Here is a 143,211-nt window from a genome sequence, read left to right on the forward strand (position 1 = left end):
ATGGCCAGGAAAGGAAAAGCAAAGACCACTGGTTGTGGCCATGGTCAGCGTAGCCCAGGCAGACAGGCAGCAAGGAGGGAGACCATGTGCCCCAGACACTCTCTCAGTAAGCAAACCCCAGACATTCAACAGATGGAAAGCAGCGGCTTGGAATTCTCTTAAAATGAAACAATAATTGCATTCTCTGTCTGGTTTTTACACTGGCTTCCAAAAGCAACAGGCATTGAAAGCCCTTCAGCATCACCGCCCTCCCCCAAACTTGTTCCCACCCCCAAGAGAACTGGGGAGCTGCAGAGGCAGTCCCCACTGGGATCTGCAGGTCAAGAGCTGCCTATAATCCCTCCCTCCCCCCCACCCCCACACTCCCTGTAGCAATTAACACGGGGGGTGGTGACCAGAACAGTGCTGAAGCCAGCAAATAGCGGGTGGCTACAGGACGACAGAAATAAAATTGCCATTTCAGCTCTGGGTGCAGCTGCAAGAGGCGATCACTCTCGAGGGTGTACACAAATTTAGGGGAAGGAGGTACCTGAAGGAGAAGGAACTTTTCCCATCTCCTACTGAAATTAAATAAGGATGGCTCTCACAGCAAGGAGAGATGGACCCAGGGGATTCCCCCCAGGCTTAAGCGGTGCTTGGGTCACAAATAGCTTAGGGCCCCAGGTGCCTGCTGATTGATGATGGAGTATCCACCTGCAGCAAAAGAGTCGTAACGGAGCACTGTCTTTGTAGGGAGGTGACCAGCCCTGCCGCCAGAGGGGGTCGCTATGGGAATCTGGTCACCTGAGAGGTGACCAGCCCTGCCGCCAGAGGGGGTCGCTATGGGGATCTGGTCACCTGAGAGGTGACCAGCCCTGCCGCCAGAGGGGGTCGCTATGGGGATCTGGTCACGTGGGCAAGCGACTAGCTTTGCAGTCAGAGGGAGTCACTCACTATGAGCGCCTGTCCAGAGGGCAGTCGGAGACCGGCTGCCCACTTGGCCCTGATTCCCAAGGCGGCTGGAGTCACAGGGACGATGGGGGGGGCGTGCCTTAAAGTGGGAGGGGAGGGGAACGGAGAGAGGGGAGAGGGGGCGGGAAGGAAAGGGAGCGGAGGCGGAGGAGGCGGAGCCGAGCGCGCGGCCCCGCCCGGCGGCGCGCTGGTTGGCCGGCCCCCGCGACCGCCCGCCGCCCGCCCCCTCCTCCCACGGCCCGCCCTCCCCGCGGCGGCTGGCGTCGAGAAAGTACAGTAAAAAGTCCAAGTGCCGCGCTCGGCAAGATGGGTACCGGCTCCTCCAGCTACCGGCCCAAGGCCATCTACCTGGACATCGATGGACGCATTCAGAAGGTAGCCCCCTCCCCAGCCCCCCGCGCCGGGCTGCGGACGCCCTCCCCGCGCGCCCCTCGCGGCGCCCGCCCGCCCGCAGCTCCTCCCCGGTGACCGCGAGGGGTCGCGGAGGCGGGTGGGGGCCGGCCAGGGGCCGCCGGCGGGGGAGGGGTCCGCGGTCCGGCGCCCGCGCATCCGCGGAGGCGGCTGCGGCCTCCGACAACTTGGCCCCGGGGCGGTGGGGCTCCGCGGGGCAGGTGCCCCCACGCGCGGCCCTCTGGAAAGGGGCGACCGCAAGCGGTGTATTTTTTTCCTTTCTTTGAGCAGAGCTTTCTTTGTAACAAATCTGATTAGGCTGAGTTCCGACGTTCCGAGGCTGGTCCATTAAGCCTTTCATTTCCGGTGGAAGGACCCTGGACCAGTCGCCCCAGGAGCCGGTGGGCAGACCCACGGGACGGACACCCTGGACAGGGGGGACGGGGGGTGCCTGGAGCTCGAAGCCCCTGCGGGGGCCCGGCACCGCTTCCTGCCTAGCGGGGAGCAGGTTGGGGCGGGTGTCGGTGGAGGCTGGCACGGCAGGGGCTGTCATCCCCCATCCCTTCGGTTTCCCATCCCAGCAGGTGGGCAGCCCTGAGCCTGGAGGGGGTGACCCGGGGCTGTTTCACCTCCTGGGAACTGCGGAGAGACCCGATGACCCTCCGGACGAGCTCTGCATTCAGAGCATCTCCTGCTTCTGATCGGCAGAGAGGGACAAAAAGAGAGCTGGCTTGGAGGACGCTTCTCTGAGCTCCCTCTGAGGTCCTGGGGGGTGGGGGAGAGGAAGGCCACAGTGAGGGAAATGCTCCCTGACCCCAGCTGGACACTTCAGGGAAGCCGTACATCCACCGCGGCTCACTCTGCTCTTCTCAAGGCGCACCCAGAGCGGAGAAGCAGGCGGAGATGCCCCAGCCGGACACAGAGTAGGCGCCAGGGCTTGGGTGTCTGGGGTTCTCAGACACCCTCTGCCAGCAGCCTCACTCTCGCCTCATCCCCTGCTTGATCCCAAGAAAGGAGAAGTGTGGGCTCCCCCTACCCCCGTAGCCCGCTTCATTGAAACCGGATAACGGGGAGCAGGGGCTCTGAAGTGAGGGCAAGTGGTCACCAGGCGCGGGACTCCCCCAGGTCCCCGGCTTCCAGGACTGGGCATCTGTGACTGCACAGGAATTTAACAGCCTCCCCAGAGGGAGAAAGGGCCCTCCACTGAATACTCCCATGCTCCAGCATGGACACATGTGCACAGACATGCACACCCAGACACACACGTGTGCACATAAAATGTGTGCACCCACATGCACACAGGTGCACACACATGCACACACCGCATGTAGACACACAAGCGCAAACACACAGGTAAACATGCACACATACACACAAGCGCACACATGCACGTACCACATATAGATACACATATATACACAGGCAGACATACACACAAGCGCACACACAAACACACACACATGCATGCACACACATAGGCAAAGATGCACACATACACACAAACATACTCATGTACACTCACAGGCAAAGACTCACACAGACACACAAGCACACACACTTTTTCTATTCCAACAGAGGAGAATTATCAAAGCTCGACCCCTTTTATCTTTTGAAAGAGTTGAGATGAGATGCTGTCAGCATCAGAAGTGATAGTTCCCTCCCAAGAATGTCCTGAACGTTTCCTGGAGAAGTCTAATGGGATGTGGGTGCCAAGTGGAAGACAGGCTCCTGAGGGAGGGGAGCGCTGAGTGGTGGGCTTGACTCGGCCGTCCTTGGGGACATTTTGCTGCTGAGATACTCGAGGCTCTGGTGATCTCCACAAAAGCAGCCGGGCATGCGGTCCTGGGAGACAGTGAGCACCTGTGTTCGGGAGTGGCCAGATCTGATGTGGAGTGCCAGCTCCACTGCTTTCTGTCATCCTGGGCACCTTAACCCTGAGCTCTTCTGAGCTGGCCTCCAGGCCAGTGAGGTGGAACACGAGCATCGTCTTTGTAGACTGCTGTGAACAGTGAAGGAGGCCGTGTAGACTGAGTGCCTGGAACCCTCTGGAACACAGCAGGTGTGATGTTCTCTGTGGTTGGTCCATGCCCTTTGATACAAACGAGAGGAGGCAGACCGTGGTCCTCAGACCTCGGCCATCACTGTCACTGCTTCTTGACCTTGCTCTGTGTCCTCTGCTTTTGCTGCTGGTGCTGGGGGGCTGCGGGGGAGGGCTCCTGGCTGCACCTTTAGCCCTGGGGGAGAGCTGGATCATCTGGGGTTCCGAGCGTGTGCTAGAAGTCCTAACCCCCAGCCTACCTCACACTGGCACCCAGCAGCTCAGTTGGGACTTTAAATCCTGGGCTGAGAGCTCCTACAGAAATGTTTTCAGTGGCTGCGGTTTCTTAAAGTCCCAGGCGCTGAATTAATTCCGAAAGTTCCCGGCATGCCGTAGTGTTCTGTCTTCCTTTTATCCATCCCTTCTCCTTTCTGGGGAAGTCACTCTTGAGGGGAGAGCCTGGGGACGCAGGGCGGGAGGCAGGAGCTGCTTCTGGCGCTTGTGTTGTTCTGTCCATCCCTCAGCGGCTCCCACGTTGTTTCTATACTCCGGCCCTCCAGTTCTCCGGCTCCTGGTCCTTCCCGTTCCCCCCAGAGAGGGCCCCAAAGGGGAGGAAGAAGGTAACATTCAGAGCAACGGCTTGTCGGACAGTATCTGCTCCAGCACTGCCTGGGGGGCAGATCTAAAATTGTCTGAAGGGATGGCCTGCCAGTGTCCCCTCTGAGGATGTACCATAGGGATAACGCTGTAGGTGTTCCAGGTTCTTAGAGAAACTGGTGGCGCCCCAGTGACTGGCTCACTGCTTCCTTGGTATGGAGACTCAAGCACACACGTTGCATCACCCGCCCAGGTACCCAGTGCGGGGCCACCACAGGGATCTTGGGTTCCCTTGAAGGATCCGTGTTCCATCTGCTGGCTTTTCCTGCAGAGGTTGTACATAGGTGGCTTGCGGGGGGAGCGCAGACGGGGCTAATCTTCCCGGGTCTGGTTCCTTCCTGGATATACCCGGAAGCGGCCTCCAAGGGGACTGAGAGGCGTGCAGGGATCCAGTCCCTCCTCAGGGCCTCCACGTCCAGCCCCTCAGATCTGGATCAGTTCCCTAACCTCCCTCATTCACGATTTCTCCACTGCCGCGTGGGGATGCTCGTCGTCCTGCTTGTTGCAGGAATCAGAGTGGACAGGGCAAATCACTTAGTTATCCCAAGTGTTCACTGAGCAGCTGCTCCATGCTGAGGGCTGGGGTCCAGGGTGAATGGGGCATTCATGGCGCTCGGTGAGACGCATCAAGCCGTGGCCCCTTTGCATACCCTCCCCAACCCTGCTTCCCCCGGGAGGGACGGACTGAATTGCTGCTGTTGCAGGGTTCCCGGTGAGGAACAGGACACGGCAGGACCCAGCTGGTGGAAAGGGCTGGTGCCGGCTACATGAGGGTTTCCATGAAGAGGCTTCCTTCCTTAGGGAAGACCAGCCTGGTGGGGAAGGGGCCCTTTTCCCAGGCCGGGCAGCCTCAGGAGGACCCGGCCTGCGACTGCCGAAAGGCCAGGGCGGCAACCTCACGCAGCAAGCTGCATCTCCGCACACCTGGCTGCATCTCCGCACACCTGGCCACATCTCCTGGTCCGCCACTTGTCGGGGGCACAGATGGGACCTGGCACCTCTTGGCACCAAGTGAAGGAGGAGGGAGTGGGAGCCAGGTCTCCAAACCCAGTGATCCGGGAACCCTCCTGTCAGGGCTCCCCTCTAGAGCTGATGCATCTTAAACCCACCCAGAGGGCTTGCTGTTTCTCTCTGAGGCTTCCCCCACCTCAGAACCTGCTCCTTTCTCCCACCTGCCTCCGGAGGAGGATTGGGCTTGGCTGGGTTGCCTGGGGCATGACAGATGATGCCACTGGCATCAGGGAGCTTGAGGGACTCATGCTGGTGGCACGTCTGGGTGTGGGTTTGCCCACCTTCTGAAGGAGGCAGAGTGAGGCCTTTGTGGGATCCCTGACCCTGGGCTTGGACTTAGTGAGAAGCCTTGTGTGGGCAAGACCAGTCATTCTGGGGACCATCGTAAGTGGCACTGAAAGGGACCTATTGGTGTATTGCCTGTCTAGTGACGTTCCCCCCCAACCCCCGCCACAGGAGAGCCCCTCACCAGGCGCTCTTGGCCGGGACCACCCCCAGCCACTCTGAGCTGTGTCCCCGCCTTGCTCTGTAGCTGAAATCCAGGTCTTAATAGGCATCAGCCGCTTGAGTTCTGCTCAGTTGTTTCTGCTCTGAAACAATGGAACAAATGAGAAAAACCCGGAAGGAAAAGCAGAGAGAGCCCTGGGAAGTTGTTGAAATGTCAGCAGAAGGCTGTTCCCCGTTCCCGATGGTTAGTTGTGGTTGGGTCCCCCCACCCCACGCTGGGACTGCTCCCCCCTCTTTCCCCCCTGGAGCTAAGCCCTCTGCTGCTGAGGCTCCTCTCCATGTGCTGCCTTCCTCTCAACCTGGCTCTGTTGCCACTTGGGGCCCCGGGCCCTGCCATGGATTCCTTGGGAGCCAGCAGTTAGCCCCCGTGGACCTTCAGGGCCAGGCCCGCCATCCCCTCCCCAGCAGTTTCCCTGGGGCTCAGGCCCTCCTCCCTGCTCTGGGGGCCCTGGCTCTACCTGCCCTGCCACAGGCTCCTGTGTCCCGCTGTCCTGCTCCAGCCCTGCTCCCTCCAAGGACGTCAGCCTCCCCTGCCTTTGGCACAGACACAGGCTTTGGCCTTTCAGGCTGGCTGCTCATCTCAGGGCAGTCCTGTCCCCTGTTTGTTGAAGGGTGCCCCTGCCACAGTCTTGTCCAGTGTGGTCAGCGTGGTGAGGCCTGGAGTCCTTCCCTGGCTCATGAAATGTCTCCCCTCCTGGGATGTCTGTCCAGCCACCTGGCCAAGCCCAGTGGAGAGTCCCTTTCACCCTCAGACGTGTGCTTGGCTCGCCCCTCACTTCTCCCTTCCCTGCCTGTCGGCAGCGTCTTGGCTCATCTGTGCAGGGAGCGTCCGAAAGACCCTCCGCACTTCTCTGGGCTTTGCTGCTGTCTGGCTCCTCACATCACCACCAGGTGGACGGTGGCTCCCCTTGGTCGCCCTCCGAAGTCCCAGCAAAGTCATTTATCTTCCTTTAAATGTTCATAATGCAAGAGCTTTAAAAGGATATTGAAATGGTAGCATAAGCGAATTGCAGCCAAGGAAGCTGGAGAAAGGGGGTCATTCCACACCCTCTCGGAGTTTCAATGTAAATGGAGGCAGCTCTGGTCATCATGGGGCAGACACCCTGCCCCTCGCCCACGATGACCCTGTGTATCCAGCTGAGCTATGAACATTGACGCGTCTCCACTTTCAGTCTCTTCACCAAATAGATAAGCCGTTAGAGTGCAGCCACCTGACTCTGGAGGGGCCATACCGGCTGCTCCCCAACACAGCCTCTCGGGTGCAGGGTCTCACACGTTCTAGCCCAAGGCCGCGGGGGACCCAGGAGGCTGCAGATCTCCCTCCTCCTTCCCACTGGCTATGGTTGGAGGCCTCTTAAGCCAGACACTTTCTGACACCCGGAGGCCCTGGGAGGGGGTTGGCTGGGGGCCCAAACCCCGCTAATGCCATTGGGGTTGACGGATAATGTTGTGGAGACCTTGTAGGCCAAGTGCAGGGGGCAGGGCTGCTCTCTGCAGTCACCTCTGTGGTGGACAGAGGCCATGGTGCTGGACCCAGCATCTCAGTGCCCGGCTCTGCCAGGGGAAGGCCCCAGGGAGGACACCTTCTCCTCGATGAGGTGGGTGCAGTGCTGGTGCCCCGCCCCCCATGGGGTGATGCAGTTGGCTCTGAACAGCACCCATGTGGAGCCCAGGGCAGAGCTGGCTCCCGGCAGAGGCTCAGTGAGTGCATCTTGTCCCCTGGCCCCCCTCCTTGTGCCCAGGACCTATCCCCTCGTAGACCCTGGAAGGAGCCTGGCGGTGCCTCGGTGTCCTCAGTTTTGTGTCTGTGAGCCCACTTCAACAAATAATCACAAAGAGGGGGCAGTGCCAAGGCCCTGAGACCCTGGGGCCCACTGCCCAGGCAACTCCTCCAGCCTGGTAGAGGCGATGCCTGTTGGCAGCAGGGCTACCTCATGCCCTGAGCGAGGGCACCAGTGATCTCACCAGAGCCATTGTGGGCTAGGGGGCTGCTTGGCCTCAGAAACATGCAGAATGCAGCCCTGGGCATCAGGAAAGAAGAGCACAGGCAGAGTGCCCCATCAGAACCGACATGCAGATGAGAGATGAAAGGGATGCCTCCAGGATGCTGAGCCCTGTGCCAGCCATGGGGGCCCAGACACCAGCCCAGCTGTGGGCAGCGGGAGCTAGGTGGACAGGTAGCCTAGAGTCACTACAGGCTGCGACTCTGCACCCCTCTCCTGGGTTTACTGTCTGTGATTGGCAGGCTGCACTCCTGGGGCCTGGGGGGGCAGACTTTGGCAAGAAAGTCTAAGAGGGTCCCCAGAGGACTCAGAGGAACCTCAGGTGTCCTTGTGACAAGGTAACCCAGTCCCACCCCACTGAAGGATTTCTCCATGCTCCATCTCCACCCCTCCCCACTCGGGACAGACAGGCCATGAGATGGAAGAGAGCCCCCACAGCCCTTGCCTGGGTGGGGCAGAGGCCTGGGCTCCAGGTGGGGATGGCTCACAGCCAATGGAAGGGGCACGTCAGTGGCCCAGCTTGAAAGGCGTTGACATGGAGCCTCTTGCTCGGCTCACTGGACTGTTTCCTCATGCTTTTGTGGCTATTTGCATTTCCAGGGTTGTGAATCTTCCTGAGAAAAATGTATTCTAAGACCATGCATACCTGAAGATACAGCTGTAAGAGTCTGAAAAGTGCACGCGTGTCTCCCTGGGCACCAGTTTACAGCTGTGCTGTGGGTCACTGCACAGTGCCTTCAGCTGCCTTGGAGATGGCACCAAGCATTTTCAGTCTCAAAAAAGTAATATCTGCAGTCGATGGTGTGGCTGCGTGCCTCGACCCTACTCCTGCCTGCTTGTCCCCTGCACCGGCTCCATCACCTCCACCAGGTGCCACAGCTCCTTCTCGCTTCCCAGAGCTGTTCCCCCAGTGGGACCTTTTGCCTGAACAGAAACTTTCAGCACCTTGACTCTGTCTGTTGTTGCTCAGGTGCCGAGTCCTGCCTGACTCTGTGTGACCCCATGGACTGCAGCGCGCCAGGCCTCCCTGTCCATCACCGACTCCCGGAGCTTGCTCACACTCGTCCACTGAGTCGGTGGTGCCATCCAGCCATCTCACCCTCTGTCACCCTCTTCTCCTGCCCTCAATCTTTCCCAGCATCAGGGTCTTTTCTGGTGAGTCGGCTCTCAGCATCAGGTGGCCAAAGTATTGGAGCTTCACCTTCAGCATCCAACATTCCAATGAATGTTCAGGGTTGATTTCCTTTAGGATTGACTGGTTTGATCTCCTTGCAGTCCAAGGGACTCTCAAGAGTCTTCTCCACCACCAGAGTTTGAAAGCATCAATTCTTCAGCGCTCAGCCTTCTTTATGGTCCAACTCTCACATCCATATATGACTACTGGAAAAACCATAGCTTTGACTGTATAGACCTTTGTCAGAAGAGTGATGTCTCTGCTTTTTAACTCAGTCTAGACACGAAGACCCAGAATGTTCTGTTCATTTGGGTTCAGATTCCCATTGATTCCCATTCATTTTTTTAATTTTTAAAAATTGTGGTAAAATATGCATAACATACAATGTTACCATCTTCACCATTTTACGTGTACAGTTCAGAGGCATTAATTCATTCACACTGTTGTGCAACCATCCCCACCATCCATCTCCAGAACTTTCTCATTTCCCCGAATGAAACCCTGTCCCCACTCAACACTGCCTTTCTGTCCCCTTCCACAGACCCTGGCACCAATGACTCTGTCTTCTGTCTCTGTGACTCTGACTTCTCTGGGCACCTCCTGTAGAGGGGGTATCATATAGTATTTGTCCTTTTATGGCTGGCTTCTTTCCCTGTGCATCACATCCTTAAGGCTACTCCAAGTTGTGGCAGGTGTCAGAATGCCCTTCCTCTTTAAGGCTGAGTCAGATTGCCCTGTGTGGAGGGACCACGTCTTGCTGACCCACTTGTTCATCAGTGACTCTGCCGGCTCTCCTGTAAGCCTGATCATTCCCACTCTTCTCTCCTCAGTTCGCAAAGAGGAGGTCTGTTGCATTATCGTGTCTTCTGGAAAACATTGTGTCCGCATAGTCCTCCCGTTTTCCAGACCTGGTTGTGTTCATCTCAGGCGGGTGTTTGCAACGTGGTCCAGGAAGTGTGATGTATTTCAGGCGGGGATGAAAGTAAACCGTTCAGGGAAGACAGATGCTTTTCCGATGCAATTACACTCAGCCCGTTTACCGGCAGCATGACATCAGCGTCAAGAGCATCAGTTCAGGGAGGGGTGCGGTTTGTGTGCGTTTGTACCCGTGAGTGTGCAGGCAGGTTACGTGCCTCAGTGTCTTCATCTGTGTGGTGGGGGGAAGCCAGCGTCCACCTCACAGGGTGGCTGTGATACAATTCAAGTGTGTATGTCCTGTGCTGAAATGGGGTGGCACGTGGTGTGTGCTGTGTAAGGTCATGTTGTTTTTATTTTTATTTATCTGTGTCACGGATTTGAGTTGCCAGATCTCTGTGTCTTGTTGGGGGAGCCTTCCCGAGACCCCTGGCCTTGGGCATCTCCCCATCGTTCCAGGCCCAGGGCTGTGTCCAGGCATGCTCTGTGGAATGAAGGGCTGGGCCAGCCCCACGGGTGCGTCCCGCTCATTGACACTGGAGACTGTGTTCCCCAGATTGGTCCCCAGTCCACACTCCTTCCCCCATTCTTTCCAGGAAAGACAAGACTGGGAATGCCTTTCATTTCTCTTCCGACTGTTTCTGAGGCGGTGCTCTGTGAGGACTGCAGTGAGGAGGGAGGTGGGAAGGGGGGACGTGACCCCCCAGCGCAGGCTCTCGGCTTGGATGCACCAGGATCACCAGCCCGGGTAGTGACGACGTGGGCGGCCTGCGTGTCTGCACACACTCCAGCTGCATTAGGGTTTCTGGGCCTCTGGTTCGTTTATTCTGCTGGAAGGGATTGTAAAGGTACTCACAAGCACTTAACAGTAATTTTACAGGTGGATGAAGCCTTTCTGTGGAAGCGAGCCGTGTGTGGAGCACGCTTGGCCAGTCACTGGCCCCTGTAGCCTGGGGGGACTCGCTGTCTGTCCCATGTCCACTGGCTGTAGCCCCCCACACCCAGGCCCTCTGCCCCTCGTGTGCAGCCTGGGAGAGCTGCCTGGCCCTGTGAGGGTTCTGGGTAGGGGAGCTTCAGGGAGACAAAGTCAGAGCCCGCCCGTGGATGGTGGGAGTTAGAACCGTTTGTCACCGGGAGATCCTCCTCAATTTAGCCCAGATGGAACACAGCCACAAAGCAAAGCGGCCACCGCCCTCCCATCACCATGCCCAGCCCTGCAGGCTCCGGGTACCCGGGTGCTGTCCAGGGGACTCAGGCATCCCCGCGGCCGGCGGCACGTCATATTGATTCATCTGTAAGCAGAACAGTTAGCAGAACCCAGTGACTCAGGCTGCCTTTATCCTCACAGCTTCTGCCTTGGGGGTATTTTGTTGTTGTTTTTACTTTCATAGCCTTACAAATCATAGAAAAAGAGGCCATGCATTTGACGTGATCATCTAGAGATCTTCAGTAATCTCTCCACCTGCAGTTTACATTTGCAAAAGCAGCTCACGCAGAGCGTCATTCATTGTTACGTAAAGGCTGACTGTCAGCCGCAGCAGCCGGGTGTGGCTGGTGGCTTGTCTGGAGCCTGTCTGCTGCACGCCCCAGTTCCAGGGTGCTTTGGGGAGCAGCCCCCAAGATGTTTTCACTCAGAGTTGTGTTATGTAAGCTTCACATGGGGAAAAGTTGAGATATGGGCAGTGCTTAAAGACTCAAAATTAATGGTCATACATACTCTTAAAAAATCTCTCAATGAAACTTCTTATGTAAGCCTCAGATGTCTTACCGTCACTGTTAATAACAGAAAAATCGAAAGCTGGGAGCAAATACAAGGAGCCCTGAAACACGTGGCTCCGGGGATGGCCCAGGACGCCCCCTGGAGCCGCCAGAATGTGCAGCCACGGTCCAGCATGTGTGGGAAACCGATTCTGCGCGTGGTGTTTTGAAGGCTGAGCCACAAAGAGCAGAGACGAGAGATGGCATCTGTGCCCTCTGGGCAGAGACGCACAGAGTGCTCCAAGGAACGAGGGTGTGGAGGGCATTTCTGGTGGCCAGGTTATAATGCAGAAACGTGTAGAAGCAGTGACTTTCCTCCAGGAATGTTTCTCGAAGCAGTGCCGGGTGGCACTGATAGAAAAGGTGGATGAGATGGGTCACAGCCTCAGGGAGTGGAGAGGACACACCTGTGCAGGTGACGCCTGGGTGATAGAGGAACAGCAGCCCTGTAGGTGGGCAGAGGCCGAGGGCAGCCCTTCTCGATGCAAGACTTGGGTGCCCGTCCCAGGCGCCTAGGGTGTTAAGCTCTGATCATCGGGGTCTGAGTCTGTGGCCTTCAGTAAGTAAGTCTGGAGGGTGTGGGCTTCATGCACTGCCGGACGCAGCTGATGTTCTGAACTGCGGACATGTCGAGACCTCCTTCCACCTGACCTGCTCCCTGCGCCCCCATGTTTCCGCCTGGAGCATGACAGAGTGCAGAGCCCCACACCCTGGCTTTCCCGACTCTTCTTGCACACAGCCGCTCTGCTTCCAGTCCCTTCCCCGAAGCCCAGGGCCTTTCTCGAGATGGAGGGCCCTGGGTCTCTCATGTTGGTGCTGTAGCCGGGGCCCTCTCTGGGTCTGGGGTCTCTGACTCTGTTTCCAGCCCTGTGGTGACCCCTCCAGCTCCTACCCTGCTCTGCGACACCAGGCTTGGCTTCTGGAAGAAGGAGCCATGGGGGTATCGGCTTTCAACCAAGTGCTGTGAGCCCCGGGCATCAGATTTTAAGAACAGTGTACCTGAGAGGGATTGTTTGGTTCGGTGCAGAGGCTGCTCGGGCCACACGGCCTCCACACGCTGGGTGACATGGGTGCCGTGCATCCGGGGACAGTGTGGGTCTCTGTGTGGCCCGGGAGACACCGCCCGGCTGATGTTACCTCGGGGACAAGCACCCCTGGAAGTCCGGCGGCACTGAGCAGAAACCCTGATCTTTGGGGGCACTTGTAGCAGCCGGAGGGGGGCCCTTGGGGGTTTTCTTTGGGTGGTGGACACTGGCCTCTGGCTGGATAAGAAGCTGGACAGTGGGGTTGGACCCCCTGAGGCTACCATTGCCCATGCCCAGAGACGTTTTCTCACAGGAAAACTATTTTTCTTTTTATTTTGTATTGGAAGATAGCTGATTGGCAATGTTGTGATAGTTTCAGGTGAACAGCCAGGTGACTCAGTCATACACACATGTATCCATTGTCCCCCCCACTCCCCTCCCATCCAGGCGGCACGTAACGGTGTATGCTCAGTTTTTCTAATGAAATTTCAAGCAATAAAAAGAAAAGAAACACAGGGGGTGATGGAGGAAAGAAGGAAGTCCTCTCTTCACTGCACATGGCGGCTCGTCGGCTCCCCCATGCCCCACAGCCAGCTCTGTTCAGCAGTCTTCCTTCCCCGCCTCCCATCTCAACGTGGTCACCGTTGCTCATCAGGGTGTCTGTGTGATGGCCCAGGTTCCTCTGGCCCGTTCATATCCACCCACGTTGTCACCTCATCTTGCCTTGTTCCTCGGGGTTCCCACTGTTTTCAGTGAATTGTGTCCCCCCAAAAGATATGCCCATGTTCTGACCGCCCCCCCGCCACAACGCCCTGTGAATGGACTCTGTTTGGAAATAGGTTCTTTGCTGATGTAACCAAGATGAGATGAGATGGGGCTGGACTTGACTGTCCTTGAAGAAAACGGAGGTGTGCCCGTTCAGAGAACAGATGGTAGAGGCAAAGCCTGGGCTGATGCGTCCACAAGCCAAGGAGCCCCAGGGGTGCTGGCCACTGTCCAAACTGCAGAGAGACAGCATGGACCCTCCCTGAGAGTTTTCAGGACCCAAACCCACCGCCACCTCCACTGCAGACTCCAGCCTCCAGAGCTGAAGATGAACTTCTGTGGATTTAAGCTGCCCTGTTGTGGTATCTTGTTATTGGGTTGACCAAAAATTTCCCTCGGGGTTTTCACATCATTGTACAGAAAAACCCAAATGATCTTCTTGGCCAATTCATACAGTAGCCCCAGGAAACTCATACAGTTACCTCATTTTAACTTGATTACCTCCTTAAAGACTTTCTCCAAATACAGCCCAGAAAGCCTGGACCCTTCTCTGGAAAAGGCTGAAAGGCACAGCTTCCCTAGACACCCCAGATCCCCAGATCCCCAATTCATTCCTGCCAGGAAGTGATGATGGAACTGGATGCTTGCTTCCCAAGTCTGCTGAGGTCTGACATGAGCTGGAGGGAGGGGTCCTTCCCGCCTTCTGGTCCTAGGTCTCACTTTCATGTGGTTTCTTCTTGTCTTTTGCCCTTGCCCAACCCCCACCTTCTTCATCTGCTTTGAAACAGGGTGGGAGAGGCTGCATATTGGGACCAGACTCCCCGTGGATGGTCCCCAGGGCCTCAGGTTCTCCCCAGCACTTTCCCTTTTGCACTCTTCCCTGCCCTGGGACACTCAGGAGCCCTGATCCCAGGGTGGATCCCCTGGGACCACATTCAGAGTTCTGATGCAGCAGAGCCCTGCGAGGGGAGCACTGGGCTCTGGGTCACGAGCTGCCTCTCACTGGGGTTAGAGCTCGAGAAGGAGAGCAGATCCGAAACCTTGGGAAACGTCCTCACCTCCAGCTCCGTCTCAGCACATTTCTTATTCTTTTAGTTCGTCGCTTTCTGCATTTTCAGTCGCCTGTGATCCATTATTTAGAACAGTGAAGACACCAGAAGTGAAAAAAAAACACAGAGTAACCCAGAGAGATGACAAGAGTGCTGAGTGGCTCAGCCGTGACAAATGGGTTTCGTGGGGAGAAGGTGGCTGCCAACTGGGTGGGAAATGGGCCGTGAGATCCCACTGAGCCCGGGGAGGCAGGGGTTTGCAGCATCTGGGTGGCCGAGTCCTGCTGGTGAACATCCCTAACCAGGACAGAATTCCTCCAACTGGGCACTGTTCCCTCCAGCCTCTCCACCTCCCTGCCCCACACCCACAGCAGCTCTTACGGGAGGTGGGGGAATCTCAGCTTTTGACCCTCCAAGCCATCACTGGCTCCTCTCTTCAACCTGTCCTTCCCTGGTCCAGTCCTGCAGCTTTATCCCAGTCCTGTATGCCCTCCACACCTCAATAGCATCAAGGACTCCTCATTGTTGTTCAATCGCTCAGTCATGTCCCACTCTTTGCAGCCCCATGGACTACAGCACACCAGGGTTCCCTGTCCTTCACCATCTCCTGGAGCTTGCTCAGACTCCTATCCGTTGAGTCGATGGCGCCATCCAGCCACCTCATCCTCTGTCAGCCCCATCTCTTCTTGCCCTTAGTCTTTTCCAGCATCAGGATCTTTTCCATTGAGTCAGCTGTTCGGATCAGGTGGCCAAAGTCTTGGAGTTTCAGCTTCATCATCAGTCCTTCCAGTGAATATTCAGGGTTGATCTCCTTTAGGATGGACTGGTTTGATCTCCTTGCAGTCCAAGGGACTCTCAAGAGTCTTCTCCAGCACCACAGTTCCAAGGCATCGGTTCAGCACTCAGCCGCCTTTATGGTCCAGCTCTCTAAAGGACTCCTATCACCTGCAAAAGAGATTCCAGCCATCTCAGAATGAAGGTCAAGGTGTGCCAGATCCTTGGGGCGTCTGTAGCAGATCACCACAAACAGAATAACCAAAAAGAACAGAAACGTATTCTTTCATAGTCCTGGAGGCTGAAAGTCCTAAATGAGCTTCACTGGGGTCAGAGTCAAGGTGTTGGCAGAGGCCCTGAGGGAGCGTCCGTTCCCTGAATCTTCCCACGTCTGGGGCTGCCGGCGTATCTCCGCTTGTGGCCATATCCCTCCAGTCTTCAAGGCCAGTATTCTCCAGTCCGTATCTGCCCCAGTCTCCACATCCTTTCTCACCTCCCTGGTGACTGTGTGATTTCATTTAGTCCCACCTACATCATCCAGGATTGTCTCAGGAGCCTTGATCTCAGCACACCTGCAGACACTGTAGGGTAGTATTCACAGATTTCCAGGGTTAGGGGGAGGGTATCGCTCAGGGGCATGGGCTTCCCAGTGGCTCAGCGATAAAGAATCCGCCTGCCAATGTTGTAGATTCAAGTTTGATCTCTGGGTCAGGAAGATCCCCTGGAGAAGGAAATGGCTACCCACTCCAGTGTTCTTGCCTGGAGAATCCCATGGACAGAGGAGCCTGGCGGGCTACAGTCCATGGGATGATAAAGACTCGACTTAGCGACTAAACAACAACAATCTGTGGAGTGTATTCAGTTGCTCAGTCATGTCCAATTCTTTGCGACCCTATGGACTGTAGCCCGCCAGGCTCCTCTGTCCATGGGATTCTCCAGGCAGGAATACTGGAGGGAGTGGGTCGTTATTCAGGGAGCCATTATTCGGGGACTGCAGGGATGTCAGCTGCTTGGTTGTAAACACATTCCAGCTTCAGCTGGCCCCACATTTCCTGGGCTCCGCAGGCTCTCTGCATGTGGTCGCTGTGCCCTGAACCCCATGGGCTCGCTGGTCTTGAGTGTGCGTGAGGCAGAGCGAGGGGGTCGTGCCTTCCCTGCAGCCCCAGCCCGTGCCCCTGCTCCTGTGGTCCACCCAACCCTCCCGGCCGACCCTCTTTCACAGACGTGTCCCATCTGCCTTTAGTTCCTTGTGTGTTGTGAATGTCACCGCGTCCCCTGCCACTGGAACCGGTGACAGGAGGGGCTTAGAGGTCTCTCTGCCCCCCCCGCAGATCTAGCGCTACCTTTGGTTGTGTTAATTCATGCCATGTGAGACCAGTGTGCCTCTCAAATGCTCTCGCCTGACAGACGTTTATTGAAGGCCTCCTGTGTGTTGGATCCCAGAGAAGGTGATGCTAGGGAGGTGACGTGCTTCAGAACATCAGCCTCAAGTCACCCTCCCACCCCCTGGCTTGCTTTTCCCATGGCCCAGGTTTCAGCAGAACAGGGTTTGCCTCTACCAGTGTCCCATGCTGCTTGTGTGATCTTGGGCCTCAGTTTTCACATCTGTAAATGGGGCTGGTACCTGCCTGGCACACGTTTGGATCATGCTTAACACATCCCAGAAGTCTTAGGAAGTGTTCTGTGGAAGCTGTGTATCTTCCCTACGTAGCAGATGGGGAAGGTATGCATTGAAGAGGGTAAGGCATTTGCCCATGATCCCAGAGTCCATGAGGAGCAGAGCTGGTAAACCAGGAGAGCTGGCTTCAGGTCCGTGTGGTGAATGTGCCTCTCAGGGAGAAGGGATCTCACTCATGGGGTGAGGTGGTCATCCCAGTGTGTGGGGCTTGGGGCAGAGGCTGCCCAAGGGAGCCCCCCAACACTGTGAAGCAGGTGAAGCTGGTGTCCACTCTGAGGATGAGATGTCAGAGACTAGAGATGTTGGGAGACTTGCCTGGGGTGCACAGTTTATTAGAGAAGGAACAGTCAGGTCCTGATGCCCAGCCTGGAGGCTTTTCCTTGGTGGATTCCTCCCAGCCTTGCAGGCTCTGCAGCGAGGTTGGGGTTTGGGGCCTCTCTCTGCATTCACCCCAGGCTCACCCTGTCACAGCTCCAGGAGGCTTTGCACGGCGTGTGCAGCCTCCCGAGCGCATCCATGATTCCTGGCCTCAGCCACCCCTGGTCTCCATCATCTGAGATGGTTTATCACAGTGAGCTGCCAGCTCCTCCCTGCTCCCTCACTCTGACCATCACCTGCTGCTGGACTGGCAGTCGCCCCTCCTTTTCATCCCCGCTCACTTGCTATGTGACCTTGGAAGAAGGGTTCCTCCCCTCTCTGAACTTCAGTATCTGCAGGATAGGAATAACAGTCCCCTCTGTTAAAGCTTGCTTTAAGAATTGAATACAAATAAGTGGCAAGAAAAGGGGACCATCCTCTTTCTTACACACACACACACACATTTTCAAGTCAGGATCCACAGGGTGCATTTACTTGCTGTCACCCTTGGCCTCTTTCTATCCATTTTTTTTCATCCCCTTTGTGTTCCTTGTCATTTATTTGTCAGAGAAGACATATTACTTATGGTTCTCGAAACATGCCCTAAAGATCTGACATCTGAGAAATAATAAGGGAAATTGATGTCAGTTTTCTTTGCATGAGCACTGTGGCTTATCTTAAACCCTAAGAAAGAGATCTTATATTTTAGAGATCCACGCTGAAATACGTGCATGAAATAATATGATGTCTAAAATGAGCTTTCAGATAACCCTGATGGAGGGAGAAGTTGGGAGACAGAGAAGGCAGGATGGATCTTGTGTTGCTAATTGTGGAAACTGGGAGGTGGGGACTGAGGTTCTGTTATGCCAGGCCTTCAGCTTTTGTAGTAACAGAGCATTTCCATTATGTATAAAAGTTCTCTTTTTTTTTTCAGAGAACATACGTAATGTGTCTGGTTCATAGTAATAAGTGGTAGTTTTTGTTTTTATGTTTTCAAATGACAGGACCGGAAAAATACCTCTTAAACTGGAAAGAGAAATAAGGCCTAATTCAGATTTTATGTTAGACAAAGAAGCTGTGATTGCCTGCCTGGTGGTTAGCAGTGATCCGTTCTGAATGTGACATTATTGTAACATGTTCTAGAAACAGGGGGGAGGATGGAATGAACATTATATTCACCTTTATGTATGTAATTTATAATTTGAGGTGGACTGCAGAGAAATTGCAGATATACATGGATGGATGGGGAGATAGCCTGCAATCTTTCCTTTGGTGAAAATGTGTATTCCTTGAGGCATAGTAAAAAAAAAAAAAAAGTTAAATGTGGGATTTGGGTCTTGGTTTCTTTGTAGCTTGTTTGTTTTATATATTAAACACTCATAATTCCCAGGTGCTGAAAAAGCAATAGAAATTCAGCTTTTAATTCCCCCAAAGATAGCAAAACCACCACTGAGTTGGCGTTCAGCTGTCCTGACAGCTGGCCTGGTGAGTTCTAACTTGTGGAGCTGGAGCATGGGCACTGGGGCCAGACTTAAATACTCTGGTTTGCCCTGAGGGAAGACAGAGCCCTATAAAAGCTTAATAGTTTATAAAAGCTATAAAAATAAATCATGGTCTGATAGGCAAAGGAAAGAAATTTGGATTGGTTTATTTTCTTCCGAGCGTGGGGTCTAAATCAATATTCACTCCAAGTAGGTGATCAGAAATATCAGTAATTTAAGAACAAGGCAGACAGAATGTAGACACCGCTAAGGGGGAGTGACAGCAGAAAATAGGCCAAGTGACCACCTCTGCTTCCCGTTAGGACCACCATTAAAGTTTGACTTCGGCACTGCACGCATCTCTGGGCTTGGAGCCAGGTGGGCCAAGTTTATATCCAGGACCACACAGACCTGCCCAGGCCAGGTTCTCTCTCTGTGTCAGGGCTCTCATCTGAGAGCTGAGGGGATGATGATACTCCAAGCTTAGGAGGTCCCTCCAAGGACCCAGGGTCACGGTGTAAGACGCTTGGCTCAGGTTTTGGCCGGAGCGTGGACTCAACCACATTAGATGGTGGTGGTGGTGGTGGTGGATTAAGGGATGGTGGTGGTCACGGTGGGGATGGTGGTGGTGACAGTGGGGGTGGAGGCGGAGGCGGTGGTGGTGATGATAACGATGGAGTAAGGGATGGTGAGTCATGGTGGCGGGGGTGGAGGTGATGGCAGTGGTGGCTCTGGCAGTCTTGGTGGTGATGCTAGAGGTGAGAGTGGTGATGGTGGAGCTGGTGGTGGAATTGGTATGCTAAGTGGTGTAACCTAAACTCAGCAGATGCAGAGTTTGGCCTCAGCTTATTGACACGAGGATGCTTGGGCACCAATATCCCGACACATGAAACCACCCAGAGATGCTGACGTGTTGACGTCAAGGCTGTGTGTCCTCAGTGCCTCTTGCTTGTGAAAGTGGCCTTGGTACAGTCCAGGGGGTGCCTCTCCATCTCCAGGGAAGATACCCGTGAATTTCAAGGGGCCCTCCTGTAATCACAGCTGCCACTTAGCTGAGCACTTCCTGTGTACTGGGCCCTCTGTATGTCATGATGAAGCCTTCACCCTGGTTGCTCACTCTGCAGGGGAAGAGTCAGAGCCTCAAGGTTAAGAATCCTGCCCTGGATCAAGCTGGAAAAGCAGAAGCTGGGCCTGAAGTCACTTCTGTGACTCCTCCCCGTCCACCCCTCTGCTCTGCATGTGACTGGAGCAGTGCACGACCCTGGCCCCAGCTCAGGGCGATCCTGGGATGTGAGACTGTGGGAACCTCAGGGGCTGCAGCCAATCCAGGGCCCACTCTGTCAGAGGGAGCCAGCTAAGGGCAGTCACTCACTGACTGTCCTTGCCCTCAGGTGCCCCCTCTGCCCTGAGGGCCAACAGTCAGTGCAGTGATTTGTATAACTTTAGCAAAAAGTTTACATACAGTCCTACAATGTAAAGCTTATACAAACAGTTAAATGACTGTATTCAGTTCAGTTCAATTCAGTTGCTCAGTCGTGTCCGACTCTTTGCGACCCCATGAATCACAGCACGCCAGGCCTCCCTATCCATCACCAACTCCCAGAGTTCACTCAAACTCATGTCCATTGAGTCGGTGATGCCATCCAGCCATCTCATTCTCTGTCGTCCCCTTCTCCTCCCGCCCCCAACCTTTCCCAGCATCAGAGTCTTTTCCAGTGAGTCAACTCGTCACATGAGGTGGCCAAAGTATTGGAGTTTCAGCTTTAGCATCAGTCCTTCCAATATTAGTACTTATTTATTCTGTAAGTTCAAATGTACAGCCCCCACTGGAGAATTACTGGGAACAGGAAGGTTCCTTGTGTGAGCACTGAGTTTGGAATTGGTGTTTAGGCTGGCACCCGCAGGCTTACATTGGTGTCAGCACCAGTGAGCTTCAGCTCATTTCACTGACCCCAAGAAAGCTGCATGAGGAGGGCCCTGGCCTGACCGTCCTGCAGCCATGGAGAGACCTGAAAACCCCAGCAGGGTGGCCCTACAACTCACCAGCCAGGAGGCATGTAGATCCGAGCCACTAGGGTCTCAGGACAACAGTCGTGGGCAGCCTCACGGGTGCTGACTGTGTGGACCTGACACCCAGGATGACATCTCCCTCCCCAGATGTGTCAGTATTTGAGTTATTACAGCTGAGTAACTTGCTTTAGAGGGGCTTCCCTAATAACTCAAATGGTAAAGAATCCATCACAGTGCAGGAGACCAGAGTTCAGTCCCTGGGTCAGGAAGCTCTGCTGGAGAAGGGAATGGCAACCCATTCCAGTATTCTTGCCTTCAAAATCCCATGGCCAGAGGAGGATGTGGCCTCATCCATGGGATTGCAAAGAGCTGAACATGACTGAGTGACTAATACACACACACACACAGAGTTCAGTTCAGTTCAGTCGCTTAGTCGTGTCTGATTCTTTGCAACCCCGTGGACTGCAGCATGCCAGGGTTCCCTGTCCATCACCATCTCCAGGAGCTAGCTCAAACTCATGTCCATCGTGTTGGTGATGCCATCCAACCATCTCACCGTCTGTCGTCGCCTTCTCCCCCCGCCTTCAATCTATCCCAGCATCAGGGTATTTTCCAATGAGTCAGTTCTTCACATCACGTGGCCAAAGGATTGAAGTTTCAGCTTCAGCATCAGTCCTTCCAGTGAGTATTCAGGACTGATTTCCTTTAGGATTAACTGGTTGGATCTCCTTGCAGTCCAAGGGACTCTCAAGAGTCTCCAACACCACAGTTCAAAGGTATCAATTCGTTGGCGCTCAGCTTTCTTTATGGTCCAGCTCTTACATCCATACATGACTACTGGAAAAACCATAGCTTTGTCTAGATGGACCTTTGTTGCTAAAGTAATATCTTTGCTTTTTAATATGCTGTCTAGGTTGGTCATAGCTTTTCTTCCAAGGAGCAAGCGTCTTTTAATTTCGTGGCTGCAGTCACCATCTGCAGTGATTTTGGAGCCCAAAAAAATAGTCTGCCACTGTTTCCATTGTTTCCCCATCTATTTGCCATGAAGTGATGGGCCTGGATGCCATGATCTTAGTTTTCTGAATGTTGAGTTTTAAGCCAACTTTTTCACTCTCCTCTTTCACTTTCATCAAGAGGTGCTTTAGTTCTTCTTCACTTTCTTTCTTCAGGGTGGTGTCATCTGCATATCTGAGGTTATTGATATTTCTCCTGGCAATCCTGATTACAGCTTGTGCTTCATCTAGCCTGGCATTTTTCGTGATGTACTCTGCATATAGGGCTTCCCTTGTGGCTCAGCTGGTAAAGAATCTGCCTGCAATGCTGGAGACATGGGTTCGATCCCTGGGTTGGGAAGATTCCCTGGAGAAGGCGAAGGCTACCCACTCCAGTATTCTGGCCTGGAGAATTCCATGGACTATACAGTCCATGGGGTTGCAATGATTCAGACTCTACTGCGCGACTTCACTTTTTCTCACTCTGCATATAAGTTAAATAAGCAGTGTGACAATATACAGCCTTGACATACTCCTTTCCCTATTTGGAACCAGTCTGTTGTTCCATGTCCAGTTCTAACTGTTGCTTAGAACTTGCATACAGATTTCTCAGGAGACAGGTCAGGTGGTCTGGTATTCCCTTCTCTTGAAGAATTTTCCACAGTTTATCGTGATCCACACAGTCAAAGGCTTTGGCGTATTCAATAAAGCAAAAGTAGATGTTTTTCTGGAACTTCCTTGCTTTTTCGATGATCCAGCGGATGTTGGCAATTTGATCTCTGGTTCCTCTGCCTTTTCTAAATCCAGCCTGAACATCTGGAAGTTCACGGTTCACACACACACACACAGTTGCTTTATAATTAGTGTCTAAAGGAGTTTACATAGACCTACTTAAAGGAAGGATACCTGGATGCAGTGCTGGCAGACCACCGCCACCTGCCCTCACTCCAGAACAGTGCTGGTCAATCAGATCCCCTTCCCAAATTTGGGGCATAGCTCCCCCGGAGATGGTCTTGCCCCATCTGCTGATTTGGACCCCTAGGAGACCCGCCCAGGCTCCCTGCAGCCCCCTAGCAGGACTCTACACCCATCCTGGTCACTGAAAACCTAACTTGGGTGGGGTCTGGAAGATGCATGGGTGTGACGGGCATTAGGTTAGGGTCTGACGCTGTAGAAATTCTTCACCATGAAGTCCCGCTGTGTGGGCGGCGAGTCTTAACTGGAACCAGTGGGGAGTGGTGGTGGGGGTGGTGGGGACCACCTTCTCTGCAGCCCCTTCTGTCTGCATGGCCTGAGGTCCCCCAGGGGCCATGGCCGGTCCCTCCAGCCCCATCTCAGCCTGAGTCCCTGCAGCTGGCACATAACCCTGGGACCTGCTTCCTTGTCCATCCCGGGAGGTGCCCGGCCTCATCCTCCCCACCCTGTCCCCCCACCCACAGGGTCCCCGCCTCTCCCTCCCTTCTGGTTTCCTCCCGTGCTTCCAGCTCACACACCAGCTCCCCCCTCCCCCCCTTCCTCCCCAAATGCTATTTAAATTCTGAATTTTGTCCTCTGGCTAACTGTCATTTAATTTTCTCATCCCCTTGGCTTAAAGCCAAAGAGTATTCTTTCCAAATAAAAATGGTAAAGACCTTTTTTTTTCCCTCTCCCAAGATTCTTATGTAAATACAGCGCAGCCTGCTGTTGGGAGGGAATATTCATAAGCCAGTTGTGTTATCGATTATTAACATCAGCTTCTAGATTTAGGTCACTTTTGGTTACAAAAGCCCCATGTATCATTGTAGAATATTTGAAAACTACAACCCATTAGCTCACCAAAGAGGAGAAACTGCTGCGAACATTTCAGGACCTCTCCTTCTGGTGTTTTCAGCAAGATGGAGGGAGACAGGATCATCTTCTTTAACATAATTTTTTCTTTTGATCATTGTCACTCAGCATGACAGAAGCAGCAGTGTTCAAAATCATGATTTTAATGCCTATATAATATTCCATCGTGGAGACTTAACTTAAGAGGCAATCGTTTTGTTGTTTTGGGATGTTTAGCTTAATTCCCGAAGAAGGCAGTGGCACCCCACTCCAGTACTCTGGCCTGGAAAATCCCAGGGACAGGGGAGCCTGGTGGGCTTCCGTGTATGGGGCCGCACAGAGTCGGACATGACTGAAGCGACTTAGCAGCAGCAGCAGTTCCATTTCTCAGCAGCAATGAACGGAAAAGGAACACCTCCACTAGCTCTTTGCTTGCGAAGGGCCTGTGCAGGGCAGTGGTTTGGACCCAAGCCTGGGAAGTGACTAGAACACTGTCTAACACTTCATAAATTTTTTTTTTTGGCCGCACAGCACAGCATGTGGGATCTTAGTTCCCTGACCGGGGATCGGACCCATGGCCCCAGCATTGGAAGTGTGGAGTCTTAACTACCAGACCACCAGGATATCCCCATAAATGCTCTTACTATTATTAAAGTTTGCTGTTAGTTTTAGTTTTAGACTAAAAATTAAAATTTAGATTAAAATCTGTTTCTGGAAACAGGATTCTGGGTCAGAGGGCACACATGTGGCCACAATTCTTCCCAGCAGGGCTACCTGGGCACATATTCCTCAAAGGGTGTCCCTCTCTCCACCCCCGGCCAGAGCTGATGTCTTCACTTTATTCGGATAAGCCCTTGGGGAAACGTGGAGATGAGCGTGTAGTTGTAAGTGATACCACGGAGGGATCTATGTGCCCTTCGCCCCGTTCCCCGCAGTGTGACATCCTGCAAAGTTATAGTCTGGGCTCATGGCCAGGATATTACAGTGGGACAGTCCCCCGCCTTATTCAGAGTTCCTCATTTTCTCGTGCTCATTTCAGGGCGTGTATGGAGTTGTACAATTTGATCACACGCGTAGGGTCTGGTATCCTCCACCACAGTCACAGCAGAAGACAGTCCAGCCCTTTCATGACCACACCCACCTCCTTTGTTCACCCCCCCACCCCACCCCACCCCAACGCTGTCTGTTCTAACTTTGTCAGAGCAGAAATGTCATATGAGTGGAGCCATCCAGTATGTAAGCTTTGGGGCTTAACTTTTATTCACATAGCATACATCCCTTGGGATCCATCTCAGCTGTCTAGATCAATAATTCATCCACAGTGCGGATGGGCCAGAGTTTGTTTAACATTCACCCGTTGAAGGGCACCTGGGTTGCTTCCAGATTTGGGCTCTCCATCCCTTTGTCGTTCTAGCCAGTGTGATGATTTTCCTTCCATTTCTTGGAGGCCAGTGTGGCTATTTTTAGAAGTCAATTCCCTCGTTTGGTTGGGTGGAGATTTCTGATGTCAGTGGGACATGCATAATTCATCATCATCAAGATACGAGAGTAAATACAGCTGCGGTGAAGTGTTAGATTTAAGATGCTGGGGGCTGAGATCCAGGGTCCATGTGGATGGAGCAAGGAGGGGGCCGGAGTGAACATCGCCGGAAGAGCCTCCAGGTCGGATCAACAGAGGAGGAAGCAGAGCTGGGAGCCACCTGGAGCAGCAGAGCTCGCCATGCGCCCTGGGGAAGGACAGCCTGCCTGGCTCCCCTGCCTCCTCCAGGACCGCGCATCCTGGTGTCTGCAGACCTCCCCACCCCGACCACTCTCTTCCGCAGCTGCAGCTGTTTAAAATCACTCAGGGGAAACAAAACTGCACAAGAATTATAATTAGGAAGGTTTTGCTCAAGATTCGTTACTCCAAGTTCAGAGATGCTCTGTGAAATGTGTTGCTAAGGCAGTCGATAAAAAATTGCACATTCAGTGTGAGCGTCACAGCAAGACAGTGAACGTAATTGCGTGTTTTACAACCAACCCCCAAAAACACAACTTACCTGACACAGATAATGTTTAATGACTTTGAAAGGGAAGTAATGCCATCCCGGTTTATGAGCCCTGTGAGATGTCTCTCTCAAGAGAAAAACTGTAGCCGGCCTCGCAGAGAGAATTCCCAGGGACACACCACTCGCTCGGGAGGCCTCCGACCAGCCCTCGTCCTGCCGGGTGCCTGGTCCCTGCCAAGCATCCACACACTGAACTTCTCTTTTGTGATCGTGGTGGGTTTTGGCTTTCCCAGGCTGCAAAACTCAGCCCAAACCCAAATTGCCACTTGGTTATCTCATTTGTCCAGGACTGGGAGCGTTTCACAGCATGGAGCCACAAATGTCGAGTGAGAAACCCACAGCTTCCAGCGGTCACTGACTTTAGGCCAACCCAAACCAGAGTTTGACAAACCCAGCAAGAAGTGTTCTCAGCAGCTGCAAGGGAGTGCCTCGGATAGCATTAGGAAATCGAGCTCAGGGCCCCAAGATGTGGAAGGGCGATCATCGGAGCCCCTGAGGGTGCTCAGAGGTTGTCTTGGCTGTCTCCCAGCTTTCTAGGTTGCTCTGCTCTGTTAACCACTGCCCCTCCCTTGTGGGCTCCCAGTTACTCAGAAGGGCTGAGTAGATGCTGAAATGGCCAGCGTAACCGGGGCAGGGACTGTGACAAGTCATTTTCACCTGTGGAGCCCAAATGGAAGGATGCTACACCCGATCTTGTGTTTGAATGCCTTGGCCGCTGCCACCAGGCCCGTTCTGTGCCTGGACTGCCGGGAGCCAGCCCTGGACCCCTCCATCTGCCACCTTAAAGAGGGGGAAGCAAAAAGGCAGAGGCGAGCAGGTGATGGACATTAATACCAGCATTTTGGGAAACTCTCTTTTAAGAAGTTCACCTGTGTGAGTTTCACATGTGGATTTCAAGTTGTGTGTGTCGGGGCCATAACCCTCAAATGTATACTGCAAAAATCAGAGCCGGCGCTGGCAAGGATGGAACACAGCATCTTTTCATAGCAGCCATGACTGTCATGGGGCTGGCCGGCCATGTACCACGATCACGGATGCGCAGACAGGAGCAGGGAGTGGAGTCAGAGACTCAGGGGACAGAGTCTGAGCTGCATAAAACCCTGTGTGTCACAGCCCAGACGGTTTCCCCACAGCAGAGTCCATTGCTGAACTGGTGGGCTGGTCACCAGAGGTATCTCACTGCCCCAGCCACTCCAAACTGGAAAATCGGACTGCTGCTGCTGCTGTTTAGTTGCTCAGTCACGTCTGACTCTTTGTGGCCTCATGGACTGTAGCCCACCAGGCTCTTCTGTTCATGGGATTCTCCAGGCAAGAATACAGGAGTGGGTTGCCATTCCCTTCTCTGGGAGATCTTCCTGTTCCAGGGATCGAACCCACGTCTCCTGTGTCTCCTGTATTAACTGGCAGACTCCTTACCACTGAGCCACCAGGGAAGCCCTAAAAATAGTACACTTTGGGCTTAATTCTGCACCCTTCACACACGCACACGCGCACACGCACACACACACACGCACACACATGCAAACACGGCAGGTGAGCCAGATCACACCCTGAATGGAGAGGCACACTCAGGGGAGCCCTGGAAGCATCCATGAGCCAAGGTAGGGAAGTGGACACAGGGCCCTCTCAGGAGGTGGAAGACCCTCTCTGTTGCAACAGGTGCAGCCCACACGGGTGGGGCTGCCCCCGTCTGTGGGTGAACCTCAGGGCCTATGCAGCTCCCTCTGAGGCCTAGAGTCCCACCCCTCCCCATTGCTGGGTGACCTGTGTCCTGGTTCCCGCCCACCGCATCAGAATCCATTTCCACTCCGGACCATCTCAGCCACTCTGTGCTCGCGCAGGTCCCCTCTCCTGTACAGTATTATAGTGCTGGAACACGTAGCCGTGTCTCCGGGCAAGAAGGCCTGGTTGGAACCTCTCCCGAGGAACGTGAAACCCCTCCCTTCTGGCTTGTTTGCAGGAAGACCACAGAGTGCCCGCCAGGAGCCCCGCTGGGCAATGATCAAATCTCCATCCTCCTAACCTCGAAAGCAGAAACTTGATTATCTAAGCTGCCTGGGGGCTTGGACACCATCCGTCTACCTGCTTTTCGACACATGGACAGCAGTGTCTGGCTGGAACACGGGAACTCGGGGGCCGCTTTCTGCATCCTCCCCTCCATGAACCTCTGAATGGGGTCTCCCAGGAGAGAAAGAGGAAAACACAATAGGATCCCGTCCCTGGAGGAGACCTCCAGACTCAGAATGAACAAGAAGTCACCCCCAAGCCTTTAGAAACTGCCGTCCTGTCTCTTTAACCCCAAGGCTACCTGGACGCAGGTTGGCAGCGCTCTGACCATCTGTCACACTGTTGCCAGCCCTGGTTTCTAAGTGTGTTGGTGGAGGTGCTGTCAGTACCAAGAAACAGAACCGTGCTGGTGCCAACTCAAGACGCTGGGCTCTCCTGCCCCTCCCCCCACCCCCTGTGATCTGGCCTCCCTCCCCTTCTCCAGGGCCGTTCCCGCAATGATCTCATGGGTGGCTGGTGTGGTTGGCCTGGATCCCGTGACCCTGGGACTCACCCCAATTGCCACCAGCTCCAAATTGCTTAGTAAAGTCGGAAAAGATCCCCTGGAGGAAGAAATGGCAACCCACTCCAGAATTCTTGCCTGGAGAATCCCATGGACAGAGGAGCCTGGCGGGCTACATACGACTGAGCGACTAAACAGACACACACACACACAGACACACACATACACACACATACACACACACAGACACACACACACACACACACACACACCCACCACCACACCCCCCCCCCCCGTGTTTGGGTCACACGTGTGCACTGACCAGAGGGAGGCCTGGGCTGTGGTCCTGGCTCCCTGACCACTTGCTGGCTGGGCCCAGGGGAGCCTTGTCCATCTCTGTGCTGCTTCCCATGGGGGCCCTTTGGAACGCACACACAAACACACACACACACACACACCCCCCCCCCGTGTTTGGGTCACACGTGTGCACTGACCAGAGGGAGGCCTGGGCTGTGGTCCTGGCTCCCTGACCACTTGCTGGCTGGGCCCAGGGGAGCCTTGTCCATCTCTGTGCTGCTTCCCATGGGGGCCCCTTGGAACGCGCACACACACACACACACACACACACACACACACCCACCCACCACCACCCCCCCCCCGTGTTTGGGTCACACGTGTGCACTGACCAGAGGGAGGCCTGGGCTGTGGTCCTGGCTCCCTGACCACTTGCTGGCTGGGCCCAGGGGAGCCTTGTCCATCTCTGTGCTGCTTCCCATGGGGGCCCTTTGGAACGGGGCTTGGCAGGTGGTTGGCACTCCCTGAGTGTCCGTTTCCTGACTCTTCAGGCAACCAGTAGGCTCCAGCACCAGAGTTCCCTGTGACCTTCACAGATCCCAGCTGAATACACGGAACAATCAGCGTTCTGCAGACGAGAGGCCTCTGGGTTCTCATTTGTTTCTCTTGTCTTGTGTTCATATTGCGGAGCTGCCAGTCAAACCCCGTGAAAGGGTTGGGGTGATCTGTCGTGCTTACTGATGAACGGCAGCCAGTTCTGCCTCTGGTCGGATGGCAATATAAAATCTTTATTCCTCTGTTAATCTTGCTGTCTCCGCATCTCACTTACAAGTTTCATTTCACCAACACTTTTTTTTTTTTAACTGCTGTTTATTTCTGGATCGAGGATAAAGGATTTGCAGAATGATTCAGCGTGGGAACAGAGAGCCTTGTGCCCTCCTGACCAGGCTGCCTGGGGGATCTTCCCACGCCAACCACACATTTGTGGGGCACGGGCTGCTTTCCCACGCCAGGAACAACCCATCTAGGCCGGAAGCTTCTCCTGGCACCTGGCGAAGAGCTGGGCTGTCCGGGCGCATCCCACGTTAGATTCACGTGATGCTGATGTTAGGGTGCATGTGGTGTTCCACCCCTAACTCCTCATCTGTGTTGTCCCCACTAAAGGCTTCTCAACTATTAATAATAAGATGAAAGCCTGATCAAACACACATGTCAAGTGGCCACACATTAAAGAATTTTACCCTAACTACGTCTTAGCTGAAGGAGGAAACTGGTAAGATGTCACGACTGGTTCAAAAGAGAAATCAAAGAACCAGGCATTTCTGTACAGTAGAGGCATGCTGAAAGGGATTTACAGATGGACACAACATGGTTTTCCATTGCGATGGAAGACACCCCTTGCAGTCTTTTCTGCTTATTCCTGATTTCCTTCCAGCCCCCCACCCCCCAGATTGGTGTCAAAAATAATCTCTAAGCCTGTTCTGGACACAGGAGAAGGCTGGCTTCCCTCCCTGGGTTGAGCCGAATCGGTCACAAGGGGCAGCGAGAATGCCAGTGTTCCCCGTGGGCCCTCCTGGACTTGTTTTGCTAGAAGGCTTCATAATTGGACTTTTTACAGCTTCTGTTATTTGCTATCCCGAGGCTAGGAAACCATCACAAAAGACTCTCTCCTCTAGATTTCATCAGCGGTGCTTATAAAGTTGGGCAAACTCACTTCTTGTCGAGGTCCCCCGGATATTCCAGGCTCTGGGTCTGTCTTCCCACCTCGCTCCCTGGGGAGGGTCTGCTCAGCAGTGACTTCCTGAAGCCACACTCCTCTCCTGACCAGCATCTGGTCATGACCTGCAAACCGCCTCTCCCCTTTCTGGAATCTTCGGGCAGTTCACAGACAAAGCTGCCCTACCCTCCGCCCCCGCCCACCCCTGCCCTTTACTGGGGTCTGGAGAAAACCCACAAAGTCAGTCTGCAGCAGATGGACAGGAACTTCAGAAAGGTTCAAACGGGAAAGTCAGAAATGGCCCCTCGTCAGTGGTGGGATGGCCAGACTCCATACCTCACCCCGCACGGGCACAGCCCTAGAAGCCAAAGCATGAATGAAAGCCTGTGCCGGGGGCCCTGGAGGTGTGCTGTCATGAGAACACGGTGGATGAAGGCAAGACCCTGCTGGCAGTGGAGCTAGGAGGCCCTGTGGAGAAGCTGCGCTGAGTCCTGATGGCTGGGAGGAAGAGAGGGGAGGAGAGCCCCTGGGAAGCGGGGCCCTGGAACCAAAGATGGCAGGGAGGGGTGCCCATGGACTAGAGTGAAGTCGGGCTGAGAGTTTGGCACGGACACAGGCTCCAGGGACACCCCAGAACCTCAGGAGCCCAGCAGGGAGGTGGACCTTCTTTCTACCGTGGATGCACAGGGCAGCAAAGGCTTCTGCACAGAAAGGCAGCACCACCAGGCCTGAGTTCCAGAAACTGAGGCAGGGTGCTAGGGCGGGAGCCTGCAGGGCCCATGCAGGGGTGCTGCGGGGGTCCTGGTGGACCTGCACTGAGCCAGGACGGTGGCTGCTGGGTGGACAGTGCCCATCAATGGCGCTGTCACAGGGGAGTGAAAACACCGCCTGGGGAAGGGGGTGGTGGGCAGCCTGGACGGGGGTGCTGGCTTTGTCTCAGCGTTGCCAGGCCAGTGGCACACAGAAACTGTGGTAGTCAGGGAAGGGCCACGTTTGTGGGGGAAATACCTGCTTGCTCTGTTTCACTGTTTCCAATTTAAAAAAGATGCAGACTGATCTGGCTGAAAAAAGAAACAGTGCTCTGGGCACTGAAAAATAACCACTCTGTTCAGTGTGGCTCTGCCCATGTTCAGACTCCTGCTGGTGAGCAGAGGGGTCTTACAGCCATTCCCAGGGAGAACCTGAAGGAAAGCAGCTATTGTGATGAAAACAGGAGCCCTGGCAGGGACTGTCCATGCACCACTGGGATGTACTTGAAGCCGCCTCTCCCAGGGAGCAATTCTGGAGCCCACACTCACAGTCGAGACCCCTCGGATGAAAGGGGCAGGCGTGAACACGTTTCTCTCCTGTCCAGCAGGGACTGGCCACCCGGGCCGGGTGCAGAATTGCATTGCGTGAAATTTGCTCCCTGTGTGGACCCACGGTTCCAGCCATGTCCTTTCTTATTGTGATTCCCCATCTGATTTAGTCCTGCAGCCCCAGTCCCCAAATCCTAAAAGGCAATCTTTTATTTTTAAGCTAATAACCTTAAAATTGTTTTTTAACATAATGGCCCCAGAGGTCATTGCAGCTTCCCGCACCCACCCCGCAAGATGGGGTGTCATTAAGCTGAGGTTGTGGGTGGCACATCGGACGTCACCAGCAGGGCACTGGCAGCGTGTCGCCTGCAAGTGTGTTAACCTGGTTGACAGCATTGCTTCTCACCACTCTGCAAAGAACAGGAGTCTTGTTTTTCTCAACTTGTATAAGTCAACTCAGTGAGATGTGCATGTAGCATTCCAGAGCGCACGGTGATTTGTTTTTTCTTTGTAAGATTAACCTGCAGGTCGGGAGCAGAGAGAGCCCCCTGGAATCTGACATCACCATGGGAACCAGCTGCCCAACTCCTGCCCGCCCCTCACAGCCGTGTGCTTCTGTTTTTGCAGGTGGTCTTTAGCAAGTATTGCAACTCCAGTGATATTATGGACCTGTTCTGCATCGCTACCGGCCTGCCTCGGTGAGTGACTGAGTCATCCCACCAGAGGGTTGCCTTTAAATTCACCTGGAGGGGCAGGTACCTGGGAGGCTGAGTGGCCGAGTGTAGGGGATGGGAGGCCTGGAAGGGTTGATGGACTCACCTTGCACCTTGCACATGGGGCCTTTCGAATCAATGGATGCGTCCCTGGAGGTTTCAGCCACCGCTGCAGGCTGCCCACAAACAATCATAGCTGTGTTAGCAGAGTCAACCATTGGGCCGGATTACGCAGACACTGCTGTTTTAAAAGTTTCTTTTTATTCTTTCTTTCATTTATTCCTTTGTTTTGGGAGAAAGGATAAAGAAGGGTGGTAGTGTTTAGGCTGTGGTCCCCCAGCCCCAGATGACCCAGGGATCCAGATCAACGTTTAAGAAAAAAACTGATGTCAGAAATAAGTTGATAAGACCAGAAACCTACCCTCGAAAACCACAGTCGGCAGCTTGTTCTAGGAAGTGAATTTTCTGTCCTAACTTCCTGACTATAGAGAGTAATCAGGAATAACTTTGGCCTGCAGTTAACTTTAAAGTTACGACCCAGGTCAAGGAGGGTGAGAAGGAAGGACAGTCCGGACCGTTCAGAGTCAGGTGAGGAAAGGAGAGTCAGGCAATAGGTTACGTGCCTGAAATCACAACAAGTGGCAGCTTGGAGCAGCAGTAAATGGCCCACAGTTTGGGGCATCTTTTGATAAGCAGTGTGCTAAGAAATAAATATATATTCCTTTTTAGAACAACCCTGGGATTCAGGTGTCGCTGCCACAGCACAGATTTTAAAAATACACATCGCCAGGGTTCAGTCGTGTGATTACGGCAAAACCTTGGGTGAGAGGCCCCCCAGAGATGGAGGTTAGAGGAAGATTCAACTAACCCTCTTAAAACTGTTTAGTAGGAGAGCTTTTTGCCTGTTTAGATGGACTCCCCCAGGAAATGAAAGGGGAACGCAAACCCTGCATTCATCACCAGCTGATATAAATGTTCATTTCTACTTTACCACAGTTTTATTGAGCCTCCCAACTCAACAAATTAGACTCTGTCCAATTCCCATTTCAAATGACTTACACATCTGCTGACTTACACTTAAAACTACACGCGCAACCCTTAATTCTGTTACCAAGCTGAGGGCCAGAGTCTTGGGGCTGACCACTCAGAGCCCCTTGGGCAGGACCGCCAGGTGCTCAGGTTCCTACCTCAAGGGAGGCCCAGATTCAAGTGCGCACCCAGGAGACAACATCGGGGTGAAGACACGGCTTCTCCTGTCTTCCAGGAACACCACCATCTCCCTCCTGACCACGGATGACGCCATGGTCTCCATTGACCCCACCATGCCCGCCAATTCAGAACGGTAAGTGGCTGGCAGGCTTCATCAGCTCTTTCTCGCCATGTCTGATAGCTCTCTGCAGGCGCGGCGGGATCTCCATGGTTGTTTTCTTAATGTATGGATGCAGGGAAATCCAGGTTTAAACCAAAGATGGGAGAGTCTGGGTAGGAGGCTGCCGGTTACTGTGCAGAACTTGTCACTTTCCAGGAAAGCGGCAGCTCTAAGCGTGGCCAGGGACCTTGCCGAGGGTCAACAGGAGCCCTCTGAGGGGGTAGTTACAGATGGGGAAGCTGAGGACTAAGTGACAGCAGCAGAGCCGGCCCCTGTCCATCAGAGCAGGAGATTCCCTGACCAGAGCCCCTGGTGACACTGGGCATTGACCCCTTGAGCAAGTCCTGGAGTTGTCAAAGTGCTGCCCACCGGCTACTCTGCCCAGTGGGAGGAGGAAGCCTGGGGGCTGCAGGAATGGAACCAGGAGAGGCCGGAGAAGTAAAGGCTCGGGCAGTAAACACATCTGTGAACATCAGTAGAACAGCCCGGCCGCTTGTGGCCAGAGGGAAGACAAGGGCTGAGCAGAGCCTCCCACTCGCACCCGGCCCTCTGCCCAGCAGCCGGAGTCCCTGGCGGTCCCCACTTTATATTTGCAGTGGGGCCAGGCAGAATCCGAACCGTGTTCCACATGAGGCTGGGAGCGGGAGCGAGGTTGGGCGTGGTGCACCCCTGGGGACCCCTGCCTGTTGCTCCCGCCGTTCTCTGCATCCCCCTCTGAGCGACACGGGTCAACCCAGCCGTCGAGGTGGACTGTTCCAGCCTGTAGGAGGGAGCGTGCCCAGGCAGACCCTCTCATGTCCCAGCCACCGGAGGGCCCCTGGCTGCCTGATGGCAGTCTGGAAATATTTAGGCTCCTGGGATGCGGTCCCTGGAACCTCCAATGTAAGTGCCCTAAAGTTTCCCCCAACCCAAGGTGCGTGCACATCCGAGCCGAGCAAACGGGGACAGGCGCTTGCTCCTCCTCTCTGCCTGGACACCACTCGTCAGTTATCACTCGGGCCCAGGTGCAGGGGGCCCAGTCGCCAGCAAGGACTGCCAGTGAGAACTGCCAGTGAGAACTGCCAGGCTTTGGTGCAGAAAGCCGAGGCAGTAACAAACCCCAGGAGGTACGAAGTCCTGGAACATTCGAACAACCTCCACTGTCCTTTGAGCTCAGTGGTGGGCGGCCAGTACTGTCCTGCCCTGAGCACTGGGTGCTTCTGCCAGGCCTCCCCTCCCCCTCCTGCTGTGTCCATTAGTCTCCTGAATTTTTAATTTCATCATCAGGAGATTCTGCTCCCACGTGCTCTGGCACTGATTACGCTCTGATTATCGGATCCGGGCTCCCCAGAAGAAAGAATGCTAATTGAATCCCCAAAGACTCCAAGAACATTGTTGTAAATTGCAGCACCAGCTCCAGCCTGACCCAGATCTGTATTCATGAGGAAAGGCAGGAGTGACCTGTCACCCCCGACTTCCACAAGATAAAATGATGTCATCAGGGGAGAAGTGTCCTGTCCATGCGATCTGGTCTCTGATGGAGCAAAGCTGCATGTTTCCTGAATTAGTTAAAGGAGTTTGTAGGTTGTCTATTCTGTTCTGTCACTTCATCGTATCTCGTTTGGCACTTTATTCTGTGCCAGCCCTTGTCAATGAGGTGCAGTTTTGTTCCCCGGAGACGCTGGGGGAAGTCTAATGTTTTGGCTGCCACAGCAGGGACAAGTGTCTAGCACCCAGAGGGCAGAGACCAGGGCTGCTGCTCCATGTCCCCGAGCCCAGGGCCAACCCTACCCCCGACCCCAGACTCACCTGCCTGAAGGTCAATGGCACAGAGGCTGGGAACTGGTATTAGTGGTCCCCACAGTTTTCTCTTTGCAGACCTACGCGTTGCCTCCAGGCCACCAGCCTCATGTCATCCCCAGGAGCTGGTTGAAGCAGAGCCCCCTTCCTCCTGCTCTCCAACCCCTCCATCTGGTTCCCTAGGTTGGGGTTGGGCCCCAGAACTGCCATTTCCGCAGGTTCCCAGGTGGTGGTGATGTTGCCCAGGACCCCCTTGATCACTGTTCTGACCACTGAGCATCTCCGTCTACCGCCTTCACCCACTCCCTGCACTTGGGGTTGTGGACCTTTTCCATTTTTAGAGATTCCCCCTCCAGCTTCTCCCTGTCTGTGTTTGTTTTCTTGCTCTCAGCCCTGAAGACGCAGTATTCCCAAGGTTTCACACCCGAGCCCCCATCCAGGCCTCCCATCTGCTCCTTTGCCTCCTGCTCTCCAGTACCAAGGTTCCAGCTGCCACTGGACTGTCCTGCCCATTTTATATATGCATAATGTGATCTAGCCCAACAGAACAGTGACCGTCAGCCCTGCCTAAAGGTTTAAACCACCAGGGATCTTCAAAAAGGTGCTGATGACCAGTCCCCCACTCAGTTCAGTCGCTCAATCGTGTCCGACTCTTTGCAACCCCATGAATCATAGCACACCAGGCCTCACTAGGACCTAGTAAATTCAGATTTGTGTTGGATTTATTTTTAAAGCTCACCAGGTGATTCCAGGACTTCCAGTGGCTCAGTGGTCAAGAATCCACCTACAGTGCAGGAGGCCCAGGTTCGATCCCTGGCTCAGGAAGACCTTCTGGAGAAGGAAATGGCAACCCACTCCAGTATTCTTGCTTGGAGAATCCCATGGACAGAGGAGCCTGACTGGGTACAGTCCATGGGGTCGCAAAGCGTCGGACAGGACTGAGGGACCAAACAACAACAGAGGTGATTCGAACATGCAACACCAGAATCACAGATGTTAAGTGTGGGAAACCTAAGAGGCTACTCCCGACCCCAGGAGGGGCTTAGCCCAGCAGGGACCAGACGGTCATGTCCACCAGACACAGGGTTTCCCTTTTTGGGAAGTGCTGGATGAATTTGCTTCTTCCCAGAAGACAGTCATATCAGGTTGTGTTCCTCCAGCTTCCTCCATCTCTGAAGACCCTGCAGTCCCTCGGCCTTGCCAGCCTGGCCAGTTCCTGTCCACCCCCCACTCCCACCCCCGCCAGCCTCAGACTCAGGAACCATCACAAGAGGGGCTCCCTGGGGGCACCAGATGGTCCACCTCACCTGCCTTCTGCCCAGGTAATGCTCTCATGAGGCACTTTCACAGCCTTTTCTCCAAATTCCAGTGATCAGCTGGATACCAAACAGAAATCAGGGTCCCAGTTGCCCTGTCTCTTATACTAATCTTTTCAGCTCGTTTCAAGCCAAATTTCATGACCTTCTGACTCTCTTCAAAATACTTCTTGCCTTAGTGATCAGCGAATGTTTCAGACCAGCAATTTAAATAACCTGGCATATAGTCACCTAAGTCTGAGGGGCTCTTATCAAATAGTGGGCTGAATAGCTTTCTCTTTCTTTTGGAAATGGTGAGAAAGCTGATTGCGAACCACCCGATTCCCGAAAACCAGCAAACGCAAGTAGACACGTCCCAGCGTTGCTCAGATCCTGCTCAGAGGGACCGAGCATCTGGTCCTTGCTGGATCAGGGACATCCTGGGTCCCATGGTGTCCCGCTGACAGGCTTGTTGCCTCCAGAGAACACCTTCTGTTCCTGCCACTAATGCTTCAAGACCCTCATCGAAGGAGAGAAATAGGCGCTTAAATAGTTCAAGGAAAGATGGGGCACGGGGCAGGGCATGTGGAGAGAGGGAAGAGCCAGGAGGGCACAGCACACGTGTGACACAATCGCTCCGTTGGTTCCAGTTTTAGCCAAGCTGTGATACGTGAGGTGTCCGCTGCATGAAATGGCTGAGCACTTGCATGGGTGGCGTATGTGACCATGTACGCCAGCTGGGAAAATGCCTCCTGGATTCCATCCTGGCTCCCACTAAACGTGCTTGTGAAGACATAGTTACATTTCAGAAAAAGACCAATATAAGTTCAAGGCAAGTGGACAGTGGTTTATGTTGATCCTGTTGCTGAAGAAGAAATAATGAAGCTGCAGCTCATTTTCGGGCCGAGGCAGGAGTTTATTCAGTCGTGGAAGCGCCAAGACTGATTCTGAGAACATTCTTGCCGTTGAGAATCAAGAGGCTTAAGGATGGAGGAGCCAAGTGTCATTTTGCAGGCCCAGCTGTGGTCAGCGTGTGCCGGGGCGCACGGCTCTGCCTCTCCACCTCACCCACCTCCCTCACCTGCTCTGCTGGCCGCCACCTCCCGCACCCGCATCAGGCCTGTGGGGAGGACGGCAGGAGACTGTCTTGTGGCCGCAGAGGAGAGGGAGGATAGAGAAACAGGGGTGAGGGGGAGGGAAGGAAAGGGCCAGGCTCCCTCTCTCCCCACTGCCCCAGCATCAGTGCTGCTTATGGGGGAGGGATGCGGAGGGAGGAGAGGGCGGTGGTGACGGTCCCCTTGCCGTGGCTCTCCACCCCGACCCCAGACCCTCATTCCTCTCCTGGGTGGGGCCAACACACGGCCCAGAGCACGCCACAGCTGGTTCACAGTCAGCTCCAGGCACCTTCGGTGGGTTTCAGCGAGCCCCGCTGCCTGGAGCTCCGTCTCCCAGCGTCTGCAAGCTGACGGGGCTGACGCCTGCTAGGGTAGGGGGAGCCAGGGAAGGTGGAGTCACCTGCTCAGCCTGTCGGTGGGGCCAAGACTGCTGGTACTACCTTGGTCCACTCCTCCCTGCCACGAGCTCAGCAGGTGGGCCCACACTTCACACTGCATGGGTTCTGAGGAGGGTGCTCTGTGATCTGCCAGGACCCAAGTACCATTACCGTGAAGCCTCTATAGTGAAGGTACCCACATCCCAAATAACCGACTTCCAGGGGTCTTTGGAAGAGGCCCTTTCTCTAGGCAAGGTGCATCCATGAGGAGGTCTGGGGGCCTTGCCCCTCCACACACTTTTCCAGGAGGAACCCCTTTTGGGGAGACCAAGATTTGAGACCCTCATGGAGTTGTCTGTCCATCAGCCATAGTGCCACGCAGCTGTTATTTTTATACTTTATCGGCATTTTAAATTGCAGACAATATTTTCTGTGGCCTGGAAACCATTAAACCACAGGTATGACCCCAATTAACGCTGGTGGCAAAGGACCCACCTGCCAATGCAGGTTAGACGTAAGAGACGCGGGTTCGTTCCCTGGGTCAGAAAGATCCCCTGGAGGAGGGCACAGCAACCCACTCCAGTATTCCTGCCTGGAGAATCCCATGGGCAGAGGAGCCCGACGGGCTGCAGTCCGTGGGGTCACTCAGAGTCAGACATGATGAAGTGGCTTAGCTCACACACAGGTTCGGTGTTCGGTGTGCATCCTCCCAGCCTCTGTGCTTTCTGCCTCCAGTGCTCCGCTGGCTGGCCGGCTGTGACCCTGTCTCTTGCTACATCTCCCTAGTGAAATGTCGTGGGCATCCCTCCACCTCAGTACTTGCACACTGTCTCCATCTTTTTAACAACCTCGTGACCTTCCACGGTTCAGCTGATGTATCATCCACCCTCAGTGGAGAGGGGCCTGAGTATTTCTCAGCCATTCGAAAGGCAGCAGCCATGTCCTTTCAAGGTGTACTTGACCGTGGAGCATTGGGTCCGTGAGGGCAAAGCCTTTTTGTCTGGTTCACTGTTGTGTCACCAGAACCCAAGCACACTTAGCGCTCGGTGAAAAGTGTGCTGAACGGATGAACAAGTGGCATATGCAGATGCCCCCGTAAGACAGGGGTGCCCAAACTCCAGGATCTGATACCTGATGATCTGAGGTGGAGCAGATGTCATAATACTGGAAGTAAAGTGCGCAATACATGTAATACACTTGAATCATCCCACAGTCACCCCCTCACCACCCCCGTCCGTGGAAAACTGTCTTCCATGAAACCAGTCCCTGGTGCCACAAAGGTTGGGGGCCGCTGCCATAAGAGAGAATCAAGAGTTAACACTTTCGTCCTAGGTTCACCTGATGAGACAGTGGATTTTAAATTAGACTCCATGCAGCTCGGTTGCTGTCCCCAGGGTGCTGGCAGTCCATACTCCCACCAGCAATACCTGCTGGAGTCTGATTCCCTGTGCCCTTGTAGCCCTCTTGTCATCAGGTTCTAGAATTTTGCTAAACTGTTGGGTAAAAGAATAGCCTCTTTGTTGAGGTGCCTCTCTTTATTTTTGTTGTTGTCAGCCATTGCCTGTTCCTATTCTTTGCCTGTTTTCCATTGAATTAATCATCTCCCCCACCCCCAGATTTGCCGGGGGTCCTTGTATGTCAGGGACCGTGACCTTCAATCTGTGGTGACATCACCAATATCCTCTCCCCACCCCTGTGGGTCTCTTGATTACTGGTGATGACATCACCAAGGTGCCAGTGCATTTTCACCTGAGTTATTGACACCATCCTGTCTTGAGCACATGGGGGTTGCCGTTGCCAGGAGCTCAAACCAAGCCAAAGTGGGAGAGCCTCCTGCATCAGCCAGGTGTCAAGGCAGACGAAGGCCACTCTGCCACCCCAGCTGCATTCAACATGCTTGTTTTATTAACCAAATATGAACGTGACAGAGGGGTCCATTATTTAAATAATATATTTAAAGTGTTGAGAATTTCTCTGAATGAGGAATCTCAGAACCACCAAAGAAGCTCATTTTTTAAAAAGACCTAATTCACTGATGAATTCTAATTCAGCCCAGGTGCTTATCTTTTGGGCCAGATGTGTGTGGACGTCTTTGACGGCATCTTACAGTGAAACTGCCTTCTCTCTTGCAGAACTCCCTACAAAGTGAGACCCGTGGCCATCAAGCAACTCTCTGGTAAGGCCTTGCTATCATTTTTTAAATTAAAAAAATATAGGAAGCTGTAGGCTGCCCCTGGATTGAATATGTATGAGTTAAGCGTTGAATTGAAGCCCAGTGCTGTTACAGAATGTAAAGTCACATACTGCTGTTAAGGCAGCCATGCCGTGTCCTCCATGACCCCCCAGGGGCCTAGCCCCCCAGAATGCCCTGTCCTGACAACCTCGCAGACGCTGGGTGACACCCCACTCCTGTCGCCCTGGGCCCAGTACCGGTGCTGTCCCTTCAGACTGTAATGTGCAAACTCTAGCCCCCAGGATGCCTCATAGACTGAGTGGTGTTGGTTTGTTAAAGTCCCATTGCCTTCTGGATCTTGGATCACTCCTATTTATGTGTCACATGCATAATAATGTGCTCCTATTTAAGTGTATATTTTGATCAGGCTTTGAAAGTTTTATCCATCCTCGTCAACTGTCACCAAAACCGAGACCAGGAACGTTTTCATCACCTGAAAATGTTCTCTTCTGACTCTTCCCGCTTAACCCCGGTCCCTCCGTTACGGGTCTGTGTCAACCACACTCTCTCTCTGAAACCACAGGTTAGGTATGTCTTTCTGAGACTTTCATAGAGAAGAAATTACATAAAATGTACCCTTTTTTGACCCAACGTTGTTTATGAGACTCATCCGTGTGTTGTGTGTATCATTCTTTCCTTTTTATTGGTGAGTACCCACTCCATTGTTCTTGCCTGGAGAATCCCAGGGACAGGGCAGCCTGGTGGGCTGCCGTCTATGGGGTCACACAGAGTCGGACACGACTGAAGTGACTTAGCAGCAGCAGCAGCACTGTTCCAGGTGTGGCTGGCCCACAGTTTGTTTATCCGTTCACCTGCTGAAGGACATCTGGGTTATTTCAGGTTGGGGGCTTTTATGAATAAGGCAACTATGAGTATCCAGGAACAAGCATTTACAGGGACATAACATTTTTATTTCGCTTGGAGTCAGTGGGATTGAATGGATTGCTGGGTCATGTGGTTTAGTACACGTTTCATTTTATAAAAAAAGAATACTTCCACGCAGTTCCTTTCCTTCTAATGATCCAGATCTAATGTGCTCTCCTCCTTCTAGCTACTGAAGGAGGAAGCTTGGCTCATTGATTTTAGATCTTTCTTTTTTTATATAATAACATAAACCTAGAGATTTCCCTCAGAGCATACTTTAGCTATCTCACAAATTTTGATGTGTTGCGTTTTCATTTTTATTCAGCTTAAAATATTTTCTAGTTTACCTTGTAGTTCTTTTTCTGATCCGTTTGTTATTTAGAAGTATATTATCTAATTTTTAAATATTTGGATATTTTCCAGTCATCTTTCTGGTACTGATTTCTATTTTTTTTTTTTTTTGATTTATCTTTGGCCGTGCTGGGTCTTCGTTGCTGTGTGAGGGCTGTTCTCTAGTTGCAGCATGGACTTATTGCAGTGGCTTCTCTTGTTGCAGAGCAGAGGCTCTAGGTACACGGTCTTCGGTAGCTGCAACTTGCGGACTTAGTTTTCCTGTGTCATGTTGAATCCTCCTGGATCAGTGATGGAACTCATTGCCCCTGCATTGGCAGACAGCTTCTTAACCACTGGACCACCAGGAAAGTCCCTGGTATTGATTTCTGTTCAATCGTTTGTGACCATATAACTTCAGTCTTTTTTGATTTACTGAGATACATGGTGTATCTTGGAACTTCCCTGTAGCTCAGATGGTGAAGAATCTGCCTGCATAGCAGAAGACCTGGGGTTTGATCCCTGGGTTGGGAAGCTCCTCTGGAGAAGGGAATGGCAATCCACTCCAGTATTCTTGCCTGGAGAATCCCAAGGACAGAGAAGCCTGATGGGCTACAGTCCATGGCGTCATAAAGAGTCGGACATGATTGAGCCACTAACACCACTGCCTCGGTGACTGTTCCATGTACACTAAAAAAACAATGTGTACTCTTGTTCCTGGGGAAAGACTCTATAAATGTCAGTTAGTTCAAGTTGGTTGATAGTGTGTCATTCGAATTTTCTGTATCTTTACTTAATTTTTGTCTACTTGTTCTGTCCATTACTGAAGGATAAGAATTGCAGTATCCAGCCCTGCTGTGGATATGTTGTTTCATTTCTTAGTTCTCTTGGGTTTTGCCTCATGCCTTTTCTGTCTCTGTTACTGGGTGCGTCCTTGGGACTGTTGTGTCCTCTTGATGAATCAGCCCCTTTATTCTTGTGGAAGTTTGTCCTTTGTCTCTGGTGCTGCTCGGCGGCGTCTGCTTCCCCTCATGCTTTCCTCTGCTCGGTGCTCCTAGTTATATCCCGTTCCCTCTTTTTGACCTTTAACCTGCTTATATTGGAAGGACTGATGCTAAAGCTGAAACTGCAATACTTTGGCCACCTCATGCGACCAGTTGACTCACTGGAAAAGACTCTGATGCTGGGAAAGGTTGGGGGCGGGAGGAGAAGGGGACGACTGAGAATGAGATGGCTGGATGGCATCACTGACTCTGTGGACATGAGTTTGAGTGAACTCTGGGAGATGGTGATGGACAGGGAGGCCTGGCGTGCTGTGATTCATGGGGTCGCGGAGAGTCGGACACGACTGAGCGACTGAACTGAACTGAACTGACTGATATTTGAAGTCGATTTCTTATTAGTTCTGGCAATTTCAGCTTTTTGGTTACATTTTTAAGCCATTTACATTAAATGTAATTATCCATGTGTGTGTGTGTGTTAGTCGCTTAGTCGTGTCCAACTCTTTATGACCCCATGGACTGTAGCCCTCCAGGCTCCTCTGTCCATGGAATTCTCCAAGCAAGAATACGGGAGTGGGTTGACATGCCCTCTTCCAGGGATCAAACCCAGGTCTCCCACATTGCAGGCAAATTGTTTACCGATCGAGCTACCCGGGAAGCCCAGTTATCCATCTCAGTTCAGTTCAGTTCAGTTCAGTCGCTCAGTCGTGTCCAACTCTCTGCGACCCCATGAATCACAGCACGCCAGGCCTCCCTGTCCATCACCAACTCCCGGAGTTCACTCAAACTCATGTCCATAGAGTCAGTGATGCCATCCAGCCATCTCATTCTCTGTCGTCCCCTTCTCCTCCCGCCCCCAATCCTTCCCAGCATCAGTCTTTTCCAGTGAGTCAACTCTTCTCATGAGGTGGCCAAAGTATTGGAGTTTCAGCTTTAGCATCAGTCCTTCCAACGAACACCCAGGATTGATCTCCTTTAGAATGGACTGGTTGGATCTCCTTGCGGTCCAAGGGACTCTCAAGAGTCTTCTCCAACACCACAACTCAAAAGCATCAATTCTTCAGCGGTCAGCTTTCTTCACAGTCCATCTCTCACATCGATACATGACCACGGGAAAAACCATAGCCTTGACTAGATGGACTTTGTTGGCAAAGTAATGTCTCTGCTTTTTAATATACTATCTAGGTTGGTCATAACTTTCCTTCCAAGGAGTAAGAATCTTTTAATTTCATGTCTGCAGTCAGCATCCACAGTGATTTTGGAGCCCAAAAAAATAAAGTCTGACACCGTTTCCACTGTTTTTCCATCTATTTCCCATGAAGTGATGGGACCAGATGCCATGATCTTTGTTTTCTGAATGTTGAGCTTCAAGCCAACCTTTTCACTCTCCTCTTTCACTTTCATCAAGAGGCTTTTGAGGTCCTCTTCACTTTCTGCCATAAGGGTGGTGTCATCTGCATATCTGAGGTTATTGATGTTTCTCCCAGCAATCTTGATTCCAGCTTGTGCTTCTTCCAGCCCAGTGTTCCTCATGATGTACTCTGCATATAAGTTAAATTATCCATCTAGTTGGGTTTAAATCTACTTAAAGTTTTTAAGCTTTACATTTACATTACATTTACATGAAATGTAATTATCCATATAGTTGGGTTTAAATCTACTTTCTTATTCCTCATTTTCTATTTGTCTCATTTTTCTTTTCTGATATTTTCCTCTCTCTCTACACTGTTTGATGCTGAACATTTCTTAATTCCAATTTTTTCCTCCACTCTTGTCTTAGGAGCTGTACTTCTTTGTTTTATCTCTTTGTGGCTGTTCTTGGTGTTCAGTATGTAGCATCAGCTCTTCACAGTCTGCCTTTAATTATATTACTCCACTCCACAAGAATATAAAGTTCTCAAAACAGTGAGCTTCCATTTCTCCTGCCTCATTCTTCCTGCTTTATGTCATACTTTTTACTCCTACGCATGTTCTAAACCCCATAATATATAGTTATCATTTTTTGCTTTCAGTAGTCAATTATATTTTCTTTCATATCTTTGTATATCCATGTTTGCATTTTTTGTTTTGTTGTGGGTCATCTGGATTTTGTTTTCTTCCATTAGAGAGCATGGGCTTTGTCATGGCAGATACTTGAGTTACTTACAAGTGGGTCTGATGCCTTGATGCCTTTGAGACTTGTTTTTTAGCTTTGCTAGGTCAGTTCTGGAGAACCCCTGCTCCAGAGAGAGTTCCGCCTCGTGGCTGAGGCGCCATCCCTGTGGGGTCTCCACTGACCTCCTCTGACTGCCACGCATTCTGCATTCCAGCTCCTTCGAGCTCAGATGTTTGGAGATGAGGTTGGGACACTGAGTAAAGGTCATGGGGGCCTTGCATGAGGAGTTGCTGCCCTGATTCCTGTGTGGGGAGGTCAGCAGAGGTGGTGAGGAGTGACCAGACTCTGACATGTTCTGAGGGAAGAGTCACGCTTATCGCCTGGCTGGGTGGAAGTAAAAGAACGAATTGTCAGAGAAGCCTTGAGTTCTGGCCTGAGCCACGGAGAGGGTGGCATTGCGGTGCTGGAGAAGAGTCCTGAGAGTCCCTTGGACAGCAGGGAGATCAAACCAATAAATCCTAAAGGAAATCAACCCTGAATATTCATTGGAAAGATTGATGCTGAAGCAGAAGCTCAACTACTCTGGCCACCAGATGCTAAGAGTTGACTCATTGGAAAAGACCCCGATGCTGGGAAAGATTGAGGGCAAGAGGAGAAGAGGGTGGCAGAGGATGAGATGGTTAGATAGCATCACTGACTCAATGAACATGAGTTTGAGCAAACTCCAGGAGCTAGTGAAGGACAGGGAAGCCTGGCGTGCTGCAGTCCATGGGCTCACAAAGAACTGGATACGACTTAGTAACTGAACAACAACATGAGGAGGGTGGAACGGCAGCCCTGTGAGAGTGTGAGCTGAGGGTCAATCTGGGTGGGGGGAACATGGTTTAACCTCTTGGACCTCAGTGTCTGAGGTCCTCAGCTCCTCTAGACGTGTCTAGAGGAACTGTCACATCTGAGCTGGATGTGATGACATGGCACTGGACCTTCAGCGTGGGTGGTGTTCTGCAGCCAGGGACCTAATGAGCTCCCTAGGGAAGAAAGGACTGAGGATTGAGCCCTGAGGCCCCACCCTGGGGACTGGATTCCCTGGGAAGGATACTCGCGACCTGACACCGTCAGAAGAGGGGCCTTTTAAGAAAAAAGAGGAGAGAAAAAAACAAGAGCAGGTGGATGAGATAGGGATGAGCTTCAGGAAGGGAAGACCAGGGGCCTGGCAGTGTGATCAAGTATTAGCAGGCTTGTCTCTAGGGGAAGAAGGCAGAAGGATTTCTGTGCTGACTCTCTGCCCTTTGGAGCTTGCTTATGGGAGTTTTGACTCTGGCTCTCTTGTGCAAACAGCCTCCACCTCCCATCCAGTACCACCCGGACTGGCTGCCCGCGGCCTCCAGCCTTTGCCCTGGCTCAGTGACCAGTCCTGGCCACACAGCCCTGAGTCAGGACCTGTCAGGAGCCTCACTTGCCCTTTAGTCTTCAGGCCACATACACAATGGCGGGAAAAAGAACCCCGGGAGAGGACGTGGGAGCCTTGTGGCCAGGCTCACAGGCAGCTACCGGGCCTCTGGGCCTGTCCTGTCCAGAGACCCCCGCCATCTTTGCTGAGTCACACATTTCCATAAATGCTCCTGACAGTCCTGGTGGGGCAGGCAGTGCAGAAATGCCCCCCAAGTCTTGCTGCCCTGCGATCCATGGAATTCTCCAGGCAAGAATACTGAGGTGCACAGCCATTTTCTTCTCCAGGGGATCTTTCTGACCCAGGGATCGAACCTGGGTCTCCTGCACTGCAAGCAGATTCTTTACCATCTGAGACACCAGGGAAGCCCCTTTAGATATTAGGAAACAGTGTAGAGAAGAGTAGTGTGCAAAACATGACTTTTCATAAAAGAGAAGGACAGGCCAGTCCTGTCCTGTCTCACACACCCTGGGGGCTTCAGAGCCCGTCTTAGGAGCAGGAAACAGCCCCCGCCCCATGAGGAAGGGCTGTGGAACAGCCACTTCCTCAGAACAGAGGACATACACGACCCACGCTCCCCACCACTGTACACTGGGAAGGTCTGTGTTTACCAAACTCCATTTCAGAAAAATGTTCCCTTTACTGCATCCTGGGAGACAGTCACACAGACAGACTGTTTTTCCCTTTTATGAGTAAAATAAAAGTTAACGACAGCTACAAAACTTCCATGTATCTTCTTTATGATGACAGCACTGTTTCTTTTGAAAACATCAGATTATTTGTCATTTTTATATGATTTGAGCAGATTAAACAGTGGGCTTTTCCTAATTCTGGAATACATGACTTTAGCCTCTAACCCATGCACTGCGCCCACTGTGTACCCCCACCTACTGGTGGGGAGCGAAGAGGGCAGATAACCATCGGAGTATGGCATCACCAACTCGATGGACATGAGTTTGAGTGAACTCCAGGAGTTGGTGATGGACAGGGAGGCCTGGCGTGCTGTGATTCATGGGGTCGCAAAGAGTTGGACACGACTGAGTGACTGAACTGAACTGAACTGAGGGCCGCTGCATTCTTAACCCTGTGATCAGAGCTCCCCTGGGGAGGAGGGGTCCCTGGAGAGGAGGGGCCTTTTCCCTTGTTGACTGAAGGCTGCCAGAGCCCCTTGCCGAAGTCAGGACTGAATGGGAAGCTGAAAGGGTTTCAGGGAGGGGCTCCGGTGCTGCCCCCAGGATGCATGGGCCGCCGGGAGAGGACCACACGTATCAGAAGGCCAGCCACCATCCAGAGGCGGATGGGCTATAAAGGCAAAACACACAGACTTTTGCAGGCCCAGTATGGAGAAAAGAAATATAAAATGTGTCATGGATAATGTTTATGTTTCATGTTTTCTTATCAAGATGTAATTCACATAGCATGAAAGCCTCCATTTTCAAGTGCACAAATTCAGTACTTTGTAGTGTTTTCACTCTTGTCCCAGCATCACTGCTCACTGATGTCAGAATGTTTCCATCGACCCCAGAAGAAGCCCCATAGCTGCCAGCAGCTCCTCCTGTCCCCTCGCCCTGGCAGCCGCTCATCTGCCTGCCGTCTCCACGGACAGGCCTGTTGTGGACGTGTCGGACCATGAAGTATGTGGTCCTTCACTCCTGCCTTCTGTCACTCGGCCTGGCGTTGGCAGGGTTTTTCTGTGGTGCAGTGAAGGTCAGCGTTCATCCCGTCTTGTGGAAGAGCCACAGGGTGTTTATTACTCACCAGCTCGTGGATGTTGGGATGCTTCCACATTTTGGCTACCATGAATGATGCAACTGTGAACATTTGTGGGCAAATTTTCCAAGGAATGGTACATGTTGAAATGAGATATTTTTGAGATAACTTGTGTTAGATAAAGTATATCAATTAAAAAAGCAAAGGAGCCTAGCCACCTTGGAGGAAGGGTCTGAGATAAGAGCGTGTGTGAACTAAGGACTCCCTTCTCCGAGTTGAGACCACTAACCGCAGACTTTCTCTGCAAAGGGGGCAGACTATAATCTCAGGACTGACACCCCAAGAAGGGTCCTCCTGGTCAGAGAGGGAGCGATGGACTGTCCCTCATGGGGACAGATACCCACCGAATATGCAGTTGCCCAAAGGGATGCAAAGCAATGAGCTCAGCTGTTCTCCTGTACCTGCTCCTCTACTTACATCTCTCAGATTTGCCTTTGCTCCTCATACCCGCCCCAACTTTCCTGGGATCACCTCCAAGTGCCCTGCTGGCGCCCGAATCTTTGTCTCCAAGTCGGCTTTGGAGGATCCCAGTCTAAGAAACAGGGACTGCCCAGCTGCCCTCGTTCTGTGGTCAGTTGGGTGAAGTGGCCTCAGGAAAAGCAAGCTGACCACACTGCACTGCCGTTTCCCTGCAAAGCAGATGTCAGGATGCACAGTTCTTCTGAGGATAAATGAAGTAATTCACGCAAACTGCTCAGCACGGTGCCTGCCACTCGGGAAGCACTCGCTAAATGGTGCTATCATTTAAAATGCCCTAAAGGGCATGTTTGCATGGCTGACTGCATCTCTCTGGAATTGTTGAATTTTAATAGAGCAGGAGTGCTTCCTAAGGCCTGAAACTACACACGGAGGGCTGGCTCGCTTTTCCCTTGCCAGTCAAGTTAACACTTGACATTTGAGCACAAGCATGTTGTTTAGAAGCAGTAATAATGGTTCTTAATAATATTTTCTATTTTTAGTGCAGTTTCATGGCCCACAGCTTGGTCATCCTAGCCTTACTCATCTTTACTTGCTTTCTTTTGAAAACAAAAAGGGTTCAATGTATGAAATGAAATGCTGCCACTCTCCTGCAAGATTTCTGAGCTTAGTCCACTTCTGTTTTCCGTAGCTTTATGGAGTTGCATGTTCACACAATCTGTGGGGTGGTCTGGCCCGCTTCAGGAACACTGAGCATATCACGGTCAGGGGTGTGGCAGCGAACAGGGGTACTGAGCACAGAATCTGCACATGATGGCGACAGAATCTGGTCCAGTTGGCAGGTGGTGTCCACAGGCCCCACATGCACAGATGCTGAGGACCGACTCAGGATACCAAAATCATCAGCAGACCTTGGTACCCTTGTGGGGCGGGGTCTTGGAACCAATCCCTTGCGAATACTGAGGAACCAGTGTGTAGTACCTCCGGGAGGCAAACCATTCTCTCTGCCTCCAGGCATCTGTGACAGCCACGCACCCCACGCATACATCTGTGTCTCCCTAACTGTGCGCTGAGATGCACACACGTGAAGGGTACCCTATGATGAACTTTGATGAAAGTGCTCACGCGCATGGCCACCACCCCAGCCAAGACAAAGAATGTTTCCATCGCCCTGGAAAAATTCCCTTGTGCTTCTTTTCAAGTCCGTTCCCACACACCATGAGAAACCTCTGTGTGACTTCTTTCACCACGGGCAGATTGCTCTTTCCTGTTCTCAAATTTCATGAGAATGGAATCACAGAGTGTGCTCTTTTGTGCCTGCATCGTCTCGCTCAGGATCGTGTTTTTAAGATTCACACATGTAGTTTGTTTACTTTGTATCTCTGTTGTTGTTCCATCCCTAAGTCAACGTCCATCTCTTTGCAACCCCGTGGACTGCAGCATGCCAGGCTTCCCTGTCCTTCACTGTCTCCCCGAGTTGGTTCAAACTCATGTCCATTGATGATATCCAATCATCTCATCCTCTGTCACAGCCTTCTCCCCCTGCCCTCAATCTTTCCCAGCATCAGGGTCTTTTCCAGTGAGTAAGCTCTTTGAATCAGGTGGCCAAAGTATTGGAGCTTCAGCATCAGTCCTTCTAATGAATATTCAGGGTTGATTTCCTATAGGATGGACTGGTTTGATCTCCTTGTATCGCTGAGTAGTATTCTATTTCATGAGCTGCTCTATAGCTGGTCAGTAATTCTCCTGTGGATGGACATTTCCAGTTCGGGGTTTAGCTATGGTGAGCATTGCTACTGCTACTGCTAAGTCACTTCAGTCGTGTCCGACTCTGTGTGACCCCATAGATGGAAGCCCACCAGGCTCCCCCTTCCCTGGGATTCTCCAGGCAAGAACACTGGAGTGGGTTGCCATTTCCTTCTCCAATATGTGAAAGTGAAAAGTGAAAGTTAAGTCGCTCAGTCGTGTCCGACCCTTAGCGACCCCACGGACTGCAGCCTACCAAGCTGCTCCATCCATGGGATTTTCTAGGCAAGAGTACTGGAGTGGCTTGCCATTGCCTTCATTGTACCTGTCTTATTATACACACATTCATCAGTTACCTTGGGTAATACCTAGAAGTGATGCTAGTTCAAATGGCAAACTGTTTTCCCAGGTGGCGGTATTATTTCATGTTCCCACCAGTAGTGTATGAGTGATCCGGTTGTCATATCCAACCTAACACCAGGCATTCTTAGTGTTTTTAATTTTAGACATTCAAGTAGGTGTAAAATCTTATTTCTTTATGGTTTAAATTTACATTTCTCAGATGACTTAATAATTGCTGAGCATGTTTTCCTGTGCTTGCTGAGTACTTGAATATCTGACTTTGTCAAGTGTCTATCCCGAGCATTTTGTGCATTAAGACTGTTGTATTAGTTTTTATTACTTGTTGTCTAGCCGCACAGTAGCATCTGACTCTTTTGGGACCCTGTGGACTGTAACCCACAAGGCTCCTCTGTCCATGGGATTTCCCAGGCAAGAATACTGGAGTGGGTTGCCATTTCCTTCTCCAGGGGATCTTCCCAACCCAGGGATCGAACTTGGATCTCCTGCATTGCAAGCATTCTTTACCACTGAGCCACCTGGGAAGCCCCAGTGTTTACCACTGGTTTATGGAAAACCATATATTCTGGATGCAGTTCATTTGTGAGATGTATATATAGCAAATATCTTTTCCCAATTTGTGACTTACCTTTTTCATTTTCTTGAAGAGGCCATTTGATGAGCAGAAGTTTCTAAGTTGATGAAGTCAGTCGCGCAAGTTTTCTTGATGTATAGTACTTTCTGTGTCTCCTTTAAGAATCCTTTCTCTGCCCCAAGTCATGAAGATACATTTTCTGGAAATTTAGGGTTATAGTTATTATATTTTAATTTGTGGCCCATTTCAAATTAATCCCGTGTATGGTGTGAAGTAGGGGGTTAACAGTATTTTTTTTTCCGTACATGTATCCAGTTGTCATAGCACCCCTTGTTGAAAAAGACTTTCCTTTTCCATTGAACCACTTTGGCATGTTTGTTGAAAATTAATCGACTCACGTGTGGGTCCCTTTCTGGACTGTGTTTGTCCTGACACCAAGACCACACTGCTTCAATTGCTAGAGCTTGGAATCCAGTAGTCTTCCACATCTGTAATTCTTTGGGGGTTATTTTGGTTCTCTGGGTCATTTTCTTTTCCCTACAAATTTTAGAATAAAGAATCAACTTGTCAGTTTCTTTCAAAAAGTCTTCTCTGACTTAGACTTGGATTGCATTCAATATATAGATTAATTTGGGAATAAGAACATCTAAGCAGTAGTAAGTCTTCCAACCATGAGCATGGTACATCCCTCCGCTCAGCAAGACCTAGAGCTTTCAGGGTGAAGATCCTGCATACTTCTTGTTAAATCTGTTTCTCTGCATTCTCTATTTTCTGGCATTATTGTCAGTGGGATCTTATTTAATTTCCCATTTGTTTGCTCCTCTTTTATAAAAACTACAGGAGATATTTGCATATTTTTTAAATGTTTATTGGAGTATACTTGCTTTACAATATTGTGTGTGTTAGTTTCTGGTATACAGCAAAGTGAATCAGCTCTGTGTACACACACAGCCCCTCTTTGTTGGATTCTTTCCCATTTAGGTCACCACGGAGCACCGAGTAGAGCTCCCTGAGCTGCACAGTAGGTTCTCATTAGTTACCTATTTTATGTATAGCGTCAAAGGGAAAAGGGGAAAGATATAGCCAGCTGAACGCTAAGTTCCAGAGGATAGCAAGGAAAGATAAGAAGGCCTCCTTAAATGATCACTGCAAAGGCATAGAGGAAAACAATAGAATGGGAAAGACTAGAGAGCTCTTCAAGAAAATTGAAGCTCTCAAAGGAACATTTCATGCAAGGATGGGCACAATAAAGGACAGAAACAGAAGCAGGTAAGGACCTAACAGAAGCAGAAGAGATTGAGAAGAGGTAGTGAGAATACCCAGAAGAACTATACAAAAAAAGGTATGATCTTTTGACCTGGATAACCACAATAATGCGGTCGCTCACCTGGAGCTATCTAATCATCTCAGTCAAGTGGGCCTTAGGAAACATTACTACTAACAAAGCTAGTGGGGGTGATGGAATTCCAGCTGAGCCATGTAAAGTTCTAAAACATGATGCTGTTAAAGTGCTACTCTCAGTATGCTAAGAAATTTGGAAAACTCAGCAGTGGCCACTGAACTGGAAAAGGTCAGTTTTCATTCCAACCCCAAAGAGGTGCAATGCCAAGAAATGTTCAAGCTACTGTACAGCTGCACTCATTCACATTCTAGCAAGGTAATGCTCTAAATCCTTCAAGTTAGGCTTCAACAGTATGTGAACCAAGAACTTCCAGATGTACAAGCTGGATTTTAAAAAGGCGGAGGAACCAGAGATCAAATTGCCAACATTTGTTGGATCATGGAGAAAGCAAAGAAGTTCCAGAACAACCTCGACTTCTGCTTCATTGACTACACTAAAGTCTTTGACTGTGTGGATCACAACAAACTGTGGAAAATTCTCAAAGAGATGGCAATACCAGACCACCTTACCTGTCTCCTGAGAAGCCTGTATGCAGGTCAAGGAGCAGCACTTAGAATCGGACATGGAACAATTGACTGGTTCACAGTTGGGAAAGGAGTACACAAGGCTATATATTGTCACCCTGCTTATTTAACTTCTATGCAGAGTACATCATGTGAAACGCTGAGCTGGATGAATCACAAGCTTCTATCAAGGTTGCTGAGAGAAGTATCAGCAACCTCAGATATGCAGATGACACCACTCTAACGGCAGAAAGTGAGAGGAACTAAAGACCCTCTTGATGAAGGTGAAAGAGGAGAGTGAAAGGCTGACTTTAAACTCAGCTTTCAAGAAACGAAGGTCATGGCATCTGTCCCATCACTTCATGGCAAACAGATGGGGAAAAAAATTAATACAGTGACAGACTTTATTTTCTTGGGCTCCACAATCACTGTGGATGGTGACTGCAGCCATGGAATTAAAAGATGCTTGTTCCTTGGAAGGAAAGCTATGACAAACCTAGACAGCATATTGAAAATCAGAGACATCACTTTGCCAACATCAAATGGACAAAGAGACATCACTTTGTCCATCTAGTCAAAGCTATGGTTTTTCCATTGGTCATGCATGGATGTGAGAGTTGGACCATAAAGAAGGCTGAGTGCCAAAGAATTGATGCTTTTGAACTGTGGTGCTAGAGAAGACTCTTGAGAGGACTGCATGGAGATCAAGCCAGTCAATCCTAAAGGAAATCAACCCTGAATATTCGTTGGAAGGACTGATGCTGAGGCTCCAATATTTGGCCACCTGATGCAAAGAGCCAACTCGTTGGAAAAGACCCTGATGCTGGGAAAGACTGAAGGCCGAAGGAGAGGGGTCAGCAGAGGATGAGATGATTAGATAGGATCATCAACTCAATGGACATGAATTTGAACAAACTCCAGGAAACAGTGGAGAACAAAGGAGCATGGTGTGCTGCAATTCATAGGGTTGCAAAGAATTGGACACAACTTAGAGATTGAACAGCAATAATCAGTACTGTGTATGTGTCAATCCCAATCTGCCAATTCATCCCACACACACACCCCTTCCTCCTTGGTAGATATTTGTGTATTGACATAGGATCTTGTGACATTGCTTATTAGTTCATGTGTTATTTCTGGTAGTTATTTTATAGAATCTTAGGATTTTTCCATAGAGACAATCATATCTTCTAATAATAAAGACAGTGTTACTTCCTACATTCCAGTCTTCTGGGGTTTTATTTCTTTTACTTGTCTTATTGCATTGGTTGAAACTGCAATTCAAGAGAGCAGACATCCTTACCTCATTCCAACCTTAAGGAATATGCATCCACTTTTTTACCACTGGGTGTGACATGAGATACAGACTTTTCATAGATGTCCTTTATCAGATTGAGGCTGTCTATTCTAGTTTGCTAAGAGTTTTTTTGTCAAATGGTCTTTGACAAGATTTCTGTTAAATTTTGCCAGATGTTCTTTGTGTACCTACTGAGACAGGTTGTGGAAGTTTCTTTTTATTAGTTTTCTAAAGGTTGTTTTCTCAATGTAAACAGGTGTTAAATTTTGTTACATGTTCTTTCTGCATCTACTGGGATGACATGATTTTTTTTTCTCCTTTATTCTGTTAAGATAGTGAATTATAGTGACTGATTTTTGAATGCTAAAACAGCTTTGCATTTCTGGGATAATTCCACTTGTATTCCCAGGAAGTATTCCTAGGAAAATATTTGGGAAGAAATTTAATGAAAGGTATACAGACCCTCTACTCTGATACAAGATGTATTCTCCTTTTATATATTGCTGTATTTTATTTGTAATAATATGTTAAGGAGTTTTGTATCCATGCTTATATGGGATGTTGGCTTATGCCATTTTTCTTGTGATGTCTTTGTCAAGTTTTTATAAAATATATTGGGAGGTTTGCTTTTTTTCTCTGTTTTCTAAAAGATTTTATGTAATTTGGGTATTGCTACTGCTGCTGCTAAGTCACTTCAGTCGTGTCTGACCCTGTGTGACCCCATAGACAGCAGCCCACCAGGCTCCTCTGTCTCTGGGATTCTGCAGGCAAGAATACCTATATTCATTTGTGTGTAATGTATTTCTTGATACGCTCAAGGTTAAGTTTATCATGTTACCTTTTTTTTTCTTTTTGATCTTGGGTTTGGTTTCCTGTTCCTTCTCTTGGATTCATTGGATAAATTTTGTATTCTATTTCTTCTATTGACTCTTTACCTCTACTTTTCAGCATAACTTTTAGTTGGTTGTTATATTTCACTGTGTATCCTTAACCTTTTTTTTTTTAATTACAAGTTTTCCTTCTTTGGAGATCCAGTAAAAAAGCAAAGTTGAGTGAAAAGCACAGAGAGTCCCCCGTATTCCCACCCACCATACACTCACACAGCCTCCCCACCATCAACACGCTGCCTTAGAGCTTTACATTCACTGTAGTCAGTGAGCAGCACTGACACGTGGCTGTCAACCAAAGTCCATGGTTAATATCAGGGCTCAGCCTTTGTGTATACAGTCTGGGCTTTCGGATGTGTAACGGCCTGTGTCCACCACTGCAGGGTCATACGGAGTAGTTTCTCTGCCCTAAAAATCCTCTGTGCTTCACCTGTTCATCTGTCCTTTCCCCTGGACAGCTACGAATCTTTTTAGTGTCTTCATAGCGGTGCCTTTTCCAGAAGATCTATAGTTGGTATCATGCAGTCTGCAGCCTTTTCAGATTGATTTCCTTCACCGAGGAAGTTTCCTTTATACCTTGTCATAGCTTCGTAATTCATTTCTTCTTAGTGTTGATTAATGTTCCATGAATATACTGTAGTTTATTCCTTCACCTATTGAAGGACGTCTTGAGTGTGTCAAAGTTTTGGCAACTATGAACAGAGATGCTGTAAACATTTGGGTGACGGTTGCCATCTGTTTTTTCATGTGTTTATTTCCTTCTTGGGTGCACTGGGTCTTCATTGCTATGTGCAGGCTTTTTCTGTTTGCAGTGAGAGAGGGCTGCTCTCTAGCGTGGTGTGTGGGCTTCTCCTCATGGTGACTTCTCTTCTTGCAGAGCCACAGGCTCTAGGGTGCTGCGGTTTCGGTAGTTGTGGTGCATGGGCTTAGTTGCATCGAGGTATGTGGAATCATCCCAGGGGTTGAACCTGTGTTCCCTGTATTGGCAGGTGGATTCTTAATCAGTGGACCACCAGGGAAGCCCAGTCATTTGTTTTTCATTGATCTTGGATCCAGGGTTCCTGTTCTGCCTTCTCGTGGGTTTCAACTGTTTGGGGTAAATGCCCAGGAGTGCAGTTGCTCAATCGTGCATTTAATTTTGTAAGAAACCACCAAACTACCTTCCAAAGTGACTGTACTATTTTGCATTTCCACCAGCAGTGAGTGAGAGTTCCTGTTGCTCCGCATCTTCACTAGCATTTGGTGGTGTTGGTGTTTTTGATGTTTTTTTGCTATTTTTTCAATTCTAATAGGTGTGAGTGGTATCTCATTATGGTTTTAATTTCTACTTCCATTATGATATTGAGCATCTTTTCATATGTTTACTTTCCACATGGATATCTTTTTCTCTTGAACTGTCTTCTCAGATCTTTGCCCATTTTTAAATCATTCTTTTTAGTCTATTTAAAATTAACGTTGTACCACTTCACATAAAAAGTAAGGACTTTGCAACAGTAGAATTCCTCCCCATAGCCTTTGAGCTATTGCCACAGTTCACTTTACATCTCTGCTATACACTGGATGCTTGTGTTCCCCCCCAAAACTCACATGTTGAGATCCTAACTGCCAGTGTGATGGCTTTTGGAGGTGGGGCCTTTGGATGCTGAGTAGGTCATGAGAGTGGAGCCCTTATGAATAGGATTAGTGCCCTTATAAAGGAGACCCAGTATTCTTGCCTGGGAAATCCCATGGACAGAGGATCCTGTGGGCTGCAGTCCATGGGGCCACAAACAGTCAGACATGACTTAACAACTAAACAACGAAAGAGACCTCAGAGAGCTCCCTCGTCCCTTCTGCCCTGTGAAGACAGTGGAAGAGTGACCATCTATGTGCCTGGCAGTGGGCCCTCACCAGACACTGACTCTGCTGGTGCCGTGATCTTGGACTTCAGCCCCAAAACTGTGAGAAGCAAATGTCTGTTTACAACCTACCTAGTCTCTGGTCATCTGTTACAGCAGACGGAGCAACTAAGACGATTTATGTCCATTATAAACTCCGTAATACACTATTAAGATTTTTAAACAGCCAGCTGTCTTTTGAAGAAATGATTAAAAGAAACTCAAAGATAATTTTTGCCGATTCTGCTGCTTTTTTTTTTTTTCCTGTAGATTCCACCTCCTGAGTGGCATTGCAGCCCTTCAGCCTGAAATTTTTCTTTTTTCTTTTAACATTTCCTGAAGTGCAAACTGCTAGTAACTAATTCTTCCAGCTTTTGCCTCTCTGAATTTGTCTGTCTTGCCCTTGTTTTGAAATCTGTTTCAGGGTATAGGTTGCTGCATTCAGGGCTTTGTTTTGTTTTTGTATTTAGAAGGAGTTCTAAAGATGTCCATTTTTTTTTTCTGGCTCCCACTGTTTCTGATGAGAAGTCAGCTCTTATTGTTTTATTTTGTTGTTCAGTTACTCAGTTGTGTCCAGCTCTTTGTGATCCCATGGACTGCAGCACGCTTCCATGGGGTGGAGGACAGCCAGCTTCCCTGTCCTTCACCATCTCCCTGAGTTTGCTCAGACTCGTGTCCATTGAATCAGTGATGCCATCCAACCGTCTCATCGTCTGTCACTGTTCCCCTGCAAAGGCGTCCTGTTTCTCTGGACACCTTGAAGGTGTTTTTCCTCGATCCATGGGCTTCAGCACTTTGACCCTGCTTTGCCCTCATTTTCTTCTTGCTTATCCTGCTTGGTGTTCTTTGTTGAGCTTCCATGGTGAATAAATTTGTTTTCATTAAATTTGTAAACATTTTCACAATTATTTCACTAAGTGTATTTTATGCTCCATTCTCTCCCCTTTCCTTTTGAGACTAGGAGAAGGCAATGGCAAGCCACTCCAGTACTATTGCCTAGAAAATCCCATGGATGGAGGAGCCTGGTAGGCTGCAGTCCGTGGGGTCGCTAAGGGTCGGACACGACTGAGCGACTTCACTTTCACTTTTCACTTTCCACTTTCACACATTGGAGAAGGAAATGGCAACCCACTCCAGTGTTCTTGCCTGGAGAATCCCAGGGACGGGGGAGCCTGGTGGGCTTCCGTCTATGGGGTCACACAGAGTCGGACACGACTAAAGTGACTTAGCAGCAGCAGCAACATGTAGTTAGAACGTTTGTTCTTATCCCTCAAGTGACTGGCTCTGTTATTTTTTTAATGTTCTTTTCTTCCTTCTCTTCAGATTGGAGAGTTCCTGGTGATGGGTCCTCAATTTCCCTGACTTTTCTTCTTCAAACTGCTATAAGCCCATCCATGATTTTTTAATTTCAGATATATTTTAAAATTCAACAATGTCATATTCTTGTTCGTAGATTTTCCTCTTAAGATCCCCTATCTGTTTACCACTTACTAGCATCTTTTTTGGAGAAGGAAATGGCAACCCACTCCAGTGTTCTTGCCTGGAGAATCCCAGGGACGGGGCAGCCTGGTGGGCTTCCGTCTGTGGGGTCACACAGAGTCGGACACGACTGAAGTGACTTAGCAGCAGCAGCATCTTTTTATTTAGTTCTTGGATGTTTTGCATGCTCAGTCACTCAGTCCTGTCTGACTCTTTGTGACCCCATGGACTGTGACCCACCAGAGTCCTCTGTCCATGGAATTTTTCAGGCAAGAATATTGAAGCTGATTTCCATTTTATCCTCCTGGGGATCTTCCCAACCCAGGGATCAAACCCCTGCCTCCCATCTTGGCAGGCAGATTCTTTATCTCTGAGCCACCTAGTTGGCTAAAAAGTTCATTTGGGTTTTCCCATAAGATGTTATGGAAAAACTTCAGTGACCTTTCTGACTAACCTAGTACTGATGATTGCCAGCTGAAAGGCAATTATAAGTACATGCTCATTTCAACCTCTGTGTCATCTGGGGTTTTTTATTTTTAATTTATCTTATGCAGCCTCTACTGTTATGCAACTGATGGAGGAGAACCTTTGGTTCTGCTCAGTTTCTGATAGAGTTTTGCAAGAGTCCTCCTGTCCAATGAGGCCTCCATCATCCATTACCTTCTTCGATCAGAGTTGACCCTGAGAAAATTCTTCCTGACACCAGTCTTCTGGGGTCATTTCACACACCATCAAAACACAGTGGTCCAGTGTGGACTCCCTTTGGCTTCACCATAATTCTACTTTCCCACAGAGTGTCCTATCACCAAGACATATGAGGTTATCAGATAATGGACAAAGTCCCGCCAGCGTGTACCATCAATCAGCTGCTAGTTCTCAGCCTCAGATTCCTCTGAGGGTGTCCTTCTCCCTGAAAAGTCCACCCCACTCATCACACCATGGCGGTGGAGGGCGGGGCTCTGTTCTCAGAGAGGAGGCCAGTATGCAGAATGTCTTTGCCCTCATGGGTCAGCGAGACACTGCCCATCTTTTTTTTTTTTATATTGATGCCTTTTAATTTTTATTATTAATTTTTTATTGGAGTATAGTTGCCTTACAATGTTGTGTTAGTTTCTGCTGTATCTCAAAGTGCATCAGTCACATGTATACTTATATCCCCCTGTTTTTGGATTTCCTTCCTATTTAGGTCACCGCAGAGCATTGAGTAAAGTAGGTTCTCATTAGTTATCTGTTTTCTACATAGTGATGTACATATGTCGATCTCAGTCTCCCGTTTAATCCCACCTCACCTTCCCCCTTGCTGCATTGCAAATAAGTTTATCTCTTTTTATAGATTCCACACGTATGCATTAATAGACAATATTTGTTTTTCTCTTTTTGAATTTTTTAAAATGAAACAGATGAACATTTTTAATGATAAAAGGTACAATTCACAAGGAAGATAGACATCATAAACCATTAGACACCTAACAACAGAGAAACAAAGATACATAAAGCAAAAATCAGAAGAAATACAAGGGAAAAGAAAAAGATATATAATCATAGGAGACACTGCCTGTCTTTACTGCCCACATGGGAATATGCCTGGGAGGCACCAGGGGGTCTGGCCGAGTCACACTGTGGCTTTCTTGCTACATCAGCAGCCGCTTCAGGCTCTTAGGAGCCTTACATGATCAGCATGTACAAACCATTCAGAGCAGTGCCTGGAATCTAGGAAGTGCTCCACAAAGACTGCCGTGGTTGTTGCAGTCATGAAACAATAAAGTTGCATTGCTCTCTGTCCCAGAGCTCCTCCCTCTGAGACATTTTTCTCAAAAACTGAGCCTAAAGGGAGAGGAGGGCAGAGTGAGGAATTGTGCCCAGACTTCTGAGGTCAGACTCAGCTATGCAGAGCTCGAATCCCAGCTCCAGAACAGAAGGGGACACAGTCCAGTTTCTGCCGCCGAGGGCTGACGTGTCTGCAGAGCCTGCAATCGCTCAGCCAAGACAGCTATGTAGGAGACACTCTCCCCACGTCAGATATGGTCTCCAGGGCCCCAGGGTCCCCTTCGCTTTCTTTGTCTCATCAGAACGGCTAACAGGAAGTGAAAGCATCTAGTCGAAGCCGTGATGAGCACTGCCTGGAACATCCCTTTGGCCACCAATAGCTGAGGCTGATTTCTTGACAGGACAGACCGTGGAAGCGGTGCTTGTCCCTTTAAGGAGCGAGGCCAGGTCACTGTTCATCACCCAGTTCGTTGTGCTCCTGGGCTGTAAGGAAGTGTCCTCCTTCTGCTCTTTGTTTTATGACCTCCATAAACAGTGAATTGCCATGACTGTGCCCGGGGCCAGAATGGCCTCACTGGCTGGAGGGGCCAGGAGAGCAAAAGTGGAGCAGAGGTGAGTCCCCCCTTTCTTCCCTGGAGAGGGGCAGTGCCACCCCCAGAAGGAGGGGTGGGAGGGGACAGACAGGGAATCCCCTCCCGGCCCTGCCTACACACAGCTCTGGAAATAAACGCACCCCCAATATTCAGGGTCTCAGATAGGGGTGATTTTCTTTAATGCAAAAGCAAGATATGCCCTTTTGAAGGAATATCCATGTTTTTTTTAGAAAAGGCTTTGGGAGGGAGTCAGTTAAGTATATTTTTTTGAACGGTGCTTAGGGCTTTGGGTGAGATGGATAAAGTCAGACAGTTTGTGCATTGTATTGACAGCATGGAGACACAGTAAAAATATTGTGCAACAGTTATACAGACGTATCCAGAGAGATTGGGACTCACGGTGGACTCCAGGCAGCACACACGTGCCCACAGGTGTTACTCATGACACTGTTGGGGGTTGAGGTTCCAGAACCCATGCCAGTGTCCCTAGGCCTCCTCCCTGCAGGCACAGGTGTGGAGCCAGAGTGTTACTAGGGCTGTGGTTGTGTCCATTTGCCCTCAGGGAGGATGGTACACGTGCCAACCAGCCTGGGTGTGCAGAGGATGGAGGAATGGCCGTGGACAGTTCAACATTCCGTCCACTGTTCTGTGCCATCCAGCACGGCATGGAAAGAGCAGTACCTGTTCGCTGACTGGCCTAACTGACCAGGGCATCACCTTCAGCTGACCTCTGAAGTAGGAATTGGAGGGCTGGGCTGTCTTGTCAATCAGTTAAACCTGACTTTTATGTCACTCTGCGCTGCAGAGACACAGGATTTGTCTGAAACAAATAAACAATTCCTGGAAGGGCTGGGAGAGGCGGAGGCGGGTTCCTTGAAGCGTGCACAGCAGCAGAGTCGGGCAACAGCCTCTGGCACCAGGGGAAGGCAGGGGTGGATGCTGTTCTGGCCACTCACGGGGGCAGCTGAAGAAACACCACGGGGAAGGGTGCCCATACTGCCAGCCCACAGGCAGAGTCCTGCCCACGACCCCCACTGGGCAACTCTGCATCTGTCTCCAGGGGGTGGGCTGCTCCTGACCCCTCAGTTCTGGCCCAGGACAGGTTGAGGGCCACCCTGGTAGAGAGCCACAGTCCAGAAATATCCAGAAAACCCAGTTCAGATGCTGCCAGACTGCAAGATGGTCCTGGAACTAAACGCAACTGTTCCCTAATAGGTGGGAGACTCTGCCAGCCCCAGCATCTACCCAGCAGGGCCCATTACCCAAGAGGTCAGCGGACGAGGCCCCCAGCATATTTAAGCCAGGCCCATCCAGGTGTAAGCAGGGAGAAAGCAGCCCAGAGCTGCAGAGGCCGGTGACGAGACCTCTGTGCTGACAGCTGACCGTTTGGCCTTCATTAAATCTTTGCCTTAGTTAAAGCCGTGGGCACTCATTAAATCGTGGTGAGCTTGGAGCAGCATCCTTGACGTTCAGTAGCATGTCCTAGACCTGAGGACACTTCTGATGATATGTCGGCTGTCCTCACGGAGCAGAGTTTTCCCTGGAGAACACGTGGGTGGCCCGTGGCCGTGGGCCGCCGCTGCTGCAGCCTCCCTTCTGTGAACCAGCAGGCATTCTGCTGACTCCTGTGCCCTCAGTCTTAATCCCTCTCTCAGTTATCTCAAAAACTTCCAAAGGTTTTTCAACAGTCCAGTAGGACACCAGCATGACCTCCCCCAAAGACCCCCAGTCATGTCCAGTCTTGAACTGCCAGCATCCCTGGCTCTGGTTGGTTATTCTTTTATTATTATTATTATTTTGACAACAAAAACATTTTGTATTGGGGTATAGCCAGTTAACAATGCTGTCATAGTTTCAGGTGAACAGAGAAGGGATCCGCCATACATATACATGTCTCCATTCTCCCCCGCCTCCCATCCAGGCTGGCACATGCCATTGAGCAGAGTTCCATGCGCTATACAGCAGGTCCTTGTTGGCTATCCATTTTAAACATAGCAGTGTGTACATGACCTTCCCAAAGCCCTGTGCCTGCCCCCTACCCCGGCAACCGTGAGTCTGTTTTCTAAGTCTGTGAGTCTCTTTCTTTTTGGTAAGTTAAGTTCACTTGTTGCTGCTACTGCTGCTAAGTCACTTCAGTCGTGTCCGACTCTGTGTGACCCCATAGATGGAAGTCCACCAGGTTCCCCTGTTCCTGGGATTCTCCAGGCAAGAACACTGGAGTGGGTTGCCATTTCCTTCTCCAATGTGTGAAAGTGAAAAGTAAAAGTGAAGTCGCTCAGTCGTGTCCGACCCCTAGCGACCCCATGGACTGCAGCCCACCAGGCTCCTCCATCCATGCGATTTTCCAGGCAAGAGTACTGGAGTGGCTTGCCATTGCCTTCTCCGAAGTTCACTTGTACCGGTTCATTTTAGATTCCACATACACAGCGTGCCGTATGGTATTTCTCCATGTCTCTCGGGCTCTCTTGACTCAGTATGACACCCCCTAGGTCCATCCACGTTGCTGCAAATGGCCTTATTTCATTCTTTTGAGTGACTGAGTCGTCTTCCACTGTGTGTATATATATACACACACCACATCTTCTTTATCCATTCCTCTGTCGATGGACATTTAGGTTGTTTTAATGTCTTGGCCGTTGTAAACAGTGCTTCAGTGAACATTGTGGAGCATTTATCTCTTGGGGCCATATTTTTCTCTGGATGTATGCCCAGGAGTGGGATTGCAGGTCATATATTAGCTCTATTTTTAGTTTTTTGAGGAACCTCCATACTGTTCTCCGTAGTGGCTATACCAATTACATTCTGCGGCTGCTTGTTCTTAAAGCTGTCTAAAACTCTCAAAGCAGAAGTACTTGAATATACTTTCATTTTTAAAATTCTGTATACGCCACGCAGCATCTAGCAAATAGTGGGTTTCCTACAAGTGGCGCTAGTGATAAAGAATCCACCTGCCAATGCAGAAGAGATGTGGGTTCGATCCCGGGGTTGAGAAGAGCCCCTGGAGAAGAAAATCGCGACCCACTCCACTATTCTTGCCTGGAGAATTCCTTGGACAGAGGAGTCTGGCAGGCTACAGTCCATGGGGCCGCAAAGAGTCAGACATGACTGAGGTGACTTAGCACGCACATGCATACTATCAAATTTTCCTGATACAGTGTGGTTTGGTCACCAAAGTTGGGACTGATATATGCAATTGAAAACTGCTTGTTGCCCCCAGATACAGGGATTTAGGGCTACCCGAGGCTTCCAGAGGCCCTGGGGAACTGAAAAGCACCTTCAGGACAACTGTTGGAAGGATGCTGCTGCTTCTCAGCCTTGACATGGTTCCCTCCCACCGCAGAGTTCAGCCTGTCACCCCAGGGACCCTGAACACACCAGGGAAGTCACTTAAAGCAACAGAAGGTATCAGAGGGCCTGTAGCTGCCAGCAACCCTTAGTGAGAGAACAACAGCTGCTCAGTGACCATTAGCGATGTAACAACACCTGTGGATGTCAGGGTCCCTTAGTAATGTAACAACACCTATGCCTGTTGCTCTTTGGAAGAAAAGCTATGACAAACCTAGACAGCATATTACAAAGCAGAGACATCACTTGGCCAAAAAAGGTCCGTAGAGTCAAAGCTGTGGTTTTTCTAGCAGTCATGTATGGATGTGAGAGTTGGACCATAAAGAAGGCTGAGCACCAAAGAATTGATGCTTTTGAATTGTGGTGCTGGAGAAGACTCTTGAGAGTCCCTTGAACTGAAAGATTAAACCAGTCCATCCTAAAGGAAATCAACTCTGAATATTCATTGGAAGGACTGACGCTAAAGCTAAAGCGCCAGTACTTTGGCCACCTGATGGGAAGAGCCGACTCATTTGAAAAGACCGTGATGCTGGGAAAGATTGAAGGCAAAAGGAGAAGGGGGTGGCAGAGGATGAGATGGTTAGATAGCATCATCGACTTAATAGACATGAATCTGAGCAAACTCGGGGAGATAGTGAAGGATAGAGGAGCCTGGCGTGCTACAGTCCATGGGGTCGCAAAGAGTCAGACACAACTTAGCAGCTGAACAACAATGGCTATTGGTGTGCATGTGATTGTATAATGACTTAAAAGTTTAACAAAAAATTAATAGGTCGAATGGAAAGAGAATTTAAGGGGGGATTTTCCCTTGTCTTTTGAGGTGAGGTGAGGTGAGTTGTCTCTGAGCATTATAAGATTTTTTTTTTTTATGTGGACTATTTTTTAAGTCTTTATTGAATTTGTTACAGTATTGCTTCTGTGTTACGTTTTGATGCTTTGGCTGAGAGGTGTTCGGGTCTTAGCTCTCCGACCAGGGATCTAACTGCACCTCCTGCATTGGAAGTCTTAACCACAGGATTTTGATGCTGAAACTTAATTGCTATCCCAAGGGCTTCCCTGGTGGCTCAGAGGTTAAAGCGTCTGCCTCCATTTGATCCCTGGGTCGGGAAGATCCCCTGGAGAAGGAAATGGTAACCCACTCCAGTGTTATTGCCTGGAGAATCCCAAGGACGGAGAAGCCTGGTAGGCTACAGTCCACGGGGTCACAAAGAGTCGGACACGACTGAGCGACGGAACGGGACGAACGGAACGCAGTGACATAACAACACCTGTGGCTGTCAGGGACCCTTAGTGACAGAAGGACAGCACCTGTGGATGTTGGCAACACTTAGTGACATAGTAACACCTGTGATGTAATAGCAGTGGTGACAGCTAAGGCAGGAGTGCGCACCACGAGCCAGGCCCTGCCCAGAGTATTCTGCACACAATTTGTTTGAAGTTCAAAACTCCCCTGGGAGGAAGCAGTGGCCCGCGGCAGGAATTCCAGTGCACTGCGGTGGGGCGGGGGAGGCACCCACTTCCTGAACTGGCTGTGTTTATGGATGTGTGGGTGTGGTTGGCCTTTTGCACAGAGGCATTTTTTTTTGCCCTTTCCCCTTGCACAGGAATGCAGATTGTGCAGGATCTAAAGAAGCAGCTCAGGGCGAAATCACAGAGACGGCGGGGGATGAGCACCATGATCTGGGCCCCGGCGCCCTGGGGCTCTCCTCCTGCCCACTTACCTTTGTGCCTGTGCCCTTTCTGAAGACATCAGATTTGTGACATGGGTGGCACATGGGCTGAGGTGTAGCTGTTACATGGACCAGAATATGAATGTCCGAGCCTCGAACTCAGCCAGGAAAAGGAAGGTATGGGATGAAGTGCTTGGGATAGAAATTAAGTTTCAGCATCAAAATCCTGTGGTTAAGACTTCCAATGCAGGAGGTGCAGTTAGATCCCTGGTCGGAGAGCTAAGACCCGCACACCTCTCAGCCAAAGCATCAAAACGTAACACAGAAGCAATACTGTAACAAATTCAATAGACTTAAAAAATAGTCCACATCAAAAAAAAAAATCTTATAATGCTCAAAGACACCTCACCTCACCTCAGAAGACAAGGGAAAATCCCCCCTTAAATTCTCTTTCCATTCGATCTATTAAATTTTTTGTTAAACTTTTTTTAAGTCATTATACAATCACATGCAGTTGGAAGAAAAACTGCAGAGACCCAGGCACCCTTTACCCTTTTTCCAGGTATGGTAACATCCTTCAGACTGCAGTAAGATCTCACCCCAGACAATGCTGCAGTCCAGGCACAGAGCATCTCGTCCCCCAAGGGGCCCTCGTGCTGTCCTTCTATGTTGTTCAGTGGCTAAGTTGTCTCCAACTCTTTGTGACCCCACGAATTGCAGCATGCCAGGCTTCGCTGTCCTTGACTGTCTCCTGGAGTTTGCTCAGATTCATGTCTGTTGAGTCAATGAAGCCATCCAACCATCTCATCCTCTGTCACCTGCTTCTCTTCCTGCCTTCAGTCTTTCCCAGCATCAGGGTCTTTTCCAATGAGTCGGCTCTTTGCATCAGGTGGCCAAAGTATTGGAGCTTCAGCTTCAGCATCAGTCCTTCCAGTGAATATTCAGGACTGATTTCTGATTTGATCTTCTTGCTGTCCAAGGGATTCTCGAATCTTCTGTAGGACCACAGTTTGAAAGTATCAATTCTTTGGCATTCAGATTTCTTCTTGATCCAGTTCTCACAGTCATACCTGACTACTGGAAAAACCATAGCTTTGACTATACAGACTTTTGTCAGCAAAGTGATGTCTCTGCTTTTTAATAGGCTGTCCAGGTTTGTCATAGCCTTCCTTCCAAGGAGCAAGTGTCTTTTCTATAGTGTCATCCAGATCCCTTCTATCCACTGCCCCTTAACCCTTGACACTTACTAGTCTGTTCTCCATCTCTATAGTTTTGTCATTTCAAGAATGTTTTATAATTGTATTCATCCAGAGAGTGAGTTTGGGGATTGACCTATTTTCACTCAGCAGAATTCTCTAGAAATGCATCCAGGCTCTTATGTGTATCACAAGTTCAGTCCTTTTTATTACTGAGTAATATTTCATGGTGTGGCCGGAACACAGTTTGTTTATTCATTCACCTACTAAAGGGCATCTGGGTTGTTTCTGGTTTAGGGCAATTAAAAATAAAAGCTGCTCTGAACATTGTGTACCGACTTCTCTGTAAACATAACCTGTCACTTCTCTGTCCCAGAGGGCAAGTGCAGGTCATACAGCAGTTGTATGTTTAGTTTTGTTAAGAAACTGCCAAACCCTTTTCCAGAATAGCTGTTCTGTTCTACATTCCCACCAGCAGTGTGTGAGTAAGCTAGTTTCTCCACATCTTTTCCCGCATTTGGGGTTGTCACTTTTTTCTTGATAAGTATGCAGTGATATTTCAGTGTGGTTTCATTTGCATTTCCCAGTGACTCAGCATCTTTTCATGTGCTTGTCATCCACCTGTATATTCTCTTCAGTAAAACATCTGCTCATGGCAGTCCCTGGCGATCCAGTGGTTAGGACTCAGCACTTGCACTGCAGGGGCCTGGGTTCAATCCCTGATCAGGAACCAAGATCCCACAAGCCAAAACAAGCAGGTGAATAAATGTCTGTGCCCTGCCCATTTTCAAATTGAGTTGTTCTGTTTTTTACTGTTGAGTTTTTACTATTCTTTTCATTGTCTATTTTCAGGTCTTTGTCAGATACGTGATTTGCAAATTTTTTTTTTCCCCAGACTGTATACCTTTTTGTCTCTTAACAGGATTTTTCTCAAAGGAAAAGTTCTACTTTTGATAAAGTCCAGTTTATCAATTTTCCCTTTTATGGATTGTTTTTGTTATCAAGTCTGAGAACTCTCTGACCAGCCCAAGAATCTAAAGATTTTCCGCTATTTTTTTCTAAGTTTTGTAGTTTCCTGTTTTACATCCAGAGGCCACTTTGCATGTGTTGTTGTTGTTCAGTCACTAAGTCATGTCAGACTGTGACCCCATGGACTGCAGCACGCCAGGCTTCCCTGTCCTTCACTATTTCCCGGAGTTTGCTCAAACTCATGTCCGTTGAGTCTGTGATGCTCTCCAACCGTCTCTTTGTCTGTCACCCCCTTCTCCTCCTCACCTCAATCTTTCCCAGCATCAGGGTCGTTTCCAGTGAGTGGACTCTTTGCATCAGGTGGCCGAAACACTGACACTTCAGCTTCAGCATCAGTCCTTCCAGTGAATATTCAGGGTTGATTTCCTTTAGGATTGACTGGTTTAATCTCCTTGCAGTCCAAGGGACTCTCAAGAGTCTCCTCCAGGACCATAGTTCAAAAGCATCAATTCTTCAGTCCTCATGTTCTTTATGGTTCAACTCTCACATCCATACATAATTACTGGACAAACCATAACTTGAACTCTACAGACCTTTGTCAGCAAAATGATATCTCTGTTTTTTAATATGCTGTCTAGGTTTGTCATAGCTTTCCTTCCAAGGAGCAAGTGTCTTTTAACTCCATGGATGCCTGCAGTCACTGTCCACAATGATTTTGGGGTCCAAGAAAATAAAATCTTTCACTGCTTCCACTTTTTCCCCATCTATTTGTCATAAAGTGATGGGACCGGATGCCATGATCTTAGTCTGAATGTTGAAAGTCTCCTCTTTCACCCTCATCACAAGACTCTTACGAAAGTGGTAGGTCTCACCATTTATATATTTCTTTCTCCAGAGTTTTGTAGTTTCCAACACACAACTTCTCCATATGTTTTATTTACACTTAAGTTATTTGAGTTTTTTTAAGTGCTTGTAAATGGTGCTGTGATTTTAATTTCAGTGTTTACATGGTCATTGCTAGTGTATATAAATACAGTCAATTTGTATGTTTTCTTGTATACTGTGACCATCTTGAACTCATTTATTAGTTCTATTTTTATATTTTGCTGAATTCTAATTGCTAATATTTTGTTAAGAATTTTTGCATTCATATTAATGGCAGATATTGATTTGCAGTTTTCTTTTTTTGGTATCAGGTTAATACTAGCTTCATAAAGTGAATCAAAAAGTGTACCCTTCTCTTCTATTTTCTAGAAGAAATTGTTTAATTCTTGAAGGACTGATTAATTCTTCTTTAAGTGTTTGGTAAAATTCTCCAGTGAAACCATTTGCACCTGGAAATTTCTTTGGAGGGATTTTTTAAAATAAGTACAATTTCCTTAATAGTTGCAGACTGTTCAGATTGTGTGCTTCATGTTGGATGAGTGTGGTAGTTCATACTTTTCTGGGATCTGGTCCATTTTCATCTAGGATGTCAAGATTATGTCTTTAGAGTTGTTTTTAGTGTTTCCTTGTTACCCTTTTGATGTCTGCAAGGTCTGTGATGCTGTCTCCCCTTTCATTCCAGATATTGGTGATCTGTGTTTTCTCCCTGTGTTTCTTAGTCTTGCCAGAGATTTGTCAATTTATTGATATCACCAGTTCTTTGTTTTACTGATTTCTTGTGTTGTTTTTCTGTTTTCTATTTCATTGATTCCTGATTTTTATTATATCCTTCCTTCTGCTGTTCTTGTGGGTTTAGTTTTGCTTTTCTTTTTCTAGGTTGTTAGATTATGGAGTTAAGAGTTTGCCTCTCTGCGAATGCAAGCATCAGTTCAGTTCAGTTCAGTCACTCAGTCATGTCCGACTCTTTGTGACCCCATGAATCGCAGCACGCCAGGCAACCCCATCCATCACCAACTCCCGGAGTTTACCCAAACTCATATCCATCGAGTCAGTGATGCCATCCAGCCATCTCATTCTCTGTCATCCCCTTCTCCTCCTGCCCCCAATCCCTCCCAGCATCAGAGTCTTTTCCAATGAGTCAACTCTTCGCATGAGGTGGCCAAAGTATTGGAGTTTCAGCTTCAGCATAAGTCCTTCCAATGAACACCCAGGACTAATCTCCTTTAGGATGGACTGGTTGGATCTCCTTGCAGTCCAAGGAACTCTCAAGAGTCTTCTCCAACACCACAGTTCAAAAGCATCAATTCTTCGGCACTCAGCTTTCTTCACAGTCCAACTCTCACATCCATACATGACCACTGGAAAAACCATAGCCTTGACTAGACGGACCTTTGTTGGCAAAGTAATGTCTCTGCTTTTTAATATGCTGTCTAGGTTGGTCATAACTTTCTTTCCAAGGAGTAAGTGTCTTTTAATTCCATGGCTGCGATCACGATCTGCAGTGATTTTGGAGCCCAAAATGATAATAATAATAATAAAGCTTGACACTGTTTTCCCATCTATTTCCCATGAAGTGATGGGACCAAATGCCATGATCTTAGTTTTCTGAATGTTGAGCTTTAACTCAATTTTTTCACTCTCCTCTTTCACTTTCACCAAGAAGCTCTTTAGTTCCTCTTCACTTTCTTTCTTCAGGGTGGTGTCATCTGCATATCTGAGGTTATTGATATTTCTCCCAGCAATCTTGATTCCAGCTTGTGCTTCTTCCAGCCCAGCATTTCTCATGATGTACTCTGCATATAAGTTAAATAAGCAGGGTGACAATATACAGCCTTGGCGTACTCCTTTTCCTATTTGGAACCAGTCTGTTGTTCCATGTACAGTTCTAACTGTTGCTTCCTGACCTGCATATAGGTTTCTCAAGAATACAGTGCTATAAATATTCCTCTCAGCACTGCTTTAGCTGTGTCCCACAGGTAAATTTTCATGTGTTGTGTTTTCATTTTCATTCTACTTGGCATAAAACAACAAAATTCTGTAAAGCAATTATCATTCAGTGTCTATTTTTATATCCCTTAAGACTTCCTCTTTGACCCTTGTATTACTTAAAAGTGTGTCATTTAGTTTCAAAGATTTGAAGATCTTTCCGTTACTGATTTCTAGTTTGATTCTCTTAAAGGTCATAAACCATACTCTGTTTGGTTGTGGTTCTTTTAAATTTGTTGTAGGTTTTCTGTGTGTGTGTACCAACAAATGGTCTATTTTGGTATATGCTTCATAGGCACAGGGCTTCCCTTGTGGCTCTGCTGGTAAAGAATCTGCCTACAGTGCAGGAGACCTGGGTTTGATATCTGGGTTGGGAAGATCCCCTGGAGAAGGGAAAGGCTATCTACTCCAGTATTCTAGCCTGGAGAATTTCATGGACTGTATATAGTCCATGGGGTCACAAAGAGTCGGACACACCTGAGCGACTTTCACTTCATAGGCACCTGAAAAGAATGTGCAACTGTTGATGGACTTTTAAATATATCTCAGGACTGAGACAGACCATTAACTCTTGAAGGTTATGTGATACACTTTTGCCCAAGATTTTAGAGTAAGTGATCTAAAATACTGCTGAGTTCACCAAGGAGGCCTGTGAAGCCTTCTCACTGGTGGGTCCTGCAAATGGAGCCACCATTTTTTCTTCCCTGGGGGATCTGGTCCTCTCTGAAGGATAGAACTTTGATCAGCTCAACATGTGGCTCAATAAAGTTTCCTGGCTGACATTTTAACCCTTGTATTTCCAAGAGATATGATGGGACATCGTTTTCCTTCTTATCAAGTCAGAGGAAACCTTGGGTCATCTGGTCTACCCTTTCATTTGGCAGGTGAAGGAATGAGGTCCTAGAGGTTATTTTAGATTATTTTTTAAAATACTTTTGTGAAGTTAACGTAAGTTATTATAGAAGTATATTAGATATAGAGAAACAAAAATAAGGAAAAAAGCTTATATATAATCTTACAAGTAAAAAGTAACTACTATTATTATTTTGGAGTATACTCTCCCATGTTTTAAGAAATAGAATCACACTGTATTATGACTTTCTTAGTTTAATAATAAGCGTGAACATTTTTCTAAGATATTACTCCTAGTAGAAGAATATGTTTCCACAGTACATATACACCATACCACATTTAAATGGTATAAGTGATGTCCATTTGATGGACATATAGGCCATTACAGTTTTCACTGTGTTAAATAACGTCGTGATGAACATCTTTTGTGTCTATATATATGGTTTTTCCTAGAATTGGAAACAATAAACCAGAGCACGTGAACATTTTTAGCTTTTGAGCCCTGTTGCCAAATTGGATTATTGGGGATTTTGTTTGTCTGGACAGGCTTGGCTTGGTTTTGATTTGTGTTGGTTTTAGAGTCTATATGGAAGCTTACGCGAGTTCAGGAGGAAGCCTTGTTTAGGTCCCCAGAGTTTTAGGGTGTGAACTAAACAGCCACCTGGAACCAAGGGAGAGCCCACCCTTCCCAAGAGCATAGAGTGGCTAGAATGGTGCCATGCATTCCACACCTTTCTATGAGGCGTCCTGCATCGGGCCCGGTCAGGAAACAGGAAAATGGGCAGGTACATACAGCCTGGGGTCTGAACCTTGTAAACCCAGCTGCCCAGCCCAGTTTTATGTGCCAGGCAACAGAGGGACAAACTCGCTCACCCCGGCCGCTTCCTCTCTCTGGGACCTACCGTGAGAACAGTGTGTGTTGCACTCCGAATATGCCTTGAACTTTCTGTCATAGTGATTGCCCCCATAAAACGGACCAGGGCGCCGCATGAAAGTGTCCCGTATTTAAAGGCCATTCCTGCCTGCTTTTATGGCTGGTGCTGACTGCAGGAGGATCACAGCCCCGGCCACTCTGCCTCAGCTCCACTAAGAGCTGTCCTGGGGGAAAGGGCATCTGAAGCTGGACGGGAAACCTGGGCCCAGGAGAGGCCCTGCTGCTGACCAGTGGCCACAGCACCCCCCTCAGGTACCCAGGCAGCTTCTGGGCACGGCGTTGGGGTTCAGCCCGTGGTCCACAGAGCACACCCTTTTCCATCAGTCTTTCTTTTCTCATCTGCAGAGAAAGAAGAACTGATCCAGAACGTGCTGACGCAGGTGGCGGAGCAGTTCTCAAGGTACAGAATGTTCTGGATGCATCCTTTCCAGGGCTGGGTACTCTTTCTCTTCTTGGCGGGTGGGCCCCTTGCCGTGAGGCTGTCTCAGCCCATGGGCTCTCATCCATCACTTCCTCGGAGAAGCTACCTGCCTGGTGGGGTCCTTTGGGGAATTCTGTAACTAAGCCAGCATGCATGGGGTCCAGGAGAGGCTTGCCTGCTGGTGCTTTCAGAATGAGAACCCGTGTTGCTGGGAATGTCCTCAGCTGGCTCTTCTGGGGCGAGGACTTCAGCCTGTGGGAGTTGACAGCACAGAGATCCCTTGTGGATGTCTGGCTCACTCTTCATTCTGACTTACGCTGCCGGTTCTGGGGTCAGTGCTTTGTGTTTTCTCAGTTACCTCCTGTGGCATCTTACTGCCCCCAGGGTAGTTGAAATGGGAAGAAGCCATAGGGTATTTTCTTAAAGCCTAAGAGTTGTTGAACTGAATGGGTTGGAGCCCAGAGAAGGGCACACCAGCTGCCTAAGGTGGTCTGTGCCCAGCAGGACAGGGTGTGTGTGTGGTGGGGGTGTTGGTCTATGCAAGGGGTGAGCAGAGAACCTAGGTCCTCCCCAGAAAACATCTGCTCACTGCCCAGGTATGGGGAGTAATCACACCCGCTCTGTGTTCCGGCCTTGGAAAATAATTCGAGATAATTCCAGTGTGTCCTTTTCCTTCTCCCCGCCCGCCTCCAACTCCCATGAGTTCCTTAAAAGCAACTCCTCTGTTTGGGCCCCTCACCAGCCCACCTGTAGGCCTCACCATGGAAAGGAGCCGGCAGATGTTGACTGAACCCACTTTGACTTAGAGAATTTGAGGAGTTATGTTGTTTTGTTTTTTTCCTTCCCAGAGCTTTTAAAATCAACGAGCTGAAAGCTGAAGTTGCAAATCACTTGGCAGTGCTAGAGAAACGCGTTGAATGTGAGTGGCATGTTGATGCCTTTTCGCTGATGTGTCTTTTGAACCTCAGTTTAAATTAAACCACTTAAGCCGTGGTGCGTGATGATAGCAGGGGAGGTGAGGCTTGGAGCAAATGTCTTTGTGAAATACTCAGTACTTTGAAGTTAACAAAGGCTAGAAGAGTGATGAATCTTAAGCGTTCTATTCTGTTTTAAAAGTAACCCAGTAACTCGCAGCATGTTAGAAGTACACGGTAATTTGCAGTCCGGTATGTGCCATCACATGGTATGTGTCGTGGTAGCACAGAAGAGCACAGAGGGAACCACGGGGCTTCCTAGACCGAGACCCCCAGAGAGGAACCTCTGCAGAACAGCTTGTGTGTGTCTCTTTCTACCTAAATGAGAAAACACCAACCCATACTCTGTGGTTTCACAATTTTAGGGGAAGATGTCTACTGAATGACCACCAAGTGTTGACTCAGTGACCAAGTAGCTAAAACTCCAGAAGATAACAGCTTCCAGTCAGTCACCCTTTGTGTCCCATCTGTAAATTACGGGGCAGTGCTTGAATTCCTTGTGGTCCACAATTCCCCGCCCAGGGCCCAAAGAGATGGCTCTTTGTTAGTGTCAAAGTTAATGTCAAGGTTAATGGCTCCTGGGCACTGCATTTCCTGACTCGTGGAGTGAGTAAGCAGATTTCAGGTGTGCGGCTGTCGGGATGGCATCACAGCCTCTACCTGGCTAACTCATTGAAGGTCACTTTTCATACCTTGTATGAACTGCTTGGTTAATGGCTCCTGGGCACTGCATTTACTGACTCGTGGAGTGAGTAAGCAGATTTCAGGTGTGCGGCTGTCAGGATGGCATCACAGCCTCTACCTGGCTAACTCATTGAAGGTCACTTTTCATACCTTGTATGAACTGCTTGGTTTTTTCCAAGAAAAAAAATTCATGATCATGTCCAAAACCAATTCGCCTAAAGAACTTAAATCGTGATTTACAGTCACCGTTTTCAAAGTGCGGTAGTGTTTTTTAAATCCATTTGGTCATTAGAGCTGCAAAACAGTTCTGTTTTCCCCATTGACAGTGAAGGAGCCAAAGAGATTAAGTGACCTGCTTGAGTTCATTCAGCAAATTGGAAAAGTAAATACCATAAAGAAGGCTGAGCATCGAAGAATTGATGCTTTGAACTGTGGTGTTGGAGAAGACTCTTGAGAGTCCCTTGAAGTGCAAGGAGATCAAACCAGTCAGTCCTAAAGGAAATCAGTCCTGAATATTTATTGGAAGGACTGATGTTGAAGCTAAAGCTCCAATACTTTGAAAGGAAGAACTGATTCACTGGAAAAGACTCTGATGCTGGGAAAGATTGAGGGAAAGTGGGAAAGGGGTCAACAGAGGATGAGACTGCTGGATGGCATCATCAATTCAATGGACATGAGTTTGAGCAAACTCCAGGAGATAGTGAAGGACAGGGAAGCCTGGCATTGTGCAGTCCGTGGGGTTGCAAAGAGTTGGACAAGACTTAGAGACTGAACAACAAGCCCTGGGGTCCTAGGGGGCAGCTCTCACCAGCACTGTTCACCATGAAGAGCTGGGGATTTGGGGGGAGGCTCGAGGAATAACAGGTTAGAAAGCTGCTGTGGCAGCTGGCCTTGTAGCCATTGCCACAGACACTGGTTGTGGCTGCATTGAGCAGAAAAGAGGTTTTGCCTTCAAGGGATTTGTGGGGGGTGGGGGGGTCCCCTGGGTGCTGAGAGTGTCAGGACAAGGCTCCTCAGTAGCTGTGCAGCAGGACCAATGCCCCACACGCCACAGAGAGCTAATGCTGCGAGGACTCGGATCTGGCAGATCTGAGCCCCGGATGTACAGTATCCCCAGCACCCCAAGATCAGTGCCGGGACCCCCACAGCTTGTGCCACTGCTGCAAACATCAGGCTTCTCTGTTCACCAACTGCAGGTCCAGAGTCTGGACAGAGTGGACCCCATGCCCACACACACACACACACCCCGCCCCCTACCCCTGCCCACTGCAGGGAAGGCCAGAGAAACTGAGTATGTTAGTTTCCTGTGGTTGTCATGTCAAAGCACCCAAACTAGGGGGCTTGGAACAACAGGAATGAATTCTCCCAGTCTGGAGGCCAGATGCCCGAGGTCAAGGTACAGCAGGGCCAGTTCCCCCTGGAGGGATCCTGTCCCGAGCCTGCTGTGGCTTCCAGGCTGCCCGCGGGCTTGGCGTGTGGCCGTCACTGCAGGCTGCTGCTGCCTGCACTCAGCCTCCCCTGCCCACCTTTGTACTCAAGTCTCCCTCTACCTTCCCGCATCAGGCACCTCTCTGTGGATTTTGAGCCCGCCCTCACCCAGGACGATCTGATCTCAGGATCCACTTCCTAAACAAAGCCACACTTGCATTCTGGGGATCAGGGTGTGAGCCCCTCCCTTCGTGGCTGTTATTCAATTGCTCAGTCACGTCCGACTCTTTGAAGCCCAGGGACTGCTGAATGCCAGGTTCCTCTGCCCTTCACCATCTCCTGGAGTTTGTTCAAACTCATGTCCATTGAGTCGGTGATGCCATCCAACCATCACATCCTCTGTCGTCCCCTTCTCCTCCTGCCTCAATCTTACCCAGCATCAGGATCTTTTCCAATTAGTTGGCTTTTCATATTAGGTGACCAAAGGATTGGAGCTTCAGATTCAGCGTCAGTCTTTCCAATGAATATTCAGAGTTGATTTCCTTTAAGATCGACTGGTTGGATCTCCTTGCAGTCGAAGGGACCTTCAAGAGTCTCCTCTAGCACCACAGTTCAAAAGCATCGGTCTTCAGCACTCAGCCTTCTTTATGGTCCAGCTCTCACATCCATACATGACCACTGGAAAAACCATAGCTTTGACTCTACAGACCTTTGTCGGCAAAGTGATGTCTCTGCTTTTTATCACATTGTCCAGATTCATCATAGCTTTTCCCTTTGTCTCTTATGGGGGAACAATTCAACTCACTGCTGTGAGCATTTGCTGTTTCATCTTCTGCAGTGGGAGGCAAGCCCCACTTCCCACCAAGCCCCATGGGGTAGAACTGTCCACACGTGGGAAGTGGTTCAGCCAGAGATCACAAAAAGCATTCACTGCTGAGTCACTGCCTACACTTACAGAGAAGAACCGTCTTCCATTACCACCTGGAAAGCAGATGCCTGGCGGGTGGAGGGGGGCGGCAGGTGCCTCCTGCTTCACCCTCCCCTCCTCCAGCTCCACCGGCCCCTTCCTGCACAGAAGCCAGCTCCAGGCCTTCCATTCTTTGTACACAGACGGGTTAAAGGGGCCGTTAATTAATTTTCAGAACTCCTGCCGAGAGCTGTGAGACCGAGGGCTTCCGGTCTCTGGCCATGAGAGCAGCAATCAGGCAGAGAAGTGTCTGTATTTTGCCCTCAAGTGGCTCATGGATTGAGGACCGTTAAAGGACAGAGCCCCGGGAACCGTCTTCCCGGCCTGTCCTTGCCCCAGATCCTCCAGAACTAGTTTGAATCTCCTCCCAGGGCTCTTGTGTGAATCACAGAAGTCACACACATGCACACAGGTAACCAGGAAGACACGGTCCAGGCTCACGAGATCACAGTTACTCCTGTTTTTACTAGTTGTCTTCATTCTAGCTCCGGAGACCTGGGCCCTGAATGGGAGGGATGGAGGGGGCTTGCATTTCTCAGGGGGAGGAGGGGGTCAGGGTTAGGGTTCCAGGCACTTAGGCCAGCTGGATCGTTGGGGTTGGGGAGCGCTCTGGGCAGCAGGTTACTCCCAGCCCCAGTTTAGTACTTCTCCCCATGTCAGCCCCCAGCACCACCACCTCCTCCTGGCTGCCCACCCTGCACAGGAAGGTAGGGGTTCACACACCACAGAAGGTGGTTCTTGTGCCCCTTGAACTCCACTTGGCTTTAGTCCTGTCCTTTCCTGGCGCTTGTGGCTGACTGCTCCCTAGCTTCCCAGGCTCCACCGTTAACATGGAAATGACTACAGTTGCCTCACCTGAGCTGAGCCCCCAGGGCAGGGGGTATGAGTTCCAAAGAGCCACCCAGACGTAGCATCTGTGCCTCCCCCAAAGACATCATGGAGACCCTGGAAGTGGACAGAGGACGCCTTCTGGGCAGGGGTCCGGCAGTCAGACCTCTGCCATCAGTCCGTTGGGGAACTGGTCACCCCAGACTCTCAGAAGGCCAGTCCTGACCCTGCACTGCTGCCAGAAGCAAGCCGGCCTGTGAAGGCTGACAGGCCGCTCTACTAGGCCCGGCCAGATGAGGACACACACACACACAGAGCGGCACACACACACAGAGCTACAGAGGCACACACACAGAGGCGCATACACACACAGAGGTACACACACACACAGAGGTATACACAGAGACACACATACACACACACAGAGGCACGCACACACAGAGGCATGCACACAGACACACAGAGGCACACACACAGACACACACACAGACACACAGAGGCAAACACACACAGAGGCATGCACACATACAGAGGAACACACAGAGACACACAGAGGCACACACAGAAACACACACACACAAAAGCACACACAGAGACATGCACACATACAGAGGAACACACAGAGACACACAGAGGCACACACAGAAACACACACACACAAAAGCACACACAGAGACATGCACACATACAGAGGAACACACAGAGACACACAGAGGCACACACAGAAACACACACACACAAAGGCACACACAGAGACATGCATACAGACACACACACACAGAGGCACATACGCACCTGTACATGTAGACACACACAGAAACATAGGCACATATACTCAATAATACACAAACCCTTACATACATACACATATGAACAGACATGTGCGCCATGCTCACGCACGTACGCACTGTGTCTGGTGTGTCTGAGCTACTACTGCTTCTGAGGTCCAGAGAGGCACCAGCTAGAACTGCCCGTCTGTAAACCACGTTACATTGGTTTGACTTGTGTTTGAATGGAATTTCCTGCTTTTTTTTTTTTTTAACCTTCTCAAGTGTTTAATTTTTTGGAGTCAAATATAAATTTTTCTGTAGCTCTTAATTCACCTTAAAGGCTTTCCTTCCTTTTCTACAGAATGTTTTCCTTCTTCGGGAGGCTGGGGTCTCGCTTAGGTGGAAGGCTGCTTTAAACACAGGACCCCCAGGGCCTCCTCTTGCTTCCCAGCTGGAGGTGAACCATCCAGGGCACTCCCTCCCTCCCTCCCTTTCTTCTTGCTTGCAGGACAGGCCCAGGCACCCTGCAGGCACGGGGCAGCCCTGCTCCCATCCAGCCTTTGTCCTTGCCCGTGCGTGCCACGTGCTTAGTCGCTCAGTCACGTCTGACTCTTTGCAACCTCATGGGCTGTAGCCCATCAGGCGCCTCTGTGCGTGGGATTCTCCAGGCAAGAATACTGGCATGGGTAACTGTTACCTTCTCCAGGGGATCTTCCTGACCCAGGGATCAAACCAGTGTCTCTCACGCCTCCTGCATCAGCAAGTGGGTTCTTTACCACTAGCGCCACCTGGACGCGAGTTCCATCCCTGGATCAGGAAGATCCCCTGGAAAAAGGTATGGCAACCCACTCCAGTATTCTGGCCCAGAGAACCCCATGGACAGAGGAGCCTGGCGGTCTACATCCCTGCCCAGGCCTGGCCCAAAACCTAAACACTGGAGAGCTGGCCCTGGGGGCCTGAGTTTACAGCCAGGTCAAGCAAACAACCCAGAAGACTGAAACCAAACCTTGCTTTTCTTTTTGTCACTCGGGAAATGTGCTTTATGCAAATTCCTTAGCAGAGTTCTTGGCAGAAATGCTGAAACACGGCTCTATTCCTGTGTGTCTGTAAACAATTTTCAAAGCTCTGCAGCCCCGCCAGGGCCTATCCTGCCCACAGTAGCCTCTCAGGAGACCCCGACGGGTCTTGGGGAAGGACAAAACAGGACAGAGCTGCCTCCATGACCACCCTCTTGCTCCTGCCCACTGAGGCCCCATTCCTGAAGCCAGAATCCTTCTTAGTGAATCATTCCTGAACATTCTCCTCCAGGGCAGCTGTGACCAGCAGAGGCCCATGGAGCCGCTTCTAAAGTCCGAGAGAGGCCAGCAGAGTCCCTACGATGCTCAGGCCGCCAGTCTGGGGCTCTGGTCTGTGTCCACGTGTGTTTAAAGTTTGGGACTCACGAGTGGGCCCAGATGAGGGCAGCTGACATTGTCCCCACCACGGGGCCTCACTGGGTCGCCACAGGACCTGGGGGAGGCCCAGTGCAGTCGGCCTTCTCACTCCCTCAGGATCTTCCAAAAGGGAGCCTGGTGTCCAGTAAGGCCTGGGAGGAGCTGCCCCAGGTCCATGCGTACCTGCATCTGCCCGGCACCTTCCAGCTTCTTCCCTGAGCTCTGGCACTTTAATCCCATGACACGTTGTTTTCTCGTCCATTGATGAATGCACTTTTTGCCATCTCATTGCTCACCATCAGTTCCCTTGGCAACCAGTCTCCATTTCATAAGCATCTTTGCCGTAAATTCTGGATCTCTGAGATTCAGATAAGTGATATCATACCATGTAGCCCAAAAGACTGAATCTTAACATCACCCCCAATAAATGGCCAAGGAATCTGATCTACATCAATTCCAATATACATTTGATCAAACATCAGGTAGCCACCAAGAGCCGTGAGCTAGTGGGCAGCTGCTAACAGGAGCATCCTTGACCTTGATGATGGAAAAAAGCAAATGAGAAAACAGAGCGGCATGATCCCCAAATTTGTCTTTATTTTTTAAGAAATTTTTTTGATGTGGATCATTTTTAAAGTCTTTATCTAATTTATTACAGTATTGTTTCTATCTTATGTTTTAGTTTTTTGGCTTCGGAGTATATTAGATTTTAGCTCTCCAACCAGGTATTGAACCCCGGGCCCCCTGCATTGAAAGACGAAGCCTTAACCACTGGATTGACAGGAAAATCTCCTGTCTTTTTAAAAATAAGAGTAAATTGATAGATATTAAGAACGCATGGGGGTGGGAGAGAAAGGCCTGCAAGGATACACACACACACATATATAATGTTGTTGTTCAGTCGCTCAGTCGTGTCTGACTCTTTGCGACCCCATGGACTGCAGCACGCCAGGCTTCCCTGTGCTTCACTATCTCCTGGAGCTTCCTCAAACTCATCTCCATCGAGTTGGTGATACCGTCCAACCATCTTATCCTCTGTCATCCCCTTCTCCTCATGCCTTCAATCTTTCCCAGCATCAGGGTCTTTTTCAGTGAGTTGGCTCTTGGCATCAGGTGGCCAAAGTATTGGAGCTTCAGCCTCAGCATCAGTTCCTCCAATGAATATTCAGGATTAATTTCCTTTAAGATTGACTGGTTTGATCTCCTGGCAGTCCAAGGAACTCTTTAAGAGTCTTCTTCAACACCATATAATAGTAAATGAATTCTTTTCTGGCCCAGTGGGCTCATGGATACATTTTTAAATACTCTTCTTTGATAGGCCCTGTGTTTGCTCCATTTTCTGTAGTAGTCATAGATTATTTTGTATTCAGAAAAGTGATGCTGGAAACATAGTGAGTGTAACAGTGGAGCCTGACTGGCAGGACACCGCTGCCCTGTTTGGACTATACACCATGCTCTGTCTCTTCCCCACATGGATTCCCTTTTTGGATCCAAGTCTATGCCGCATGCCAGGTCCCTTCTCCAGCTGTAGTCCCCTTTCTGAAATTTTCTGCCCTTCACGTGTTAGCAGCCCTTTCCTGGGCCCCTTCCTGCCACTGATGTTGACTCCACTGTATGTTCCAGTGACAGACACGGCTGCGATGTAGTCCCCTCCTCCGAGGGGTGAGCGTCTTGCGGTGGGACTGAGGCTGAGGAGTGCCCTAGGCAGGTGCACACTCCTGGTCCCAATGCAAACCTTTACGGTGTGTGCTGCTGCATTTCTTCTTGGGAGTGGACCCAAGCTTCCGTCCAACTCTTAACAGGGTCCATGATGCAAGAAAAGACAGAGCATCCTACCCCAAAGGAGGGTGTGGGGTCCCAGTGGGAGCTCGAAGTACCGATGTCATTTCCTACCCCCTCCACCTCACTGCCCCGCATCCTGGTACAGAAGGGAGGAGGTGGTTTTTTAGCCTCTGCCTTGGCATCCCACATGGCACATAAGCAGGTCACCAGGACCAGATTCAAAGATCAGATCCTCCAGATTCCTGCCACATAGACGGAAAGACACTGTGGTTTCACAAAGCCTGGCCCCCGCTCGGCCCCTGACCCTGAAATGTTTAGAAAACCCGCCCAGGGAGGTTCTAGTTCCTGCCTGTCTGCCCAGGGCGGTGCTGGGAAAATTTCCACCGCCGTGAGCTCCAGAGCTGCTGACAGCTCCTCCAGGCGGGAGGGGATTAATGGAAACCAGCGGAAGTCACCGAGCTGCTTTGTTTTTCTTTTAGAAATCATCTGCATTTTATTTTTAGCCATATTCAGAGCCACGCTTGATGAAAAGGGGGATGAGTGGCATCGTGGGTAGTATCTTTTTGCATAAAAATTGAGGTGTGATTACAAAGTAACAAAGCTCATCTTTTTTATTTCTTATGAACTGACTCTAGTCTGAAAGCCTTTCCAAAGCTGGCAGCATTTCTGGGCTAAATATGCACCTGCCAAGTGTGTATGTCTTGAAGTTGAATACTCGCTTGTGGGTGTAAGCACCAGTTCATCCTTTGATGAAAAACAAAATAGTAGTGTTCTGACAAGGGACCCACCCCCCTCACCACAGCACCCCGGAAGTATGACCAAGCCTGGGGTCCTTCTCCGGGCCTGTTCATTTCTCAGCATTTCAAGTATGGACTTCTCCTGGTTAACTGCTCTACAGGATCTTAAAGTGCAAAGCTCCTTATCTTAATGAAATTTTCATTCTTGCTGGGAAGCTGTGATTTTGCCCCCTGAACCTTCCATTGCATTTTGATACCCTGGGAACACATAACCCCCTTCTTCTTTGGGGAATAAAAGACACTCTGTCCTGGATCCTCAGCTGGTGCTTAAGGGTATGGAGAGAAAGCAAGAAGTGGGTGAGGGCAGAGTGGAGATTCATGGAGTGGGGTGGGGGAGGGGCTCCCATCCTAGAGGGACCATGGGCCTGAATGCGATGAACAGGTGTGTGTCTGGGGGCAGCTGTGTTTCAGCTGAGTGAGGGGGAGGCCAGAGAATCAGCAGGGTGGGCGGGAGTGGGAACCAGTGTCTGAGCCAGCCTCCCCTCCTTCCCACTCCCCAGTGGACATGGGGACCGTGGGCGAACCCCCAATTACCAGCCTCCCCATCCTCCGCGTGTATCCATGGTAACCCCCTTGTTTCTCTTGGTCCCCAGTGGAAGGACTAAAAGTGGTGGAGATTGAGAAATGCAAGAGTGACATTAAAAAGATGAGGGAGGAGCTGGCAGCCAGAAGCAACAGGTAAGGTCTGCGCCGGGAGAGGCGCGGGCAGACGGCTGGGGGAGAGCCCTGCGTAGCCATATGGGGCGGAGGGGGCCCTGGGCTTTTTTTTCCCCAGAATCGAGGCTGAAGAATCTGGTTCAGCTGGGCTTGGGTGGGCACCGTCTGGGATCTGCTTTTCAGTTACACAGCTTTCTTCTCATAAAAGAGAGTTTATGGCCGTGGGAGGCGGGAAGGATGACGTCACAGGAGAGGAAGCATCCTACAGGGTTAAGATTCACACCCTCAGCTTGAACAAAGTCGACATCGATTATTTTGAAAAAGGGACCAATTAAAGAAGGGCCTTTGGCTTCCAGAGGACGCGTGTCCTAGGGCCTCAGAGGCCCCGCTTCCGTATGGACGTCCCCACAGCGCAGAGTCAGAGAAGGCAATGACACCCCACTCCAGTACTCTTGCCTGGAAAATCCCATGAACGGAGGAGCCTGGTAGGCTGCAGTCCATGGGATTGCTAAGAGTCGGACACGACTGAGAGACTTCACTTTCACTTTTCACTTTCATGCGTTGGAGAAGGAAATGGCAACCCACTCCAGTGTTCTTGCCTGGAGAGTCCCAGGGACCCCGGAGCCTGGTGGGCTGCCATCTGTGGGGTCGCACAGAGTCGGACACAACTGAAGCGACTTAGCAGCAGCAGCAGCAGCGCAGAGTGACCAGTCAGGGGAGCAATACCACAGTCTGGACACAGAAGTCACTTGTCCCTCAGAACAAGGATCCCTCCGTGCATGCCCCTCAGGAGCTAGGGTGAGGTGCCCAGGCTGCTGAAATCAATGAAAAACACCCCAAGCACTTCTTGGAAAGTGAAGTTTCGGGTGCAGCTGGACCCCTGGCCAAACTGGGGTCAAAGCAGATGTTCATGTTAGGAGTGGAGATGCCCCTGTCATCTGAGATGATGCAGGACGTGGTGCACGCGTGGAGCACTTAGTGTGTGCAGGGCTGGCTGGGCGCTCTCTGATGTGACCAGCTCTTCCTGTCTGCCCTCCGGGGTTGCTTCATGCCCGCGGTCACCCCTCCAGAGCCCGCGTGGTGATGATGTGGCCTATCACCCCCAGAATGCCATACCACTAAGGTGGATGAGCTCTGGTGGGCCTAATGGGACTTAGCAGGACTCCTGGGCCCACTCACAGCCCTGTGCAAACACACCGGATCGTCTTACAAGCCCACCTGACACCCTGAAGGTCATTCTCAGAATTTTCAAAATTGAGGGCAACCTGCTTGGTGGGGAGGGTGGCTGTGTGCGGAGCCTTTGGACCAGGAGGGAATAGGGAAGCTGGTGGTCCCGCCAGAGAGTGGTGAGGCTGGCAGCCTCGGGGTGGGCTCGGGACTAGCCCGATGGGCTCAGAGCCACGTTGGCATATCTTCCCAGGACCACACCATGTTCGTGTCATGCTTGTCATCTAGTTTGGATTCTCTGAGACCAGCCTGGGGCTGGCTGCCTGTGGCCCAGTGCCATGTCTGCTGCAGCGAGAGAGGGCAGGGGTGCGCTCTGGGCCCCGTCCCCCACCTTCCCTCAGTGGAATCGCCTCACCCACAAACACGTTGCATCCATGGAACCCACAGAGCACTTGTGGGAGACAGGTTGCTTTTCTTGAGGTATAGTTGGTTCCCAGGAGGCGCAGTGGCGAAGAGTCTGCCTGCACCACAGAAGACGCAGGTTTGATCCCTGGGTCGGGAAGATCCAAACTAGATCCCCTGGAAAAGGAAATGACAACCGGCTCCAGCATCCTCACCTGGGAAATCCCATCACCAGAGGAGCCTGGTAGGCTGCAGTCCATGAGGTTGCAAAGAGTCAGACGTGATGTAGCGACTGATCACACACGTTATCTGAAGATGCACAGAGTAGGAGGGGGGTTATAATGCAGCCTCTCATCCCTTCTCAGATGACTGACTCCTCACCTTCCTGGAGCAGCCGGGGTGAGTCATGAGCCCCCGCCAGCCAGTCCTGCCCCCTCCAGGTTGCAGGCGCCCTCGTCTGTACAGAGCCCAGTGCGGGGCAGGGGCGAGGCAGTGCCTCCGGTAAGATCTCTGACATGCACTGGCCATTCGGGTCAGATCTCAAGAGAAAAATCAGAATTTCATGCGGTAGTTTATTTTCCCACAGTTCTGAGGGCTAGAAGTCTGAAACCAAGGTGTCAGGAAGGCCAGGCTCTCGGGGGGCCTGTTCCAGGCCTCTCTTCCAGCTTCTGGGGGCGTCGGTGATCCTCGGGGCTCCTTGGCTTGCAGGGCATCACTCCAGGGTCTGCCTCTGTCTCTGCATGGCCTTTCTCTGTGTGTGTCTATCTCTGTGTCCAAGTGTCCCCTGTCAGCAGTCAGCTCACACGGATGTGAGAGCTGGACAGTAAAGAAGGCTGAGTCCTGAAGAATGGATGCTTTTGAACTCTTGAGAGCCCCTTGGACAGCAAGAAGATCAAACCAGTAAATCCCAAAGGAAATCAACCCTGAATATTCATTGGAAGAACTGATGCTGAAGCTGAAGCTCCAATACTTTGGCCACCTGATGCGAAGAGCTGACTAATTAGAAAGGACCCTGATGCTGGTAAAGATTGAGCGCAAGAGGAGAAGGGGATGACAGAGGATGAGTTGGTTGGATGGCATCACCAATTCAGTGGACATGAACTTGGGCAAACTCCAGGAGATAGTGAAGGACAGGGAACGCTGGCGTGCCTCAGTTGATGGGGAAGTTGGGGCTGAGGGTGGGGGCAAAGAATCAGACATGACTTGGCGGCTGAACAACAGTAGTCACGCCGGGTGAGGGGTCACCTTCCTCCAGGATGGCCAATCTGAACTCATTACATCTGTGACAGCCCTGTTCCAAATGAGGTCACAGTCAGAGGTGCTATTAGGACTTCAGGGTATGAGGACACATAGGGGACATAACACATCATGTGAAGAAGACCCGGCTGATCTCAGAGCACAGAGGAGTTGTGATGTCCCCTGCAGGTGCCCCTCTGGGGCAGAGAGAGCTGAGCTGGGCTTATTCAAGCGTTGAAGCCCCTTCCATATGTGCCCCTCCAAGAAGTGCATTCTTTAAGCTCATAGAGTCACGGTAATCTGAAGAGGTGCCCTCCCTGTGTCGTAACCAAGTCTAGAGCGATGTCATCTCAGCCAGCGGTTTTCACAGCAGCCATGTAGGTGAGAGATGAGTAATTGTAACTCTTCAATCAAAAACAGAGTACCGTAAAGTCTCAGACATTGCCAACACAATCGGGAAAAGGAAATCTAGCCTCCTGGGCGTAGGTCTGATCCACAGCAGCATCACCCACTGGGACCCTGGCCCAGGAGCCCGGCGGCTCCCTGTGCCCCATAAAAACAGCCCTGCCCTTTTCTATATGAAGAAATTGACTCAGACGGAGGGTAAGTGGTTTGCACTGGCCCCCTCAGTCTCTGTTGATGGCAGGGTTCCATCCTAACTAATCACACAGAGGGTCAGGCCATTCAGCATCCCAGGACCTGGCTTGTTACCTGGGATCACATGGCTGAGCAGCTCTTTCTGACGATGTCAGCCCAGCTGGGCAGTGGTCCTGCCTATGGTGGGGCTGCGAGAGGAACAAAGGTCCCAGTCCGGGTGAGCCCAGCTCTGCACCTGCTCGGGTGGTCAGTGAGTCTGAAGTGATGACCACCTTCAGCCACCCATGAGCACTCCACAGTGTGGCCTTGGAGCCAGGGTTCTGCATGGACCAAAACCATCTTCCCCCAGGGAATAACAGGATAGTGGTTGGGTTGGATCAGACTCAGACCTACAGACACCCTCGGAGCGGGCAAGAGTCCCCTGAAACCCAGGCCTTGGGTTTCTCTTGACTTTTCCCCAAGAGGAAAGAAGGCGAATTGCCCTCCCAGCTGTAGGGCAAGGTCCGACCCTACTGAGCACATGTCCACAGAGTGGAGCTGGCAGGTTCATCCCAACGGGGCTCGGCGGGAACACTCAGGGCAGCATCCAAGGGCCCTGGAGCCCACCATCTCTGCTTCTGTCCCAAACACATGGCTTTGACCACTGGACTGAGCCCCAGGAGAGGGAGGGCTGGGAGCGCAGAACACAAAAGCAAAAAACAGCCCCAAATAGAAAAGGAGAGACACAACGCCAGAGGCTCTGTCAGCTGAAGGATGCTGGTTCCCGTGGCGACGGGCACAGATGGATCCGGCAGGGGCACCTGGCCGACGTAGGCAGGCCCTGGCAGGACCTCCCAACACTGGGGTTTTCGAGCAAGCAGAGAGAGCCCAGCAGTCAAACCATCCTGGATGGCAGAAGCTTACACAGCCCTCCTGGGAAAGGTGCACAGCTAGCCTGCACAGCACGCGTGCGGATGTTGGTTCAGAAGAGGTTAAAAGCACGAGAAGAATAAGGACAACGCTGCATGTGGTCTTCAGAGTGTGGAAAAGTTCTCACGCTCAGACGTGTGTCAGTGGAAGTTCTCGTGCACAAGGGCGACCCCAGACATCATCTGGTTGCCGCGTTTTCCTGATTTACTCTGTTCCTCTTTTGCTCAGGCTGTCTTAAAATCTCTCTCCACACACGAAGCTGTCCTAAGCACCTTGGATGATTCTCCCAGGCATCGGGTGGAGGGAAGTAGTGGCACACTGAGAAGATCATACTGAGCCTCTGTTTCCAGAAAGGAGCAGGCGTGTTATCCTGAGTTTGCACGTGGTGTAGCCTCCTCCTCAAACCTGCAGACGATACTGCTGGTGGGGAAGAGTCGGGAATAACTGCAGCAACCACAGTGCTCCCAGCTGAAATCCCGTCCAGTGCTTCCCGGATGTTCTTCTGTGTACAGAGACCCAGTTTTTAAAAACAACTATGAAATACCACGTTGTAAATTTTTTTTCACTTACAGAATTGTAAACAATCAATAGATTAAAATCCTGCCTCAGACATTCTGAAGGCTGTGGTCCAGCACTTATTCTCACTCACCAAATGAATGGGTTCTTTTCTTTGTAAATTGTTCTCTATTACTTTTCAGGATATACTGTAGGCAACGTTTCTTTTTCCCTTTTCACCCCAAATCCCCTGGCTTCACATAATACTTGTAATTAGAGATGACATAACAGACCTCCCTGTCGAGGTTCTGTAATGATTTAAATTATTTCTCACTGGGGGACATTCAGAGAGCTTCTGCTCCGGTTTTGTGTTTTTACAGCAATAGATAACGCTGTGGTGAATACCTTTGAGCCGTTTGCTTGCATCTAATTCTTTTCTTAAGGTAAAGTCCCCAGAGGAGGCTTGCAGCTTAAAGGATATGAATTTCTTTATGGCTTTTACAATACGATATGAATTGCTCTCCCAGGAGATGAAACTTTATTTACAGATTTGCATGGGCTTCTGTGTTGGCCCCCGTATCCTGTCTGGGAATCTCATACAAGGCAGGAGCGGGGCAGTTTAGATGCCCCACTGTGTTCCCTTTTTGGGGGGGGACTGGGAGTTCCTTCAAAAGGAGTTAAGATGCCCAGATCTCCTGGAGCAACCCCCACCTGCAGCCCCCAGATGTGTCCCCACAGACCAGCACACTCGGCCCTGACGTTAGAAGGGGGCTTCCCTCCAAAACCATCAGGCTCCATCCGTTCCGTTCTTGTTGCCTCAATGTTAAATGATCAAACGGAGTCAGACAGCAAATTCAGCGTGTGTGTAAGGTGGACAGGTGGGCACGTCCTCAGAGCCCGTCACAGGAGGGGGTTGATGACCTGTGGTCCACCGTACCCTGGCGCCCAAGGAGGATGTGCTTTGGGACGAGGTTGAGCTCTCTAAAGCATCGGCTGTGCGTTTGTGACACGTTAGTGGAAAAGGCAAGCTGCCAGAGAGCGAGCTCAGTACAATTCCATCCTTGTTGAGAAGGACCGGGGGCTGCCCATGTGTGTCCATGCCGAGGAAGGTTCTGGAAGGATGCCCCGAACTTAACAGAAGGCATTTCCAGGCGTGAGATTTAGAGGAAAAAAGTGGGTAAAATTGGACTTACTAGTTTTTTAACTTTACTTCTATGGTTTTTTAACTTTTTAGAGTAAACGTGTCTTACCCACATCATGAGAAAAAGATTTTTAGAAGCCTCTCTAAAGTGAAGAGGACGTGTTTTCTGAGAGCTCAGTATCATCTCAGGAGATCCAGCCGGGGTCCTTGGGGTTTAGCAGTGAGACATCTCTGGCTCTGTGGCTTATTTTTCTGGAACAAATAAGACGAAAGGCATTTGTGGGGTTCAGGTTGGATTGAGTTTGGGGTGTTTTTTAACAGTGTCAATAATATTATTTCTTATCTACTACATGCGGGGCACTGTGCTAGGTTTTCTTCATGTACTCTTTTTTTATGTATTTTAAACTTTTTGTTTTGTGTTGGGGTAGAGCCGATTAACAGTGTTGTGACAGTTTCAGATGAACAGCGAATGGACTCAGCCATTCCTATACATGCATCCATTCTCCCCGCCCCTCCCATCCAGGCTGCCACGTAACATTGAGCAGAGTCCCCTGTGCTGTACAGTAGGACCTTGCTGGTCACCCATTTTAAACATAGCAGTGTGTACATGCCCATCAACTCTGGGGTTTGTTGTTTGGGCTCCAATGAGGTCCCCACAGTTAGCTGCCCAGGCGACACCAAGGCCAAGGTGGCGGTGCCAGAAGTAATCTTTGCTTTTCTCTTCAGGACCAGCTGTCCCTGCAAGTACAGTTTTTTGGATAACAACAAGAAGTTGACGCCTCGACGCGATGTCCCCTCTTACCCCAAGGTAAGATGACAGCCTGCCTGTGAAGAAACCACCATCTGTGTTCACAGCCTCAGGGCACCCCCCCCCCCCCGCCCACCTCTGGCCCCACCCAGGGCCGCCCTGGCCTCCCAGCCCCACTGACTGCAGTCTGCAGGTTTGCAAAGCCAGCTCTCGCCAGGGCCCCGGCGGTGGCATGCTTCTATTATTCTTAGGCAAAATATATTTTCTCATTGACATTTGTTTAGCGTAAGTGGTCCCAGACCACAGCTTACTGCCATGAGATCATAGCTCCTCGCTGGTATCCACCCAGCCCCCATTGCCAACTCAGTGAACAAACGGTTCTGACACTCAAATGTTACTTGAAAGAACTTTCATTTTTAACTAAATTATTTATAATCTGCTTCATTGCATCTCCTATCCCTGAACAATATGTAGTTATTATGAGAAGTTTTGCTTTTGGGTCACAGAGGATGTATCAGTTACAGGAGAGAGGCCCTTGTGAGAGCGGGCAATGCCCTGGGAATTGGGAGGGTCCACAAAAGACGGGTCCCATGATGGTGGTCCTCCGTCTCACAATGCCTTCAGCTGGAGACTGAGCAGGATCCTGGCCCAACTGAGTTTTACATATTTGCCCACTAAGATCTGGGCTTTGCCAAGACCAAGATCCTCCAGACGGGGGTGGGGGACTAAGGTTGCTGGCCGTGCACACGGCCGACCCCCCAACCCGCCACCGTTCCCACAGCAGCAGAGTGCCTTCCAGAGCTGCCAGGGGTCTCCCTGACTTGGATATGAAAGACACACTGAATATTGTCCGAGGTCATCATGTGGACCCAAGTGGCCCTTTCCCATAGGAATACACAGCCCACTCCTTGGGACTCTGCCCTGGCAGTCACAAGGCCCTGCCAGGGTCCCGAACAAAAGGCACCCATCTTCCACAGAGGTTCCTTTTAAAAACACAAACAGAAAGACCTAGGAGATGACTGGATTTAATTCCAAAACACCGTGACTGTCTTGTCTACGGTCTTCTGTTTGCTCTGACAACGTAACCTAAACTCCGGTGTTCCATAGAATCCACAAGCTGTGCTGTTACAGCCCACGGTGAAACTAGTGACAGGTTCCAAAAGCAAACCTCAGAAGAGCTTCTAAGCCAGTATTTGAATGTGTGCCAACTTTTTTCCCCCTCGATTTCCCTTTATTGTATTTTTTAAAGTCAGGTTTCTCGGGCTGTCATTAGCACATGGTAAGGGCCGCCTTCTGCGGTGTGGAGCACTGTCAAGCATGACAGGCTTACATGGCCATGTGCCCTCCCCCACAATCAGGGGTGAACGTTGTGTGTCCCCCAGATGCCCCCTTGGCCCCTGCTTGGGTGGTCCTGAAGCACTCCCCCAGCCCCAGCCCCCACTGGTGGGGTGTCTGCCCCTGTAGCAGTCCCCCTCCAGAACTCTCATGGGTGTGGCCTTGAGGATGGACCCAGGTGTCCTGAGAGGGGGTAGGAGGGCAGGGAGAAGGTGTGGCAGGCCTTTGTCCAGCACAGAGCCCGGAGCCAGCTCACACTGCTCCCCGTCCTTCCAGTACCTGCTGTCCCCCGAGACCATAGACGCCCTGCGGAAGCCCACCTTCGACGTCTGGCTCTGGGAGCCCAATGAGGTGAGTGCGAGAGCCATCGGAATGGGTGCCAGCCTCAGGGACCAGGCGGGAGGCATCCCCATCCCTCCTCTCTCTCTTCTCTTCCTTTTAACTTGCTTCCCCAGTTTTGCAGCCAGACTGCCCCTTGGGCTCGGGAAGGCCCTGAGCCAGAACCAAGGAGCACGTGAGCAGCGGTGCCTCACACCAGGATCTGGCTGCTCAGAAATGCCCCCACACACCCCCACCGGCCTGCATCCTGATCCCCCAGGGCAGCTGCCGAGCCCCCATGGGAGTGAGCCTCCAAGCTTCGGGATTATTTCAGGAGGGGGCTTCCACTTGAGGTCCCTCTGAGAGTGGTCAGCCTGGGGAGCCATGAGGACTCGAGGACCCATGCTCCGTTGCTCCAGCATGTCTGACTCTGTGACCCCATGGACTGCAGCCTGCCTGGCTCCTCTGTCCAGGGTATTGTCCCAAGCCAGGGATCGAACCCAGGTCTCCTGAATTGGCAGGTGGATTCTTTGCTGTGTGAGGCACCAGGGAAGCCTGCAAGGACTCAGAGTAACTGCTTACAGCACGGCAGCTCTTTTAAATTTCCCTTTGCTGAGAAAGCACAGCACGGAGATTGTTGTTTGTTTAGCCTGTTACCTGATAGCGTCAGATGCACCCTCCTCTCTCTGAACCCCAAGAAGCCACAAAGCCACACAGACCTCAGGCCACCGAAAGCAGCGGATTCTCACCAGTTTTTTGGTCACGCAAGAGTGCAGAAAGGCTCACGCTCTTGGCCAAGAGCGGCAGAGCAACTTCCCTGCAGGTCTGGGAAATGGATCATGTACCCTGAACTCTCCTGCGTGAACCACTGTCACTCGTGTGGTCTCCTGGGATAAGAAAAGCCCCAGCAAGAGGGGCAAGGAAGCACAGATCTCACCTCCACCCCATCCAATCCACCCTGAGAAGAGCAGCTGGATGGCACGGGTGCTCCAAAACGTCCAACCAACCGGCACGCAGGACTGGAGCGGGGAGGTCAGGGAGGAGGGGCTGTTGTAAGTGTCACCTGCCAGATCAGTGCTTGATCGAAGACGGACGTGGTGGAGGGGAACAGGGCAGGAGGAGAGGAGTCAGGTGTTCCAGGAGAAGCGTGACGACCTCTTGTCCCAGTAGCTCCCGCTGAATGGGGGACCCTACTGGCCTGTCCACGAGCAAGTGGGCCCATGGGAGCTTAGAACATGCACCCCTGTTTCCCACAGGTGGGCAAGCACTACTTTGAGCACATCTCATGCTCCCCGTAGTCATTTTGACCTCAGCCCACAGGGAGAAAGAGCAAAGCTGGGGCCCTGATGGCAGCACCCTGCCATTCCTGTCTCCACAGAACACAGGCTGCTTGTGGCCAGAGAGGGAACGCTCCACCTTCATGTCGGAGGTGGAAAGATCCCCACATCCACCGCGGGGAGGGGGCCTCTCTTCCCTCATCACTCCACCTGTGGGATGTTTGAGCAGGTGCTGGCAGGGCAGGGCTAAGGGGAGGGAGGCAGCCCCCTGCAGGCATGCTAGCCCCGAGTGGCCGTCATCTAGCCCCAGGGTTTCACTAGCACACCTTCACGACCCCAGGGAGCCTGGGGAGGGTTCCATTGCTTCTGTAAAGTATCTCCCTACCTGAGGTGGCAAACCAGAAGTGCTCACATACAGGAGCCTTGGCCTCTGCGGGTGCCATGAATTTTGGACTATGAGCAGCAAAAATGAACAGGTACAAGGATACACCTGAAAGCTTCAGCAGCCCGAGTGGCCCCCAGCACTGCGTCTGGCCACCCCCCGAGAACATCAGAGCTCCCAAGTGGTGGTGGCTCACTTCCCTCCCTCCACGCAGGGGTGATGTGCCCTGCATCACCCAGGGCCCAGCCCAGCGTCCTCTGATCACAGACCAGACAGGGAGATGACCTCACGCTGCTCCACTCTCTCGAGGACCAGCCTCTGAGAGCTCCCCACAGCGCTGCATCCGCCCAGCCCCGCCTTGTAGGCTGCAGGACCTCACAGTCGTCTCATGCATCCTCCACGCTTACCATCACCCAGCTGCCAGCCCAGGACCCGCCGCAGCATCTACAGCTGCCGTTATGGGACCAGATGTACAGACGCGTCCCTCCTGCTCCGAAGCCACCACGTAAGCGGCACCAGATGGTTTTGTCTGCCGATCACCTCCGCCTCTTGATTTCACAGCAAACATTTCAGCTCTGTGGGGTTGCCTGCAGCCACCAATGGCCGGTGTGGCAGGGAGCAGGGGCATCAGAGCTACAGCCCCTCTGGTCCAGGACAGTGGGGGCATGGGCAGCTCTGGACAGCTAGACCCAGCCTAGGTGCTCATGCTGCCAGCCAAGCTGGGGTGACCTGGACACCAGCCCTCCTGCCCTCACGCCAGGACCCTGCACTCCCCACGCTCTGTCAAGGGCTCCTTCAAAGCCCCGGTTTCCAAACCTTGCCACCCAGTCTGTATGTGGGCTGTCCCCTCAAGGAAGATCAGCATGTGGCCCCTTCAAGGACTTTCCATCTGGACATCCTCCTGGGCCCCCGCTGCAGGGTTGGGGTGTTTTCCAGTTTCCCAAGTGGGTTCTTTGTGATGCCACACAAGTCTTTGCTTCCAGAGGTGTTCCTTCTGTGGCCAGCTCATCGACCCTTCATTGTAGGATTTGATTTGCAAAACTTCTCCTGAATTACAGTGTTTCTCAGTTAAGTTCAGTTCAATCGCTCAGTCGTGTCCGACTCTTTGCGACCCATGAATCACAGCACGCCAGGCCTCCCTGTCCATCACCAACTCCCGGAGTTCACTCAAACTCATGTCCATCGAGTCGGTGATACCATCCAGCCATCTCATTCTCTGTCATCCCCATCTCCTCCTGCCCCCAATCCCTCCCAGCATCAGAGTCTTTTCCAGTGAGTCAACTCGTCGCATGAGGTGGCCAGAGTATTGGAGTTTCAGCTTTAGCATCAGTCCTTCCAATGAACACCCAGGATTGATCTCCTCTAGAATGGACTGGTTGGATCTCCTTGTTCTCATATATTTTGTAACAAGAAAAAGTGGATTTTCAACTGCAATCCCTGAGTAGGCCTGCTGGGGCTGCCATAGCAAATGCCGCAGATCTGGGGGTTAAACAGAAACTGTTTTCTCATGGTCTGGAAGCTCAGCCTCCGAGATCCAAGTGTGGGCAGGGCTGGTCCCTCCTGAGGCCTTTCTCCTCCGCGTATTGACAGCCGTCTCCTCCTATGTCCTCATATGGGCGTCCCTCTGTGTGTGTCTGTGTCCTGATTTCTTCTCGTTAGGACACCTGTCCTAGCAGATTAGGGCCCGCCCTAGTGATCCTGCATAACCTCAATTACATCCCTAACGGTCCTCTCTCCAAACACAGTCACGGGGGGACTCAGGGCCTCAATAGTTGATTGGAGGGTCACGATTCAGTCCTTAACACACCCTTTTTGGGAAGAGAAGGTTGCCTGGTGAACAGAGCAGACGGAAAGTCTGTGCAGACACCAGGGCAGGGCGGGCACTGGGGCTGAGGGGTGCAGGTGTGGGGCCCAGGGCGGGGAGCTGGGGGCAGGGGCTGGTGTCCTGCTAAGGTGATGCTAAGTCAGCCCCACTCAGATTCCCATCTCCCTGGGCTCTTCTCCCAGAAAGCAGAGCCCACTTTATCAAGCTCTCACTTTTTAAAGACCATTTAATCTTCTTCTTGGCTTGATTAAGCTTCAAAGTTCTGAGTGGCATTTAAATAGATTGCAACAGTGACAGTAAATCCTCTCTGGGACTAGAAGCAAAATCAACATTAAGTTGAACGGGGATTTCTGTAGAAGGCGGCTCAGTGAAATGAGGTTTGGGAAGGCGTGCTCCCCAGAAGGAAGCTCGCCTTTCAGACAGTTCGGTTCATGCATAAGAAAGTGTGTCGTCCCAGTGGGGCCCCTGGGGGCCCAAAGAGGCAGGTTTAGGATGGATGAGTATCTGTCAGTGCTGCTCCTCGGCTCCTCAGCTCCCAGCTCAGGCTCTTGCAGGGTCTGCGGGAATTGGACGTGCCTCTCAGAACCTCAGGCCAGGATCCTGACCCACCGGGATGGGTGCTTGTGTATAAATAAGTCAAATCACTTCCAATTCATCTGATCACTCTCCCTCCTGTAGAGAATGCCATTGACTTCTAACCCCGACTGCTCTTTCAAAGCCCCCACACCCCTTCTGGGGGTCCTGAAACCTCCTAGTCAACAGGGTTTGGTCCTGGGGCCCCCCAGGAGGGGAGGACTCCCCTAGGGCCCAGCCTGCCGTGCTGCTGACCGTCCTTCTGCTCCTGCACCCACAGATGCTGAGCTGCCTGGAGCACATGTACCATGACCTGGGCCTGGTCAGGGACTTCAGCATCAACCCTATCACACTCAAGAGGTGGCTGGTGAGTGTCGGGCCCCTGCTGGCCCCTGAGCAGTTTCATCGAGTTTCCCGAGAATGGACCGTGGGTACCTTACTTTGGGCCTGGGCTTGCTACAGACAAAGGCCACACTCCTGTGAGAATCCTGCGGGCACCCGTCCCCCACCAGACACTCTCTGCTCCTAAGCTTCTGTCTGTGAGTGAGGAAAGAGTAGGAACCGGGGAGAGTCAGGTGAAGAGTGGGTTCTAAGCAGCATGTGTGGGGGGGAGGGGTGCGATGCAGGTGTATACATGTGAGTGCCAGTGTGTGTGGAGTACGTGTGTGCATGCTCGTGTGTGAGTGCTGGTGCCTGCATCACGGGGGCTGTGCATGTGTCCACGTGTAAGTGCGTGTGTGTGTGAGGTGTGTATGTGTGACTGAGTGTGTGTTTATCAACAGATCTTTCTTTTTAATAACATGCTGCTCAGAGCCAAATGTTAGAAGGCTGTGGAAAGGGACTTCCCTGCTGGTCCAGTGGCTATGACTCTCTGCTCCCAGTGCAGGAGATCCGGGTTCCAGACCTGGTCAGGGAACTAGATTCTGCATGCTACAACTACCAACACAGCCAAATGAATAAAAAGGTTTTTTAAAAACCTGTAGAAGGTTTGATGGTGGCTGTGGACCTGGCACCCCTCCCGCAGTCCCCTTGCCCTCCCACCAGCTTCACATCCCACTGTGGGTCCCCTGGGGACACCTTTCCCTGTGTGGCCCTTGGACACCCCTGGGCCCCTCATCCTCACCCCCGGGAAGCAGGAATGCAGTTGAATGAGGAGCGGGTGGGAGTCGAGAGTTGGCACCAGGGAGAAGGTGCAGGGAGCTTGGGGAGGGTGGGCGGTGCGCTCAGGGCGGCCGTCTCGCCCCGCAGCTGTGCGTGCACGACAACTACCGAAACAACCCTTTCCACAACTTCCGGCACTGCTTCTGCGTCGCCCAGATGATGTACAGCATGACCTGCTGCTGCGGGCTGCAGGTGGGCCTGGGGCGTCACTCCTGGAGGGGAGCTTGGGGCGGGTCTGCGGGGCATCCCGCCTGCAGGGAGCTTAGGGCGGGTCTGGGGGCATCCCTCCTGGAGGGGAGCTTAGGGCAGGTCTGGGGGCATCCCTCCTTCAGGGAGCTTAGGGCGGGTCTGGGGGCATCCCTCCTTCAGGGAGCTTAGGGCGGGTCTGGGGGTCATCCCTTCTGATGGGGAGCTTAGGGCGGGTCTGGGGGGCATCCCTCCTTCAGGGAGCTTAGGGCGGGTCTGCGGGGCATCCCACCTGCCGGGAGCTTAGGGCAGGTCTGGGGGCATCCCTCCTGGTGGGGAGCTTAGGGCGGGTCTTAGGGCTGGTCTGGGGGGCATCCTACCTGGAGGGGAGCTTGGGGCAGCAGTTCCTCCACCACCTGGGGAAGCACCACCCCTCGAGTTTGTCAATGAACAAGTGGGTGCCCACCCCCCACCCCAGGGAGAGGTGCATCTTCCCCCACCAGGCCACAGCTGGGGGAGTTCCATTCCCCTGTGTTACTGCCCGACCCCCTGCCAGCTCCCTCCTTACCCACTGAATCCTCTCTCCGATCCAGGAGAAATTTTCACAAATGGACATCCTGGTCCTGATGACCGCGGCCATCTGCCACGACTTGGATCATCCAGGCTACAACAACACGTATGTACATGGTCCTTTTCTCTTATCAAGGGCACTCTGGGTGTCCTTTTCAGCTCAACCCCCTGCCAGTTCCCAGCGGGAGCTGTCAGCAAAGCACTCCTGAGCCCCCAGCTCCACCCCACCTCTGTAGGACACAGCCTCCCCGCCAAGGACTTTGTCCAGGGCCGGGCCTTCCCGGCAGGATGCCTAGAGGTCCCCAGACCCCAGGGGGCTGCCTCAGCCCTTTGTGGTCCTGGCTACAGGTCTGCGTGTGGCTACAGGTCCGCAGAGCTCCCCGCCCCCTGCAGCAGGGAAGGACGTTCACACTCCCATGGATCGGGAGGGGCAGACCCCAACCCAATCTCTGGATCTCACTCCCCTGAGGGCAGCCTCACCAGCCTGCTTCCAGCAGGAATGAGATAGAACAAGAGCAGTGACAGCAAGAACAGGAGTATGGACGCGAGGAGGCAGGGAGGGTCCAGGGCAGGCCATGGGGCCAGGAAGATGGGCCAGGCTTTGCTGGAACATTGATCCACTCCTGCCTCAGGGCGAAGGCAGAGTTCCACCCCATGTCCCTGCCAGAGTCCAGGCTGGGTGCTTGGTTTGTGTTCATAGTGATGCGTTGGTTGTTCTATGGAGTTTGTGTATTTGTGTGTCGAATTTTACCATGTGGGTGATGATGCCCAACATGTCCGGGAAGCATGCTATTGCTACTCAGGACCAGAGCGGATTCCAGGATGTGGACGTCCATGCCCGGAGGAGGAGGTGTCCCCATGGGCATCCACCCCCTCAGTTCACACTCAGATGCTGTGCTGAGCACAAGCCAGCCACGGGCCATGCCCACAACATCTCACCTTCCTCCCACATCCTACGGTGTCTGCAGGGTGCCTTGGCAAAGGCCTGACCACCTCGAGGGCACCTCCTCAGGGAGGACCTGAGGCTCACTGGTGGTGTCCACCGTTAGGACTCTAACAACTTGGGAGTATCTAGTCTGAGGGGCAGCTGAGACCCGGGATAGCCGGGAGGAGTAAGTTCCCAGCACAAGCAGAGTGGGGTCCCCTCCAGCAGCCCCATCGCCTCCAGCCTCTACGCCAGCATGCACACCCCTGCACCACTGCCCCCACTCGCATGTGAGTACAGGTCCTTTTGCTTTCCAACCCCAGGTACCAGATCAACGCCCGCACGGAGCTGGCTGTCCGCTACAACGACATCTCGCCCCTGGAGAATCACCACTGCGCCGTGGCCTTCCAGATTCTCAACCAGCCCGAGTGCAACATCTTCTCCAACGTGTCGCCGGAGGGTTTCAAGCAAATCAGGCAGGTGTGTGGGGCGAGGCCACGCCCACTGGGGAGTAGGGGTCCCTGGAGGACAGTGAGCCCTACCAGAGAGGAGACGCCCTCTCTCCCTGTGCCTGAGGCTCCCAGGAGCTCCCAGTCTCCCACAAGGATCCTGGAGGGCCGGCCCTCCTTCCATGCCTTCTCCAAGGCCAGGTGACAACGCCCCAGGAAGAGGTGTGTGCTGGCCTGCGTGGGCAGTGTTCCATGGACCTTCAGGTCATGACTACCATTTAATCTAACCCTTTGAGATACGTCCTTTCTCATCTCGCAGCCCAGGAAACTGAGGCTGACACAGGCAAGGTCACTCGCCCAAGGAAGCAGGTCCTGGACGGACACATCCGGGACATCCAGCCTGGCAGAACCCAGACCACTGCCCCTAGGCCCTGCTCTTGTCCCCTGCTGCCCCGTGACCAACCAGCCTCACCTCCCACTTCAGAGAAGAGACCTTTCTGCTCCTGGGGGCACATGGGGTGGGGGATGGGGCGGCCACCTGTCCAGAGACAGAGGCTTCCGAGTCACCAAAGTCACACATACACCCCCCGTGCACACACAGCAGGTCTCACTGAGCACAGCCCTGTGCCCCACCCTCTGGCGTGTTCAGAGGATGGACAATGTCAGAGCGATCCCAGAGGCGTGAGGTGGGTTGAATGATAGCCACCCCCAACTAAAAAAATAGTCAAGTCCACCTCCTGACCGCCCAGGGGCTGCGAATGTGACCTTATTTAGAATAAATCTTTGTAGCTCTAATTAAACTAGGATCTTTAGAGGTTAGCTCAGATCATCCACATGGACCCTAAATCCAATGACAAGTGTCCGTATAAGAGACGCACAGAGGAGAGTCGCAGAGGCCATGTGACAGCAGAGGCAGACGGGAGTGGTGTGGACACGAACCACGGAGCCCAGGGGCTGCCAGAAGCAAGAGGCAGGGAGTGGGCTGTCCCTGGAGCCTTCAGAGGGGGTGCCTTGGCTCCTGGACTTATGGCCTCCAGTGTCATGAGGAAATGCCTTCCTGCTGCTCTGTCCCCCACGTGTGGCACTTTGCATGGCAGCCCAGGGACTCGAACAGGTGGGAGCCACGTCCTCCCTGTGGGAGTCCAACAGTGTCTCAGTGGCCTGACTTCCAGACGCACCTGATAAAGACACACTAGAGCCCAGGGCAGGACACATTCCCTGCTCCTGGAGAACCGACAGCCTTGCCTTAGCAGACAGCGGCAGGCCTGTTCCCATCCTTTCGCTTCCAGGAAACCGGCGATCAGCCGGGGCTTAATGACAGGCCTTGTTGAGTCACTGATTCCTGGTGCAGTTATCAGCCTTTATCTGCAGGCTTTCTGGCCTCGCTTCACGTGTATGGACCCACAGAAATGGCAGGCACCTGCTATGTGTTGTTCTATTAGCTGTAGTGAGTCTTTCTGGAGCAGGTAAGGGGGTGGATCCTAAAGAAAGGGCCCTCCTGTGTGCCACCCCTGATGACTGCCGGATAAGGAAGGAGCCCCACCGGGAACTCAGCCCAGAGCATCCAGGCAGCTGGCCCCCTCCCATCGTGTCAGGAGCAGTCAGAGCAGGAGGGGACATGCCCCCAGGGACGCGCACTGCCTCCTGCTGCCCACACGGGGACACACTGCTGCTCCTGCCCCAGACACCTTACTGACTTTAACTCTTTCTGGGGGTAAAATCCATTGTCCCACTTTTTAATAATATTTTGTCCTTGAATACCTTGAGGGATAATTCATCACAATAGTAGATCCTTCACTAATAACAATTAAATCCTTACCAAGAAATGGCACAATTCAGAAGGCCAGTGATGCCCCTTCCCCAAGTACCTTTTTTATCTGTACTGACTGATTTGAGTTCTGTCTTTGATGTTGCTGGTGGTGTTTTCTTGGAGAAGGAGAACATCATACCCAGCACAGAGGTGTGCTCTGTAAATATTTGTGGGATGGATGGATGGATGGATGAATGGATGGATGGACAGATAAGTAAGTGAATAAGTAAATGGGTGGATGGATGAATGGATGGATGAATAAGTGAACAAGTGAATGGGTGGATGGATGAGTGAACGATGGGTGGATGTATGGAGAGATGGATGGATGGACGGACACTTGGACGGATAGATGGATGGGCAAATAAGTGAAGAAATGAATGGGTGTTGGATGAGTGATGGTTGGATGGATGGGTAGACAGATAAATTAGTGAGTGGATGAGTAGGTTGATGGATGGTCATGGTTTCAAACTACATCTACTAAACCAACATTTGGTTAACAAGATCATAAAATATTTGTATTAAAAACATTTCCCTTTTCCTTACAAATTTGTTAATAGTAGAATGCTATTATTTATCATCAGACTTTGTTCCCAAGCAAGATATGCACATACAGTCACATACAGATTAGATAATAAGAAAAAAATACTCTTGGGAAATGGGTCACTGACCTCCAGCAACAAGATCTAGGAGGAACAAGCCGTATATCTAGATTAGTGAACTGGCAGGAAACATTTGTCCTTGGCTAAAACCGGCTGGACTTCACAAGGAGACACGCTGAGCCTCTTCTCTGCAGGTGCATGCTCCTAGTGGGCCTGGACTCACAGCCTTCTTTGGGGACGCAGCCTGCATCAGGCGCCCCTGGGCTCAAACCCCCGCCTTCCACTCGCCAGCTGTGACCTGGGCAAGCTCCTTAGCCTCTCCAGGTCTCAGTTTCTTTATAAAAACGAGGACAGTACCCGCCCCTGGCACTGGCACGAGGTCTGAATGAGGTGACGTGAGCAGAGGGCTCCGCATACAGTGGGTGCTCCCTGAGTAATTACTGGGATCGGGCCCCGTGCTAACGCTTTGCTTTCACTTCTCAGGGAATGATCACGTTAATCTTGGCCACTGACATGGCGAGGCATGCGGAAATCATGGACTCTTTCAAAGAAAAAATGGAGAATTTTGACTTCGGCAACAAGGAGCACATGACCCTTGTGAGTGGGCTTTTTTTCCTTCTCTGAGGGGCTAGTGGGTGAGCCCCACCCGCCAGCTCAGACTGGGAACCAAGAAACCAAAGGAAAGTGCATACCCTCACCTGGAGGGAGGTATCAGTAACACCATGGAAAGTCCCCCAACCCCCAGTAGGACCCGCTCTCCTGGTTAAAGGAATTCCTTTCCCATCCTTCCATCTCTTTGGATTTGAACGTGACAAGTGGGCAAAGGCAGCCCCAAATGCAGAGGCCCGGCCAACACAGGGGAATGCCAGGCTTGGGAACAGAGGGCAGAAACCAGGGCCACCTTGATGTTTGTGTGACTGCTGTCCACAGGCCCACCATACCCGCTTCAACCAGCAGGACTGTGGTTCCCACCCCTGCCTACCCTGTGGTGTTCAGACCATGGGGTGCTGATGAAATCCCCAGGTGGTGTTTCTGGGGGCTCCAAGTAGCCTTGGTCCTTTATGTCTCAGCATAGAAAGAATTCAAATGAGAGGCAAAGTTATAGATAAGAGATTAGAACAAGATGCTTGTGAGGCTTACAAGTGGGTGGGTGAGAGAATGCCACACCCTGAGAACTTGGTGGGCTCGGTTCTATAGTCAAAGGAAAAGTAGGGAGAGCGGAAAAGACCACCTTCTTCCTCGTTCTTGAGTAGACATCATGCTTCCATCATGAGCTCCTCCTCCACGTCAGGTGGGGTGGGGGGAGTTTTCTTGTCCCTGCATGCTTAAGCCAGGACTGTCATGGCACTAGAGAAAAATGATCTCAGGTCACAGTACAATGAGGGTCTTTCACTTTGAGATGTCACCTTTCCATAAATTATTGTCTTTTATGTGTGCAGAATATGTCCTAGGAGTCATTAACTTACTGAACTCACTGGGCAGGATGTGGGTCACACGCCACCGTTGTTTTATTGTTTGAGGGTATGTCCCCATGCTTCTGTCACGTGGTTTTCTTGCTAAGCAAGCCTGCTTGGTTTTGTGGTTAAGAAAACTCACTTTCTTGAGTGATCATTAACTCACAGAGGTCTCGCATATTTTTTTCTCTACGTGTAATCCGTTAGAGCGTGTGTGTGTGTGTGTGTGCACGCGCATGTGCGTGTTCAGTCATACCTGACTCTGCGACCCCCATGGACCGCAGCCCGCAGGATCCTCGGTCCATGGGATTCTCCAAGCATACTGGAGCGGGTTGTCCTTTCCTTCTCCAGGGGATCTTCCCAACCCAGTCATCAAACCCGTGTCTCTTGCATCTCCTGCATTGGCAGATGGATTCTTTAGCACTTGAGCCATCTGGGAATTAACTATTTAATCACCTACTTTTCCCTTTACTCTGTCCCTGTCACCGAGGCTGGTGGGCATGCTCCCTGCTGCTGTGTGAGGATCCTCTTCACCCTGTATTTCTAACGCATTTCAGTGTTCAGGAGGCCCGTTGGTTTTCTTCTCGTTACCGTTTAAACCTCTGCCTCCTGACAGCGCTATCTGTCTATATTTTTTATGTACCATCAACCTCAAAGAGATACTTCTGAGCTTTGCAATATGTGGTTCATAAGACAAAATGTCCATGTGTTAAAGGCGCTTTCCTGCTACTCAAGCCCCTCCAGGAAAGAGTCTGATCCTTGGGGGTGTGGTGATGCCCCGTTCTCCTCTCCTTTCAGTGGGAAGCGTGCCCTTGTTGGGGGAAGGGGTACAGCAAAGCTCAGTTCCTCTCCACCCACATCGCCCACCCTCCTCCCTGCTGGCCTGTGATGGCAAGCCCAGACCCAGAGGCCAGCAAGGTGTGTCCCATGCTGCACAGTTGAGTCCAGATCTCTTCTTTCAGCTGAAGATGATACTGATCAAATGCTGTGACATCTCTAACGAGGTCCGCCCCATGGAGGTGGCAGAACCGTGGGTGGACTGTTTGTTGGAGGAATATTTCATGCAGGTAAGAGTGTCGCACAGGCCACACCTCCTGGGGCTCTTTAGCCCCTTAACTGGGTTCCTGTTTGAAATGTGACAGAGGCACCAAGGTGGCCAGTGTCACCGCTTCTAGAAGCCTTCACAGCAGGGGCATGCCAGGAACGCGTGGGGTTGTAATTTGAGACACACAAGACAGGGACGAACAGGAAAAGCTGATATCAGATTGTCACCATGTTAGCATCCCTGTTACCACTGATTAACTCCCCCCACACAGTGGGGGCCTCCTGCAGGGACTGGAGCCCCTGGGTGCGTGAGACCAAGCAGTTATGGCTGGGGACACTCTGGGACAGGAAGCAAAGCCAGCCTAAGACGGAAACTGTCAGAAGGGATAATAGGCCTCTTGCTAGAGCAGCTTGATGAGTCTGGGGCCGGGATGAGGGGTCGCAGGGTGGGGGGTGCTGGTCTACAAGCTGCTGTGCCGCTGAGCAGCCAGCAGGGCCTGGAGCTGTCCTCCTCTCCCCTGGACACAACCACGCAGGCTCAGGGGGCCCCTGGTTAGCACTTCAGCGTCCTCATCTCCCACGTGGTCACTGCCATGTGTGGTGCAGGTGATTCTGCTGGCATGTTAGCTGTTTTTCTCTTCCTCTGAGAGCAGTGATCTTTGAAGCTCCCAGATTCCACGAGTGTTTCTTCTTTAACGTCATGTTCGGTACCTTCCCTGCAGAGTGACCGCGAGAAGTCAGAGGGCCTCCCCGTGGCCCCATTCATGGACCGGGACAAAGTGACCAAAGCCACAGCCCAAATTGGCTTCATCAAGTTTGTCCTGATCCCGATGTTTGAGACAGTGACCAAGGTAAATGACCACCCCCACAAGCTGGTGACCCAGCAGGGAGAAATACACGTGTGCATTCACATGGACACACACACACGGACACACCCACAGACATGGACACACACAGACACATGACTTACACTCACATGGCACACACAGAGACACACACATGACATACACACTCAGACACACGCTCACACAGATACACAGACACACTCACACGGACAAACACACACACACGTGCAGTAGCCGCCTACCTGATGCTCACCCGAAGCCCACCACACCTAACACCCGCAGGTTCAAACAGACCGTCCCCCACCCCTCCTGGCCCTCCATGCCCACCCCCAGCCCAAGCAGTGACCCAGCCACAAAACCACAGAGCCTCTCGCTGCCCCTTCCTGGGCCAGGTGCCCTCCACCATGTCTCTGGATCCACCCCAGCACCCCTTCCCAGGGCACCAGCAGGGCCTTGTCAGCGCCTCTCATCTCTGCCTTCAGAAGAACCTTCTAACCTGCCTGCCCCCGTCTCCCCCACCCCCACAGCCCACAGCGATCACCACATTAATCCTCAGTAAGGAGACAGTCTCTGCCTCTCTCCTGAACCATCCATGGCTCCCCACTGCCCCCAGCACAGGGCAAACCACCCGCCTTGTTAGGCAGTTTCCCATCCTCTTGGGCACTTCGGCCTTACCAGAGAGGCCCGTGGCTCCTGGTCCCACCTTCTTCAAGCCTCCACCTCTGAGCTCAGCCTGTCTTGGCCTGGGCCCTGCATGCTGTTCTCAGCAACCTTCCAGAACTACCTCAATGCACCCTTCCTCAAGCCCCACAGCACCCTTACCCCACAGGCGGCAGGTGAAGGCCAGCAGTGGCGGTGGTGGGCCTCCCCTCCTCCCTTGCAGGAGCAGGCTGGGGCTGGGGGCTGTGTGCACAGGGCCCCGGTGGGCAGGGAGGCAGGGGATGTGCCTCCTGGGACTGAGGAGGGGGGTCCTCAGAGGGAGAGGCAGCCTCCTCAGAGCTGAGTCTCAAAGACAGAGCGTGCTCACCAGGTGAACCCAGGGCTGTGGGTGCTGCAGGCGGGAGGCAGAGCGGCAGGTGGGGCCAGGCGGCGGGAGGGAGGCGGGAGGCAGAGCGGCAGAGGGGGTCCCGGGCCACGTGCGGGTGCTTCACTCCACCCACCCGTGGCTGCCCAGTGAGGTTGGCGAGGTTGGCATTTGGGAGAAGAGGCTCCGCGGTGGGATGTCAGGGTTGTGGGAGGCAGAAGGAGGGAGTGGCTTCTGCCAGGTCCTTGTGGAAAGTGTGAGAGCAGGAAACAGAGCGGGACTCAGAACAGGCAGGTGGGGAGCTCTGTCCCTGCAGGCTCCCAGGAGCCGCTGAGCAGCCAGCCTCACGCCTCGAGCACCTTGGATTCTGCCCCAGCTGTGACCCTGGACGTCTCCCGGGCGGCTGGTTTCCCACAATGCGCTTCTCGCGAGGATGATGGCCTATTGACAGCCATCTTTTCTCTCACAGCTCTTCCCTGTGGTTGAGGAGCTCATGCTGCAGCCGCTGTGGGAGTCCCGAGATCGCTATGAGGAGCTGAAGCAGATGGACGATGCCGTTAGGGAGGTGAGTCGCCTCTGTGAGGGCCTGGGGTCCACGGGCCCCACCCTGCCCAGCCACACCACCCAGGGGGCCTCCAATGGAGCTCATCCATCCCACAGAGACGCCAGGCCCGATGCAGAGGTGTTCTATCCTCAGGGAGTTCACAGCATGGAAGGCACAGAGCCTTGGGGGGAGTCTGCCCTGCGGTCATGGTTGTCCACGGAGGGTTTGAGGGCATCACCGCCTCTGCTGCCCACGTCTCCTCAGAGTGGGTTTCTGGCCCCATGCAGGTCCCTCCCCTCCTCCCAGGGCCGACTTTGTTCAGAAGCAAGGCCATGGAAGAAATTCCCTGTCTCTGGAAAAGCCAACACCACACCCAGCCATGGGACTCTGCTGGCACCTTGAGGAGGATCAAAAGACCTGATCTGACTCTAGTTGGCTACTGGGGTTGGTCCTGTGTTTCAGGGAGGCTCAGAGCTGGGGTGGAGGCTTTCAGAGAAGCTCTGAGAGCTGGTCTGGCCCCGGCAGGACCCCAGAGGGTACAGACCCGCTTCAGGGTCCCCTGCCACTTGGGACCCCTGGGACCTGCCCCTGTGACATCCAGTCACTCAAGTGTGGCCTCCCCTCCATCCACCCGCCCTCCCCCTCTCTCTCGGGAGCCCAGTGCAGTGGGAGCCACCTCCCTGCTGCTGCGGGCTTGGTCCCCACTGGGCCTTGCCTGGCACCCCCTGCACACACCCCAGGACCCCCTTCAACGCTGTTTGTTCTTCATACTCGCTGCAGGCAGGGCCCCCACTCTGCCTTTCAGCCAGGAGCCCCCACCGTGCCTTGCTGAGCCTCCCGGGTGGTTCTCGACCCTCTCAACCTCCTTTGTGTACGATGCCAGATGCATCGTGGTGCTTTCGGGTCGACAGGCAATCCCGGCCGGCAACCGATTTCTCTAGGCGGATTTTCCTCCCAGGAAGTCACAAAACCCCCAAAGCCTAAGAGTACATGATGTAGAGAACAGATGTAAGAGGAAGCGTCCCCCTGCCACGCCCTCTGACAGGAAGGCTGACGGGCCTGGCCTGCCTGGTCCAGCCTCGGGCCGTCACTGCAAAGGCTTCAATCTCCAGGTCCCAGGCCGACTACCCAGAAGGCCACTAGGACCCTCCACAGCCCCTTCCTGCCCCCAGAAAGAGCTGACCCACAAAAGAGGTGACAGGGCCATGGACTCAGCATCCAGCACGGCCAGTGCTCTGGGGCTGCCCCTGCAGCCGGCGAGAGCTCACTGTCCAAGACCGAATGGAGGCCACGTGGTGAGGCTCCAACGGCCGGGAAGGCAGACCATGCAGAGCTGTGTCTGGGAAGTGCCCCCAGGGGCACGACTCCTCACATGTCTTAGCACCTCCTGTCCCAGGAAGCTCCTGAGCAGACAAGCAGCCACTCACTCACTGTCTGTCGCCTCCTGTGTGCTCTGTCCTGGTCATAGCAGAAGGCTGAGAGCCTGATGTCTGGGAGCGCCACGTCAAGAGAGAAGAGCAGAGACCTCGGGAAACAGAGCGAAGGTAACGCTGCTCTGAATGATGTCTCAGCTGATGTTCAGTCACTCAGTTGTGTCCAGGTCTGTGTGACCCCACGGGCTGCAGCAGACCTGGCTCCCCTGTCCTTTACTCTCTCCCAGAGCTCGCTCAAACTCATGTCCATTGAGTCAGTGATGCCATCCAACTATCTCATCCTCTGTCATCCCCTTCTCCTCTGCCTTCAGTCTTACCCAGCATCAGAGTCTTTTCCAGTGACTTGGCACTTCACATCAGGTGGCCAAAGTATTGGAGCTTCAGCTTCAGCGTGAGTCCTTCCCCCGAATATTCAGGGTTGATTCCCTTTAGGATTGACTAGTTTTCAGACTGAAATGGGGACAGCGTGAAAAGCTGGGAAGGACGGAAGAAGGAAAGGAAGGGAAGAAATCTGTATATACAAATGTTTTTAAATGGAACGTCTCTTCCTAGCATATAATCTTTAGAATTAGGCTCTGAAAGAAGGGGTCATGCCTTCAGTTCAGTTCAGTTCAGTTCAGTCGCTCAGTCGTGTCTGACTCTTTACGACCCCATGAATCACAGCACGCCAGGCCTCCCTGTCCATCACCAACTCCCGGAGTTCATTCAAACTTATGTCCATCGAGTCGGTGATGCCATCCAGCCATCACATTCTCTGTCATCCCCTTCTCCTCCCACCCCCAATCCTTCCCAGCATCAGAGTCTTTTCCAGTGAGTCAACTCGTCGCATGAGGTGGCCAAAGTATTGGAGTTTCAGCTTTAGCATCAGTCCTTCCAATGAACACCCAGGATCGATCTCCTTTAGAATAGTCATGCCTTAGTTAACGGGAAATTATTGATGATTAGCATCAGTCAGTTCAGTTGCTCAGTCGTGTCTGACTCTTTGCAACCCCATGGACTGCAGCACGCCAGGCTTCCCTGTCCATCACTAACTCCTGGAGCTTGCTCAAACTCATGTCGATTGAGTCGGTGATGCCATCCAACCATCTCATCCTGATTAGCATAGGTACCACTTATAAGAGAAAACATTTTCCAAAGCTTCTCAGAAATAAAGTCTTTGCTTATGTCACTACAAGCACATCCTCTGCACTTGTGGATCCTGGCTATCCATTCAGTCAAGGCAAAAGGCAAACCAGTTCATTCAGTCTCCATGGGGTCTGGTCACGCCACATGAGTCCAGGCTTTGCTCATTACAAGCTGAGTGACACCCACAGGTGTCTCAACCTCTCTGAGCTGCAGAGCCCCAATCTCTAAAGTAGAGGTAATAATCCCATTCTTCTTGTTTTAGCTGTTCAACGAGCAGAGAATTCTGATACAAAAAAATTGCTCACTGTGTGTGATGCCATGAGATTTGTGGTGTTGCCAGAGCGTTTCTTATCCCACCAACACAAACCAGCATCTTTTCCCTTTTCCAAGCAGACTGTGCCTGAAGAAATCAGAGAGCGGCAGACTACTGCTCTGGACCCGGCCGGCCAAGCTTCGCAGGATCGTCCATGCAGGAAAAAGTGGTCCTGAGTGCCTGCCACCACGAGATCATTTTCTAACAACCATTTTGTTCACTGATACAAAAAAAAACAGGACTTCACAAGCTGTACAGAATTTTTATTTTTAAACTGTCTTTTAAATAATATATTCTTATACAGAAATGGGTCTGAGCTGTTTTTTTGGTGTAGCTGGGCGTCCTGGGCTGCTTCAGGAATCTCCCCGGTGCCCACGTGAGACATGGACACTGTGCCCTCCTCACCTGTGTGCCTTAGAGCGATGGCCTGAGTGACTTTCTGAGTGTGCCTCCATGTAATTCAGCATTAGATGTCAGCTCAGTGCCCGGAGCGTGGGGACATGTGTGTCCTCCTTTTGAGTTGCTAAGGGCACGTTGGTGGCTGTGCTCGGGGACACAGGACTGGAGGTGGCTTGGTCAGGCTGCAGGCGGTGTGAGCCAAGAAATCCATGTGGGACACAGACAACCACAGGCGTGAGCCTGTCTGCAGGGGTGGGGATTCCACCTCAAAATGGGCAGGTAGGACAAGGAGCCTGTTTACCCAGCACGTTTCAGGATCCCCGTCTCACGGAACTATGGGCCCCGTCTCAGGTCCTTCTGCTGCTGCTTCTGTTTTGGGGACCAGCACTGAGGATGTTCTGGGTGGACTGGCGCCCACCCGGGGAGACCCAGCCCCATCTAGTTCACAGACACCCCCTCCCCACGTGTGTTTAGAGCCCTCAGTGCTCCCCGGAGCTGTGGGTTCCGTCTCTGTCCCCCAATAGCATCTGCTCTAGAAACTGACTTTCGGGGCCATCGGCATAGTCTGAGTTCTGTGGACACTTCATTTGTGTGTTGGTTCAGTTTCCTTGGAGCATCTATTCCCTCTGGTGAACTCCAGAATATTACTTCTTTGAATAATCCATTTTTGGGCTGTGAAATGTTCCATCTCTTCTTGAGTTCAGTTCCGTACCAGAGAGGGACCTTGGGTTCCACATCTCTTCTTAGTTTTGTTTATCATTTTAATGTTGAAAAGCCAGTGCACACCCCAGCTTAGGCTGAACTACAGTCCAAACTTAACAGGCATTTAGATAGGACGCCTTCAGCCTGTGTGTCCTCCTGTACTGGCGTTTTAGCATGTGCTGTCCCCATCAGTGAGGCCGTGCTCTGAACAGCGCTCTGTCTGCTGCATGCTGAATACCCGCCTCACCAAACTGCCTCAGTCAAGCTTCCCACGGTGATTACTGAACTTGATACTTATGCACACACATGCACATATGCACACAGTCACACAGAGGTACACACATGACTGCATAAGCACACACACTTGCATACATGTATACGCATGTCCACATATGGACACTGAGGCCCCATACACATATGCTTATATGTACAAGCAATATACATACACATGCTTACATATACACTGAGCCCGTACACACATGCTTACATCTCCATCCAACCACACGTACGATCCATGCATACACACACATGCATATACATGTACAGTCACACATGTGCACAGGTGTTCACACATAATGCTTAGGTGTGCACTGTAAACATGATCACACATGCATACGTGGACATGTGATCATACACAGGCATGTGTCCACACACACACCTGTGCATACACATAATCACAGATGTCCACAGACATAGTCATACATGTACATGCGGGTATACACATGCACACATATACATTTATATACATACAATCACATGTACACTTGCATATATACACACTCTAACCCACTTCCTCTGCCTTACTGGGTGTAGGTTACACCAAGTCCTGGAACAGGAAAATCAAGAAAGAAGGGGAGAGACTGTACTGGCAGTGACAGTCCAGGTGTTGTGTCAACAGCCTGGCTTCCTTAATGGGATGCCTTAATGGATGCCCCAACCCCCAGGCCAGGGGGCCAGGCCGCACAGCAGAAGGTGAGTGGTGAAACCCATCCTCCTTGCCCTCCCCAGTCCATGGAACAATTGTCTTTCATGAAACCCATCCTGGTGCCAGAAATGTTGGGGACCTCTGCCTTTGAGCATCAGGAGTCCACTGAATGCTGTCCCCAACCTTCTGCTTCAGAAGTGCTTCCACACTGCAAGTAGATCCTACCCCATGAGCTGAGCCATGGGATTGCTGAGGCCCCTTCCTGAGTCGCCTCTCACATGGAAACATGCCCCTCCATTTCAGTTTCAGAGAAGCTGCCAGCCAGCACCCCCACTGCACAGACCAGCCCCAGAGCCCATGATCGGGGCCCTGTCCACCCAGGTCAGCCTGCACAGTGGGACCTAGAAGACCTTCTTCCTGGGGACACCCCACATGCTGGCCAAGAGACCACGTACAAAATGCAGGGTGAGAGGAGGAGGTGGTCTCCATCTGAACTCAGTGCAGGATAAAGCCAAGCCTCACAGGGAGCAGGTAGGGGAGACACAGCAGTGTCCTGACCTGCGCGCAGCACTTTACAGCGAGACAACCATCCCGTCCTGCTCCCCAGTCACAGCTCCACCACACAGTGTTCACACAGGGATCAACACAGCGCTATTTTCTACGGTTTCTCTCCCCAAGAACTTCCCTGAGCATGGGTCAAACACTGGATCCAATAAATCCCCAACAAATCTTCCTGGAAAACACCATCCTGGGGCTCAGCTCTGAGAGCGCTCTGCCCTGGGAACCCAGCTCATGCCGTCAGAAAGGCCATGCAGCTGCTGGTGAGTTCAGCTGTGACCTTGCCACCAAGAAGGGAGAAAGGAGAGGTGTCTGTCTGCATGGTGTCCCTATGGCTGAGCACCCCCACCCCATCTCTCAGACCACGGACATCTCCTGTGGGCTCCTCAATTCGTGAGCTCCTCTCTCTATGGGTTCCTCCATCCACGGGCTCCTCCACCCATGATATCTGAAGCCAGAATGACGTCTTTAACTAAATCACATGGGAACATCCATTCAGCGTGAGGATTGAATGAACACTAAACAAACACAGTACTTCATCCTGGATAAACAGCCATTAGAGGAAGATAAACAGCAACCGGTGGGAACTGTGGGCTCGCAGGTTTCCTCTGGCGAGAAGAGCGGCTGCTTTATGGGGCCAGGCACCACAGAGCTTCCCCGCCTGGTGGGTCAGTGCCCGCAGGAATTGCCACATCCGTCCTCACCCCAAGGCAGCGGAGGCACTGGTTCCCCACCCCCACTCAGGAGAGGGCCCCAGACATGAAACTTCACTCTTATTGCTCCTCCAGTGTTACCGTGAGGGGAGTTTTTACAATTCAAATCAAAAGAATTTAACTGTAATTTGTCTAAAGGGCAGGTGAAACTGTCGCTCTGGATTTTGAAGGGACATTCTCCAACAGGAGAGGAGAGGCTGGCAAGGGTGCTAGGGATTCGGGGTCCCTGTGTCTTCAGGCAGGTTTTCCCAGCGGCACGCTGGGTTTCCAACCCACCTCGGGGAAGACAGAGGGCCAGTGGGTCCCACAGAGTCCCAGGAGCTCGGGGGTGGGTGCCTCCGGTAGGAGACGGCTTCTGGTGGGGGTGGGGGGTGAGTCCCCATAGGCTGAGTTATGTCCCATGAAATTTATCATCTGAAGCCCTCACTCCAAGCACCTCAGAAAGTGACTGCATTTGGAGGTAGGATCAATAAAGACGTAAGAGGGACTGATGCTAAAGCTGAAACTGCAATACTTTGGCCACCTCATGCGACGAGTTGACTCACTGGAAAAGACTCTGATGCTGGGAAGGGTTGGGGGCGGGAGGAGAAGGGGACGACAGAGAATGAGATGGCTGGATGGCATCACCGACTCGATGGACATGAGTTTGAGTGAACTCCGGGAGTTGGTGATGGACAGGGAGGCCTGGCATGCTGTGATTCATGGGGTCGCGGAGAGTCGGACACGACTGAGCGACTGAACTGAACTGAATGTTAAAATGAGGTCATTGGCGTGTGTCCTAATCCACGATGGCTGTGTCTGTATAAGAGGAAGGGATCACCACACAGACGTGCACAGAGGGACACAGATAGACAGACAGACACGTGGGGACACAGGAGGAGACAGTCTCCATACGCCCAGGAGAGAGGCCTTGGGGGGGATCAGCCCTGCCCACACCTTGACCGCAGACTTCTCACACAGCTCCCACCCGTCACGGTGTCCAGGCGGCCAGCATGGGGCCAGCACGTGGAGAGCTCAAGACAGAGTGAAGCGGGGACCCCGGGCGACCCCAGAATGTCCTGCAGCTGCCCCTCCTCTCTAGGGACCACTGCTTGTCCAGGGAGAGGCCTGTCCAGCACCGGGGGTCTCCACAGAGGTGTCCACTTGGGTGGAGGCATCAGCTGCACCCCCCAGAGACACCTGGCCGGGTTTCCCCAGCCCCGAGGGGCCCTGCGAGCCGGGAGACAGGACGGAGGGCATCAGGACAAGACCGGACATGCTGAGATGACGGAGGCCCTTTGGAGGTGCCCAGGGGTCAGGGCCATGTCCACCCTGCTGGGCCTCCTTGCTCAGGGGCCCCCGACTCCTCCTCAGCCAAGGAGCCCAAATCGAATCCCTGCTCGGAGCCTCTGCTGCAGAAGCCGATTTAGGTTCTGGCCGAAACGGGCAGATGGGTAGACGTCTTCTTATTTTTCCTGTAGTTTCCAAATTTTCTGCAGTGACTGGTTTTACTATTCTAAATAGAATAAATAAATACATTTTATTTTTTAAATGGGGCATGGAAAAGGCAGGACTCTCCACGGGGAGATTTTGGTGCCGAGGCGGGAGGTAGAAGGGGCAGAGGGGCCTTCCCATCTCAGTCTCTGCACGCATGCCCAGTGTCTCACAGCCCGGGGCTCCTAGTGACCCCAAAGCCAAGCAGTGGCCCCGGGATCTCGGTGACAGATGTGCCCAGGGTTTGGGGACCAAACTATATTTTCCAAACCTTCACATCCACAGGTAAGAAAAAATTCCTTCCCTGATTATGTTCTGGCTCTTCCTTTTGAAAAAAACAGGACCTCCTCAGGGCAGCACCAGCAGGACAGGCTTGGCCCCTTTGCAGGCACCACCCTGCCCCTGTCTCTCTCTCCCCCACCCTTCCACGCGTTCTGAGACCCCTCGGTGCCCACCGCCTTGGCACTCCGGGACAGCGGGAAAACCAGAGGAACCTCGTCCAGCAGCCACGGGGTCGGTGCATGGCTTGTGGCACACACGGTGCCTGGAACCCATGGTCCTGCTGCCCCCAGTGATTTGGGGTGACTCACGTTGTTTGCAATGACTTTTAATCATTGTTTAAAAATGGTTTGTCAAGACCCCACACACTCCGGGGCGACTCTGGTGACCACTAACAGATAACGGTCTCAGACACTTACAGATCACAGGAATGAATGTTGGGTTTGTGGTCATTAACCTAGACAATCCCTAAGAGGAAAAATGCTGCAAGGTGTGTGTTTGTGAGTGGTGGGGGGATGGGGCACTCCTGCAGGCATGTGTGTTTGTGTAAGCATGTGTGTGACTGTGTGTGTGTGAGCGTGAGGGGCGGGGTACACTTGCAGGCATGTGTGTGTGAGTGCGTGTGTTAGCATGTGTGTGTGTGCGCACATCTGTGAGCATATGTTGAATCCACTTCCAGCTGAGAGGAACAATGCCCAAAAGACGGAACGATGGCACACATCCACTCTTGGCACCGTTTTCAGACCTGGCAATGAACGGGGTAAAAACAGGAACATCTGGGCTTCATTCAGGAACAAAGGGACAGGTGTGAAGAGAGGCAGCGGAGGGGGACATGGTTCCTCCTGGGCTGTGTCCTGCAATGATTTGTGCTCATGAGACTTCTCAACTAATTTCTGCTGTTTTCCTTAACAGTATTAATAATTCTACAAAAGCTTCAAGATGCACTCAGTTCAGTTCAATTCAGTTGCTCAGTCACGTCTGACTCTTTGCAACCCCATGACAGCACACCAGGCCTCCCTGTCCATCACCAGCTCCCGGAGTCCACCCAAACTCATGTCCTTCAAGTCGATGATGCCATCCAACCATCTCATCCTCCATCATCCCCTCCTCCTCCTGCCCTCAATCTTTCCCAGCATCAGGGTCTTTTCCAATGAGTCAGCTCTTCGCATCAGGTGGCCAAAGGATTGGAGTTTCAGCTTCAACATCAGTCCTTCCAAGAACACCCAGGACTGATCTCCTTTAGGATGGACTGGTTGGATCTCCTTGAAGTCAAAATGCACTAGACATGCTGATTAGGGTGAAACAGAGGAGAGGCTCAGTAACTGGGGCCGCTGACCCCGCTGCCTGCCTCACTGCTGCCGAGACGCCCAGAGGCACCTGCCCTTAAATAGCCAACGTGTGTCCCACAGATGCTAATGGACCCTGGGAAGTGGTGGGCAGCGTGGCTCACAGCACCCACCTACATGGAAACGCCTGCCAGTTGCACGGGCCGAGGCTGCCTGCTGGGCTGATGCATGCACTGTGCCGACTACCGTCTACCAATTGACAAGGAACCGCACAGAAACATTAACGTTCATAGATTGCCCACTCTGCTCCAACAAGCCCATCTGCCCTGAATGAAGCCCTGCGAGGCTTCCAGAAACCCAGCCGACCTCCTCTAAGCCAGCTTGCTCCTCCCTCCTGTGCTGGCCCAGCTTCTACCATCAGGATGGACCACTGTCCAGAGGCTACCGACTTCTGCAAAGAACCTGGCAGGATTGGGTTTCAACCCTTCTGGATTCCTCTTCTCACTAATTGTGTGGTGCCTAAAAGCCCACCTCCTGTATTTGTGTCCTGGAGCTGTTGTGACAAAGTGTCCCAAGCTTGGTGACTTAAAATCAACAGGAAGGACTCCCCTGGTGGTCTAGTGGTTGGTCCTTAGTCGGGGAACTAAGATTCAACATGCCGCCTAGCACTGCCAAAAAAAAAAAGAAAGAAAAAACAGGAATTGATTCTCTCACAGTTGAGGCAGCCAAATCAAGTTGTGGTCAGTTGATAAGTCCAAATCAAGCTGTGGTCAGTCCCTCTGCAGGCTCCAGGGGAGAACCCTCCCTCAGTTCTTCCCTGGTCTGGCAGCTGCCAGCAGTCCTCGCTAGTCCCTGGCTCAGGCTGCAACAAACACCCCCAGATCTGTCTCCCCTGCCACATGGCCTTCTCCTCTGGTCTCCGTGCCCAGCTTTCTTTCTCCTTCTGAAGACACCAGCCGTTGGGTGAGGGCCCAGCCCAACCCAGGCTGATCTCACCTTCACTTATGGTATCTGGGAATATATTTCCAAATCAGGTCACACTCACAGGTACAAGCGGTTTTGACCTTTGAGGGGAGACACAATTCCACCCCTACGCCCTCACAGTCTGAGCTTTCCCCTCTGTCCATCTCTACCTCTCTGGCTTGTTGTGAGAATTAACTCAACAGCCTGTGCCAAGCACTCTGCACAGTCTGGTACCCAGCTTTCCTTGAGCATCAGGTACCCTCAGGAGCTGCCTGCCCTGCATCTCTCGTGGCTTAAGGCATCACTGCAGAAGGCCATCAGTGATGTTTATCCCCTGGCAGGGGGTAGCTCTGTTACTCGGGGGAATCTTCTCTTGATCAGTCTCCCTCAAAAGAGCTACGATCCAAAGAAGGCAGAAGACAAGTGCCTATAAGGAAAGGAGACTGGCAGATCCAGGGCAGAGGCAGGGGCGGGACAGTGGGGTCTCTCTGAGAGGACTGGGCACTGAGTAAAGCGTGACTCAAAAGAGGAGAACTGGTTGAAACAGGTCAGAATGAAAAGGATGGATGGGACGTAAAAATCCAGGAAAATAAATGATGACCCTCTGCTAGATCAAACTCAAACCTGAAATGTCACCTTCAACCATCTGGGTACAAATGGGGAGTGTGTCAGTTAGGTCTAGCTGTGTAACAAACGCCCTAAACCTAGTGACTTGAAACAACAACATTCGGATTTCCCTGGTGATCCAGTGGCTAAGACTCCACGCTCCCAATGCAGGGGGCTCAGATCTGCGAACTAAGATCCCACATGCTGCACCTGGTGCAGCCAAACACATAAATAAATAGTTTATAAAAGGAGAAAAGGATAAGCAACGGCATTTATTATTAATATTTCTCAGGGCTTCGTGGGCTGACCAGACAGGACGGTTGGTCTGCCCCAGCTCAGCTGGAGCTGGCTGGTGTACATGGCCTTGCTCACACGGCTGGCAGTGCTTGGCATCAGCTGAAGTTGCAGCCACACGTGTCTGTCACGGTGTTACAGGTTAATAAAATGTGGTTTGTTGATACGGCAGCAATGTGGTCCCATTAGTGAGAGAGCATGAACCCCAGGACCCAAGTACTTTCCAAGTCTGATCAAGACTCACAGTCACCCTGTCCCCTTGGCCACAGCAAGTCACTTGGCCAAGCCTGGATAGGGCCTTTTGCCGTCTACCAGAGCGGGGACGACTGCAGTGTAGAACACAGCTGGCATTATTCTCCAGGCTCCTCTGGACACCTGTTTCCTCCTTGACCACCAAGCCCCCGACCCCATCAGTTTTACTAACCCTCCCACAAGTTACTTGATTTCAGGTGTGAAGGCACAGGGCCAGTCCTGTGGAGAGCAGCTGAGAAGTTATCGTCACATCCCAGGGCTATGATTCTAGAATGCCCATTGAGGAGGTTCAACGAATAAAGCTCTTGAAAGCTTCCCCGTGGTCCTTGGAGTGACTGCCCCAGGCCCACTGTGGGCTCTGCTATCAGTGTGCCCCCAGTAATGACGAGTCTGTTTGTCCCAACTATGAGAATCAGGTAAGACTTATACCCAGCTGGCCAAGCCTATGAGCAGGCTACATCTGCTACTACTGTGTGTGTGTGTGTGTTAGTTGCTCATTCGTGTCCGATTCTTTGCAACCCATGGACCTTAGCCCACCAGGGCCCCCTCTGTCCATGGGATTTCCCAGGTAAGAGTACTTGGATTGAGTTGCCATTTCCTCCTCCAGGAGATCTTCCTGACCCAGGGATTGAACACAGGTCTCCTGCATTGCAGGCTGATTCTTTACTGTCTGAGCCATCAGGGAAGCCTAGTACTATTTTATCTCACCAGAATTTATCCACGGTTGTTTATTCCACTGAGCCCCCAGGGGTACTTAATAAAAGTGTAGAGGATTTTAAGACATTATCCTGCAACAAAAGCCTGCAAACAAGAGATTCTTAAAAATGAATGTGAGGTTTTATATTGAGCCCCTAAAGGCTCACAAAAAGTGCCATATTTGGCCTTTCAAACAGTGGGAGGGCAAGGTGACTGGGAAGTTCAAAAATTTAGAGTTTTTAGACAGCCGTAAGACAAGCAGATAATAGCATCTTAAGAGAGGGAGAAACTTCAAGTAAACCAGAAAACATCTATAGGCTTTGACATGCTGCAGCCGAACAATTGTGTCTCCAGGGCATTTAGTTTTACCGGAAAGTATTTATTAGAGAGTGTTAGATTGGGCAAAGCAGATACAAATGGTTTGTACATTCCAATCCCTATTTTGTTGAAGAAAAACATTAAAAGGTATTTCACACCTTACTTCTGGGTGAAATGACAAGCGATATTTTTCTAGCACACTTTCCTCATTTTCTACAATGAAAGTGTATCACGTTTTCATCAGCAGATAGCTCTGAACAATACTATATGTTGATGGGGTAACTTGGCCAAGATTCAGAGGCTGAGCTGATGGTAGATAAGAAGTGGGCAAGACCTGACCACAGCCCCTGTAATGGAACCCAGAGCCGGAGAGCTGTCAGCAGGAGCATCTCTAAGCCTCTAAGTAGGTGGTAATGGTTTTCTTTATCTTCATTATCCGAGAAACCCAGCCCCATAAAGGTAAAAGCGGCCCCACTTTGGGTCAGGTGCCCCATCCTGGAGACCCTGCAGGCCATGGAGTCCGAACTCCCCACTGGGACTGCAGACGGGGGGGGGGGGGGGGGGGCGGTCCCTCAGGACTCCCTGAATGAAAGTGTGATTATGGAGCAGGTGTTGAGGGTTTAATTCTACTGAGAATTGCTGGTGCATAGTTAGATGTTTAACTGCCCAGAATCAATCATGCAAACTTGAAATAAGTGAGGGAAGTGTGCAGTTTGTGGGAATAAACATGAGGGTTGAGTTTGGTTCTTAAATAACTGCCTTGTATTTATTTTCATTCTCTGGGGCACATTAGAAGTCTAACCTTGCCCATGACCTTCTGAGCCTATGTGGCACCTGCCTGATATGAGCAGGTGGTCAGACCCCTCATTCCACCAGAACCCTCTAGGTAAGGTCAGGTCAGCCCTTTCGTTAGAATTGCAAGAAAAAATCCAATAAGCATTAGGAACCTTTTTAAAATTTCGTTCTCCGAAGCTAATCTGAGTAGTAAGCTGTCCTCACTGGTATCTCAAGAAAACACCTGAGTGGTGGGGGAGGGGTGAGGACTGGCACAGGGAATGCAAGGGGGGCAAATTCTCTGCTCCTTGATGGTACCCGGCCTGGGCAGGTGAGATGTGCCAGGACGCTTGATGAACAGGAGTGAGAGGGTGAATGATGGACAGTTGAGAGGCAGATTCTAGGGATGTTGTTTATGCAGCTAAGCTAGTGGAATCATCGGGTCTACTGGTCAAGCTTTCCTCTGAACGTGTTACTAGCACTGCATTAAAACTGGCTTAAAGAAAGCTTGGAAGGGTGAGTGAGAATAGAGATGCATGGATCAGAAGATCAGACACTCATTTCTGATAGGACTTCACAAAAACCCCCGGAAAAAACTTGTGGCGTTTTCTTGATCTGCTGTGATGGGCTATCTGCTGCTCCAGCTGAACAGATTCTCCACGTGTTTGTCTTTAGGAAAAACATGTCTGCTTTTGTTCAGCAATGAAGGGGTGTAAAGAAGGCACACATGACTGAAGAAAGACCAAAAAATGTGTTTCCCCCTGTTCATAAATGTTTCTCTCAGTGGCAAAAGCTGCTCTCACCGCTGCAGGCGGTTCCAACAGAAATGGACCTTCCTCTGCCTCCGCTCAGGCCACTACGTCCCAAACGTGGCTGCTGACTACCGAGGGGACAACTCTGCTGCCACAGAGTCAAGCAGCCCCCGGGGAGAGGGGCGAGATGATGTAAGCCCACGAGGTCTGAGCTTGTCTTTATCAGGGTATCGTCCTTGCTGGCCGGTGAGTCATCGTCCATCACTGGCTGCATCCACAGGCTGATGGGGGAAGACCCCTTGCTGCCCGTGCTGTTGGTCACTTCCACTCAGTGCTGCTTCCTGGGGAAGGAACCCCCCCACTCAAGGTAAGGCACCTGAGTCTGGTCTTTCCGGGGTCCAGTTAAGGCTATGGACACAGCACCGTAGCTCTCAGGGCCTCCACGGGGTGGGCCTGGCCCCCACCAGCCCCTCCAGCAGAGTCCCCTGTGTATGTGTGCTAAGTCGCTTCAGTCGTGTCAGACTTTTTGAGACCCCATGGACTGTAGCCCACCAGGCTCCTCTGTCCATGGGATTCTCCAGGCAAGAATACTGGAGTGGGTTGCCATGCCCTCTTCCAAGGGATCTTCCCCACCCAGGGATCGAACCTGCGTCTCTTATGTCTCCTGCATTGGCAGGCAGGTTCTTTGCCACTGAGCCACCTGGGAAGCCCAGGATCTCCTGTGGTTCCTTTGAATGCCACACCAGTAGAGTCAGTGCTGACCAGAGTGGGAAACCCTTGTCATCACGGCTGAGGGTTCAGTGACCAATCAGTACACAGGCTATGTAAAAAGTCCCCAGGACACTTTCCAGCTCGAGGCCTGTCCTCACCCTGGGACACCCTCCCAGGCCACGGGCTGCCCCCAGCATGCCCAAATCTCAAGAAGCATCATTCACAGCCAACAGGGGAAAGATTTTCTCTGCAGGGAGCCTTGCTGGGCTCACACATTCATGCCTCAGGCTGATCTAGCCTGAATTGCTGAGGGCCTAGAGGGAGAGAGCAAATGAGCCAAGATGGCAGTGGTCAGGCTCTCCTGCCCCACATTTTGTAAATAGTGATGTTAACAGCTGAGATCATTTCTAGTGCTACGCACGTGCATGGTGGTGTGGCCCCATATAAGCACCATTTGAGACGCTCAAGTAGGAGAGACGAGTCTAGTGCTGTGTTAGCCATTAGAGAATAAAGTGTGTCTGAGTTACAGCTGCATCTGCTGCGCCAGCCAGGAGAGAATCAACATGTCTACAAGTTCCTGAGGTTCTTCGAGTTTTCTTCCAGCTTCCCCTCCTGTGCCTTGTCTACCCTGGGTTCAGCCAAGTGTGAACAGAGAGACAGGACTCGACTGGATCAGCTGGTGCCCCACGAGGTCAAAGAGTTGCAGAATTGGTCTGCCTTGCCGAGAGTTCTCCCAGTTCTGGGATGCTCAGGAACCATGTGGACTCTATGAGATTAGTTTCTCTCTGATGTTACAACCAAGAAAAATTATTATTATTTTTTTTACCACACCACACAGCTTGTGGGACCTAAGTTCACCGACCAGGGATTGAACCTGTGCCCTCAGCAGTGAGAGCGGAATCCCAACCACTGGATCTCCAGGGACATCCCTGAAAGATTATTTTTTAAATTAAACTTTTTATTTTGAGGCAATTGTAAGTTCCCCTGCAGCTGTAAGAAAGAACACAGAGGGCTCCCAGTAGACTTTACCCAGATTCCCCCTGATGTGGTAACATCTTACAGAAATCTGTACCGAATCACCACCTGGTTGTTGATCTGCTGATCAACACAGTCCAGACACACAGCATTGCACCCCCATGAGGAGCCTTCGGCTGCCCTTTCATAGCCTCACCCTCTTTCCTTCCACCTCACCCCACCCCCGGCAGCCCCTAGTCTGTTCTCCATCTCTACAATTGCATCATGAGTGTTCTGTAAATGAGGTCACACAGCATGTGGTCTTTGGGGGCTGACTGAGTTAACTCCGTGTCATTCCCTGCCGGTTAATGCAGGTGCTTGTGTGCGTCAGGAACTTCTTCCTTTCTAAAAGACTTGTTTATTTACTTCCGTCTGTGCGTGTGGACTTCCTCTAGTTGCAGGGGGAAGTAGTTGCAGTGTGCGGGCTTCTCGTTGCAGGGACTTCTCTTGCTGTGGAGGACGGGCTCTAGGACACACGGGCTTCAGCAGTTGTGGCTCCCGAGCTCTAGAGCATCGGCTGCATAGTTGTGGAGGATGGGCTTCACTGCTCCACGGCATGTGGGATCTCATTAAACCAGGGATCAAACCCGTGTCTCCTGCACTAGCAGGCGGATTCTTTGCTGCTGAGCCACCAGGGAAGCCCAGGAATCTATTCCTTTTTATGGCCAAGTCGTGCTCCACAGAGTACAGCACAGTTGAACTGTTCACCTGTTCAAGGGCATCTGGGCTGATTCCAGTTTTTGGCTGTTATGAATAAAGCTGCCTCAGACATTCACCAACACACTGTGTGTGAACATGATATTTCATCTCTCTAGGATGAATGCCCAGGAGTGTATTTATTAGATCATGGGCCGGGTGTATGTTTGCTTTTATAAGAAGCGGTCAAATCATTTTCCAGAACGTGTATACCTACACCTTTCTACTAGCGATGGCCAAGTGGCCTCCACACTTTCTTTAGTACCTGGTGTTGTCGCTGTTCAATTTTGCTTTGGTGAGAACTCCCAGATGTTCAAGCAGGTTTTAGAAAAGGCAGAGGCACCAGAGATCAAATTGCCAACATCCGCTGGATCATGGAGAAAGCAAGAGAGTTCCAGAAAACCATCTATTTCTGCTTCATTGACTATGCCAAAGCCTTTGACTGTGAGGATCACAATAAACTGTGGAATATTCTGAAAGAGATGGGAATACCAGACTACCTGACCTGTCTCTTGAGAAACCTGTATGCAGATCAGGAAGCAACAGTCAGAACTGTACATGAAACAACAGACTGGTTCCAAATAGGAAAAGGAGTACGTCAAGGCTGTATATTGTCACCCTGCTTATTTAACTTATATGCAGAGTACATCATGAGGAACGCTGGGCTGGAAGAAGCACAAGCTGGAATCAAGATTGCCGGGAGAAATATCAATAACCTCAGATATGCAGATGACACCACCCTTATGGCAGAAAGTGAAGAGGAACTCAAAGGCCTCTTGATGAAAGTGAAAGAGGAGAGTGAAAAGGTTGGCTTGAAGCTCAACATTCAGAAATCAAAGATCATGGCATCTGGTCCCATCACTTCATGGGAAACAGATGGGGAAACAGTGGAAACAGTGTCAGACTTTATTTTTGGGGGCTCCAAAATCACTGCAGATGCTGATTGCAGACATGAAATTAAAAGACACTTACTCCTTGGAAGGAAAGTTATGACTAACCTTAATAGTATATTAAAAAACAGAGACATTACTTTGCCAACAAAGGTCCGTCTAGTCAAGGCTATGGTTTTTCCCGTGGTCATGTATGGATGCGAGAGTTGGACTGTGAAGAAAGCTGATCGCCGAAGAATTGATGCTTTTGAACTGTGGTGTTGGAGAAGACTCTTGAGAGTCCCTTGGACTGCAAGGAGATCCAACCAGTCCATTCTAGAGGAGATCAATCCTGGGTGTTCATTGGAAGGACTGATGCTAAAGCTGAAACTGCAATACTTTGGCCACCTCATGCGACAAGTTGACTCACTGGAAAAGACTCTGATGCTAGGAAAGGTTGGGGGCGGGAGGAGAAGGGGATGACAGAGAATGAGATGGCTGGATGGCATCACCGACTCTGTGGACATGAGTTTGAGTGAACTCCGGGAGTTGGTGATGGACAGGGAGGCCTGGCGTGCTGTGATTCATGGGGTCGCGGAGAGTCGGACACGACTGAGCAACTGAACCGAACTGAGAGGCCACTGTGGCTCTAGTCTGCATGCCCGTGATGGCCAAGCACATCTTGCTTTGTGTATGCTCATTAGTAAAATCTGTGTTATGTCTTTGGCTCACTTTCAAAGCTGTTTGGGTGTTGTTGTGGCTTTACTGTTTTTATCGTTGAGTTTTGGAAGTTCTTTATATATTCTGGATTCTGTCAGATACGCAGTTTATGAATATTTTCTCCCATCTGCAGCCAATCTTTCCATCCTCTTGACAGCATCTTTCACAGAGCAAATATTTTTAATTTTTTTTAACATTTTTTAAATTTATTTGGCTGTACAGGTCTTAGTTGCAGCATGCGGGATCTATCATTTCAGCATGCAGACTCTTAGTTGTGGCAGTGATTGAACCGAGGCCCCCCACATCAGGAGTGTAGTCTTAGCCACTGGACCACCGGGGAAGTCCCCAAATATTTTTAATTTTGATTAAGTCCAAATTATCCATTTTTCCTATCACCAATCTTGCTTTTGACTTAAGGTCTAGGAACTCTCTGCCTGTCCCCAGATGCTGAAAGTTTTCTTCTGTTATCTTGTTCCTGAAAATCATTTGGTTTTACATTTTAATCTGGTCCATTTGGGGTTGCCTTTCCCATGAAGTGTGAGGCTTAGTCTGAGGCTTGCTTTTCTCCCCCATGGATGTCCAATTGCTCTAGCACCATTTGTTGACCAGGTTACCCTTCCTCCAAGGAACTGCTTTTGCATCTTTGTCATAAGTCAGCTGGGCATATCTGTGTGGGTCTGCTTCTGGGTTTTCTGTTCCATTCCATTGACCTCTGTGTCTACGCCTTCACCAGTATCACAATCTCAATGACTGTAAGTCTTAAAATCAGATGGATCAATTCCTCTCATCTTATATTCTTTTTCAAAAATACTCAGCTATTTAGCTTTTTGAGGTACTTCCCAGATGGGGCAGTGGTAAAGAATCTGCCTGCCCATGCAGGAGATGCAAGAGACACAGGTTCAATCCCTGGGTTGGGAATATCCCCTGGAAGAGTAAATGGCAACCCACTCCAATATTTCTGCCTGGGAAATTCCAAGGACAGAGGAGCCTGCTGGGCTACAGGCCACAGGGTCACTCAGACAAAACTGAGTGACTGAGCACACACAGACATATTCTAGTTTTTTTGCTGTTGCTCAGTGGCTAAGTCATGGCCAACTCCTTGCGACCCCATGGGCTGCAGCATGCCAGGCTCCTCTGTCCTCCATGATCTCCCGGAGTTTGCTCAAACTCATGTCCATTGAGTCGGTGATGCCATCCAACCAACTCATCCTCTTTTGCCCCCTTTTCCTCCTGCCCTCTATCTTTTCCAGCATCAGGGTCTTTTCCAGTGAGTTGGCTCTTCTAGTTTTTTACCTTTCTATATCAATTTTAGAATCATATTTTCTGTATCTATAAAATACTGTCCATATTTTGATAAGAATTGCATTAAACATATACTTCAACTTGGGGAAAACTGACATCCTTACCGAACCACCTCCTGCAGACCTTGGTGTGGGGCATGGGCCATCCGGCAGGAGCCTGGCTGGTTGGGGTGTGTTGTTGCCATGGTTACCTCAGAGCCTCGTAATTTCCAGGTCTTGGAAGTTCTGTCTACTTATTCTACTGGTTACTGAGCAAGCGGTGCAGAAATCTCCAGCTGTAATTGTGGTTTATTTCAAGGTTCAGTTCTTTCAGGCTTTTCTTCATGTGTTTGGAAGCTCTGATGTTCGGACTGACACATTTAGGAATGTGATATCTTCTTGATAGCTTGACCCCTTCATATTTGTGTAATGTTTCTCTTTATCTCTAGTAATAGTCCTTGCACTGAAATCGGCACTGTCTGATATTAACACTCCAGGCCACGCTTGACCTCTGCAACGGTCCATACTCTGTCTGTGGAGTGTTTTTCTCTCTAAATAAATCGGCTTCTTACCTATCACCTTGTCTCTGAATTCTTTCTGCAATGAGACATCAAGGACCTGAGCTTCATTAGGTCCTGAAATCAGCTAACTCCTACTCATCATCAACACCACTGGGGACCTCTTCTGTGCCATTTCTTTGTGACAGTTTTTGGTACTAACACTTAGTTGTGAGACAACCTTGGAAGTGATAGCATCTAAAATTGAACTAAGGCCTCCACCCAGGTGGAGGACGGTGACTGCAGGCTGAGCACAAGTATGTGAATAACATGGTTGGATGGTATCACCAACTCCACGGACATGAGTCTGAGCAAACTCCGGGAGATGGGGAAGGATGGGGAAGCTCGGCCTGCTGCAATCCATGGGGTCACAAAGAGTTGGGCACAGCCGAGTGACTAAACAAGTGTGTAGACACCAGCCTGGTTGGAAGCCTGATGATTGAGATGCATGGAACACCACCCTGTTCCCTCCCCACCAACCAGGCAGAGGGAAGTCACACACACTGCAGCCCTTCCTCCAATTGTTCCTAAAAACTCTTCCCTGAAACACTTCATGGACTCTGGTCTTCCAGAGCACAAGCTACCTGTTCTCCTTGGTTGGTCCTACAATAAACCTTTCTCAGGGTCAAAAAACAAACAAAAAACACTCCAGCTTTTTTTTTTATCTACACAATATATCTTTTTCTGTTCTTAGGGCTTCCCTGGAGGCTCAGACGGTGAAATCTGCCTGCAATGCAGGAGACCCAGGTTCGATCCCTAGGTTGGGAAGATCCCTTGGAGAAGGGAATGGCAACCCACTCCAGTATTCCTGCCTGGAGAATCCCATGGACAGAGGAGCCTGGTGGGCCACAGTCCATGGGGTTGCAAAGAGTCAGACATAACTGAGCAACTAACACTTTCTTTTTTCAATCTGTCCTTACACTTAAAATGACTTCTTCTAGATAGTGCATAGAAAATAGCACTCATAACACATGAAACCGAATATTTTTTAAAGAAGCAGAATTTTTTAAAAGCTAACAAAAATTTTAGATCTATTTGTTATGATTCATTGAAATAAAAAATTAACACAGTGATTATACAACAGACCAAACACAGCTGAAGAGAGAATTAATGAACTGGAGGCCATATCTATAACACAGGCAGATAAAGGTTGAAAACTATTAAAGAAAACTTTAGGCAAGGAAGATAGAATGAGAAGCTCCAACACATTTTCCAATAGGGTATGGAAGAGGCAATATTCAAAGATAAGAGAATTTTTTAGACTTGGAAAAAATGTACAAAACTGTGCTTTTGTTGGATATTGCATTATAAACTAGTTATAGGAGTGGTTTAAAGAAAATAGAGGCTTATTTTCTGTCATGTTAAGAAGTCTGGGGACTTCCCTGGTGGTCCAATGGCTAAGACTCTACACTTCCAATGCAGGGGACCCAGGTCCAATCCCTGATCAGGGAACTAAGACCCCACATGCCTCAATGAAGATCTTGCATGCCACAACTAAGACCCAGGACAGGCAAATACAAACATATCTCTTAAAAGAAAAGTCTCGAGATTGGCAGTTGTGGCTCAAACATGAAATAAGCCTCTTGCCAGTCTCACAGCTCCTCAAGGACCCAAGGGTGTCTCTCTGAAATCCAGTCATCATCAAGGAGAGTAATACACCATCGTACAGTTTCCTAGGAGGAGGGACACCCAGGCTTCAGTTGGCACCCAGCTCCACATCACAAATCCTACCTCCAGTCACAAAGGTAGAAGCAATTGAGCAGCTTCATTCTAGAAACATGACTATAATGGGTTACTGGAGATAGCACTCTGAGTTACCACCTGTCTGACTTACAGCGGGCTGGTTGTAAGATAAAAGGATTGGTTCCAATAGTTTGTGGTCAGAGTTCTTTCCTACATGTGATCTGGCCATTGTCCATTTCTATATTCAGTCTCTCAGCATTCATCATCAAGGTCACCTCGTGGCCCCAATATGGAGACAGTAGATCCAGCCATTGGGACCACATTCTAGGCAGAAAGATAATAAGGAGAAGGTCAAAGAGCATGTCTCCTGGGTGAGTCTCTCTGCAGGACTTTTCATTATGAGGTTCCTCCCAAATACATTTGCTTAGATTTTTCCGGTATTCCCCACCATCAGGGAGGCAGGGAAATGGGGTTGTTTACTGGGCCCAAGGGTGCTCCCCCAAAATGAGATCTTCTGCTGAAAGAAATAAAATGGAGAATGGATACAGGACAGGCAGCTGGCAACCTCTTTTATACCTTCAGATTGAAAAAATAGAAGAATAAATCTATCTTAAAAAGCGTGTTTATGAAAAATGCATCACTGAACAGAGTCTTGAATGTATTCTTCAGTATAAACTGTTTTATGACAATTATGTTAATAAAGAGCTGGTTGATCATAACTCTTCCTAGTCAAGGTCACAGGCTATAAACACTCCCCAGGATCTCCTCCAAAGCCCTCCATCTCTTACATCCTTCTATCCCCAGGGCACTGAGGCAAAAATGGAAGAACAGTCTGAGTACACTGATATGAACACAAATTGAAAACTGCTCAGCTAAAACGGAATAGTTCAAAGAAACTGTAAATTCAGGGATTCGGTCATTTGGCAAATTGACTCTTCAGAGAACTGGCTTTTAGCAATTGCCCAAGAGCAAGAAGTGAGTTCAAGCAGAAGAGAACATCATGGTGGTCAAGGGGGCAGAGGAAGGGGCGGGGTCTGTCCAAGACTTCCGGGGGCTTTCCTGCAGCTCAGAGGGTCCTGCCCACACTCAGGGGGAGGCCCAGGGCTGGAAGGCTGGCTCCGCTGAACAGCAATCGCTCTCTTTGAAGTGGGCACTTTACGTCCTTCTGAAAACAAGGAAATGAAATTCAAGAGCTCAGGAAATGAAAAACCTGAGCTCAGGAGAAACAGCAAATTCTGAAGAAATGCAAGAAAATGTGTCCTTTGCACTTTCGAGACTGAGTGTGCTTTTAAATGGGGCCCCTTGGCAGCCACGAAAGCAGGATGAACCTCACTGGGGAAAACACTTACAGGAGGAAAGAGGCCAGACCCAGGGGCATCACAACCTTCTCTACCCCTGCCCCTGGGGGCAGGCAGCTTTCTGTCTCTTGCAACCAACGTCTGAGGAAGTGAGAGTGACCACTGCATGCACTTCCCTCCCCTGTGAGGGGGCCAGATGCTACACAAACACACGCACATGTGCACCCACCCAGTCACACATGTGCCACACGTGCGTGCACACACACACACACACGTGCTCCACTCGCCGGTCCTTCCCTGTGGTTTTCCATTTTCTCGCCTGCTGGGACTGGATTAGGGGGGGCTCTCTGGTTCTGCTTGGTATGATTTGTTCTACACTTTCCTCAATGCAGCCCCATCTGCAGAGCCCGCTCCTTCCACGTGAGATGCGGGTTCCCACCTGACTCAGGGAATACTCGGGGTCCTCCTGCCACCAAGTCTCCTGCAGAAAAAAAAATTGTTTGCATTCCTGCATCAGAAACTTATTTTTCCCATTAAGGAAGTGTCCATCATTAAAATGCAAAATGGGAAAGAGGAGGGTGCAAGCGGTAACTTCCAATCAAGAAAAAAATCACAAGTACCTCTGATCCTGGGAGAAGGGGAAATGGAAAACCTCAGGGCAGAAAGGAAGTCTTGCCTGGTCCTGATTTGATGGAAGAGTTGGAGGCAAGAATATTAAGAAGGCAGAATAGTAGAGTATTGGATTGGAAGCTTTTTAACAAAAAAAAAAGTTAGTGAGCTGATGCATCATTGACAGTTCACTGGGAATCAGTCTTCTAATCACACCAGACCTGGGTTCAAACCCTGGGTTGGGAAGATCCCCTAGAGGAGGGCAGGGCAACCCCCTCTAGTACTGTTGCCTGGAGAATCCCATGGATAGAGGAGCCTGGTGGGCTACAGTCTATGGGGTCACAGAGTCAGACACGACTAAGGAACTAACCGCACAGCACAGCACCTGACAAGAGGGCTTTGGGAGGAAGAGATCCAGTCCCAGTGCAGGCTGGAAGAGCCAGAAAACACATCTCTTTTGCACAACCTTGTGGCGATGTCCTTGGGAAACTGCTGACTGGGAGAAAAAGAGGCCTCAAGGGGAAGGCGCTGGGGAGGGAGGCAGTGAAGATGGGCTCCCAAGGCACCGGCCACAGGGCAGTGATTTCTGCTGGGATTATGGGTTTTACCTGGGAAGCCAAATAGCCAGGTCCAAATTCAGGATCAATTATTGCTTCCCAGGTGGCAATAGTGGTAAAGAACCTGCCTGCCAATGCAGGAGACATAAGAGATACAGGGTGGGGAAGATCCCCTGGAAGAGGGCATGGCAACCCACTCCAATATTCCTGCCTGGAGAATCCCGTGGACAGAGGACTACAATCCATAGGGTCACACAGAGTCAGACATGACTGAAGCGACTTAGCCTGCATTGCTAACCTCCAGGGCCTCAGTTGCCCTGCTTGAAAGGAGGAAATAGAATTGCATCCATCTGGTCATCAGAATTGAGCAAGTGAATCTCCAACAGCCAGTGATTTAGCCAGTCATGCTTCAGTGACAAGGCCAGACTAAAAAATTCCACAGGAGTTGGTGAGCTTCCAGGTCAAACCCGACCAAACAGCAGGAAGGTGACATAACTCACCTCCATAGGGGAAGAGACTCCTGAGCTCAGGACCCCCTCTGGACCTCACCCTGGGGACCTCCTCCCCTGGCAGTTCATCTGTAGCCATTATGAAAAACTGGCAGATGCAAGTAAAGTGCTTCCCTGAGTTCTGTGAGCTGTTCTAGGAAATGATCGAACTGAAGGAGGGGGTTGTAGGACCCCCGATTTATAGCCAGGTCAGACAAAGTGTGGGCACCTGGGAACACACTCCTTGGGGTTGGCATGCACAGTGGGGCTTGTCTCTTGAGGCTGAGCCATTAATCTGTGGGGTCTCACCTAACGCTGGGTGCTGTCGAACCTGAGTTGAATTGTGGGACAGCTGGTGTCAGAGCTGAAGAACTGGTTGAAATGGGGAAAAACCCACGTGTTTGGTGTCAGAGTGAAGAGTAGAGAGTCAAAAATGTAAGTTTCTCTTTATGTAGAGACGAAGCAGGCTGGTGGCGCCCAGGGTCTGGGGCTGGGGGACAGCGAGTGACTTTTAGTGGGTGTGGGGGTCCCTTCTGGGCAGTGAGATGTTTGGAACTAGAGGAGGTGGTAGTTGCTCAACACTGAATGGACTAAATGTGACTGTATTCTTTCCAGTGGTTAATTGCTATGTATATTTTCAGTGAGCCGTGGTCTCTGCTCTCAAGACTCAATCTAGTTGAGAAGAAAAAGCATTGACTCAGCGCACAGCCTGTTCCTGTGGGAAGCAAGGAAGAGAAACACCAACCCCAGCCCATCCTCAGCTGTAGCCTCGGTCCCTCCGTTTGGCCCAACCTCCCCGGTCACTTCGGTTCTAAGATTGGCTGAGGACAGCCCACCGAGGTGCTCACCCTGACCCAGCTCTTTCTCAGGGACTCCTTGCAGGTATGTGCTTTTCCTTATTCTCTGGGTTTAGATATTTTGCTCCATTTCTTTTTCCTCTACTCTTTAAGAGGTACATACTTAATCCTGCTCTAGTTTTTCAGTGGTGCCATTGTGTTTTTAACTGTACACTCAGATTAACAAAGTCTCAAATTACGAACTCTGCCCTCCTGCAAAATGTGAACACCTCGGGATCTTTCCCTCCGATTGTCGCCTTTCATTTGTGTGTTATTTTTGTGCAATGGTTTGGAATCTGCTGTGGTGTTTTAACAGCCCAAAGTAGGCTGCGACCATTGTTACTTTTCACAGTCATTACTTGTGTATACGTACCACTCCTCTCGTCTCTCTTTCTGCCTCTGAGTATTCTTCCTCTGGCTGTCTAGCTCCTTTGATGGTTAACTCCCTTTGTTTTCTTTTGAAAATGTCTTTTTTTTTCCTGCAAACTTGTGAAATAATCTGGGCTTCCCTGGTGGCTCAGATGGTAAAGAATCTGCCTGCAATGTAGGAGACGGAGGTTCCATCCCTGGGTCAGGAAGATCCCCTGGAGAAGGGAATGGCTACCCACTCCAGTATTCTTGCCTGGAGCATTCTGTGAAGAGAGGAGCCTGGTGGGCTACTGTCCACGGGGTTGCAGACTCAGATACGACTGGGTGACTAACACAAAAACCTTTGCTGGTGAGATGTCAACTGTTAGCCCATCATTACCATCAGGGTCATTTAGCTTTTCTCTCCATGTGCTTTAAAATTAGTACCTGAGCATGGTGGGAAAGCCACAGAGAGAGGAATGAGGCAGAGATCAGGCAAGAGAAGTTTAAAATGAACCCAAGTATAAAATAAACTTAAATTTCACATCTGAAGATGGGCTGGAGCAAGAAAAAAAAAGAGGTGGTATGGGAGGAGACAGTATGATGAATGGAAAGCCCATGTGAAATGAATTGTTCATTGCTTTTTCTTGCTCTGTTCCTCTTATCTGTGGCTTGCTGAGTTACTTTGGGGCTGGGGCAAGTGGACCTAAGGACAGCAGACCTTGTGTGGTTGCTATGAGGACAAAATGAGTTAATATTTGTAAAACATTTAGAGCAAGACTTGACATATAATTTTTTACATGTTTATTAAATAAGCCTCTTCCTGCTCTGTCATCCTTGGTGCAGTGCCTCATGGGCCAAAATGGCTGCTGGAGCACCAGCCATCATGACTGCATGCCAGAAAGGAGGCTAGGACACAACATTTCCTCTCACTTTCGGGAAATGCAGTCCTCTGGCGAGGCAGCCACATGCCCAGCTAAATCAGGATTCCATCACTGAGGAGAAACATTCATTTTTATTAAATGCTGCTGAGCATTCATCTCACTAAATAATGTCATTTTTCTTTAATGACAAATCCCCATCTTCATTTTAACAGGATCTTTCTACCTGAGTCATTTGTTCCTTCTCCCCTTAGAGATTATGCCAGAGAAACAATCAAGTGTGTTCATCCACATCCCACACACTACCTCAGGCTCCCTGGAAAAGCCCATCCCACCTGCTGTAGCTCAGTTTCCATGACTGACCTTAGGGGAAGCAGAAGAAACACTCCACCAGTCCCCAGCCCACGCGGAGGGGGCACAACCTGGAGGGAGAGGCTGGACCGATGCTGAGTCTGACCACTCCTGTCCTTCTCATCTTCATGACTGAGTGACTCATTGCAAGGAAGAGGTAGTTATTCCACCATGGTTTTCCTTCTGTAACAAATACCCTGTGTTTTATCAAACTGTGGTGCTGAAAGAAGAGAAATAGAATATTGGAAAGGGAAATTGTGTGACTGTATGGGAGAGAAGAGATGGGTAAAAAGCCAATCAATCTAAAGGAAAGGCAGGTGAAAGGAGACACCAGTGAAAATGGATGCAGTAGATAGAAAACACCAAACAAGATGGACAACCTTAGTGCTAAGGTACCAGTAATTGCATTTCTTATAAATATAGTGGGCTTGTCAATTATAAGACAGATTTCTTAGAGCAGAAAAAATACAGCCATCTGCTATTTACAAGAGACTTACCTAAAATATAATGAAGAAAAAGACTAAGGGGAAAGTTGGAAACAGACCAAGAAAGAAAGCAAGCTGACACCACAGTGCTGATACCAAGTGCCTTTGCAGCAGAGACACTTACCAACTAGAGATAACAAAGGTCCTTGTTTGGTAGTAAAAGGAACAATTCCTTAGGGAAGACAAACTTTGTGAGCTGCTGGGTAAATGTTTTCAAAGTATAAAAAGCCAAAATACATGGATGAAATTAATAGATCCTCAGCTACTTGCCCTCCCTCACTTAGTAATTAAGGGTGAAAGCCATCAGACTGGGCAAGGCAGTGGTGGAGCCCAGAGTGTGAGGTGGAGCTGCATGAAGGGCAGCTGAGGGGCACAGGAGGGCACCTGGGGACCAGCCGGGGAGAGGAGGGGTGTGTGCTGGTGAGCCCATGGTGTCAGCAACCTGGTACAGGATTTTGGAGTCCAACAAAATGAGGATGCAGCCATGGGGTCTGGCCCTTGTAGGGCCCTGATGCAGAGTTCCAACATGCAACATGTACTTATATAGAAATACACGCATGTAGAATGCTGTGTATTCAGGCACCTGTTTCCTTACTCTGTCCCGAGAGGCCTCTGTAGCAATGAGCACACCCAGCACCCAGATCTTGGTTTCCAAATACCACTCTCCAGTATGTGGAACCAGCACCCCTTGGAGAAACAGCTGACGCTAGGGCTTAGGAGAAAAGAGCAAGATGAGCCCGAAATCTTTGTATCAGAAAGAGACAGCACAAAGAATGATGGAACACGGCCAAAGGGATACAGCAGGTGGGTCGAAGGCACTCTCCTTGGCCAGATCAGGCAGTTTCAACTTCTCCACATCTCACCAACACTTGTTTTGTTTGCTCATTTCGTTTGTAACGACCCTCCTGATGGGTGTGAGGTGGTATCTTACTGCAGTTTTGATGTGCATTTCCTTAATGATCAGTGATGCTGAGCATCTTTTCATGTGCTTATTAGCCATTACATATCCTTAGAGAAATGTCTACTAGAGTCCTTCATCTATTTTTGAATCACGTTGTTTGTTTTATATTAGTCCCTTACCAGATATGATTTGCAAATATCTTCTTCCATTCTGTAACTGCCTTTTTACTCTGAGAGTGTCCCTTGCACGAATTTTTTCAGGTTTTTATTTAAAACTTATTGTAATGGGGTCCATGCAAAAGGAGAGCTTGAAGGGTGGAGAACTTGCAGGGGACACAGGAGCACGATGCCATGGCCAGGGCCATAGCTTGGAGGAGAGGGGATGAGAAGAAAAGGCAGGATTGGAGCTGGGGGTGGAGGGTGGGAGACAGAAGGGGGAGACACTGTGGTTGCAATCCCCCACCCCCAGGAAGTACCTCCAGTCCCCGGAACCGCCCCTCACTTACCCTGACCCTAAAGAGTCCACCTCTTGGCCTACCTCCGGCCCTCGGGGCTCCTCCTTCTGCTCCCTTTGACTCGTTTTCCCTGACAGATGCTCAAGCAGGATGATGTTCAGGGCCTGACCCCAAACAACCCCACCTGATGCAGGCACAACCTTGGCCTTCCCAGGTTCTGCTCCTTCTCAGATCTCACCTTTCCCCTCTGTGGGACAGTCTCTGATTTCCCTCCTTCCTCTCCAGGGAGGGGCAGCAGGTGGTAGCGGGGGCAATGGAAGGAGGTAAGCAAGAAGGACCATCAAGGGAGAAGTCTCTCAGACTCCTGGAAGGACAGGGCAGGGGTTACAGGGAGGAGAGGGGTGAGGGCAGTGGCCACTGCTGTCCTCTGATGTCCCTGCCCACTGTCCAGGGGGCAGGTATGGGGATAGGCATGTTGGGGGTCAGGTCTAATAGGGAGGAGAGAGGGGCAGGAGAAACGCCTTGTTAAAACCTAGCGAATTCCACTAAGAAAACATTTCTTCCTCCTTTGCTTCTAGAGGCGCCTTGCTTGGTGGGGGAGGTAGTGAGGAGCTGGTGTGAAGAGGAGATGGTGCCAAGGGACCATTCTCCCCTCTCCCCTCCACCAACCCGGAGCTCACCAGGGCTGAGAGGGAAGTGGCCAAGAGCTCACAGGCAGCCCCGAGAGGGAGCCCACAGCTGTTTTGGGGGGCAGGCATTGGACAGACCTCACCCGTACCTCTGTTGCAGAGCTCTCAGACATGGTGAGGGCCCTGGCTGTGCATCTTCATGTGGCCCGAAATATAAGCCGAGCTTGCATCTCGCCACACAAGTGACAGCACCATCTCCTCGTGCCGTGCCGTGTGTGCCCGCAGTCCATCCTTCGTAGCAAATCCTGCTTCACATTTCTCTCATTTGAAGGGCTGTTAATGCACAAAATTTTCACAAGTCAAATTTGTCTATTTTGTTGACTGTGTCTTTTCTCTTATTGCTGGTATCATATCCAAGAAATCATTGCCAAATCTAAAGCCACAAAATTTTACCCCTGTGCTTCCTTCTAAGAGTTTTACTGTTTTAGGTCTTAATGTCAATCTTTGATTCATGGTGAGTTAGTTTTTGTATATGGTTTAGGCAAGGATCCAACTTCATTCTTTTGCATGTGGGTATCTAGTTTTTCTGAATCCACGTGTTAAAAAACTGTCCTTCCCTCATTGAATGGTCTTGGCACCCCTATCAGAATCATTTGACCATATGTGCAAGTGTTTATTTCTGGGTTATTCTATTCCATTAATCCATATGTCTGTCATTATGCCTGTACCACAATATTTTGATTTCTGTAGCTTTGAAATAAAGGAGTGTGAGTCCTCTGGCTCTGTTCTTTGAGATTATTTCAGCTAATTGGGCTTCCCTGAGATTCCATGTGAATTTTACAATGAGTTTTTCTATTTCTGCAAGAAGCACCAGATTTCTTGGGATTTTGATAGTTATTGCATCTATCACTTTGGTTAATATTGACATCTTGGCAATACTCAACATTCTAATCCATGAATATGGACTGTGTTTCCATTTATTTATGTCTTCTTTAATTTCTTTCAGAAATGTTTTGTAGTTTTCACTGTATAATGCTCTCACCTTCTGGGTTAATTCCTAAGTATTTTATTCTTATGCTATTATGAGTGGAATTGTTTTGTAAATTTTCTTTTCAGATTGTTAATTGTTAAGTGTATAGAAATGCAACCAATTTTTGTGTGCTGACTTTGTAGCCTGCTACTTTGCTGAGTTCATTTATTAATTCCCACAGTTGTTTGGGGGGTTTGGGGTTTTTTGTGGAATCCTTAGGGATTTCAGCATATAATACCATACATCTGCAAATAGAGACAATTCTACTTCTTCCTTTCCACTTCCAATACCTTTTTCTTGCCTAATTGCTTTGTTTAGAACTTCTAGTACTAGTTGAATAACAGTGGCAAAAGCACCCTTACCTGTCTCTGATCTTAGAGGAAAAGATTTCATTCTCTCACCACTGAATGTGGTTTTCACCATAGGTTTTTCATACACAGCTTTTATTAAGTTGAGGTAGTTTGCTGAGTGTTTTATCATGAAAGGCTATTTAATCAAATTTTTTCTGCATTGAGATGATTATGGTGGGGGAGGTTCCTTCATTCTGTTAATGTAGTATAGTACATTGATCGATTTTCATGTGTTAAACCATCTTGCACTCCAGGAATAAATCCAACTTGGTCATGGTGTACAATCCTTTTAACATGCTGCTGAATTCAGTCTGCTAGTATTTTGTGAAGGATTTTTACATCAATTTTCAAAACGGATATTGGTCTGTAGTTTTCTCTTACAGCTTCTTTTTTTCTGACTTTGGCATCAGGGTAATGCTGGTCTTGTAGAATGAGTTAGGAAGTGTTCCCTCTTCTTCAGTTTTTTGGGGAAAGTTTGAGGACTGATATTAATTCTTTGACTATTTAGTAGAATTTACCAGTTAAGCCAGCAGGTCCAGGGTTTTCCACTGTTGGGAAATTTTTGATTATTGATTCAATCTCCTTACTAGTTATAGATCTACTCAGATTGTCTATTTCTTTGTGATGTAATCTTGGTAGGTTTTGTGTTTCTAGGAATTGCTTACTTCATCTAAGTTATCCAATTTGCTGGCATACAATCATTCACAATATTCTCTTAAAATTTTTTTCATTTCTGTAGAATTGGTAGTCAAGTTCACACTTTCATTTCTGATTTTAGTAATTCAAATCCTCCCTCTCTTTTTCTTAGTCTATCAAACTAAAGGTTTGTCAATTTTTGTTGATCTTTTTGAAGAACTAACTCTTGGTGTAATGAATTTTCTGTTTTAGTTTATCCCTGTTCTAATTTTTTTATTACTTTTTCTTCTTTCTGGTAGCTTTGGATTTAGTTTGTTCTTCTTTCTAGTTCTTTAAGTTAGAAAGGTTGTTGACTTGATATCTTTCTTGTTGTTTAATGTAAGCATTTTATAGCTATTAATTTCCCTCTTGGCTTTTGCTGCATCCCATAAATTTTAGTACATTGTGGTTTCATTTTCATTTGTCTCTAGTTATATTCTAATCTCCTTCATGACTACTTTGATGCATTGATTAAGAGTGAGGTGTTTAATTTCCAGTTTCATGAATTTTCCAGTTTTTTCTTCTTACTAATTTCTAACATTATCCCACTGTAGTCAGAGATGAGCCATGTTGTATTATATCTATCTTTTCATACCTATTGAGACTTAATTTGTGGCCTGACACGTGGTCTGTCCCGGAGACTGCCCCATGTGTACCTGAATGTATGTTCTCTTGTGTGTTCTGTATATGTCTGTTACATCTACCTGGTTTTTGCATTGAGTCCCCTATTTCCTTCAGTTCAGTTCAGTTCAGTTCAGTCGCTCAGTCGTGTCCGACTCTCCGTGACCCCATGAATCACAGCACGCCAGGCCTCCCTGTCCATCACCAACTCCCAGAGTTCACTCAAACTCATGTCCACAGAGTCGGTGATGCCATCCAGCCATCTCATTCTCCGTCGTCCCCTTCTCCTCCCGCCCCCAACCTTTCCCAGCATCAGAGTCTTTTCCAGTGAGTCAACTCGTCGCATAAGATGGCCAAAGTATTGCAGCTTCAGCTTTAGCATCAGTCCCTCCAATGAACATCCAGGATTGATCTCCTCTAGAATGGACTGGTTGGATCTCCTTGCAGTATAAGGGACTCTCAAGAGTCTTCCCCAACACCAAAGTTCAAAAGCATCGATTCTTCGGTGATCAGCATTACCTTCTATTGAGTTGTTTTATCCACTATTGAGAGTCGGGGTTTGAAGTCTATTACCATAGAACTATCTATTTTACCATGTAACTGTCTTTAATTCTGTCAGTTTTCGCTTCATACCTTTTGCTGGTCTGTTATTAGGTACACAAATGTTTACAAGTGTTAGAGCTTCTTGCTGTACTGAACATTTTGCTAATATATAATGTCCTTCTTTGCCTCTTGCAGTCTTTTTTAAAGTATTTCTTTTATATTAGCACAGCCTGCTGTATTTGGTTACTGTTTGCATGGAGTATCTTCTTCCACCCTTTTACTTTCAATCTATTTGTATATCTTTGAATCTAAAGTCAGTCTCCTGTAGACAGCCTAGAGCTGTCATTTTCATCTACTCCGCCATTCTCTCTTTTGACTGCAGAATTTAATCCATGCACATTAAAAGTAATTATTGATGAAACTCCCCTGGTGGTCCAGTGCATAAAAGTCCACCTGCCAATGTGGGAGACACGGGTTTGATCCCTGTTCTGGGAATATTCCATGTGCCACAACTACTGAGTCTGTGCTCTAGTGCCCGGAGCCACAACTGCTGAAGCCCGCATGCTCTAGAGCCTGTGTTCTGCAACAAGAGAGGCCGCCGCAATGAGAAGCCCACACACCCCAAAGGGAGCAGCCCTTGCTCGCTGCAACTAGAAAAAGCCCATGAGCAGCAACAAAGACCCAGCTCAGCCAAAAATAATTTGTTTAAGTAATTACTGGTAAGGAGGGACTTGCTTCTGCCACTTTTATGTTTTCTGTATGTTGTATAGCTTTTTTATCCCTGATTTCTGGCATCACTGTCTTCTTTTGTGCTTAGTTGATTTCTCATCAAGAAATATTTAATGCCTGTCTCATCTCCTTTTGCATATATCCTGTAGCTATTTTCTTTGTAATTACCATGAGGATTACATGTAGCAACCTAAAGTTATAGTACTCTAATTTTCATTTCTAGCAGCTTGACTTCAGTAACATACAAGACCTCTGCTCCCTGACAGCTCCATCCCCACTCCTTCTCCTTGGCAATTTCACAGAATTACATCTTTATACACTGTGTGCCACAGGGCCCTCTGACTCTCTTCACTTTCCTACAATCTTTTTTTTCTTTCTGGTACTCAGACTTGGTAACTTCAACTGTCTTATCCAAAATAGCACTGATTCTTCTGCCCACTCAAATCTGCCTCTGCATTCATCGAGCAGACTTTTCATTTCAGTTCTCTTTATTGGTCTTTATTTAGGTCTGTTTATGATACTTCCATTTTGTTCTCAAATCATTTGCTTGATTCTCTCTACATCCTCCTCTAGTTCTTTTCATCTTTAAGGCAGTTGATTTAAAGTCTTTGCCTAGTAGATCTGCCCTGAGTTCTGTCAGGGACAGTTTCTTTTGATTTTTTGTTTCCTTTGAATGGACCATACATCCCTGTTTCTTTGAATGCCTTGTGATTTTTTTTTTTGAAAACTGGACATTTGAATCTAATGTCCTAGCTCTGAAAATCATATTCCCCCCTCTTTCCCCTCAGATTCTCCCCTCTTTTCCAGGGTTTTGCTGTTAACTGTTTTATTGTTTTTGTTTCTTAATTGTTGTAGGCTGTCTCTGTGGTATACCTGTGGCATAAACTTAGTCTTCTAAGGTCCTTTCTGAGCATTTCCTTGGATATATAGTTACTTTCTAGTTTTCCCCATATGTGTAGTTGTTTCTGGATGTTCTAATCTCTAATCTTTAAGAAAAGGAAAAAGTGAAAAACGAAGAAGGATATAAAGGGGATGCCAGCCCTTTAAGTCCCCTGGCAGCTGCTTCAGCCTGAGGGGGAGGGACTTGGAGCGATGGGAAGGTGCACCTCTGTGACTGGAGCAGCAACCTGCCATCAGAACACAAATCCCTCAAATCTGCAGGACAGGGTCCTACTCCCCATATCAACTCCCAGGGTCTATGCAGGTGGCTGCGAGATCAGGAGCATAGCCACCTGCCCTGGGCTAGAGACAGGGGTTCGGTAGATGCTACTGTGCAAGAGCTTAATTTTACCAAATTTACCCGCTCTTTACCACCTAGCCCTCCCCCCTTGAAATTGTAAGGCTTCAACAGACTCAATTTCTAAAGCAATTGCATCATTCAGGGCCAGTGCTGTGGTCCACGGAGAAGGCAATGGCACCCCACTCCAGTACTCTTGCCTGGAAAATCCCATGGACGGAGGAGCCTGGTAGGATGCAGTCCGTGAGGTCGCGAAGAGTCAGACATGACTGACCGACTTCACTTTCACTTTTCACTTTCACGCACTGGAGAAGGAAATGGCAACCCACTCCAGTGTTCTTGCCTGGAGAATCCCAGGGACGGCGGAGCCTGGTGGGCTGCCATCTATGACGTCACACAGAGTCGGACACGACTGAAGTGACTTAGCAGCAGCAGCAGCTGTGGTCCAGGTGGGGAGATGGATTCTGCAGCTTCCTACTCTGCCCTCTTCCCAGAATCCTCCCTCCTAATTCTGAGCATCTCCTGCACGTGGGAATGGATGAAGTTCAGGGATAGCAAGACGAAGGAAACAGCTTCTTGTCTCGAGAAGACAACCACTGACGTGGGAGAGACTGGATGTTGGAGCCAGAAAAACTGATGGAATCCTTGGCTCCGGGGCCTCCAGCTGTGTAACCCTGGAGTCCACAGCTCTGTTTGTCCCAAGTCTCAGCCTCCTGACCCAGAAAGCATGATGATAGTAACTGCTGTGAAAATTCAGCAGAATGGCCCATGAGAGCACCTCCTGCAGTGGTCAGCACTCAGGAAATCATTTTCTTCCTATCTCCATGGAAACAGCTCTCAAAGTCCTCAGTCTCACCCTGCCCCAAAGCTGAAAATCTCAGAGGGGAAACCATTTTCAAAATCAAAAGAGTGACCTCTCAGAACAGATTGCTCTAGCCTGTTGTGATCCCGGGCAGAGGTGTGCCCTATGCCTGTCAGGGGGCAAGCCAGACCTGCCCAAGGTTAGATAAGACTTAGGAACTAAAGGGGAGACCCAAAACATTGAAACCTGAAATTGTAAACCCAGGTCTACATTCGTCCATTCCGTATCCATTCCCCCGTTCAATCATCCGTTTGCCCCTTCAGTCAATCATCCATGTGATCCTTCAGTCGTCCATTCATCATTCAACGAATCGTCCATTCAATCCCTGATTCTCTCAATCATCCATGCCTGCAGTGGACACACCTGCACACCGGGAAGAACACACATAGGTGTGCATCAGGCAGGACACACACAAGGACAGTCACAGAGACAGATGCAGTGGCCCAGCGCTCCAGCCAGCACAGCTGTAAGGCAAGGCACCCTCCCAACAACATGATGAACTGCACGCCGTGACGCAAAACAAAAAGCCAGACACAACCGAGAACACGAGAAGGATTCCGTCTGTGCGCATCAAGTTCAAAAAAGGCAAAGCAATCCATGGTGTTAGAAAGCAGGGTTGTGGGTCAGGGGAGTGGAAGGGGAGAGAGCAAGAAGACTCTGGGACAAGGGGCGCCCCCTGCTGCTGGCGCGCTGTCTCCTGGCTTGGGAGTGGACCACATGGGTGGCCGGGATGGTGAGAAGTCAAGCTTGCCACGTGCTGTGACAGACTGGCTTTCAGATTAAAATCTGAGTAGAAAGAGCTGGTGAGCAGGATTTGACAGGCACAGGCTGTTCTGGACTAGAAGCCGAGAGCACTTAGCCCAGTGTGAAGGGCTGAATCCCCAGCACTGTCCTGGTGAACACCTGCTGGTAAACCTCGCTGCCCACAGCCCCACGGGGTCCAGGAGAGATGCAGATGCTCGCTGGCTCTGCAATTAGAGGGACAGGCAGACAGTGCATAGATCTGGATGGTTCCAGGGGCTCAGGCAGACACTATCAGCTTTACAGCTGACGTTGACCAGACAGCCAGCCCTCATGTGCGCATCGTCCTCCGTTCTAGACTGCTGCAGTCTCAGAAAAATGACATCTGAGCTCTAGACCACCGCAATCCCCACCCCTCTGCAGGTCACCGCTGATTATCTGGGCATGCCCCATTCTGATGTTCAGCAAGAGAAGGTCAGAGAAAGGGTCAGGGTGAGGATGGAGGGTGGTCTGTCTAGATGGGGTTTCACTGCTGCAGGTCTGTGGCACCTCTCCAGGATTTGCTGTGACCCATACTTCCTTTCTCTCAGTGCATTTAGACTGAGAGCTGGTACGCAATTGCAGCAATGATATAAAAGCTTGTATTCCTGACCAGCTTCGTATCCTCAGAGCCTGGCACACAGTGGGGGATCAGTACTTCTTCAGTGACTTAATATAGTTTTCTCCAGCTTACAGTTTTAAATATAGCAATATATACAACACAAGGCTTCCCAGGTGGCGCAGGTATAGAATCCACCTGCCAACGCAAGAGACACGGGTTCAATCCCTGCGTCAAGATGCCCTGGAGGAGGAAACGACAACCCACTCCAGTATTCTTGCCTGGAAAATTCCACGGATAGAGGATCCTGGCAGGCTACAATCCATGGACTCACAAAGAGGCAGACACGACAGAGCACACACACACACAAACGTATATAACACACATTTCTTACACTATCTGAGCTAATATTTTTTAAGACAGAAGTCACTTCTTTTTTTAATATTTATTTGGCTGTGCCAGGGGGTAGTTGCAGCACATGGGATCTTCGATCTTCCTTGCAG

The 143,211-nt window shown here is 50.5% G+C and overlaps 1 protein-coding gene across 4 annotated transcripts; it reads left to right on the top strand.

Moving 5' to 3' along the window:
- The first annotated feature begins 1,204 nt into the window (after nt 1-1,204).
- On the top strand, nt 1,205-109,272 carry PDE9A (phosphodiesterase 9A). Of its 4 annotated transcripts, none has more exons than XM_055414577.2 (19): nt 1,205-1,326; nt 31,835-31,905; nt 33,185-33,262; nt 39,988-40,031; nt 72,683-72,737; nt 73,607-73,677; nt 83,015-83,099; nt 89,752-89,833; nt 91,385-91,459; nt 95,764-95,850; nt 96,732-96,836; nt 97,424-97,506; nt 98,649-98,805; nt 101,667-101,780; nt 103,600-103,704; nt 104,404-104,532; nt 106,020-106,115; nt 107,563-107,638; nt 109,043-109,272. In XM_055414577.2, exons 1-19 carry the CDS (start codon nt 1,258-1,260, stop codon nt 109,054-109,056), a joined length of 1,596 nt encoding a protein of 531 aa, XP_055270552.1. In that variant the 5' UTR covers nt 1,205-1,257; the 3' UTR covers nt 109,057-109,272. The 4 variants fall into 4 exon arrangements, with proteins under 4 accessions (XP_055270552.1, XP_055270565.1, XP_055270556.1 ...); XM_055414590.2 differs by having other exon boundaries at nt 109,046-109,272; XM_055414581.2 differs by having other exon boundaries at nt 107,566-107,638.
- The last annotated feature ends 33,939 nt before the right edge of the window (nt 109,273-143,211 follow it).

The sequence above is a fragment of the Moschus berezovskii genome, chromosome 1 (genome assembly GCF_049115385.1).
Source record: "Moschus berezovskii isolate FMDL1 chromosome 1, NW_MosBer_1.0, whole genome shotgun sequence".
NCBI classification, from domain to species: domain Eukaryota; kingdom Metazoa; phylum Chordata; class Mammalia; order Artiodactyla; family Moschidae; genus Moschus; species Moschus berezovskii.

What these genes read in the sequence shown, in the direction of transcription:
- PDE9A (XM_055414577.2), top strand. Translation starts at nt 1,258, where the DNA reads ATGGGTACCGGCTCCTCCAGCTACCGGCCCAAGGCCATCTACCTGGAC. An exon ending in GTGGCGGAGCAGTTCTCAAG is followed by an intron (nt 72,738 to 73,606) that starts GTACAGAATGTT and finishes TTTCCTTCCCAG; the next exon opens with AGCTTTTAAAATCAACGAGC. An exon ending in ATGTCCCCTCTTACCCCAAG is followed by an intron (nt 89,834 to 91,384) that starts GTAAGATGACAG and finishes CCGTCCTTCCAG; the next exon opens with TACCTGCTGTCCCCCGAGAC.